The sequence below is a fragment of the Oncorhynchus keta genome, chromosome 27, assembly GCF_023373465.1.
Source record: "Oncorhynchus keta strain PuntledgeMale-10-30-2019 chromosome 27, Oket_V2, whole genome shotgun sequence".
NCBI lineage: Eukaryota > Metazoa > Chordata > Actinopteri > Salmoniformes > Salmonidae > Oncorhynchus > Oncorhynchus keta.
In genome coordinates, this window is record NC_068447.1 from 45,566,122 (window position 1) to 45,688,673 (window position 122,552).

The 122,552-nt window shown below is 41.1% G+C and overlaps 3 protein-coding genes across 7 annotated transcripts; 2 read left to right on the plus strand and 1 right to left on the minus strand.

The window, feature by feature from the left end:
- The first annotated feature begins 18,247 nt into the window (after nucleotides 1–18,247).
- On the plus strand, nucleotides 18,248–19,944 carry LOC118359501 (whey acidic protein-like). The gene is made up of 4 exons (XM_035738013.2): nucleotides 18,248–18,415; nucleotides 18,781–18,927; nucleotides 19,208–19,345; nucleotides 19,648–19,944. The coding sequence occupies exons 1-4, from the start codon at nucleotides 18,313–18,315 to the stop codon at nucleotides 19,782–19,784; spliced, it is 525 nt and encodes a 174-aa protein (XP_035593906.1). The 5' UTR covers nucleotides 18,248–18,312; the 3' UTR covers nucleotides 19,785–19,944.
- A 2,611-nt stretch (nucleotides 19,945–22,555) lies between these two features.
- LOC118360194 (GPI transamidase component PIG-T-like) lies at nucleotides 22,556–56,440 on the minus strand. Its single transcript, XM_035739435.2, has 12 exons — nucleotides 55,751–56,440; nucleotides 54,962–55,139; nucleotides 52,696–52,823; nucleotides 52,039–52,139; nucleotides 51,720–51,806; nucleotides 45,507–45,594; nucleotides 44,094–44,191; nucleotides 43,690–43,849; nucleotides 37,738–37,938; nucleotides 28,195–28,360; nucleotides 27,801–27,884; nucleotides 22,556–23,923 (listed from the first exon to the last, which is right to left on the minus strand). Exons 1-12 carry the CDS (start codon nucleotides 56,292–56,294, stop codon nucleotides 23,674–23,676), a joined length of 2,085 nt encoding a protein of 694 aa, XP_035595328.1. The 5' UTR covers nucleotides 56,295–56,440; the 3' UTR covers nucleotides 22,556–23,673.
- A 36-nt stretch (nucleotides 56,441–56,476) lies between these two features.
- Nucleotides 56,477–114,783, plus strand: LOC118360195 (phosphatase and actin regulator 3-like). Of its 5 annotated transcripts, none has more exons than XM_035739438.2 (12): nucleotides 56,477–57,586; nucleotides 93,888–94,052; nucleotides 97,176–97,340; nucleotides 98,165–98,383; nucleotides 99,653–99,872; nucleotides 100,537–100,778; nucleotides 102,807–102,960; nucleotides 112,177–112,232; nucleotides 112,875–112,936; nucleotides 113,295–113,435; nucleotides 113,859–113,935; nucleotides 114,336–114,783. In XM_035739438.2, exons 2-12 carry the CDS (start codon nucleotides 93,896–93,898, stop codon nucleotides 114,349–114,351), a joined length of 1,509 nt encoding a protein of 502 aa, XP_035595331.1. In that variant the 5' UTR covers nucleotides 56,477–57,586; nucleotides 93,888–93,895; the 3' UTR covers nucleotides 114,352–114,783. The 5 variants fall into 5 exon arrangements, with proteins under 5 accessions (XP_035595331.1, XP_052338511.1, XP_052338512.1 ...); XM_052482551.1 differs by lacking the exon at nucleotides 56,477–57,586 and adding an exon at nucleotides 63,930–64,120; XM_052482552.1 differs by lacking the exon at nucleotides 56,477–57,586 and adding an exon at nucleotides 66,262–66,281.
- Nucleotides 114,784–122,552: the final 7,769 nt, after the last annotated feature.

A 122,552-nucleotide genomic window follows, 5' to 3' on the forward strand; every position in this document is an offset into this window, starting at 1 on the left:
TGTGTTTGAGCACACACACACACAACTCCCTCCCCTTCTTGGCTTTCATGGCAACCCCATGGGAACCTTTCCCCAATATAATCTTTCCCCCACGGGAACCACACCTGTTGGCATTCTCACAAACAATCGCAACATTGTTTCAATAATATATATAGAACTTTTCTCGCAGCTCTGGTATATAAAGCTTTTTTGAGGCCTTGCTCACAATTAATTCTGTGGCAACACAATGACCAAACAATATACTGTATGTGAGGCTCTTGATCATATCTTTGATCATGACACTGGTGAGGAGGAGAGAGTCCAGGAAACTGACAGTAAAGATGCATTAGAGGAGGAAGTGTCAGAAGTTGAAGACAACACAGAATATGATCCAGACCAAGAGACAACTGATGTGGAACAATCCAGTGATGAGGAAGAGGGCCCTGCTGAGGTTGCTGATACATTCCGGTCAAAGAATGGGAATTTGTCCTGATCTTCATCCCCACCTGAGAGGAGAGGTCAGCTGAAAATGTTATCAGGACCAACGAGATACGCCATATTATCCCGGGTTGATGACATAAAATCCTGCCACTCTTTAAACATTTTAAATGGTTTCAAAACAAATGTCCTTGTTAAACTTTGACACAAAGTAGTCTGTGATAAGTAGCACAATATGTTCATCTGAGTATCTGTTATAGTCAAAATAATCCATACATTATACATTTTATTTTCTCAAAAACGAGTTGTATGAGCTCAGGTAAATGAGCCCTACAGGCCATAAATAGCAAATAGATGTTCAAAATGTGTCATGTTCACAAGAACTTAAGTTGATAAAAATATCTAACACAACATTAGGTGATAATATATGTATTATTATGGATTTATAATCAGCTATAATGGGGCGGTCATTTTGGACCGGGAACACAGAATGAATTAACATGAAACGATCACAAGAGGACGATTCAATCAATTTTAATGCCACTTTAAAACACAACAAAATGTGGGAAAAGTCCAGGGCCGTCTATGCTTTCTGAAGGCACTGTGTGAAGTTGAAAAGGGAAAGTTACATTTTGTAATAGAACAGTTATGTTCGGATATTTTGTCATTTGCCTAACTTGTATTTTTTCCATGAGGAATATATATGTAGCAGAGCATAAAAGTGGGATCCTAATATTGATACCGGAGAGTTTATTGCTGTTTCTTGAAGACGTGGTGGTGGGTGGGTGTACAATGTTAATGCTACTTAAAAGAGTTGACTCTCTTGGTCCTTCTGTAGCTCAGTTGGTAGAGCATGGCGCTTGTAACGCCAGGGTAGTGGGTTCGATCCCCGGGACCACCCATACGTAGAATGTATGCACACATGACTGTAAGTCGCTTTGGATAAAAGTGTCTGATAAATGGCATATATATTGGTAGTTCTAGGTCAGTGACATTCATCAAATGTGATGAGGATGGTAAATTATGAATGAAGAACCACATGGAGGATGAGTGATTGAGGATTACCCACAAGTGATGACTTAGTAGTAGATTATAGTTACAGGCAGGGACTATTATCTGTGGGAAGATTATAATTCTGATGATGATGGAGTGTTTCGCCCATTTTGGAGATGACAGGAATCCATTTTGCACTAGAGCAACATTATTGAGTATGTTTACATGCACAGTTATAATTCGATAATAAACTGATTATGGCACTAGGCAGATTATGCAATAGTCATGTAAACACCTTACTCTGTTTAGCCGGCGTACGGTCAACATCGAAGTAAACATACAGAGATTAAAACACTTTGGTTTCTGAGCCATCTTATTAGGGCATGTAAACACCTTAATCGGTGTTTCGGCTGTGTATTTCATCTGTGCATATGTGCTAGCACCAGCCGAGAGCCTCCCTCTTAAGCGGGACTGAAGTGAGTTCGGAACAACTGAATGTATGTGTCTTATAAATAGTTTTCACATACACACTGCATATGTCTGAACTCCGAATCAAATATCCATCCCAAAATAACATGGTCCCTGTGGTAGAACAAGTATTTTGAATGCAGCTTGTCTGCGTTTATCGGTGCCATCAGATGTGTTCATGTAAACAGGATTATTAGGGAAATCATTCTTCTTGCAAAGAATGTAAACGTTTGAAATCCAACGACTTATTTTAATCGGACTATTTTACAACAAATCACATTATTGTGTGCGTGTAACCATACCCATTATTGTCCTACCGAAATGGGAAGTATGTTGTGAATTCTAAGATGGCTGTTTTACCGCAACCATGATAAGATGACAAGTATACAGAAAATAGCCTCCTATTGGAATGCTTTGGTTTCCTTTTTGAGTGGCAGCTTCATGTGAGTGAGGCTGGAATTCAATCATACCCATCATAGCAATATTCACAATGTGTCTTAGATTGAATTACAGGTCTCATTGAACTGACCCCTCCGTAGTAAACACCCCTGCAACGTGGCCAAAGATGAATCGTGTAACAAGAAGAAGAAAAATCTTGAAAGTTTTGGTCTCAAAACAAAGCACAATCCAACCATGGCCAGGCCTTACTCGGATGACCTAATGACCACATTGAACTGATATCTCAGTCATCAAAAATGGTTTCGGAGGCTTTTCGTGTCTTCCCTAATCTTTTCAGAGCACATGATTGAGGAAGTGTGTCAGGGATCGGGGAGCTTAGAGGGCTGAATATGAAACAAGTCACTGATGGATCTTCAAGTCACTGCAGAATCTCCCTCTCTCAGCCTCTGATCCGTCTCTGAATAGTGTCTACTGGCTGGCTGGCTGGCAGGACTGGGTAGAGGAGGGAGGGATAGAGAGAAAGGGTTCTGAAACGGTCTAAATTCTAGCATAGAAGTAAATTCCATTGAATAATTTATGTCTCTCTGTGTCAAAATATCATTTACGTGTGCTGTTGACTCATGGCTCGTAAAATGAGAGGGACATGAAAAGGGGGACAAAAATAAACAACTTGGGAGCTCTGTCCTTTCCTGGCATGGAAAGGGCTGTGGCACGCTCCCATGACTTATTTGGTATCAATTACTTATTGTGCGTATACTGTTTACTATTCTTTATCTGTGTAATAAGTAGGCTCCTTGTCAGGGAGTCAGTTGCTTTGAATGGCATTGAATGGGTTTCGTAACCACCAGGTATGAACTCCTACAGTAGATGTGTTATTAGAGAGAGAAAAGAAACCAGCTCTAGTTAGTGTTGATTCATTCTACACTGCCTGATTCACATCTGTAAAAAATGTGCCCTTATTCCAAACCCCTCAGTTTCCTTCCTTATGTTTGATAGCCTTTGTTGTTGTTGTTTAATAGGAAACATTTATTTTATATTAATTATTGTATGTTAAACAGACATTTTCCCTCTGATATTGTTCAAAACTACTGGCATTATATTTAACTCTGTTTTGGAGGGCTTGTCTCATTATGGTACAATTACACAACAGTGGCCCTTAGAGGACCGTTGAGGTACTGTACCAGTAAAAGTGAGCTTGTTATTCTCTCTCTGTTATACATCTTGGTTGTATTAATTAAGCACCAAATGGAAGATGGCACATTTTGCTAAGTTGTTCCCTGTATCCCCCCCCCCCCCAACCCTCTCTCTCTCTCAATTAATTTAAATTCCATTCAAATCAAAGGGTTATATTGGCATGGGAAACATAACTCTCTCTCTCTCGATATTAAAATCTATAATGCCACTTTTCTTTATTGGATTCGTCTCACAGTGCAGTAGTATTTAGATGTTGAGGTTCTATGAAACATTCAGGGAAGTGCAAACACACATTTTACAGGGAGAACTATGTACTTACGTCGTCATGCAGTGAGACAAAAGACAAATGTGCAGTACATATAATAGTCTCTCTCGGTCTCTCTCTTGAATAGTGGGGGAAGATAACTAAACAGATAAATATTGGTGGTATTTACAATGTTATTTGTGCTCCACTGGTTGCCTTTTTCTCATGATAGCAGGCCACACATCGTGTTGCTGTGATTGGATATTGCAGTATTTCGCCCTAACAGATATGGGAGTTTATCATTGTTTGTGGTTATGCATTTGGCAGCAGGTTAGTAAGTCCAGCTCAGTTTCCACCTCATTTTGTGGACAATGGGCACATATCCTGTCTTCTCTTGAGAGCCAGAACTTCCTATGGAAAAGATTTTCTTCATTTTGGGTCAGTCACAGTGGTCAGGTATTCTGCCACTGTATACTCTCTGTTTAGGGCCAAATAGAATTCCAATTTGCTCTGGTTTTTGGTTCATTCTTTCCCGTGTGTCAAGTAGTTATCTTTTTGCTTTCTTGTCATTTTGATGGTTCTAATTGTGTTCTTTTTGTGAACAGAACCCAAAAACCAGCTGTCTGATGGGGACTCTTCTCTAGGTTCACCTCTCTGTAGGTGAGGGCTTTGTGGTGGAACATGTGGACATCTTTTCTGGATTTTGATAACTAGCGGGTGTAGTCCTAATTATATTGTTTGGGGTTTTGCTTGAATACAAAGTATATTTTTGCAGAATACTGCACACAATTTATATATATATTTATTTATTTAAACAAATTCGTATTTACAATGATGGCCTACTCCAGACAAACCCTAACCCGGACGACGCTGGACCAATTGTGCGTCGCCCTATGGGACTCTGGAAACAAACCTGGGTCTGTAGTGACGCCTCTCGCACTGAGATGCAGTGCCTTAGATTGCTGAGCCACTCGGGAGCCCATTATATAACAGACCATCATACCATCACAACTCAAACGTTTTTTTGAAGTCAACAAAGCAAGACGTTGCTTTTGTTTTGATTTGTTTGTTTGTCAATAAGGGTGTGCAGGGTGTATACGTGGTTTGTCGTACGATATTTTGGTGAGAAGCCAATTTGACATTTGCTCAGGACATCGTTTTCACTGAGGAAATGTTGGAGTCTGCTGTTGATGATAGTGCAGAGGATTATTTCCAAGATTGCTGTTGACGCACATTCCACAGTAATTATTGTGGTTAAATTTGCCTCCACTTTTGTGGATTAGGGGTGACTAGACCGTGGTTCCAAATATTGGGGAAGATACCAGAGCTAAGGATAACGTTGAATAGTTTAAGTATAGCCCATTTGAATTGGGATCTGTATATTTTATCATCATTTCGACAAGTATAGCATCAACCCAACAGGACTTTTTGGGTTGGAGGGTTTGTATTTTGTCCTGTAGCTCATTCAATGTAATTTGAGAATCCAGTGGGTTATGGTAGTCTTTCATAACTGATTCTAAGTTTTTTGTAAATGATCATGTTCTCGGTTCTTTGTTATATTTCCGAAAAGGTTGGAGAAGTTGTTGTTTATCCATACATCTCCGTTTTTGGATAGGTAGCTCTTCATGTTGTTGTTTGATTAGTGTGTTTTTGATTCTATGGATTCTTCAATCACATTGAGCTGTTTTATGACGTCCTGATCCTTCTTTGTTTTCTTTGTGTATTTCTGTACTGTTTTAGGGTTCCCCCATAGTGAAGGCCTAAGCTAAGTTTTTCTGGGCCAGTGTGCTTTTGGTTGGATAGGTTTCTCAATTTCTTACTAAGGTTTTTTATAAAACCATTTCTCATTGTTTTGAGTTTGCTTCGGTTTTAAATGTGATATGTTAGCTGATAGGTTAAATATACTGTTCTGACTTCAAACTGCTAAGTTTACACCTTCACTATTGCAGGGAAACATTTGGCCCTGGACGTTGTCTAGGAGGGAAAGGATTTGTTGGTCAATATTTTTTTGGTAGGCTTCTACACTACCAACCTTCCATCTATTGCATTTCTTAAATAGCATGCAGTTTGTTTTGGCTTTGAAGCTTCGTGGTTGAGTATTGTTCTGTTCAAAATTGTGATTTTTCTGTGGTCTGATAGGGGTGTCAGTTGGCTGTCTGTGAACGTGCTGACAGACTCTGGGTTGGGGTCGATGATAAAGTAGTCTACAGTACTACTGCCAAGAGATGAGCTATAGGTGTACTTGCGGTAGGAGTCCCCTCTAAGCTTACCATTGACTATGTACAGACCCAGCGTGCGACAGAGCTGCAGGAATTGTGACCCGTTTTTGTTGTTGTTTTGTCATAGTTGTATCTAGGGAGGCATATTGGGGAGAGATGCTGTCACCTTCAGGTAGGTGCTTGTCCCCCTGTGTGCTGAGGTTGTCAGGTTCTTGTCCAGTTCAGCCATTTAGGTCGCCAGAGACTAGTACATGTCCCTGGGCCTTGAAGTTGTTGATTTCCCCCTCTAGGGTGGAGAAGCTGTCGTCCTTTAAGTATGGGGACTCTGTTGGCGGGATATAGGTAGTAGCACACAGGAGGAAATGTCTCTTTTATTTCCCTATTCATTTCTAACCATATGTGTTTTGATTAATTTAATAGAATGAGTTGTCTGGACTATATTAGAATACCCCCGAGTTCCTTGCCTGTTTTACTCCTGGTAGCTTGATGGAAGGAACTACCAGCTCCCTGTAACATAGGACAACCAATGGGTCCGTCTCCTCTATACAATGTTTTTTGTAGGATAACAATGTCTGTATTTCATTGGTGAAGTCTGGGTTCCTGCTCTTTAGGGCAAGGGCAGTTGACCTCAGACCTTGTATATTCCAGCATGAGATGGTAAACGCACTGTTTTCCATAGTATCCAGTTTTGTTATTTGTTGTGGTTTAGTTTTAGACGATTAGGTTTGATCAGAGCACGCTAAGCATCTGGTGAATGCCTCTTAGGTCAATGGATTGGGCTTGGTTGGGTGTAGGAGTTGGGCTTGTTGCTCTGCTCACAACCTGGGCATATATGTGGCTGTCATATTGAGGTCCTTGCTGCTCTCGCTCTCTCTCACTAGATAATATTCCTACTGGTGTTGTAGTTGGGGGAGATAGGATCAACTTCAGGCCCCTTCTGTCTTATATGCACCCCATATCTGTATGCGTACGGGAGGCGGAGGCGGCCAATATGACCTGCTCCACTTTTATTTTGATTTATAGGGGTGGTGGAGAGCATCATCACGGAATCGCTTCATCTTCTCGGCTTTATTACACCACATTTGTTTTCATTTTACTCCCAAGGCTTGTGCTGAATACATTAGAGATTTCCCAAGGGATCTTGGGGTCCTCGTACATATATACGATTATGGGAAGGATTTCAAAAAAGCATTGTTATTATCACCGTCGTTGTTATTAGCCTCAGTTTTTACTATTGAATATGTATTATTATTAGTAGTGGTTGTTGTAATTGTAGTGGTAGAAGCAGAGTAGTAATCGTAGAAGTAGTATTAGTTGTCATAGTATAAGTATACACAATAAATAGTTGTTGTGGTAGAACAGTACTAGTCATTGCATTTGAAATGCACTCTATTCAAGGTTTCTAACTGACAAAGGGCCATACTAGCCATACGACATCAACGGTATAAGGCTCTCTCTCACCTCCCAACAATGGGAATCATGTTTCCTCCTAAACCTATCACAGCCAATCCCTTACACACCCTGCATGCTCTATATCCCTGAATTCCCAATGGGCTTGTCAGATTGATATGACAAGCCCTTTACCCTGCATGTGCCTAACAGTCATTTGAAGATGCCTCAGGGCATTCTAGGCACTAAATCTGATTCTCTCTCTGCGATATGACGAAGATGAGAGGAACATTAGAGTGCAGATAATGTGGCAATTGGGTTTAGCATGGGGGTCAAATCCAGGGCATGTACAGTGCTATACAGAATATTATAGTGTGTGTGTGTGTGTGTGTGTGTGTGTGTGTGTGTGTGTGTGTGTGTGTGTGTGGGGGGGGGGCATTCTCAAAGGTCAAAATCAGAAATGTTTAGGTCTGTCGAAAGACAATGGATCCACTAAGGATTCAATAACAAGAAGCGTTGTCATTCTCTCAACCAGCTTCCTGAGGTAGTAACCTGGAGTGCATTTAACAGGTGTGCCTTGTTAAAAGTGAATTTGTGTTATTTATTTCATTCTTAATGCGTTTGAGCCAATCAGTTGTGTTGTGACATATAGAAGCCCTATTTGGTAAAAGTCTTAATCCATATTATGGAAAGAACAGCTCAAATAAGCAAAGAGAAATGATAGTCCATCATTACTTTAAGACATGAAGGTCAGTCAATACGTAAAATTTCAATAACTTTTCTTCAAGTGAAGTTTGCAAAAACCATCAAGCGCTATGATTGAAACTGGCACTCATAAAAACCGCCACAGGAAAGGAAAACCCGGAGTTACCTCTGCTGCAGAGGATAAGTTCATTAGAGTTACCAGCCTCAGAAATTATGTTTCACAGAGTTCAAGTAACAGACACATCTCAACATTAACTGTTCAGAGGAGACTGCGTGAAACAGGCCTTCATGGTCGAACTGCTGCTAAGATACCACTACTAAAGTACACCAATAAGAAGAAGAAACTTGCTTGGGCCAAGAAACACGAGCAATGGACATTAGACAGGTGGAAATCCTTTGGTCTGATACGTCCAAATTTGAGATTTTGGTTCCAACCGCCGTGTCTTTGTGAGGCGCAGAGTCGATAAACGGATGATCTCCAAATGTGTGGTTCCCACCGTGAAGCATAGAGGAGGTGTGATGATGTGGAGGTGCTATGCTGGTGACACTGTCTGTGATTTATTTAGAATTCAATGCACACTTAACCAGCATGACTACCACAGCATTCTGCAGCGATACGCCATCCCATCTGGTTTGCGCTTAGTCCCACTATCATTTTTTTTTTCAACAGAACAATGATCCAACACACCTCCAGGCTGTGTCAGGGCTATTTATCAAGGAGAGTGATGGAGTGCTGCATCACATGACCTGGCCTACATAATCACCCGACCTCAACCCAAATGAGACTGTTTGGGATGAGTTGGACTACAGAGTGTAGGAAAAGCAGCCAACAAGTGTCCAGAGTATGTGGGAACTTCACTATTATTCTACAGTGTAGAAAATAGTACAAATAAAAACCCTTGAATGAGTGTGTCTAAACTTTTGACTGGTATATATTCATATTGCAGTTGGTGGAGTATTGATTTAAGTTCAGTTTACTGAATGGTACCATACTCAATACTTCAACCATATTGTTGCATAGATATCATTCACATAAATTGAAATCTCAATCTTTTCAATGGTCTTACTTGTGAAGAGTTTGATCACAAAACGCTATATATCCATTTTCAGAAATGTTTGTAAATTAGCTTTACTGTTTTGAAGAACTTACATGAAAGAGATTGGCTTGTTTTTTCCTCATCTAATCATGGCATGGGGTTGTTAAATGACAGACATTTCAGAGAGACAAATAGTTTTGTTGCAAACAGCTATATATCTGCTTCACTATCGGATAAGTAGTACTGCTAGGTTTTAAGCGTTGAGATTGCCTGCAATGACAACAAGCTCAGTCGAATGATGCTATGACACATCGCTCCAGACCATGATGGACCCTCCACCTCCAAATCGATCCTGCTTCAACGCAATTTATTGCCCTGGCCACATCTGCAGTCCTCAAGCCTCCTCATCTACCATTCCAGTGTTTAATTGCTGTGTTGTAATTACTTTGCCACCATGGTCTATTTATTGCCTTAACTCCCTTATCTTACCTCATTTGCACTCACTGCATATAGACTTTGTTTTCTTTTTTTCTACTGTATTATTTTTTGTTTATTCCATCTGTGTTGTTGTTTGTGTCTAACTGCTATGCTTTATCTTGGCCAGGTCGCAGTTGCAAATGAGAACTTATTCTCAATTAGCCTACCTGGTTAAATAAAGGTGAAATATATATATTTTTTTAAATCAATCAATGCGAGTTTTGAGACAAAACTGCGACTTGTCAGTGAAGAGCACTTTTTGCCAGTCCTGTCTGGTCCAGCAACGATGGGTTTGTGCCCATAGGCAATGTTGTTTCCGATGATGTCTGGTGAGGACCTGCCTTGCAACAGGCCTACAAGCCCTCAGTCCAGCGTCTCTCAGCCTATTGCGGACAGTCTGAGCACTGATGGAGGGATTGTGTGTTCCTGGTGTAACTCGGGCAGTTGTTGCCATCCTGTACCTGTCCAGCAGGTGTGGTGTTCGGATGTATCAATCATGTGCAGGTGTTGTTACACATGGTCTGCCACTGCGAGAACGATTAGCTGTCCGTCCTGTCTCCCTGTAGCTCTGTCTTAGGCATCACACAGTACGGACATTGCAATTTATTGCCCTGGCCACATCTGCAGTTCTCATGCCTCCTTGCAGCATGGCTAAGGCACATTCACATAGCTGAGCAGGGATCTTGGGCATCTTTCTTTTGGTGTTTTTTAGAGTAAGTAGAAAGGCCTCTTTAGTGTCCTACGTTTTCATAACTGTGACCTTAATTGCCTACAGTCTGTAAGCTGTTAGTGTCTTAATGACCGTTCCACAGGGCATGTTCATGAATTGTTTATGGTTCATTGAACAAGCATGGGAAACCGTGTTTAAACCATTTACAATCAAGATCTGGGAAGGTATTTCGATTTTTACGAATTCTCTTTGAAAGAAAGGGTCCTGAAAAAGGGACGTTTCTTTTTGTGCTGAGTTTACATACTATACACACACACATACACATGGATTTTGTGTTGTAGACATGTGGTAGTAGAGTAGGGGCCTGAGGGCACACACACTTAATGTTTAACTGCCTTCATTTTGCTGGACCCCAGGAAGAGTAGCTGCTGCCTTGGCTAATGGGGATACATAATAGGTACAAATACAACTGTGTGTAGACAAACAATATGGAGGAAATAGGCAATGCCGTAATTAGTGTGTATGGCAGATACTGTAGCCTACATACAAAATGAAATATGAAGTGCTATGGTATGTGGCTAAGAAGATGATGCTCTTACAGAAGACACTAAGAGAGCATGTCTTGAACAGACTACAGCAACAATTCCATTGGTTACTGACTGTGCACACTATCTAGCACTGCAGTCCTGCATTTTCTTGGGTCTGTAAATTGCATGGGCTTTCCTTTCTTGGAGAGAAACAACTCCTCACTGCATCCTGTATAATAACACTCTGGGTTCTGTCTGTGTCTGAGGGATCTGGGGATAGCTGTCAATGCAAATGAACACAGACAGCAGCATTCATTGACACAGAAGACAAATTGCAGCCACTGACTGGCTTATTATGTCTTTTCATATTTCGCAATAGAATGGGGCCTTTAAATAAATAAATGTTTGCACAAAAATCTTTCAAATACTGTAAGTTGTTGTTTTAGGCATTTCATTTTTTTGTCGAGGTGACTAAATGTGTGGGATTTTCAGAATAGGTCATTATTAGGTACAGACAATCTGTAGGAGAATTTAAGCAACTACACTGCAGCCCCATCTTCAAGCAAAGACACCCATCTAAAGAAAAATGGTGGTACTGCAGGGAAATCACTACAGTGGCTATTTCTCAATTCCTCTTCCTTCGAATTCCCTCTCCTAGCTTCCTTCATTAAAACACATTGGAGAAGGGACCTTGGATGTTCTCCATGTGGTGGAGGGGAGGAGAGGTGGCAAGGAAAGTATGCAAGCAATCGCAGAAATACTCATTGAGAAAGCCAGTCATCAAGTGCACTCATGCATGTCTATCAAAATGGAGATCCCCCCTCGTTAATACAGGCCATGAAAAAAAAATCAGCTTTGACTGTCTGTGCTGACTAGTTCTTGTTCGTATTCATGCCCTGTCTTGAAGTGCCAATACAGTTGAAGTCAGACGTTTACATACACCTTAGCCAAATACATTTAAACTCAGTTTTTCTCAATTCCTGACATTTAATCCCAATAAAAAATTCCCTGTTTTAGGTCAGTTATTTAAAGAATGTCAAATATTAGAATAATAGTAGAAAGAATAATTTCTATCAGCTTATATTTCTTTCATCACATTCCCAGTGGGTCAGAAGTTTACATACACTCAATTAGTATTTGGTAGCATTGCCTTTAAATTGTTTAACTTAGGTCAAACGTTTTGGGTAGTCTTCCACAAGCTTCCCACAATAAGTTGGGTGAATTTTGGCCCATTCCTCCTGACAGAGCTGGTGTAAGTTAGGTTGGTATAGGCCTCCTTGCTCGCACACGCTTTTTCAGTTCTGCCCACAAATTTTCTATAGGATTGAGGTCAGGGCTTTGTGATGGCCACTCCAATAGCTTGAATTTGTTGTCCTTAAGCCATTTTGCCACAACTTTGGAAGTATGCATTTGGAAGACCCATTTGCGACCAAGCTTTAACTTCCTGACTGATGTCTTGAGATGTTGCTTCCATATAGACACATACTTTTTCTACCTCATGATGCCATCTATTTTGTGAAGTGCACCAGTCCCTCCTGCAGCAAAGCACCCCCACAACATGATGCTGCCACCCCCGTGCTTCACGGTGGGAAGCCTCCCCCTTTTTTCTCCAAACATAACGATGGTCATTATGGCCAAACAATTCTAATTTTGTTTCATCAGACCAGAGGACATTTCCCCAAAAAGTACGATCTTTGTCCCCATGTGCAGTTGCAAACCGTAGTCTGGCTTTTGTTATGGCGATTTTTGAGCAGTGGCTTCTTCCTTCAGGTTATGTCGATATAGGACTCGTTTTACTGTAGATATAGATACTTTGTACCTGTTTCCTCCAGCATCTTCACAAGGTCCTTTGCTGTTGTTCTGGAATTGACTTGCACCTTTTCGCACCAAAGTACATTCATCTCTAGGAGACAGAATGCGTCTCCTTCCTGAGCGGTATGACGGCTGCGTGGTCCCATGGTGTTTATACTTGCGTACTATTGTTTGTACAGATGAACGCGGTACCTTAAGGCGTTTGGAAATTGCTCCCAAGGATGAACCAGACTTGTTCAAAAAAATATTGGCAGATTTCTTTTGATTTTCCCATGATGTCTAGCAAAGAAAGAGGCACTGAGTTTGAAGGTAGACTCAAATTATGTCAATTAGCCTATCAGAAGCTTCTAAAGGCATGACAATTTCTGGAATTTTCCAAGCTGTTTAAAGGCACAGTAAACTTAGTGGACAGGCACAGTAAACTTACTGGAATTGTGATATAGTGAATTATAAGTGAAATAATCTGTCTGTAAACAGGCCTTGTTGGAAAAATGACTTGTGTCATGCACAAAGTAGATGTCCTAACCGACTTGCCAAAACTATAGTATAACAAGAAATTTGTGGAGTGGTTGAAAAATGAGTTTTAATGACTCCAACCTAAGTGTATGTAAACTTCCGACTTCAACTGTACATGTTGCCCTACTCTCCAGAACAGACAACCACAAACGTACAATTGCCTTACAATTATCATTACAAATACCTTGCACATTTCCACTGTCATTTTCATGACCCTACTAATAATTGAGCAGATACAGTGTTGTGTAATGATGCGCTTCCTATCTCTAGTGGCAGTTTTCACTGTAACATAACCACGTAATGCTTACGTAGGGGTTCTCTGCTTGTGGTGGGATGTGACAGAGTGAACTATATTGCTTGAGCAGGCAGACACTACTTTAGAGCAAGATCAAGGAGCTGAATCAGAGAGACAGGGCAATCTCAGAGTTGGGAGTCCAAATGGTACCATATTCCCAATTTAGTGCACTTCTTTTGACCAGAATACTTTTCACCAGGGCCCATAGGACTCTGGTCAAAAGTAGTGCACTATATAAGGAATAGGGTGCCATTTGGGATGCACATCTAGCCTGGCTCTCATCTGAAATCCAATATCATGTAAACATTCTGCAATCTCTCAGAGAGAAGTCCTAGAAGCTGGTATCTCATGTTTGGTGGAAACAGGGGCCAAAAATGTAGGATTTATCTTAAATTCTTTCAGAATATTTTGGTGGGGGATGACGATGCTCTAATAGGCTACAAGATAGCATAACTTTGCCTTCAGATTAATCTTGGGAGCTTTATTGGACATGATTTTAAGAAATTCTCAATTATTGCATGTATAATTATGTCTATGACATGTAAACATGTCATTTATGTTTATGAGAGCTTTATGGAAACTGGACGGTATGTACGGTATATCAAACAAATGACAAACGCCTGCATGTGGAATAAAACACGGTTTTTAACACCAATACTTGGTTTGTTTGAGAAGGAAAAAAAGTATACAGTATTTAATTCTACATGCATATAACATCCTGTGTTTCAGACCATCATGGGTTTAGTGAAATATTTATTTTCAGTATTGGGCCTATCTCCATTAATGCTGGCAGGGTGATGAGCTACTGTATGGACTGGAAAATTGGACCCTGCTATGAATTGGTTCCTGGCTGACCTTAGAAGTCTTGGTGGCCCTTGACAAACGCAACAATGCTCTGTAAATTGCTGTGTAGCAAGTAGCATATGTTGCTACCCATCTAAAGTCTCAGCCCGATTTGACCAAATTCCCTTCCCCTGATACATGCATTTTCCATCACTATCAACCATAACATGTTATATATTATTAAGCAATAGGCTCCTCTTAAACATTTGCTCATGCAGCCTGTGTTTAACCTAAGTGGAGTTTTATGTAGTCATATAGAATGACGTGTATAGTCCTAAAAATGTTTTGAGGCAAGTTGAAATACAGTAGCAGTATTACTATGTTGTTTGAGGTTGTGGACAGGTGTCTTTTAAACTGATAACAAGTTCAAACAGGTGCCATTAATACAGGTAATGAGTGGAGGACAGAGGAGCCTCTTAAAGAAGAAGTTACAGGTCTGTGAGAGCCAGAAATCTTGCTTGTTTGTAGGTGACCAAATACTTATTTTCCACCATAATTTGCAAATAAATTCATTAAAAAATCCTACAATGTGATTTTCTGGATTTTTTTTCTCATTTTGTCTGTCATAGTTGAAGTGTACCTATGATGACAATTACAGGCCTCTCTCACCTTTTTAAGTGGGAGAACTTGCACAATTGGTGGCTGACTAAATACTTTTTTGCCCCACTGTATCATATCCTGTTTACAATAACCTGAAAAGGCTTGTATCCCGGTTATGAGAAACCCGGATAAAATGCCTGGGATATGCTGATCTTAGATGGGATACTGTGTCATGTAAAGATCTTATCCCGTTTACTTTTGTTTTTTCAGTTTCACATATCATGGGTGTTGTGTGAGGTTATCAGATTGTTAAACAAATCACTTCAAAAAGTAGGCTACCTGTGCAGTTCGATCCACCATAATAATTCCAGAATTGATTTAGCTGATACTCTGTTCTTGATTGACTGGTTTAGGCTACTTTCACCCCTCATTCATAATTTCCAATAATTTGGTAGGCCATATTATAATTTCTGACATTTGGTAGGCCTACATGCAGCTTCTCTTCTGTCATAACTTGTTTCCCTAGAGTACTAAATAAAGCAGTGCTCACCAGAATAATGTCTTACATTGATAGGCAGTACACTCGTGGAGCAAGAATTTTAAGGGTCCAGGCCATCGGTAAAAAATAAACAGTAGAAAGATTGTGTCATCTGTTTGACCGGGTTTAAGGAAATGAAGAGCTGAGAAAACGATGCAATACGTTTCCGCTAATACTTCAGTTTTGCCTTGGGTGCATAATTTATTTGGTTGAAATACTGTCGGCTTGCATAAGTGTCAAAGATAACACAATTACATGCACATTTGCATTTTCTCAAGATGCTGAAATAAATCAATCATATATTTCTCCACTCCTGTTCCAGAGACAAAATAAAAATTCAGTCCATTATTTTACTGCAAGAAATGCATAATTCTGCAGGAGTTAATATTACACTACATGTGAGAGGTTATAGGCCTACAGTGAGTGTCCATATTTCAGTTCCTATTCCATTTAACCCATATGAATTTAAATGAGGAATGTTATTTGCATTCATGGATAGAGGGATACTCGTAAGTGGGATATCAAAAGGTGCATGTAAAAAGCTTATAGCAAATAAGACCTTAAGCGGGATATGAGCTACTATCCGGAATACTGTAAACGTGGTCACGGACCTACCAACTCAGTTGAAAAAACACTATGGAAGTTTACTTACTAATCGGTTGCATCACATTTTGGCTTGAATGTTGAGGGTATGGAATAGTGCCTTCAGAAAGTATTCACACCTCTTGACTTTTTCCATATTTTGTTGTGTTACAGTCTGAATTTTAAATGTTTTAAATTGAGATTGTGTGCCACTAATTCCAAAGTGGAACTTTGTTTGTAGAATGAAAAAAGAACAATTAAAACTTAATCTGAAATGTATTGAGTCAATAAGTATTCAACCTCTTTGCTATGGCAAGCTTAAATAAGTTCAGGAGTAAAAAATGTGCTTAACAAATTGCATAAGTTGCGTGGACTCATTCCATGTTCAATAATTACGGTTAACATGATCTCTGTACCCCACACATACAACTATCTGTAAGGTCCCTCAATCGAGTAGGGAATTTCAAGCATAGACTCAACCACAAAGACCAGGGAGTTTTGTCAATGATTGATAGATGTGTGAAAATGAACAAAGGAGATTCTGAATATCCCTTTGAGCACATTAATTAGGCTTTACAAAGATACAGGCGTCCTTCCTAACTCAGTTGCCGGAAAGGAAGGAAACTGCTCAGGGATTACATCCAGTCACTACCAAGATACAGGCGTCCTTTCTAACTCAGTTGCCGGAAAGGAAGGAAGGAAGGATTTTACCATGAGGCCAATGGTGATTTTAAAACAGTTACAGAGTTTAATGGTTTAATATGACAAAACTGAGGATGGGTCAACATTGTAGTTACTCCACAATACTAACCGAAATGACTGTGAAAAAAAGGAAGCCTGCACCAAATAAATATATATAATAAATATATAAATATATATAAATATTTCCAAACACGCATCCAGTTAGCGACAAGTCACTAAGTAATACTGCAAAAAAATGTGAATACAAAGTGTCGTGTTTGGGGCAAATCCAACTCAACCCACCACTAACCAGGTTTCCATTCAACCTATTTATGCGAGAAAAATGTAATGAGATGCCTTATAGAAGCAGAAAATTTGTCGGTAAACTTTCCAAATGTCTACAAAACACGCTAGACAAGGTGGGATCTTTTTGTGTCTGTAAAATGAATTATGCGAGAAATGTCGGTGGAAACGCTTTTATGCCTAAATATTGATATAATAACCATTGAAGTAAACTTGGGAGTCACACGATGACATGTGTGGTCCTCCCACTACGACTCGTCGGGAAAGCATGCAGTTTATTAGGCAAAAGATGAAATAAGTTATGATGAACTTCACAGGGTGTTGAAAAATGCAAGATGAGCTTTGATGCTCCTTTCCAATAAATATCGAGAGTCTTATTTGGGTGACATGATCGTCGATGCTTGGCAGTCATTTCACAAATAAAAATAACTTGATTTTTGAATACTCGCATGAAAATGTGTTGCTAATTGGACGGACACCTAGCTACTAAGTACCACTTCATATTTTCAAGCATGGTGGTGGCTGCATTCTGTTATGGGTAGACTTGTCATCGGCATGGACTAGGGAGTTCTTTAAGATAAAATTATATGGAATAGAGGTATAAGCACAGGCAAAATCCTAGAGGAAAACCTGGTTCAGTCTGTGTTCCAACAGACACTGGGAGACACATTCATCTTTTAGCAGGACAATAACCAAGTTTCTGACCAAGACGACATTGAATGTTCCTGAGTGGGCCTAGTCACAGTTTTGGCTTTAAAATCTATGGCAAGACTTAAATGTCTGTCTAGCAATGACAGAACATGAAGAATTTCTTTAATAATACATTGGCGAATATTGTGTGCAAAGCTCTTAGAGACTAACCCGAAAAGACTGTAATCGCCGCCAAAGGTGCTTCTACAAAGTATTGACTCAGGGGTGTGAATATTTATGTAAATGATGTATTTCTACATTTAATTTTTAATACATTTGCAAACATTTCTAAAAACATGTTTTCACTTTGTCATTATGGGGTATTGTGTGTGTATATGGGTTAGAGAAAAAAAATAGATTTAGTCCATTTAGAATTCATACAACAAAATGTGGAATAAGTCAAGAGGTAAGAATACTTTCTGAAGGCTGTAATATTAACCAATTTCTTATCTAAGGAAACCACACAAAAACCCTTAGTTTTAGGTTAACAATATTTGCTTTTGCTCATGGATTTGGGAAAGGTGAGTCCCTTTCTGTCCAATTATGAATTTATATCCATTTGGGGGACCCCTTTTTCCATCTATGAATTATTGTTATTACATGTGACCTTAGCGCGTGTTCGGCTCCGAACTCGGAATGTAAATTGAGGGGCATAGGGACCCTACAGGCGCATTGTTCCCTGTGCGTTCCTCTCTCTTTTGGTCTCTCCCCCTTTTTATGTAATCGATTTGGAGAATTTGCTCCAACAAGTAGACTCCAGTCTTGAAGTCCGCATGGAGATGAATTCCTCAGCGCTTTGTGCTTTGGCTGTTGTTCTGTTGGCAATTGTAGATTTGAAAATAGTCTCTGCTGCTGAAACTGGAGGCAAATCTACAGGTGAGTTGTTCTAATTACTTTGCATTATTTGTCATGAAACAGATTTTTTGAGGTATTGCCTACTACATTTGACTGCTTTCTTGTTGGTGTACCTATGTGGTGAGACACACTAAGCTATAGTTGTGCATAAGCCCATTTGCAACCTATTTTGTTGTTACTTACTAAATATATGACTTTCATTTGCTGGTTGAAAGCATATACAGAGTCTGCGTGTGAACTAAAAAGCTTCTGTTGAGAGAAAAACTATTCGCTGAAATTGGTTTTGTAACCCATTGCCACAAGGTTGCTGTGTTACTGCGTAATTACACCGTAATTAACTTGATATGAGGTCTCCACAGTTCACGGTACCTCCTGCTCTCTCACAGTGCCGACCCTCCAGAAGGCAGGTCACTGCCCACGGCTTCTGAACGTCGTGCCGTCACACAAGGGATGTGTCTGTGACGACGACTGTCCTGGAGATGACAAGTGCTGTGTCTTTGACTGTGGCGCCGTGTGTGTCCCACCTGCCTTCAGTAAGAACCTGACTGGTTTATTAACAATGTTCAGAATGCTGTCATGCATTTTCATGGGTGATATGTGAAAAACATGGATGATTCCTATACTTAGACACAAAAATACTTGGAGTCTGCATTCTTCCCACAAATGCAAATGCCTATTTATAGTAGGCTAACCATCTCCACACATATATGAGATTTTCAGAAAATGGTAGTCCAACTGTATCCATATGTTCATGTCCTTTTGCAGTAAGTTGGGTTCCCTGACATGTCTGCTCTGCAAATTGTGTACCAAAAGCAAAGCCAGGAATGTGCCCTCGCAGACTATGGGGCTCAGGGATGTGTGCCGAGTTCTGTTCCAACGACAGTGACTGCTCCAATGATGAAAAATGCTGCCACAACGGATGTGGGCATGAGTGCATTACACCTTACACAGGTAGGAGATGGTCCCAAAGTGACAGATACGCCCCATCCATTATTGCTGCATTGCTCTGGAAACAAGAAAGCTGGGCTAGTTATGTACATGTCATGCACATGGAAAGATCCATTTCATATACTCTTTCTAGAGCTGAGACACTTCAGAATTCCCAGAGCCATGTATGTCTATAGAGTCCATATGACCTTGAGCATTGTAATAGTAAGACTTCAAAATGGGAACAGTCAGTGTAGACGGACAAGTTGTTACTATAGACCAATGTTGCTACAGTATAACTGAACACCTCTTTTCTGTTACCACAGTGAAGCCCGGTCGATGTGCCCTGCCCAAGGGGACCCCTATGTGTGCTGAGTACTGTTACCATGACGGCCAGTGCCCAGAAGAACAGAAGTGTTGCCGGACAACCTGCGGCCACGCCTGCAGCGAGCCATGTTCATAGGACGGCAAGGTTTGGGTCGGGAGATTAGTGACAATGCTAATAGACTCCTTCTCTTTCAAGAACAAGAATGCTTGTTGGCTTTTTTAAAAATTTTTTAGAGGGGGTGTTTTTTGTTCTTGTTTGTATTCCAATCAATAAAACCATCTGTGTCACCTTTAAATACATTCCTGTGCATTTATGACCTTGTTGGTGGAAGTCTTGAGTGTCTGAGATGCCTTTTTATGGGGTTTTTATGGAGGCACTGAGCTACAATAACAAATTATGGAACACTCCAAGAATGGAAATTGCTAAAGTATGTCCTGGCTGTCCACCAGAGTCAGTACATATACTTCTATTTGACCAGTGATTTGGTCTAAAGAAAAGCTGTAGAAAACATTCTAGTGTGCTACTACACCTCCCCTAACCTTCAACTCTGCACAAAAGTGTCTATGCTCCCTGCCAAGGTATACCCACTTCCCTGCCTAAACGGACAGAGTTAAGCAGAGCTATTAAACCGGACATGACCATCACTGATTAGGAATGCAGAGGGCTTTTTTTGTTCCACTCTAGAGTGCCAAACACATGCAAGAGAGAAAATGACTGGCTGGCAAAGAAAGGGATCTCTGTGTCTGTCTGTTCTGCTGGAACTTGGCAGGAGTTAGGCCAAGTTTGTTTATAGAGGAAAGAATCAGCCCTACCCTCCACATACACGCACTTCCATAACTGGGGCAATTGAGATGGAATACAGAAAGTGAACTCCTGGACCTGGGGTGTATTCAGTGATGTGAAACGTTCTGAACATTACAGATAGAAATAGAATGAATAGTGATGACACATTGTCTCCTCTATCAGATAGAATAGGGAAATGATCTATTCTTCATGAAACAGAACATTCAAGTAGAAATGTAATGTTACCTTCTACTGAATAGATCCATACTCTATGGCTTGTCATAAAATTACATCAGTCGTTTTGAATGCTTATGACATGTTATGTCGTCAGAGGCATATGTGCATATGTATCTTCTACCAAGATTTTTGCCGAGATGCAGGGTAGCATATTTAGTTTATTTTAAAAAAGGAACCCCCAGTTAGGAGGATAAAGACAGCTCAAGAGCATGCAGAAAGTCTTTAAAATAAAAAATAAAATAGAATTAAGCATAATCATTATGGCACTAGATTGCAGGAGAAAGCGATTTCAGGTATTTGAAAAATGCAACATTGTCCAACTTCCAGAGCACCCCGCAGCCATCCTTACGTACTTTGTGCCCCCTCAGATTTTTGGGGTGATGTCGGGAATACTCTTTTGCTATATATTGATAGTTGCAGCCAAGTGGTTCCTCATAATTTATTCTCAGGAATCCTCAAGAGTTCTCCTAGCAGTCCAAAAATAATGTTTTAGACTGAGAAGCAGGGATACACAGCATTCATCAAGGACACAATTCGACTTTCAATGGGCTATATGTATCAACCGAGAGTAGGAGCGCTGATCTAGAATGAGTGTTGACTTGGATAATATTACATGGACAGGAGTGACCTGATCCTAGTCTGAGACAATTGAGATTCACATGGCCCCTCTACAAGCCTCCATGTATTTCTTCTTTTAAGGCGAGGCACCACAGGATTAACTTACTTCGTTTGCATCTACTTATCGATTTAGAATTGTGGGGTATTTCTGTCCCTAAATTAGGCATTTCAAAATGTAAACATAAAAATGTAAAAACTTGATGTAAATGTTTATTTGATTTAGTTTATCATACTACCGTCATTCAAATGGACATACATCCATAATTTCGAAGATTACTACATTTAGTAATACATCATTCAAAAGCCTTGCCTGGCTCCCTAAACACCTTGCGCCGCCACGTTACATGGAAATATATTCTAGACCATCTGATTGGTCCCAAAAACCAATGGGTTGGGCCAGAGCAAAACACACGTGGGTAAAGCTAAGTTTGAAAATGTATCATTGGCTTTGATACTGTGATTGGTTCGAGACAATTCAATCGCTAATGACTTTGCTTTGTACAACAACCCCTCCCTCATTTTGACATCACCCAAAACAACTTCAATGATTGCAGTCTCAGATTGTATGTAGGGAACAATTGAGCAGCGGAAGACCAGAACTCCAGTTTGAGTCGTCAGGCAATTAAAATCCCATTTCGTAGAGAACGTTACAATCTGGACTATATGTAGTAACTAACTTTGAAGAGATTGCGATTGGGTCTAATTAGGTGTTTTGCATTTGCTAAGATAAATTCCTTGTACTGCTCTTTAACTGCCATTTCCCAAAAGTCAGACCGTCTCACATGAAAACATGTTTTTTCTCAGCTTCAGAAGCTTCTGCATTCACCAAATGTTGTGTGGTTATCCTTAGATATATTCTCCAGACTTGTGGAGATTGTTGATATGTTGTAAATGTTTTATTAAAAATTTTCTTAAAAAAACAAAAAAGCACCTAAAATTTTTACATGTGACTTTAGTATTTCACAGATAGAAAGATTAAAAACAATATTTATCCACAACAAGTCTGGTCCTGGAGTGTCTTAAAAAAATGACACCAAATAATTTAGGCTGACTTCATCCAGTGTCCAGAAAAACAGATTCTGCAGTATATGCAAATGTACACATATTTAATGAGCCTCATTTGCATATTTTAATACAACATTTCAGGAAAGTTGTAATACAAAAAGTATTATGTTTGTGTCTACATTCAACTGGTAAAATTGTGATATGAATAAGGGGGGGTGTACCTTATTAGGGTGTGGTGCCTTGCCTTAAAGCCATTGGATTCAAACAAAAAAGACAAAATGTTTGGTCAGTTGACCAGTTTTATAGATGTATTATTTTTTTTATATACCCAAGGTTACCCAATATATGTCCACACATTTGAATGTTGTTCAGTAAAATTAATGTATCAAGCACAGTTTAATATACAAAGAACGAGCAGTGTTAAAAAGTAAATGCATGGAGGGTGCTTAGCCTTAAGTCAAGTTCCTAATAGAAATGAATGGCAAACTCATCTTTTTAAAATGTTGTCTGTTGGGTATTTGTGCTACAAAGGCTTACCAAAAGGTAATCCCAATTAGAGAACAACTTCAAACAGAAATTTGGACAAACGCAAGTTAAAATCAACAGTCGTTTCCAGTAGAGATTTGGGGGTTTTCTACAAGTGCAAACGTTTTGACTGGTTCTATGATTAATGAACAAATGTGATACGAAATCCTACGTATCAAAACAAAAGACAACTGTTTTATGAAAGTTCTGTAAGTCAGTGCATTTAGCATTTCAACATCAACTAAAAACACAAACCTTATTTATCTCAGTAAAGATTTAAGAGATGAATCTGGAGCCGAAATGTACCAAACGGCTCAGAGGAGGAGTGCTGATTAGGACCAGTTGTTTTCTAGAACACAACGATCCTAGATCAGCACTCATACTTCGAGACGCTTGATACGTACGACCCCAGATCTCAGAGCAATGGCTTCCTAGTGATCTATAACAGACAATTACTTTTTCCAGGAACCAATATGAGCTTGCTGTGATTCTTGCAGCCACCTGTCCCCACTGAAACCCTGGAGCAAACACGTTGGTTCCTGCCTTAAACATGAAAAATGCATTATTCTCTGTTTAAGTAGACCAACAGCAGTAGTAGTGCACTGAAGAAAGGCCACCCTTTTTGCTTCTCACTGGCAAGAAAAAGCCTTTTAACGTCCATCGAATCCATGAGACTTCATTGTTCATCAACTCCTTTATCATTCACGAAACAAACTTAAGGAGTCATTTATTTTCTTTGTCGAAGCTTCCAGCACTTAAAGCGTTATCTTCCTGAAACTTACATTCACAGTTCCCAAGTGATGTAGCCACCGACCTCTGCTGTTGTTGTTGTTGTTTAAGTTAGCATTTTGGCTCATCACAGCAGTGGCACACCCCGTAGCCTGCGGATGATGTTGGCTAGCCGTTTGGCCAGGCCCGGACTGGGCTCCTCCACCTGGAAGGTGCGGGTCAGGAGATTGTAGAGGGAACCGTAACCCACGGCCACCACAGTGCAAGTGAGGCAGATGACGTTGTAGGGCATGCTGAAGTCAGGGGTGGGCAGGTTCACCAGCAAGGGCTCCGTGTAGACCCGCATGAAGTAACTGGACTCCTCTTTACAGGGGAAACTGGGAAGAAAGACAAGATGAGGTATGTTTATTGTAAAAAAACGTGTTTTTAATATTTAAAATCGAATGCCTTTATTTTTGCCAATGTAGAGCTAGTGAGATTCCTCTGTAAAGAAAAGTCCTATGCAAATGAAATGTCTTATTACAATAACCTACAGTGGTTCCTCCTTTAAAAAGTTGCGTCATACTGGAGTACACCTTGTGTGCTGCCGCAGCATTCTGTGGCACATCATTTAATTCTCAGCCATTTTTTTCTGTTACTGCAAGTTATTGCTAGTTTGATCCCCAGATGGCATCTTTGAGAAGCATTTGATAGTATTCCTTATTGGCATTACAAGAGAATTTAAAACCTTTTTTGTAATAACATAGTATATGGGATTGATTTAAGAAATGTGGCTTAATTTATTTGATTAATATTATGGCGTTTTCTATTCAGAGAAAAATGAAAAACGAAACCCTCAGGGTTTCCGTTAGGATGGAATGGAAAATATGGCGATGTACAACATGACGTTTAGGAGTAGGCTATAGGATTGGAAGATTCTAAATGGTTTGCCTTCATTAGACAACTTTGTTCCAATATTTCTGTAAATCAGTGATATTTATTCCCATAGTAATTTGTTATGGATCCATAACTAAATCAACATCTGCATTTTGAAAGAGTATTTTTTTATCAGGCTACTGTGCAGTCTACAATACATACTGTAGTAAACATTGGAATGTGCCTAATTCCTTATACATAAGGGAGAGCAGACCATGTCTGTACTACAGAATGCAGGGCACGTGTGAGACCGGGGTTCAAATCCATGTTGGGGAGGAAGGAGTCGGCTGTCCTTGTAAATAGACATTTGTTCTTAACTGATTCTATATGTATTATTTCATAGTTGTGATGTCTTCACTGCTAATCTAAAATGTAGAAAACAGTAAAAAATATAATAAAATCCTGGAATGAGTAGGTGTCCAAACCTTTGACTGGTACTTGCTGGAACAGAAAATGAACGTTGACAGTACAGTATTGGGCTATTTACGAGGAAGGAGTAGACTGTCCTTGTAAATAAGAATTTGTTCATAACTGACTTGCCTAGTTAAATAAAGGTTACACTAAGAGCATAACATTTCTGCACCCTAATTTTCAAATTATTGTCTAACCAAGACCCAAATGGATATTAAGTGAAATATAAACATCCACATTTGAATGTCCTTTTTTCTTGTTATTTTATTTTATTAATGAAAGCATAAAGATGTTGATTAACAAATACTGTAAGAAATGTAACACTTTAGAGTACTTAAGCATCAAATAGATTGCAAGTTGGGGGATTTTCACACCAGTAGCAGGGTTATAAAAAGTATATTGTCCTGCTAATAGGAAACATTGGCATGATGGGCTACACCTGCTACAGTTGTGATGTCTTCACTATTATTCTACAATGTAGAAAATAGTAGAAATATAGAAAAATCCATGAATAAGTAGGTTTGTCCAAACCTTTGACTGGTACTTGCTTAATTCATTTGATTAAAATTATGGTGTTTCCATTCCATGGAAAACTGGATGGAACAGAAAATATGGCACTGTAACTAGAGGTTGACCGATTATGATTTTTCAACGCCGATACCGATTATTGGAGGACCAAAAAAAGCAGTTACAGATTAAAATCGGCCAATTTTATATATATAAAATACAACAATACTGAATAAACACTTATTTTAACTTAATATAATACATCAATAAAATAAATTTAGTCTCAAATAAATCATGAAACATGTTTAAATAATGCAAAAACAAAGTGTTGGAGAAGTAAAAGTGCAATATGTGCCATGTAAAAAAGCTAACGTTTTAGTTCCTCGCTCAGAACATATGAAAGCTGGTGGTTCCTTTTAACATGAGTCTTCAATATTACCAGGTAAGAAGTTTTAGGTTGTAGTTATTATAGGACTATTTCTCTCTATACCATTTGTATTTCATATACCTTTGAATATTGGATGTTCTAATGGGTACTTGAGTATTACCAGCCTAATCTCGGGAGTTGATAGGCTTGAAGTCATAAACGGCGCAATACTTGAAGCACAGCGGAGACCTGCTGGTAAACGCAGGAAAGTGTTGTTTGAATGAATGCTCTGCTGCTGCCTACCAATGCTCAGTCAGACTGCTCTATCAAATCATAGACTTAATTATAATATAATAACACACAGAAATACGAGCCTTAGGTAATTAATATGGTAAAATCCTGCTGCTGTAAACACAGGAAAGTGTTGTTTGAATGAATGCACAATTTCCCACCATGACCCTGCTGCTGCCTACCAACGCTTGTTAAATCAGTCAGACTGCTCTATCAAAATCATAGACTTAATTATAATATAATAACACACAGAAATACAGAGCCTTAGGTAATTAATATAAAACCTTTAAAATCGACCTCTACACTGCACAACGCGATGTCCGGCAGTACAGTACTGGGCTATTTAGCTAAAGAATCTCTGTGTCGTGCTTGTCTCAGAGCAGCCGAAACAGTACTAAAATAGTTGTAGGCTTTTGCTTCTAACTTCAATATGCTCTTTAAATAAATAAGACCAACAATGTATCTTAAAATATGTTTTCAATGATGTGACTTTCAGCCAATAATTACATTCGGAGGATTTGAGTACTCTATATTAATATCTAAGGGGAATTTTCCGTTAGGATCTGTGAGAATATCTAAGGGGCTTTTATATCATTATAAATGAATTAATAATAATACATCTCTGTTTTAAAAGTAAAAATATTTTAGAGATTTCGTTTTCATTTAACCCAGCACGAGCGAGAAAAAGGCAATTCTTGAACATGGGGTGAGACATTCTCACTCATTTGTAAATAAAGCCAGTTATTAAGAATGATTTATTTCTGGAGAAACCTAACTTGATTATTTAGCAGACATCACTTACTTATATTCAGTCAACACATATCTTAAGAATATCATGGAATATTTGACATTTTCGTTTCTCCATGCTCTCCATGGGGAAGGCTATGTACTGTTCTCCATGCAATGTTGGTCAAGGTTGTCAAAATGGAAATGTCAGCTAGCATTTATATTGACTCTTCCTGTATCCCTCACACAGGTGTGGCTGGTACAGAGCTGGTGAAACTATTCAAGCCAGTCAGGTTTGTAGGCCTCCTTTAAACTCAGCTTCCTGCATTTAATCACGGTTTTCAGTTCTGCCCACAATGTTCTATAGGTTTGAGGTCAGGGCTTTGTGATGGCCACTCCAATAGCTTGAATTGGTTGTCCTTAAGCCATTTTTCCACAACTTTGGAAGTATGCTTAGGGCCATTGTCCATTTGGAGGACCCATTAGCGACCAAGCTTTAACTTCCTGACTGATGTCTTGAGATGTTGCTTCAATATATCTGCATATTTTCCTCCCTCATGATGCCATCTATTTTGTGAAGTGCACCCGTCACTCCTGCAGCAAAGCACACCCACAACATGATGCTGCCACCCCCATGCTTCACGGTCGGGATGGTGTTCTTCGGTTTGCAAGCATCCCCCTTTTTCCTCCAAACATAACGATATGATTGGTCATATTAAAACCTTGGGACCCAAATGCATAATGAGTGCTTTAACTCTCCCTTGTGGTGGTCTGGAGCAATGAAGGTGTACCTCTAAGTCCCGCGGTGTAAGCTCAAAACATTTAAAGGAGGAACCACTGTATGAGAGTTAGGGGTCAATTCCATTTCAAATCAATGGAATTGAGGAATAGTACACTACTTTTAAAATAGGATTTTATTTGGTGTAATTTCCTTGAGATGCATTCAAATTGCATTACCTCAGGTGATAAACTAACACACTTAAGACAACTACTACGTAAGTGCTCAAACACTACTTAAAAAAAGCCTCATTACTCACAAGCTGCTGAAAAGTGGGCATTCCCGAGTGCTGTTGGTATCCATGGCAACGACACTGGGCACGAGAGCGCTGATAACAGAAGACCTGAAGCGAGGGACAACATTTAATCAGATATCTTCTACTGCAAATCTGAACATCGAGAGACGACAAGCAAGTAGCATCTCAATTTCAGCAATGGCCCCATCTTCAATCAGAATTGAAGCAAGACAAGAGAAAAGGGCACGTATAAAAGCTGACAGCACTAGGCAAACATGAAAAAAGTATTTATACCTAAAATTTCCATCACAGTTTGCATTTCATTAGACAGAGAGAGTACAGAACTTCACCCATAGCATTGCCCTTTTTCAGTTTCTGTAAAAAGTGAACATGAATCAAAGTCAAAGTCAAGTGGTACCCGACGTAGAAGCCATGGTTGGGGTCGGGGGTGTACTCGGTCCACTTGAGGAGTGCCCTCTCAAACTGCATGGTCACCTCGGTCACAGAGTTAGGGGGCAGCTGGACCAGCATCTCGAGCAGGTGGGGCCGAAGGCGGTCCTTGGATGGCTGGTAGTGAATGTAGCCTAGGTAGAAAAGAGGGGAGTAAGAGAAATTGTATTTATTTACTCACAACAATGAAAGACAAGTAAAATGACGACTTGGGCTGTTTTTATATAGATTTTTACCTTTATTTAACTAGGCAAGTCATTTAAGAACAAATTGTTATTTACAATGACGGCCTACCCGGGAACAGTGGGTTAACTTAACTGCCTTGTTCAGGAGCAGAATGACAGCTTGGGGATTCGATCCAGCAACCCTTCGGTTACTGGCCCAACGCGCTAACCACCAGGCTACTTGCCTCCCCAAATGTGAAGGTCATGGCATTTTGGATGGAGGTTTTGTCAGTCAAATGACTGAAGTTACCATCATAAAAATTGGTCGAATAGCAATCATTATATAGTTGGAAAAAGTATATGAACCCCTAGGCTAATGACTTCTCCAAAAGCTAACTGGAGTCAGGAGTCAGCTAACCTGGAGTACAATCATTGAGACGAGATCGGAGATGTTGGTTAGAGCTGCCCTGCCTTATAAAAAAAAAAAAAATCACAAAATTTGAGTTTGCTATTCACAAGAAGCATTGCCTGATGTGAACCATCCCCCGAACAAAAGAGATTTCAGAAAACCCAAGATTAAGAATTGTTGACTTGCATAAAGCTGGAAAGGGTTACAAAAGTATATCTAAAAGCCTTTGATGTTCGTTAGTCCACAGTAAGACAAATTGTCTATAAAGTGAGAAAGTTCAGCACTGTTGCCGTCCTGAAGAATCCTAGAGTGTCAGCTAAAGATTTACAGAAATATCTGGAACATGCTAACATCTGTTGACGAGTCTACGATACGTAAAACACCAAACAAGAATGGTGTTCATGGGAGGTCACCACGGAAGAAGCCACTGCTGTCCAAAAAAAACATTGCTGCACGTCTGAAGTTCGCAAAAGAGCATCTGGATGTTCCACAGTGCTACTGGAAAAATACTCTGTGGACTGATTAAACTACAGTTGAGTTGTTTGGAAGGAACACACAACAATATGTGTGGAGAAAAAAAAGGCACAGCACACCAACATCAAAACCTCATCCCAACTGTAAAGTATGGTGGAGGGAGCATCATGGTTTGGAGCTGCTTTGCTGCCTCAGGGCCTGGACAGCTTGCTGTCATCGACGGAAAAATGAATTACCAAAGTTCATCAAGACATTTCGCAGGAGAATATAAGGCCATCTGTCCACCAACTGAGGCTCAACAGAAGTTGGGTGATGCATCAAGACAACAACCCAAAACATAGAAGTAAATCAACAATAGAATGGCTTCAAAAGAAGAAAACACACCTTCTGGAGTGGCCCAGTCAGAGACCTAAACACAGATCGAGATGCTGTGGCATGACATCGAGAGCGGTTCACAACAGACATCCTGAGAGTATTGCTAAACTGAAACCATTTTGGAAAGAAGACTGGTCCAAAATTCCTCCTGACCGTTGTGCAGGTCTGATACACAACTACAGAAAACGTTTGGTTGAGGTTATTGCTGCCAAGAGCATCAACCAGTTATTAAATCCGAGGGTTCACATACTTTTCCAACCCTGCTTTGTGAATGTTTACACGGTGTGTTCAATAGAGATATGAAAACGTATACTTGTTTGTGTGTTATTAGTTTAAGCAGACTGCCGATTTAGATGAAGATCAGATCAAATATTATGACGAATTTATGCTGAAGTCCAGGTAATTCCAAAGGGTTCACATATTCTTTCTTGCCACTGTACATATGTGTACAGTCGTGGCCAAAAGTTTTGAGAATGACACAAATATACATTTTCACAAAGTTTCCTGCTTCAGTGTCTAGATATTTTTGTCAGATGTTACTATGGAACACTGAAGTATAATTACAAGCATTTCATAAGTGTCCAAGGCTGTTATTGACAATTACATAAAGTTGATGCAAAGAGTCAATATTTGCAGTGCTGAACCTTGTTTTTCAAGACTTCTGCAATCCGCCCTGGCATGCTGTCAATTAACTTCTGGGCCACATCCTGACTGATGGCAGCCCATTCTTGCATAATCAATGCTTGGAGTTTGTCAGAATTTGTGGGGTTTTGTTTGACCACCCGCCTCTTGAGGATTGACCACAAGTTCTCAATGGGATTAAGGTCTGGGGAATTTCCTGGCCATGGACCCAAAATATCGATACTTTGTTCCCGAGCCACTTAGTTATCACTTATGGCAAGGTGCGCCATCATGCTGGAAAAGGCATTGTTTGTCACCAAACTGTTCCTGGATGGTTGGGAGAAGTTGCTCTCGGAGGGTGTGTTGGTACCATTCTTTATTCATGGCTGTGTTCTTAGGCAAAATTGTGAGTGAGCCCACTCCCTTGGCTGAGAAGCAACCCCACACATGAATGGTCTCAGGATGCTTTACTGTTGGCATGACACAGGACTGATGGTAGCGCTCACCTTGTCTTCTCCGGACAAGGGTTTTTCCAGATGCCTCAAACAATCGGAAAGTGGATTCAGAGAAAATGACTTTACCCCAGCAGTCCAATCCCTGTACCGTTTGCAGAATATCAGTCTGTCCCTGATGTTTTTCCTGGGGAGAAGTGGCTTTTTTTCTGCCCTTCTTGCAGGCCATCCTCCAAAAGTCTTCACCTCACTCTGCGTGCAGATGCACTCACACCTGCCTGCTGCCATTCCTGAGCAAGCTTTGTACTGGTGGTGCACCGATCCCGGAGCTGAATCAACTTTAGGAGACGGTCCTGCCACTTGCTGAACTTTCTTGGGCGCCCTGAAGCCTTCTTGACAACAATTGAACCGCTCTCCTTGAAGTTCTTGATTATCTGATAAATGTTTTTTTTTTAGATGTAATCTTACTTGCCTGTGAAGCCCTTTTTGTGCAAAGCAATGATGACAGCACGTGTTTCCTTGCAAGTAACCATATTTGACAGAGGAAGAACAATGATTCCAAGCTCCACCCTCCTTTTGAAGCTTCCAGTCTGTTATTCGAACTCAATCAGCATGACAGAGTGATCGCCAGCCTTGTCAACACTCACACCTGTGTTAACGAGAGCATCACTGACATGTCAGCTGGTCCTTTTGAGGCAGGGCTGAAATGCAGTGGAATTTTTTTGGGGTGGGATTCAGCTCATTTGCATGGCGAAAAGGGACTTTGCAATTAATCTGATCACTCTTCATAACATTCTGGAGTATATTGAAATTGCCATCATACAAACTGAGGCAGCAGACTTTGTGAAAATTAATATTTGTGTCATTCTCAAATCTTTTGGCCATGACTGTCTGTCTGTGTGTGTGACAGATATATAAAATTCTCCTATGCATAGCCTAGGCAACTGAAGATTTGTTTGCTTGCTGAACCAAGGAGCAGCCAAGTTTAAACATGTTGTAAAGAGTCCATGTTAACGTGGAAACAGACTCAACCGCACCCGTCATTTTTTTTATGGCTGGGTTTTTCCTCATCCCATCTCTCCTTATATCAGAGTTTAGACGTAAAACAGGCTTCCTTTTAATTTGCCGACTCTATGAAGTTGATTTTAAAACAACAATCATCCAATATCATTGATTACATGGTTATACAAATACCGTCACAGCCCTAATTAGTGACAGTAACATATAGGTGTAGCAGAGGTGAGAAACCCAACAGCTTAAACAAAAACTTCTCCCATAAAATGATCAATATAAAACAGTAGGTAAGTAAGAATTGTGTACACAAATTTATATTATGTAAATAGTTTATGATAAGTGAATACCATAATGTAGTTATTTTGTTAGCTACTTCTCCCTATTAGATGAAATCGTATTTTTTTTAAAAGCCATTTTAGTTGTCGCGCTAGCTGTACTGTCCGGATAGATTCACAAATCATGGGAATATGCAGACCGTGTCTCCCGCCGAGGCATGTGTTGCTAGGCAACCCCCCTGCACTTGCCCTAGGAACATATAGAGAAGGAACTGTCAGATGCGTCATAATAGCCCTGGAACGAGCCACACTGGGAGCCACATTTTAAATGGAATACATTGAATACACAGAGCAGGGTAAATAAAAATGGTAAAAAAAAGTGACCCTATGCTTGGTGTGACTTATGGGCAGAGCAGACCATCCGATATGCGCTTAAATATTGTGATATGCAACCGGGAATTTAAATGTAAGAGGACCAGTGCTATATAGCAATAAAAATAACACTGGTGAGCAACTACAATTTCACAGAGACAAACCACAAGTTCTTCAAGTTTAGTACTAGGCCTATATCCACACATTTGGATGATCTGAATGATGGTTGAATTTACAATATACAGCTAGGTTTGGCCTCCAGCCAATTTGTTCCTGAGCTTGTCTGTGGGCTGAACATAATTAGCCTATTAGCAAATAGCCTACTAGCTGCCCAATTCACAGCCCTACACAATAGGTTAAACTACACAATTAACATGTGGTTAGTGGGCTAATTTATTGAAAATATAAAAATGAAGATCTGATTACAGTGGTAGAATCACCAATAACTATGTTAATAAGCCTACCTACTCTATTAAAATATATTAAGTGTTTCTCCAAAGCAAAACTAGTGTGTCTTGTTCAGAACTAAACAATCGCTGTTTGCAAAGAAATCAATCTGAAATGTCATTAGGAATCTAAGCATGGTACTTTCAGAAGTACATTTTCCACCCCAGACTTGAGGCCCGAGTCTGACACAGGAGTGCATGATGACAGAATGGGAGGAAATAGCTATAGGCCTATCGACAAAAATATATGGATGACATAATTGCATCTGTCTAACAAAGCCCCCTTGTTAGTAAAGTGCCTATTCAACTTCAAGCACAGAGCATTGTCCATATTGATCTTAGAAATAGCGATCCACGCGCTGCATCAATCTGAACTTCCCTGTAATTATCCAATTATATTCCATTACCACTAATATTGTAATTAAGCTTTCACATGTCATACACTTATCAAGCATTTGGTGCTTGCTTTTATTTACGCCAAATCATTTGACTGTCAATTTTCTGTTGCGAATAGAGAAGACCATACAATTGAAGTCGGAAGTTTACATACACCCGAGCCAAATACATTTAAATGCAGTGTTTCACAATTCCTGACATTTAATCATAGTAAAAATTCCCTGTCTTAGGTCAGTTGGGATCACCAATTTATTTTAAGAATGTCAAATGTCAGAATAATAGTCGAGAAAAATGTACTTAATCTTATTTCCTTCATCACATTTCCAGTGGGTCAGAAGTTTACATAAACAATTTTTAAACAAGTTAAACAGTGTAACTTGGGTCAAACGTTTCGGTTAGTCTTCCACAAGCTTCCCACAATAAATTGGGTGAATTTTGTCCCAATCCTCCTGACATAGCTGGTGTAGCTGAGTCAGGTTTGTAGGCCTCCTTGCTCACACACACTTTTTCAGTTCTGCCCACAAATGTTCTATGGGATTGAGGTCAGGGCTTTCCTTAAGCCATTTTGCCACAACTTTGGAAGTATGCTCAGGGTCATTGTCCATTTGGAAGACCCATTTGCAACCAAGCTTTAACTTCCTGACTGATGTCAGGTTGGTAGGCATCCTTGCTCGCACACGCTTTTTCAGTTCTGTCCACAAATTTAATATAGGATTGAGGTCAGGGCTTTGTGATGGCCACTCCAATAGCTTGACTTTGTTGTCATTAAGCCATTTTGCCACAACTTTGGAAGTATGCTTGGGGTCCTTTTCCATTTGGAAGACACATTTGTGACCAAGCTTTAACATCCAAACTGATGTCTTGAGCTGTTGCTTCAATATATCCACATAATTTCCGTTCCTCATGGTGCCATCTATTTTGTGAAGTGCACCAGACCCTCCTGCAGCAAAGCACCCCCACAACATGATGCTGCCACCCATGTGCTTCACGGTTGGGATGGTGTTCTTCAGCTTGCAAGCCTCCCCCTTTTTCCTCCAAACATAACAATGGTCATTATGGCCAAACAGTTCTATTTTTGTTTCATCAGAACAGAGGACATTTCTCCAAAAAGTACGATCTTTGTCTGCATGTGCAGTTGCAAACCGTAGTCTGGCTTTTTTATGGCCGTTTTGGCGCAGTGCCTTCTTCTTTGCTGAGCGGCCTTTCAGGATATGTCGATATAGATACTTTTGTGCCGGTTTGCTCCAGCATCTTCACAAGGTCCTTTGCTGTTGTTCAGGGATTGATTTGCACTTTTCGCACCAAAGTCTCTAGGAGACAGAACGCGTCTCCTTCCTGAGCTCTATGAAGGTTGTGTGGTCCCATGGTGTTTATACTTGCATACTATTGTTTGTACAGATGAACGTGGTACCTTCAGGCGTTTGGAAATTGCTCCCAAGGATGAACCAGACTTGTGGAGGTCTACAATGTTTTTCCTGAGGTCTTGGCTGATTTCTTTTGATTTTCTCATGGTGTCAAGCAGAGGCACTGAGTTTGAAGGTAGATCTTGAAATACATCCACAGGTTTTTTATTTATTTAACCAGGTAGGCAAGTTGAGAACAAGTTCTCATTTACAATTGTGACCGTGCCAAGATAAAGCAAAGCAGTTCGACACATACAACGACAGAGTTACACATGGAGTAAAACAAACATACAGTCAATAATACAGTATAAACAAGTCTATATACGATGTGAGCAAATGAGATGAGATAAGGGAGGTAAAAGGCAAAAAAAGGCCATGGTGGCAAAGTAAACACAATATAGCAAGTAAAACACTGGAATGGTAGATGTGCAGTGGAAGAATGTGCAAAGTAGAAATAAAAATAATTGGGTGCAAAGGAGAAAAATAAATAAATAAATACTGTAGGGAAAGAGGTAGTTGTTTGGGCTAAATTATAGGTGGGCTATGTACAGGTGCAGTAATCTGTGAGCTGCTCTGACAGTTGGTGCTTAAAGCTAGTGAGGGGGAGAAGTGTTTCCAGTTTCAGAGATTTTTGTAGTTCGTTCCAGTCAAAGAAAGAATTGGTTTTGGGGGTGACCAGAGAGATACTCCTGCTGGAGCGCGTGCTACAGGTGGGTGATGCTATGGTGACCAGCGAGCTGAGATAAGGGGGTACTTTACCTAGCAGGGTCTTGTAGATGACATGGAGCCAGTGGGTTTGGCGACGAGTATGAAGCGAGGGCCAGCCAACGAGAGCGTACAGGTCGCAATGGTGGGTAGTATATGGGGCTTTGGTGACAAAACGGATTGCACTGTGATAGACTGCATCCAATTTGTTGAGTAGGATATTGGAGGCTATTTTGTAAATGACATCGCCTAAGTCGAGGATTGGTAGGATGGTCAGTTTTACAAGGGTATGTTTGGCAGCATGAGTGAAGGATGCTTTGTTGCGAAATAGGAAGCCAATTCTAGATTCAACTTTGGATTGGAGATGTTTGATGTGGGTCTGGAAGGAGAGTTTGCAGTCTAACCAGACACCTAGGTATTGTATTTGTAGTTGTCCACGTATTCTAAGTCAGAGCCGTCCAGAGTAGTGATGTTGGACAGGCGGGCAGGTGCAGGCAGCGATCGGTTGAAGAGCATGCATTTGGTTTTACTTTAAGAGCAATTGGAGGCCACGGAAGGAGAGTTGTATGGCATTGAAGCTTGTCTGGAGGGTTGTTAACAGTGTCCAAAGAAGGGCCAGAAGTATACAGAATGGTGTCGTCTGCGTAGAGGTGGATCAGAGACTCACCAGCAGCAAGAGCGACATCATTGATGTATACATAGAAGAGAGTCGGTCCAAGAATTGAACCCTGTGGCACCCCCATAGAGACTGCCAGAGGTCTGGACAGCAGACCCTCCGATTTGACACAGTGAACTCCATCAGAGAAGTAGTTGGTGAACCAGGTGAGGCAATCATTTGAGAAACCAAGGCAAGGTACACCTCCAATTGACTAAAATTATGTCAATTAGCCTATCAAAAGCTTCAAAAGACATCATTTTCTGTAATTTTCCAAGCTGTTTAAAGGCACAATCAACTTAGTGTATGTAAACTTCGGACCCACTGGAATTGTCATACAGTCAATTATAAGTGAAATAATCTGTCTGTAAACAATTGTTGGAACTGACAATGTCCTAACCGAAAAGTATTCAGACCCCTTGACTTTTTCCACATTTTGTTAAGTTACAGCCTTATTAAAAAGAAAATGAAATAAATGTTCCCTCAATCTACAAACACTTAGCGAACAGTTAAAAAAAATTGTACAGATTCATAAAATAGAAAAAAAATTAAATATCACATTTGCATAAGTATTCAGACCCTTTACTCAGTTACTTGTTGAAGCACCTTTGGCAGCGATTACAGACCAGAGTCTTCTTGGGTATGACGCTACAAGCTTGTATTTGGGGAGTTTCTCCCATTCTTCTCTGCAGATCCTCTCAAGCTCTGTCAGGTTGGATGGGGAACGTTGCTGCACAGCTATTTTCAGGTCTCTTCAGAGATGTCCAATCGGGTTCAAGTCCGAGCTCTGGCTGTGCCACACAAAGATGTTATTCAGAGACTTGTCCCGAAGCCACTCCTGCGTTGTCTTGGCTGTGTTCTTAGGGTCATTGTCTTGACGGAAGGTGAACCTTCGCCCCAGCCAGGTCCTGAGTGCTCTTGAGCCTTTTGGCAAACTCCAAGCGGGCTGTCATGTGCCTTTTACTGAGGAGTGGCTTCCGTCTGGCCATTCAACCATAAAGCCCTGATTAGTGGGGTGCTACAGAGATGGTTATCCTTCTGGAAGGTTCTCCCATGTCCACAGAAGAACTATGGAGATTTGTCAGAGGGACCATCGGGTCCTTCTCCCGATTGCTCAGTTTGGCCGTCCGGCCAGCTCTAGGAAGGGTCTTGGTGGTTCCATACTTCTTCCATTTAAGAACGAAGGAGGCCACTGTGTTCTTGGGAACCTTAAATGCTGCAGATATTTGTTGGTACCCTTCCCCAGATCTGTGCTTCAACAAAATCCTGTTTTGGAGATCTGTGGACAATTAGTTTCACCTCATGGCTTGGTTTTTGATCTGACATGCACTGTCAATTATGGGACAGGTGTGAGCCTTTTCATATTAATTGAATTTACCACAGATGGACGACAATCAAGTTGTAGAAACATCGCAGGAATGATAAATGGAAAAAGGATGCATCTGAGATTAGAGTCTGATAGCAAAGGGTCTGAATACTTACGTAAGTAAATAAGGTATGTTCTTTATTTTTAAGACATTTCTAAAAATGTCAAAAACCTGTTTTTGCTTTGTGAAGTTCTCTTCAAAATATAACATTTTAGGTCAGGCACATTTTGTGGCTGCATGAGGCTTTATGATACTGAAGCATGTGCTCCCCCATGTGGGAAGAAATGGCCTTTCCCTCAACTGCTATCAATAGGTAACTGCCATTTATATCAGGCTTAGGTGGAACAGGGTCAGCAGGTGAACAGCGGGACTGAAGTACTCACTGGGTTTGTTGTCACGGCCCTTGCTGGTGACAGTGAGCGTGTGGATGTAGAGGCGCAGGTACCAAGGCACAGTGTCTAGCAGGAGCACGGGGAAGGCCCGGTATGGGTGGTTGTTGTACATCAGGGTGTGGATCTCTCCCGTCTGCAGCCCGTAGCCAGCCACGTAGCGCTCTCCATGCAGTAGGGGACGCAGCATGTCTCCTGGGGTGGGGGAAGGAGGGAGTGTTCATATTGTCAATCATAAAATTACTAGAATATAAATATAATTTCTATGGTGAGTTTTATACAGACACCATTTTATATGCTCTACATGGAAATTAATTTATATCACCATTTTTTCACCTTTTTCGGTAACACATTACCTGATCTTACTGTGCAGTAACTAGGGCTATGTAGTCTATTTCAGAAGAACAGAATAGCATACTTTGAGTTGTCCTTATGTTATGTCCTGATCTGGCTATGCCAAATGGCTGTGGGCTACACTAGTTAATTTAGCAGACGAGATTTGCTTAGAATTCCGTGGCATTATCTTCTAGTATGAAGAATACAATTGAACAAAGCTCGAAACGATGAGGGACTGCTCTAATTCTGTGTTGAGCGTTTAACAAAGAAATAGATACTCCTACATGCTTAATTTAGAGTTATTCATGTAAATGTAGTTCTACAAACGTTGGGCTATATGGTTAGATGTTTAATTCATTCTAAGGCTGTATGCTACGACTAATGAGGATTTGAAAAGTTCTGCTTAGTTTGATGATGATTTGAAGAGTTCTGCTTAGTTTCTTGCACAGGTTGTAGACACTTCATTAGGCTCTCATTCACAATTTGACAAGCACTTGATAATGCCTCAAATTTCACAGCGGCATCCCCTTTGTGGCCGTAATGCACCCTTAAAAAAATCTATGCTTTTTGCGGCCAGTGGCCATTGTGCCCTATGAAGAATAGAATTGAACAAAGCTCCAAACGATTTGAGGGACTGCTCACATGCGGCTATTCTGTGTCGAGTGGTTAACAAAGAAATGGGTACTCCTATATGCTAAATTTAAAGATATTCATGTAAATGTGTTTGTTCTACAAACTTTTTTCAAATCATCATTAGTCGTATCATACAGACAAGATTTGGATAAATTGTGAATGAGAGTGCTGCGTTGTGCCTTTCTCCCTGAGTGTTGCATGCTCCTAGGCATCTCTCACTCACATGGCTCTCCATCACATGATCGGGTGAAAACAGACACTTCGGGGAACGCAACTGCGAGCGTCCTTATCCAATTCCGAGGTGCGTATTGAAGATATTGGAAAAACTGTCCACATTCACTTTTCGTCAGCCAACAAGATGAGTAGGCCTAACGAACAACAAAATCACTAGCCTATGTCAATCTTCTATCCCCCATAGTACAAAAACCAACATATTCTATGTGAGAAATAAATATCCCAAACATTGTATTCCACAATTGTCTCAGACTATGTAGCTGATGCAACAGATCAGAACATTTTAGGTTAAAATTGTATTTCTTTACATTATAAGCGCAACAATGTGCACATGGTAGTAGGCTATAAGGGCGAATGTTCCATTAGTGGGAAAACACCATTATCAAAACTGACCGCTAATGTGATTATGCATGTAATGCTTTCATTATGAAAGGTGTATTTTTATAGAAAAATTATTTTCCTCAAACTTGAAACTCACGCGCTGCTTATGTATGCCAGTTAGGCTCTACACCCCTTGTAAGGCAGATTAATATGCTAAATTTTAAGAAATTATTTGGCCACTTTACTGATACAAACCGTATCAAAACAATATGCCTATGGGCTAGGTCAAATCAAATCCAATTTTATTTGTCACATACACATGGTTAGCAGATGTTAATGCGAGTGTAGCGAAATGCATGTGCTTCTAGTTCCGACAATGCAGTAATAACCAACGAGTAATCTAACTAACAATTCCAAAACTACTACCGTATACACACAAGTGTAAAGGGAGAGAGAATATGTACATAAAGATATATGAATGAGTGATGGTACAGAACGGCATAGGCAAGATGCAGTAGATGGTATCGAGTACAGTATACATATGAGATGAGTATGTAAACAAAGTGGCATAGTTTAAAGTGGCGAGTGATACATGTATTACATAAAGATGCAGTAGATGATAGAGTACAGTATATGATAGAGTACAGTATATACGTAGACATATGAGATGAATAATGTAGGGTATGTAAACATTATATTAAGTAGCATTGTAGCAAGTGGCTAGTGATATATTTTACATCAATTCCCATTAATAAAGTGGCTGGAGTTGAGTCAGTGTGTTGGCAGCAGCCACTCAATGTTAGTGGTGGCTGTTTAACAGTCTGATGGACTTGAGATAGAAGCTGTTTTTCAGTCTCTCGGTCCCAGCTTTGATGCACCTGTACTGACCTTGCCTTCTGGATGATAGCGGGGTGAACAGGCAGTGGCTCGGGTGGTTGTTGTCCTTGATGATCTTTATGACCTTCCTGTGACATCGGGTGGTGTAGGTGTCCTGGAGGGCAGGTAGTTTGCCCCCGGTGATGCGTTGTGCAGACCTCACTACCCTCTGGAGAGCCTTACGGTTGTGGGCGGAGCAGTTGCCGTACCAGGCGGTGATACAGCCCGACAGGATGCTCTCGATTGTGCATCTGTAGAAGGTTGTGAGTGCTTTTGGTGACAAGCCAAATTTCTTCAGCCTCCTGAGGTTGAAGAGGCGCTGCTGCGCCTTCTTCACGATGCTGTCTGTGTGGGTGGACCAATTCAGTTTGTCTGTGATGTGTACGCCGAGGAACTTAAAACTTACTACCCTCTCCACTACTGTTCCATCGATGTGGATAGGGGGGTGTTCCCTCTGCTGTTTCCTGAAGTCCACAATCATCTCCTTAGTTTTGTTGACATTGAGTGTGAGGTTATTTTCCTGACACCACACTCCGAGGGCCCTCACCTCCTCCCTGTAGGCCGTCTCGTCGTTGTTGGTAATCAAGCCTACCACTGTTGTGTCGTCCGCAAACTTGATGATTGAGTTGGAGGTGAACAGGGAGTACAGGAGAGGGCTCAGAACACACCCTTGTGGGGCCCCAGTGTTGAGGATCAGCGGGGTGGAGATGTTGTTTCCTACCCTCACCACCTGGGGAGGCCCGTCAGGAAGTCCAGTACCCAGTTGCACAGGGCGGGGTCGAGACCCAGGGTCTCGAGCTTGATGACGAGTTTGGAGGGTACTATGGTGTTAAATGCTGAGCTGTAGTCGATGAACAGCATTCTCACATGAGGTGTGCGACTATGATTCGGAAAAGACGCAAAAAACAAAGGCAGTTTTTTTTGCTGGACATCATTCACAAGTGATAGAGTAGATTACATACACTTAGGTTGGAGTCATTAAAACTCATTTCTCAACCACGCCACAAATTTCTATAGTTTTGGCAAGTCAGTTAAGACATCTACTTTGTGCATGACAAGTACCTTTTCCAACAATTGTTTAGACAGATTATTTCACTGTATCACAATTCCAATGGGTCAGAAGTTTACATGTACCTTTAAACAGCTTGGAAAATTCCAGAAAATGATGTCATGGCCTTAGAAGTTTCTGATAGGCTAATTGATATAATTTGAGTCAATTTGAGGTGGATGTATTTCAAGGCCTACCTTCAAACTCAGTGCCTCTTTGCTTGACACCATTGGAAAATCAAAATAAATCAGCCAAGATCTCAGGAAAAAATATTGTAGACCTCCACAGGTCTGGTTCATCCTTGGGAGCAATTTCCAAACACCTTAAAGTACTATGTTCATCTGTACAAACAATAGTACGCAGGTATAAACACCATGGGACCACGCAGCCGTCAATCCGCTCAGGGAGGAGACGCGTTCTGTCTCCTAGAGATGAATGTACTTTGATGCGAAAAGTGCAAATCAATCCCAGAACAGCAGCAAAGGACCTTGTGAAGATGTTGGAGGAAACAAGTACAAAAGTATCTATATTCACAGGAAAACGAGTCCTATATTGACATACAATGAAAGGCCGCTGAGCAAGGAAGAAGCCACTGCTCCAAAACCGCCACAAAAAAGCCAGACTATGGTTTGCAACTGCACATGGGGACAAAGACCGTACAATTTCGGAGAAATGTCCCCTGCTCTGATGAAACAAAAATATAACTGTTTGTCCATAATGACCATTGTTATGTTTGGAGGAAAAAGGGGGAGGCTTGCAAGCCAAAGAATACCATCCCAACCGTGAAGCACGGGGGTGGCAGCATCATGTTGTGGGGGGTGCTTTGATGCAGGAGGGACTGGTGCACTTCACAAAATAGATGGCATCATGAGGAAAATAAATGATGTGGATATATTGAAGCAACATCTCAAGACATCAGTCAGGAAGTTGAAGCATGGTCACAAATGTGTCTTCCAAATGGACAATGACCCCAAGCAATACTTCCAAAGTTGTGACAAAATGGCTTAATGACAATGAAGTCAAGTTATTGGAGTGGCCATCACAAAGCCGTGACCTCAATCTTATAGAAAATGTGTGGGCAGAACTAAAAAAAGTTTGCAAGCAAGGAGGCCTACAAACCTGACTCAGTTACACCAGCTCTGTCAGGAGGAATGGGCCAAAATTCACCCAACTTATTGTGGGAAGCTTGTGTAAGGCTACCCAAAACATTTGACCCAAGTTAAGTCATTTAAAGGCAATACTTCCAAATACTTATTGAGTGTATGTAAACTTCTGACCCACTGGGAATGTGATAAAAGCTGAAATAAATCACTACTATTATTCTGACATTTCATATCTTAAAATAAAGTGGTGATCCTAACTGACCAAAGACAGGGAATTGTTACAACAATTAAAATGTCAGGAATTGTGAAAAAGTTAGTTTAAATATTTGTTTAAGGTGTATGTAAACTTCTGACTTCAAATGTATATAATTCACAAGTGATATTCTATTCTTGATCGAATCTTGTCTTTACATATAGTAAATAAGGTGTGAGAAATTTGTTTTGATTTAGAATGGACCATTACCATGCACCGGTCTTGAAACCAGTGTTCATTTTCATGCCAGCCAGATTGTTTATCTTCCAAACAGGAGCATAGCCTATGTGCTTAATATTAGGAAAGTTAAGAAATAAATATAGTAGGCCAAGCCTATAGAAAGCTGATGGGATCCTCCTCTCTTTAGTAGAGGCCATCACTCTTGTTTTCTCCCGCAATTGCATAACCTACAGAAATGTTGCACAACATGAGCTCATGGGCTTTCATTTAGTGTTTGTTCAGATTTTCAAACACATTTGCATTGATGTCAAAGTGATTAGAGGGACAAAAGAGTGCTGAGTATGCCAGGCAGTCAGCAAGTTTGGTAGGCTACTAATGATCAACAGCAGCATCAGAGCTTGGAGAAGCCTAATTAACATGACTAAGCGGTCATGTGGAATTTGACTGTCTTCATGACTCGTGACCGCCGGAGTGGCGGTAATACGGTCACCGCAACAGCCCTGGCAGCAACTGCAAATTATACTAGTAACATTGTATTAACATGCAGTTTCTTAGTATTTTAGTAACTGCATAATAATTGTATTGTAAATGGGGTTGAGCAGTTTTTGTAATTATACAAGACTGATAGGGATTGTTCCTTATTCCACTTGTGTAACAGCAATTTGTGAAGGGAGGGGAACAGACAGTCGAGGGAAAGAACATATTTTCGGGAATTAAAACGCAGCTCACGTGTTGTGTTCACTAGGGTAGCCTAGTGGTTAGAGCGTTGGACTAGTAACCGGAAGGTTGTGAGTTCAAACCCCCGAGCTGACAAGGTACAAATCTGTCGTTCTGCCCCTGAACAGGCAGTTAACCCACCCACTGTTCCTAGGCCGTCATTGAAAATAATAATTTGTTCTTAACTGACTTGCCTGGTTAAATAAAGGTTAAAAAAAATAAAAATAAAAAAACTGGTCACTCACCACTCTCGGCTGCTCGCCAGCGCAGCAGCATGTTGAGGGAGCGTGTTTGTCCGAACGTGGCCTGGTTAGTGAGGTCATAAACCGAGTAGGTTCTCCGGTCCCCAAGCACCACAGCCTGGCTGAGCAGGGGAGTGGTTGGGCTCAGCTCAAACAGCTCTCCCTGTAGGGGAAATACAACAACACCTGCCTGCATAATTACCAGAGAATAACACTTCTCCATAGTGTTGTCTGATGTTTTAGAGTTAACAAATCACACACATGCAAGCATTCATATACAAAGACAAAATATTGATTCGCCAATCAATGAATTAACAATAATGCGTATGCGCTCAAGAGTAAAATTATCTGCCAACTGAATAAAATGTGGAGTTGGGTAAAGTTAACAGTCATGTAAAGATGCAGACCTGAGGGTTGTCTGTGACATCCACGTACACTTTACTGGAGGAGGCCAGCGGGCAGGCTTCAGTCAGGGTGCGAGAGAACATCTTGAACAGGGACCACTCTGTCAAAAAACACCCAATAACCAACATCACCATTGTAACATCACATTCATCTTGGCCCCTTTTTGTATTTAAAAAAAGGTATTGAACAGTCTTTTTCAAGGAGCACAGAAAGGTCCATGTCTGTACACCGCATTAGACATAAGCAACTTTTATATGAAAAGTTCTTTATTTCTTTCATTTTATTGTTTCACTAACGGGTTTTGCAACTTTAAAAATGCACTTTAAATCAAGGTTGATTTTATTTGAAAAACATGCCCTTTTTGCTTTGTATCAATCCAGCTAGAACGCAAATCCACCTCCCTGGGTTGTGGGGTATCCAAATGTTTATACCGTCCTTCTCTCATCACGGGACTTACAGTATTACCGTCTTAGTACACACGGGGCGCACATTTTTCTTTTTTTAAAAGACCACAGGGGGCGACCATTACCAGAAGGCTAAGAACATTTGAAAATAAACTAATTGCAAAGACAGGCAATCCAGCTCATAATGTCTATACAAGTGTAGGTAGGAGCCACTGAATGTAATGTTTGGTGAGTCTGGGCATTTTCAAACAAATATGAACGAGACACAATGTGCAAAAGAACAACGTTTTGATGCATGCTTGTCTGAAGGAAGAATAGTGCTGGCTCTGGAGCAACATGTGTACACACTGAGTCTGTGGGGAGTCGCTATGGCCACGGGCCTGCCTGCTCTGCTCAGGGAAGAGGGGGAAGAAGCGGACGGGCCGAGAATGGAGAGGGGGAAAAAATAAACGCAAGGAAATCAAGATGGCAGCAGTGGCAACTGTACAGATATATATGACGCCCAATCTCCTTATTAATTCAGCCACTTACTTAGCTAACTAGCAAGTTAAACCAAATACACAGCTGGACTCAGGAGAAAGGTCAAATGAAGAACGCAATCTGCTTAATCTCCTAATTTATTACACTGCAGGTATTTGCTTAAAAAGCAAAAAATATTCAGATTTATTGAAAAACTTCAAATAGTTGACAGTATTGAAAAACCATCCAGTACTTTTCCCCCCAAATACTCCTGTATACAGAACATATATGATATACCTTTCAAGCCTTGCACCTACATGAATCGGTGGAAGGTACAGTAGATTTTGGTAACACCGGTGTGTTTTAGCAATAGTGGGGTGAAATTGCTGATACCATTTTCACACTATCATGCAGACCCGAACCGTACTGTGCTGGCTCTGTTATTTTCCAGCAAATATATGGTGGATGCATAAACAGGCCACTGCAGTACAGTTCGGCTCAGCTTAGGTGTGTGTGAAAGGGGTATAATATTGAATGCAAGAGACCTCTCACCTCGTTTGCCCTGGCCAGAGGTGTGCAGGTCGAACACCACGTTCAGTGTCTGTCTCAGCTCCCACACTGTGGATTTGCACTTCCAGTCCTGAAACAACCGTAGAGTGTCATATCAAGGCTGGGGCTCATCAAAAGTGACAAGATTTCAAATGGGATTAGGATAGGATGGAAAGATGTAACATGGAAGGAGAAACCAGTGGTTTTGTTTGAGACAATGAAGACCGTGAGACAATTAACGAAGATTCTCTATTCCTACACTCTTACATTAAAAAATGACTACGACCAACTACACTGAACAAAAATATGAACATGTAACGTGTTGGTCCCATTTTTCATGAGCTGAAATAAAATATCACAGAAATGTTCCATATGCACTGAAGCTTATTTCATATCCCAAAAGAAATATTCTCTCACTATAATACATTTGAATAGAATATTCTCTCACTATAATACATTTGAATAGAAAGTTAACAAAAATAGATAGCTATTTTCCTTTCCATGGTAGCAAGATCTATCTATTTGTGGAAAGAATTCACACCGATTTAACTTTTTAGTCATATCCCAGGTTACCTGTTTGCTTATGGCCTTGCCTACACCTAGCGACTTGCTTTTTAAACGATATGAGCAAAAAAAATACATTTTATTTGGAAAGGCAAGCCAGACAAAATTAAAATGGGCCCATTTCTAGAATTAATTTGAATTCGGAGGGCATTAGAACTTACACAAAAGTTCTACTTAAATCAGAACTGGTTCTCTAGCAGATTAGTAAGAATGTCTCAACGCAAGTTCAATAACGGCCTTCTTCCCTTAATTCAAATTAAAACCTCTCACATTCGGTTATTTGAAAAGTAAATCTCAAAAAAAGTCCTCAACTGGCAGCTTCATTAAATAGTACCCGCAAAACACAAGTCTCAACGTCAACAGTGAAGCGGCAACTCTGTCCAGTGTCTGTGTTCTTTTGCCCATCTTAATCTTTTCTTTTTATTGGCTAGTCTGACATATGGCTTTTTCTTTGCAACTCTGCCTAGAAGGCCAGCACCCCGGAGTCGCCTCTTCACTGTTGACATTGAGATTGGTGTTTTGCGAGTATTATTTAATGAAGTCTCAAACTAGACACTAATGTACTTGTCCTCTTGCTCAGTTGTGCACTGGGGCATACCACTCCTCTTTCTATTCTGGTTATTCCATTTCTCGCATGGAATAGCCTTCATTTCTCAGAACACTGACGAGTTTCAGAAGAAAGTTCTTTGTTTCGGGCCATTTTGAGCCTGTAATCAAACCCACAAATGCTGATGCTCCAGATACTCAACAGATGGCCAGTTTTATTGCTTCTTTGTGTGTGTAAATAACACCAGTGAAAAGTTTGGACACGCCTACTCATTCAAGGGATTTTCTTTATTTTTACTACTTTCCACATTGTAGAATGATAGAAGATATCAGAACTATGAAATAACACACATGGAATATTGTAGTAACCAAAAAAAAGTTTCACACACACATACAGTCAAAGTCAGAAGTTTACATACACTTAGGTTGAAGTCATTAAAACTTGTTTTTCAACCACTCCACAAATTTCTTGTTAACAAACTATAGTTTTGGCAAGTCAGTTAGGACATCTACTTTGTGCATGACAAGATGTTTACAGACAGATTATTTCACTTAATCACAATTCCAGTGGGTCCGAAGATTACATACACTAAGTTGACTGTGCCTTTAAACAGCTTGGAAAATTCCAGAAAATGATGTAATGGCTTTAGAAGCTTCTGACAGGCTAATTAACATAATTTGAGTCAATTGGAGGTGTACTTGGGGATGTATTTCAAGGCCTACCTTCAAACTCAATGCCTCTTTGCTTGACATCATGGGAAAATCAAAAGAAATCAGCCAATACTTCAGAAAACATTGTAGACCTCCACAAGTCTGGTTCATCCTTGGGAGCAATTTCCAAACGCCTGAAGGTACCACATTCATCTGTACAAACAATAGTACGCAAGTATAAACACCATGGGACCACGCAGCTGTCAATCCGCTCATGAAGGAGATGCGTTCTGTCTCCTAGAGATTAATGTACTTTGATGCGAAAAGTGCAAATCAACCCCAGAACAACAGCAAAGGACCTTGTGAAGACAGGTACAAAAGTATCTATATCCACAGTAAAACGAGTCCTATGTCAACTTAGCACGGAAGAAGCCACTATCAGGTTGAGTGGCCTGCTCCAAAACCACCATAAAAAAGCCAGACTACTGTTTGCAACTGCACATGGGGACAAAGATCGTACTTTTTGGAGAAATGTCCTCTGGTCTGATGAAAAAGAAATAGAACTGTTTAGCCATAATGACCATTATGTTTGGAGGGAAAAGGGCGGCTTGCAAGACAAAAAACACCATCCCAACCGTGAAGCACTAGGGTGGCAGCATCATGTGCTTTGCTGCAGGAGGGACTGTCGCACTTCACAAAATAGATGGCATCATGAGGAAAGGAAATTATGTGGATATGTATTGAAGCAACATCTCAAGACATCAGTCAGGAAGTTAAAGCTTGGTCGCAAATGGGTCTTCCAAATGGAGAAGGACCCCCAAGCATACTTCCAAAGTTGTGGCAAAAAGGCTTAAGGACAACAAAGTCAAGCTATTGGAGTGGCCATCACAAAGCTCTGACCTCAATCCTATATTAAATTTGCGGGCAGAACTGAAAAAGCGTGTGCGAGCAAGGAGGCCCACAAACCTGACTCAGTTGCACCAGCTCTGTCAGGAGGATTGGGACAAAATTCACCCAACTTATTGTGGGAAGCTTGAGGAAGACTACCCGAAACATTTGACCCAAGTTAAACAATTTATAAGACAATGCTACCAAATACTAATTGCATGCATGTAAACTTCTGACCCACTGTGAATGTGATTAAAGAAATAAAAGCTGAAATAAAAATATATATATATCTACTATTATTCTGACATTTCACATTCTTAAAATAAAGTGGTGATCCTAACTAACCTAAGACAGGGAATTTTTACTTGGATTAAATGTCAAGAATTGTTAAAAACTGAGTTTAAATGTATTTGGCTAAGATGTATGTAAACTTCCGACTTCAACTATAATATACAGTATATCACAAAAGTGAGTACACCCCACAAATTTTGTAAATATTTGAGTATATCTTTTCATGTGACAACACTGAAGAAATGACACTTTGCTACAATGTAAATTAGTGAGTGTACAGCTTGTATAACAGTGTAAATTAGTGAGTGTACAGCTTGTATAACAGTGTAAATTAGTGAGTGTAAAGCTTGTATAACAGTGTAAATTAGCTGTTCCCTCAAAATAACTCAACACACAGCCATTAATGTCTAAACCGCTGGCAACAAAAGTGAGTACACCCCTAAGTGAAAATGTCCAAATTGGCCCTAAAGTGTCAATATTTTGTGTGGCCACCATCATTTTCCAGCACTGCCTTAACCCTCTTGGGCATGGAATTCACCAGAGCTTCACAGGTTGCCACTGGAGTCCTCTTCCACACCTCCATGACGACATCCCGGAGCTGGTGGATGTTAGAGACCTTGCACTCCTCCACCTTCCGGTTGATGATGCCCCACAGATGCTCAATCAGGTTTAGGTCTGGAGACATGCTTGGCCAGTCCATCACCTTTACCCTCAGCTTCTTTAGCAAGGCAGTGGTCGTCTTGGAGGTGTGTTTGGGGTCATTATCATGTTGGAATACTGCCCTGCGGCCCAGTCTCCGAAGGGAGGGGCTCATGCTCTGCTTCAGTATTGCACAGTACATGTTGGCATTCATGGTTCCCTCAATGAACTGTAGCTCCCCAGTGCCGGCAGCACTCATGCAGTCCCAGACCATGACACTCCCACCACCATGCCTGACTGTAGGCAAGACACACTTGTCTTTGTACTCCTCACCAGGTTGTCGCCACACACGCTTGACACCATCTGAACCAAATAAGTTTCTTGGTCTCATCAGACCACAGGACATGGTTCCAGTAATCCATGTCCTTAGTCTGCTTGTCTTCAGCAAACTGTTTGTGGGATTTCTTGTGCATCATCTTTAGAAGAGGCTTCCTTCTGGAACGACAGCCATGCAGACCAATTTGATGCAGTGTGACCCCCCACCCCTTCAACCTCTGCAGCAATGCTGGCAGCACTCATATGTCTATTTCCCAAAGACAACTTCTGGATATGACGCTGAGCACGTGCACTCAACTTCTTTGGTCGACCATGGCAAGGCCTGTTCTGAGTGGAACCTGTCCAGTTAAACCGCTGTATGGTCTTGGCCACCGTGCTGCAGCTCAGTTTCAGGGTCTTGGCAATCTTCTTATAGCCCAGGCCATCTTTATGTAGAGCAACAATTATTTTTTTCAGATTCTCAGAGAGTTCTTTGCCATGAGGTGCCATGTTGAACTTCCAGTGACCAGTCAGTATGAGGGAGTGTGAGAACGATGACACAAAATTTAACACACCGGAGACCTTGTAACACTAATGAGTCACATGACACCAGGGAGGGAAAATGGCTAATTGGGCCCAATTTGGACATTTTCACGGGGTGTACTCACTTTTGTTGCCAGCGGTTTAGCAAATTTACACTGTTATACAAGCTGTACACTCACTACTTTACATTGTAGCTAAGTGTCATTTCTTCAGTGTTGTCACATGAAAAGATATACTCAAATATTTACAAAAATGTGAGGGGTGTACTCACTTTTGTGATATACTGTGTGTGCCTAATATATATATATATACACACACACACAGCAAAAAAAGGAATGTCCACTCACTGTCAACTGCATTTATTTTCAGCAAAATTGACATGTGTAAATATTTGCATGAACATAACATGATTCAACAACTGAGACAGACTGAACAAGTCCCACAGACACGTGACTAACAGAAATTGAATAATGTGTCCCTGGACAAAGGGGGAGGGAGGTCAAAACCAAAAGTAACAGTCAGCATCTGGTGTGGGCACCAACTACATTCAGTACTACAGTGCATCTCCTCCTCATGGACTGCACAATATTTGCCAGTTCTTGCTGTGAGATGTTACCCCCCTCTTCAAACAAGGCACCTGCAAGTTCCCGGACATTTCTCGGGGGAATGGCCCTAGCCCTCAACCTCCGATCCAACAGGTCCCAGGCGTGCTCAATGGGATTGAGATCCGGGCTCGTCGCTGGCCATGGCAGAACACTGACATTCCTGTCTTGCAGGAAATCACGCACAGAATTAGAACTATGGCTGGTGGCATTGTCATGCTGGAGGGTCATGTCAGGATGAGCCTGAAGGAAGAGTACCACATGAGGGAGGAGGATGTCTTCCCTGTAACGCACAGCGTTGAGATTGCCTGCAATGACAACAAGCTCCGTCCGATGATGCTGTGACACATCGCCCCAGACCATGATGGACCCTCCACCTCCAAATCGATCCCGCTCCAAAGTACAGGCCTCAGTGTAACGCTCATTCCTTCAACGATAAACACGAATGCCGTACAACAGGCCTACAAGCCCTCAGTCCAGCCTCTCTCGGCCTATCCCTCCATCAGTCTGAGCACTAATGGAGGGATTGTGTGTTCCTGGTGTAACTCGGACAGTTGTTGTTGCCATCCTGTACCTGTCCCGCAGGTGTAATGTTTGGATGTACTGATCCTGTGCGGGTGTTGTTACACGTAGTCTGCCACTGCGTGGATGATCAGCTGTCCGTCCTGTCTCCATGTAGCTCTGTCTTAGGCGTCACACAGTACGGACATTGCAATTTATTGGCCACACCTGCAGTCCTCATTGCAGCATGCCCAAGGCACATTAACACAGATGAGCAGGGACCTTGGACATCTTTCTTTTGGTGTTTTTCAGAGTCAATAGAAAGGCCTCTTCAGTGTCCTAAGTTCTCATAACTGTGACCTTAATTGCCTACAGTCTGTAAGCTGTTAGTGTCTTAACGACCGTTCCACAGGAGCATGTTCATTAATTGTTTATGGTTCATTGAACAAGCATGAGAAACAGTGTTAAAACCCTTTACAATTAAGATCTGGGAAGTTATTTTGATTTTTACAAATTATCTTTGAAAGACAGGGTCCTGAAAAGGGACGTTTCTTTTTTTGCTGAGTTTATGTTTTTATATATATATAGCTTTGTCATTATGGGGTATTGGGTTTAGATTGATGAGGTGTTCTAAAACTTTTGACCGGTAGTGTATGTGCACTACAAACTGTATTACCTGACACACAGGTCTGAAGTGTAGAGCCTGGGAGTGGAAGCTGCTGTGGAAGAGTTTCTCAGACTTCATCAGGACTGCCAGACCAGCCTAGTGGAAGGAGGGGCAACATGAATGACATGGTTAATCACCACACACACACAAAGTTAACTACAAGAAATTGATCACAAAAATAACCACCCAAAGCCAAACACATAAGCCAAGAAGGAAGCCATTGCACACATAGGAGTTATGACAGACTTCAGATGTATTGTACAAAAGTCTAAAAGCTTTGGCTAGATGCAACTTTCATAAGAGCATCAAACATAAGACAGACAGGTACCTTGGAGCCACAGGGGAGGAGTTTCTTCCACGGAGTCAGGTTCTCAGTACAGACGATCTCCCGTGGCAACACAGCATAGCGGAGGAAGCGCTGGTCTGTTACTGATTAGAGGACACAAAGAAGGTACATGAAACGACAAAAAAAAAAAATCAACAGACAAGACATTATGGAGAGTCACACATCACTACTGTAGTGTCTCACATCTTTAACTCACTTCTTTGAGATTCCTTTTGAGTACATATGACAAAAATATGGCAGTTCTAAAGCACTGCCCTCTGTTCAGGAGTAGGATTCATACCCCACCAGGGCTGGTAAGATTGCAGGCTTATATTCTAGCAAAGATGCACACCTGAATATGACTAGTTAGGTAGTTGAATGGGGTGTTTAACCGCTTGGCTTGAGTAAAAACTCCCCCCATACCAGACATAGGATTGCCCACCCCTGCTGTAAAGACTAATGGCATTGTCTTTTCAGTTTGCCATAACAATAAAGCATTGGTTGGCACGGGATCATTATTCATGGTCACACCGTAGAAGTCTTCCTTTACTGGACAATTACAGATGGTACCTCTGTGTCACTCTGGTGCTTCATGAGCACTGCTCTCAGTTCAGAGGTAGGCGAGCTACTGTAGAGACTGTTGAGTGTGAGGAAACGTACCGTTGCCCAAGCCAAGAGGTTTGAAGGAGGCACTGGGCTGCACCGTGTTGGTGGAGTCAATGAAGTTCAGGGAGGCACAGAAGATCCCTGAGAGAACGTTGGTCAGCTCCTTCCAGGCACCGTCCACACTATAAGACAAAGGATCAAACGAAGGGTACAGTTACAGGGCCTTGAGAAATAATTCACACCTTGGTTTTTTTCTCTCCACATTTTGTTGTGTTACAGCCTGAATTTAAAATTGAAATTGTGTCACTGATCTACATACAATACCCCATAATGTCAAAGTGGAAATGTGTTTTTATAAATGTTTACAAATTAATTTAAAAAATGAAAAGCTGAAATGTCTTCAACTAATAAGTACTCAACCCTTTTGATATGGCAAGCCTAAAGTTCAGGAGTATAAATGTACTTAACAAGTCACGTAATAAGTTGCATGGATTCACTATGTGCAAAAATAGTGTTTAACATGTTTAAAATCACTACCCTACTGGTGTACCCCACACATACAATTATCTTTAAGGTCCAAGGTGAACAGCACGGATTCAACTACAAAGACCAGGGAGGTTGTCCTATCGTTCGCAAACAAGGGCACTTACTTAGAAGGAAGATGGATTAAAAGAAAAAGCAGACATTGAATATCCCTTTGAGCATGGTGCAGTTATTCATTTTACACTTTGGATGGTGTAACAATACGCCCAGTCACTACAAAGACATAGGCGACCGTCCTAAATCAGTTGCTGGAAAGGAAGGAAACCACTCAGGGATTTCACCAGGAGGCCAATGGGGATTTTAAAACAGCTAAAACATGACTCTGACAAAAGATAATGGAGGATGGATCAACAAAATTGTAGTTAGGCCTACTCCACAATACTAAAATAAAGGAGAGTGAAAAGAAGGAAGCATGTACAGAATACAAATATTCAAAAATATGCATCTTGTTTGCAATAAGGCACTAAAGTAAGACTGCAAAAAATGTGACAAAGAAATTAACTTTATGTCCTGGATACAAAGCATTATGTTTAGGGCAAATCCAACAACACATGAAAGTTTTTTTAGGATAAAAAGAAACAGAATAGAGCTAAGCACAGGCAAAATCCTAGAGGAAAACCTGGTTCAGTCTGCTTTCCAACAGACACTGGGAGATCAATTAATCTTTCAGCAGGACAATAACCTAGAACACAATACACTGGAGTTGCTGAGCAAGTTCACATTGAATGTTCCTGAGTTATAGTTTACTTAAAAAAAAAAAAAGTCTTGAAAATATATGGCAAGACTTAAAAAATGTCTGTCTAGCAACGACCAAAAACTAACTTGACAGAGCTTGACATGTTTTAAAATAATAAAATGGGCTAACATTGTACAATCCAAGTGTGCAAAGCTCTTAAGACTTACCAGAAAGAATCACAGCTGTAAACGCTGCCAAAGGTGATTTAACACAAACGATATAAATCAAGATAGTGAAGATAATTATTTTGTGTATATCATTGACAAAAACAAAAAAACAAAAAAACATTTTAATCCCACTTTGTAACAACAAAATGTGTAAAAATTCAAGGGGTGTGAATACTTTCTGAAGGCACTGGATCATTGACGTCAGTGGACATTCACTTTAATAGACAACTCGATCACTTTAATGCCCATATAGTTTGGGAGAATGGTAGTATCTGCAACCAGCCACAAGATAGACATGCCTGTCAAATGTTGTGATATGTTCATGGGCGAAGACTCAATGGAGCAAATAATAGTGGTACCTGCGGTCATAGTTTACGAAATGGGTGAGACTACAGGGTCGTTCCATATGATTTCAACCACTTTCTGACAGCACCCATTTTGATTTGGACGAAACCTTCCATACATGTTTGCCCATGGTAGAAGTAGTCAGAAAGGGACTTTTTGGAACTGAATGCCAAAACAGTCAGGAGATAGAGGTGCTCAAATTTGAACCATTTTGCATACCCCACCATGATTCATCACTGGAAAATAGAAATGGTTGAGTTTGACATCCATTTGAAGTCACTTTCTGACAACTTCTTCCGTGGGACAAAATGTATGGAAGGTTTCATTCAAATCAAAAGGGGTACAGCCGAAAAGTGATTAAAATCATGAACAAGCCGAGAGCCACACATATGTATTCATACAGCCCCTGTTGACACCAGAACCGACTAACAATGATTCAACAGATCTAAAGCTACTCCATTATCTTCTACAATAAAGAAAGTGAACTTGTAGGGATAAATAAATACACAGTTATATTATATGTACTCACTCAGTGACAGTGTCCTGGAACCATACCCACAGTTCAGCACCAGGGGGCGATGGTAGGAATGGCTGGCCCCACTGCATGGTCCTCCAGTAGCCCTGAGTGAAGGAGATGTGGAGCTCACGCACAGAGAACTTTGAAATCACCTGGCCGAGCGACTTTGGGAAGAGTCGGTAGTGGGAGACTGAAAATGAACATTTGGGAGGAAACAGTGAGTTTCATAGAACACTAATATGTTGACTTGATATGTAGTTCATAAAATCCATCCTTGAGTTTAGGGGTGTGCACGTACCAGATCTAGGCCTATAATCTCCCAAAAGTGTGCACTGGACAGTGGACATACCTCATACAAATTAGGCCTAGGTCCTATGTACTGATGACAATGAATGCACGGCTAGTCAACATAGCACAGCGGCAATAAGACACCTGGTTCAACTATTCAACTTATCAAGCCCTTGACTGGTTGAATAAAATGTTTAGTGCTGGACTGGAACAAAAGCCTGCTCTGTGAGTCTACAGGACCATGACGAAATTCAGTGGAGGCTGCTGAGGGGAGGACGGCTCATAATAATGGCTGTAACGGAGCGGAAGGAATGGCATCAGACACCGGGAAACCATGTCTTCCATACCATTTCACTTACTCTGCTCCTGCCCTTACCACGAGCCTGTCCTCCCCAATTAAGATGCCACCAACCTCCTGTGCTGGATATGCACTGACAACTGGTGGTGTCCCTGTGTGACTACTTGATAAATTATGTGATTGACCCACACATCATATTGAACCACAATATTTACCTTTACTTCCTCGTAAGAAGTCTGTATCCCACATGGTGCGGAACTGGAAGCTGGCATAGATATCCCCAGAATGCAATGGTCTGATCACCAACTCTTCCTGAAACTGATCTTTTGCGGGCGTTGGTGGAGGGACGTCTGGGGTTTGCATGGTGTCAGGGACATGGTCAGCTTCTTTGACCTCGGTAGCCTCCCATTGCCTCTCCTCTTCCGCTGCCTCTTGGGTTTGGTCTTTTGCATACGGTGCTGGACGACTGTCAAGGTTTTGCATGGTATCATGGACATGGTCAGCCTTGTTGTCGCTTGGGGCATCTGCGGGATTCGTTTCGGCCTCCCATTGCCTCTCCTCTTCAGCGGCCTGGGTTTGGTCCTCGGTTTTAGTTGATCGCAGTGACGTGCCTATATTCGCCTTCCGTGCAGTATCAACGGCCACGCTTTCAGCATCTTTCACATGATTTGTGTCTTCTATGTCCGCTCTAACAAACACATATGTTAATCCACAAAGAACGAACACCAGCATAAAAATATTGCACCTGTGCGCTGCCATTTTTCCGATTGTTGAACAATCAGCGTGCCATTAGCAACACTAAAAGAGTACTTCCGGCTCACGAAATAGCGAGATGTTTCAAAATAAAACTCCCCTACGTAATAATAGAAAAGTGTCAATAACCTGTATCTATTCACGATACATGGAAAATAATTGTCTAAAGATTAATGAAGCATGTTTGTTTATATTTATGTGACATTTGCATTACATTTGGGTTTTAAACGTGTTACATTTGGGTTTTAAAATAAATGCCCCAAATGAATCACTTTATATGTAACACATATTAACTTAAAGAGCAAAAACTATTATTTTATATTATTATATTACTAAATTATGGGTGCCACAGTAAACGTATTTTGGGGAATACTAAGTAGGGTCTGTAGAATGTATATATGGTGTCATTTCATGGTGCCGAATAATACGGAGTGTTGCTGGCCTTTTACTGTGGTCAAACACCTTAAAATCGGTGCATGGATACTGTTTGGGGGGATGCTCAAGATGGCGGCATGAGGTGGTTTAACATTTCTAGCTGAGGACCAATTTGCGGGTTTTCTCACAAGGTTTATAGTTTTCGACTGCAGTTGAATTTTTTTTTTTTTTTCACAAAAATAATTAATGAATCAAACTGTAATTAATTAATCAAACTGATTAATTACAACTTTTGAAGATTTCCAACGAACAAGCTAACGTTAGTTACCGAAAAGTCTCAGCGTGTGTAGTTAAGTTAGCCTGCTAACGTCTTCATAGCTTGTAGCATGGAGTCAGGACATGACCAAACTGTTGCTGAGATAATGGATGTTGAAACTTCCAAGGAGAAAAGAGGCATTGTTGAAACGCACTCATATGCTTGCAGTGTAAAAAAAAAAGGGGATGAATGTGATTCATACCCGAATACCCCAACCAAGGAGCAACTTCCAAAGAAGCTGAGAAGTGAGCCAGCTACAGGACAACATCGTCCGCATCCTCACGGCCAAAATCAAAGAGAGCGCAGATAACATCATGGATTGGGTGTAAAAGAACACTAACAGTATCGTTAACCTGAAGAAATCAATTGATTTCAGTGCTGAGGAAGTAAACACTCTGAAGCAGCAGAACGCAACATTGAACATTCAGGTTGCAAAGCAAGAGAATGACCTCACTCAAATGGAGTCAAAGGTCAACGAGAATGACCGAATAGTCGAAGATGGAATCTTTGAATTTATGGAATAGCAGGAAAATCTGACGAGAACATCAAAGCAAAAGTGAAGGACATTTGCAGGGCAATAGTCCCTGTGCTGCCATCCTGTTAGGAGGTAACAGATTATTTTATTACAATGGTTAAAATTGATTTTCATTGTGTTCCGTGGTGTTATTCGCCCCCTAGTGGAGCTTTCTGGTACTTAGACTGTACGCAAACAGGAAGTAGAGAATTGTTCTGCAACCATAGAAGCAGCTAAAAACAACGCTTGGCTGCAGGTCTTTCAGTGTAGTTATTTCTTGTCACGCTTCAGCCTTGGAAAATATTCGATTCAAGCATTTAGCTAATGGTGATAATCTTGTTATTGATAGAGTTGCTTACTCAATGTTGGTTGGTTACATTTACTCACACAAATTGCAATGCCTTTCATGTATGCTGTTAGCTGTATTGCTTTGCTCGTGCGTCATGCAAACGAATTGTAAAATATACAATACTGTAGTTTTGTTACTGTTTCTAGTGTAATATGCTTTGTTATTCTACATAGATGGTTGTACATTATTAGAGTAATGAAAGGAGTTAGCCAATTACCATATGAGTAACAATTAGCTATATGGTTTGGCATCATGCCAGATGCATGGTACCTTAGCACGTGCTTTGTATTTATGCAACTTCAAATGTATAATGTACAGCTGCAGTATGTCGGTGGGAATTGAATACTAAAGTATATTCTTTTCTGTATTTTGCAGTTTCACAACATAAACGTTTTCAATATATTAATTCAAGAAAAGTCACGCCTTCAGAGTTTTATTGAAGACTTAGTTGTTGGGAACGCAATTCAAGGGCAGAATAGTCCCGGAGGAGGAGCGAAATGTTGTTGCAGGTTCTCTGGATGTAGTACAACGCCTGGGTAGGCTGAGAGATGGGGGAAAACCAGCCACCACGACCAGTGATCATGAGATTCATCTGTAGGACAGCCAGGGATATGACGTGGAAAAAGTGCAAAGAAAAATGGCTATTTTAAAAATAACAACCTGAGGTTCAAGGAGGATCTGACAGCATTTGATAAAGAAGCTTGGAATCATCTGTCGCTGATGATTGAGAGAGCAGGGAAGGGGAAAAGTGCATACTTTGATGGGAGCTAAGGCTTTTGTTAATGGAAGGGAAATTCACACTGACGCCTAATTTGTTGACTGCTGGATTTATCAAGTGAGTTGTGCAGGACTGAGTTTTATTTGCATTTAATATATTTCTTGAGGAAAGAGCATTGTTTGTGTGAGCCAAACTTTTTTTAAATATATATTTCTTTTATGGCAGGGATATTCGCACTGACACTTAATGTTAGCTTGATGGGTATTTGTTTTACCAATCTATGGTACAATGTTATTTGCAATTGTATTAAAATATATATATTTAGGTCAACCACTTGCGTGGTGCAAAGGACTGTTTTTATTTGCAACTAGTAAGAACTTTTCTTTTTGTGAGAACCCGATTCATGTGAACGTATACACGTTTAATATTCTTCATATATAGTCACTGTGATATTAAATGTATTATTTTGAAAAGGAAATCTTTATTTTTGTATTGTAAGAGTCCTGACTTTTATTTCATTCAAGAAACTCAAATCAAAATCAAATGTATTTATATAGCCCTTCGTACATCAGCTGATATCTCAAAGTGCTGTACAGAAACCCAGCCTAAAACCCCAAACAGCAAGCAATGCAGGTGTAGAAGCACGGTGGCTAGGAAAAACTCCCTAGAAAGGCCAAAACCTAGGAAGAAACCAGGCTATGTGGGGTGGCCAGTCCTCTTCTGGCTGTGCCAGGTGGAGATGTTTTTTTTTTTTTTACCTTTACCTATTTAACCAGGCAAGTCAGTTAAGAACACATTCTTATTTACAATGACGGCCTGGGAACAGTGGGTTAACTGCCTGTTCAGGGGCAGAACGACAGATTTGTACCTTGTCAGCTCGGGGGTTTGAACTTGCAACCTCCCGGTTATTAGTCCAACTCTGTAACCACTAGGCTACTCTGCCGCCCCATTATAACAGAACATGGCCAAGATGTTCAAATGTTCATAAATGACCAGCATGGTCGAATAATAATAAGGCACAACAGTTGAAACTGGAGCAGCAGCACGGTCAGGTGGACTGGGGACAGCAAGGAGTCATCATGTCAGGTAGTCCTGGGGCATGGTCCTAGGGCTCAGGTCTTCCGAGAGAAAGAAAGAGAGAAGGAGAGAAGTAGAGAACACAGGACACCGCATAGGACAGGAGAACTCATGCCTGTTCCACAGATACTGTGTTTTGGATGTGTCAATGGGGGGATGATATTTGGTTTTCATTTGGTACTAACTGGTCAGCAGGTGTCGCTATTTTGAAAGGCAACTTGAAGGGTCATATATTGAGTCATGAAGCAGATAATACAGGGAGATGGATTATACTATTGGTAGATGTCAACCACATTCAATTCATTGTTGGAAATATTTATGCTTCCAATAAGTCAAGTAACTATATTTTATTTAGAGACATTGAGAGGAAAATAAGTACAATTATGTCTAAATTTCCATTGGCCAAAGTAATATGGGGTGGAGATTTTAATACAGTATTACATGATAATCTAGATAGATGGCCCCCTAAGGATAGCAATTCTGTTTGTGAGATAAGGAATATATGTCTACGGTTAGGTGTTCTAGATATTTGGAGACATAAGAACCCAGATGAGATTGTTTACATGGAGTACCAAAGATTTATCTATACAATCCCGTATTGATTTCTGGCTGATATCCGAAGATATGGCTGACAAGGTTGATACAGTCTCAATTGAATCATTGATTTTAACAAGACCACAAAGGGATCTCAATAAAGATATATATGCATGGTTTGTTAACAAAAAAAGTTAGTAAAGGTTACTGGAAAATGAACAAAACACTACTAGAGAATGAAGTATTTAAGAAGGAAGTAGCGGGAATTATTGATAAATACTGGAATTGTGCCTGTGTTATGAATACGTTTGGAAGTTACTGGGAGCTAGTGAAATTTTGGCTATTTCAATGGGGAAAGAAATTGAGAGAGAAAGAATGACATCATAAAGGGAATAATGGATTATACAAAAAAAACTGAACTAACTAATCAAGCTATCATCATTGCAAATGCAGTTAGGCTGTATCTATGAGGAAAGGGCCTGGGGAGCGTTTGTAAGATCAAGACGAAAATGGAAGAGGAAGAGAGAAATACAAAATATTTTGTTAATTTAGAAAAAATAGCGGGCGAAAAGACTTCCAATATGTAAGTTAATGATTAATAATACTCCCCAGAAATCTCTCAGCATGTTGCCCAGTTTTATCAGAATCTATACATCAGCCCAGTCAACTTCCAATATAGATATTGTTTTAGACAATGTAGCCAACATTGCTAAGAAGATAATGATTTCAGGGATTTTTGTGATGAGTTATCTGAAATTGAGATAAAAGACTGTATTAAAAGCCTTAAGGACAATAGGTCCCCTGGAAATGATGGTTTGATAAGCGAGTTTTATAAAGCATTCAATGATAAATTGATTCCTTTCATTCTTGCTATGTTTCAAGAATCAATAGAAAAAGGTGAGTTACCGGCTTCCTTAAAGCAAAGGTGGAATTATTTTGATTCCCAAACCTAATAAGGATACTCTTTATATAGACAACTGGAGACCCATTAGCCTGTTAAATAATGATGGGAAATGATTTGCCCTTGTATTTGCTAAGAGTTTGAAACCAGGCTTGCATCATATAATTGATGAAGAACAATCTGGTTTTATGCATGGTCGACACATTAGTAATAACATTAGGTTGTTCTTAGATGTGATTGACTATAATGACCTCATCCTTGATGATAGTTTTCTTATGTTTGTTGATTGTTATTAAGCTTTCGACACTGTAGAACACGAGTTTATGTTCAAAGCAATATGTTTTTGGGGGTTTGGTCAACTTTATATAGTGGTTGTACTAGCTCTGGAAAATTATCTCACGGGACATCCCAAAGATTTGATATTGGCCGTGGCAATAGGCAGGGCTGCCCAATTAGTCCATTTTTATTGGTTACTCAAATTATGTCTCTTCATACCAAGAAAGGGAATTTTCAATGTGTTTCAGCACTTGGCAATGAATTTAAATAAACTATGTCAACTGGCTGCTGATACCACCATATTTTTGAGAGATAGGAATGTGGTTTCTAAAGCAGTTTCATGTATTGAAGATTTCCTTAGTTTTGGGTTTGAAAATTTATATCAAAAAGTCAGTTTTATTTCCACTCAAGGATTGTGTTTTACGGGAAGTATATGGTATCGCAATTAAAGATAAGGTTACTTATCTTGAAATTGTTATATGCAAGGATGAAAAACAAAGGAGTGAATTAAACTTTAACCCCATTATTGAGAAAACAAATAAGAAATTGAATCTCTGGTTGATTTGAGATATTTCATTATATGGTCGGGTTTTATTGTCCAAAGCTGAAGGGTTATCCAAATCTGTTTATGTGTCGTTATCACTTGACTTACCCCCTAAAATTGTAAAGGACTTAGATAAGATTCTTTAGAATTTTATTTGGAGGAACAAGCCTCACTATCTACGAAAATATATTCTCACTAATACCCAAGAACAAGGAGGTCTTGAGGTTTTCCATTTCAATACACTAAATAATACTTTTAAAATAAATTGGAATCTGAAGTATGTTAAGAACCAGAACAGTATTTGGAATGTCTTCCCTAGGTATGTATTTGACTCTGTTGGTGGTTTAGAATTTTTGCTTCGATGTAATTTTGATGTTGATAAAATCCCAGTAAAGTTGGCCATATTCCATAAGCAGGCAATTTTAGCTTGGATGTTAGTGTATAAACACAATTTTTACCCTCACTTTATATGGAACAACAAAGATATACGATTTTAAAATAACTTTTTTTTTCGTAACTGGTTTGAGAATAAAATGATTTTGGGTGGTCAGTTACTGAATTAGGATGGATATCTACTCTCATATGGGGAATTTCTTGATAAGTTTAAACCCCAAAAGAATATGCAATTGTTTTAGATGTGATTCCAAGGGGGGTTGTAAATCTCTTTTAAATTCCTCTGTGGTTGATGTAAGTAACATAGATTTACATGAAAATATATTAATTGGCAATATTAACATCGAAGATAAATGTAGTAATAAACAGATTAGGAAGTTTGTGATACGACAATTCCCCCAGCAAGATTATTTTGGTCAAATATCTATGGTGATATACAGGGAGGGAAAACATGGAAAATTGCTAACAAATATTGTATCAGTAACATAGTAAAGGACGTTTCATTTAAAATGTTACGTAGAATGTATCCTGTGAAACATGTTTTGTAAAGATTCAAGCTGAATATTGACTAACTGATTTCTGTGGAATGGAGAAGGAGACCATTTGTTTTTTGCCTGTATTTATAGTAGATTTTTTGGGGATTGACATACAGAATTTTGTTACAGGACAGGTTGTACTCTAATGGTTTTGATATGATTTATTTCATAAATTCTGACATAGATAAAGATGAAGTATATTTAATTAAACTGCTTATAATACTAGGTACATTTCAGATTCACAAATGCAAATGGTTTAATTCAAAACCAAACTTGTTTCACTTTATAAATGAACATAAACAATATGGCACTACTTTAACTAAAATGAAAAACAAAAAAGGCAATTCAAACGTATATTATTAATGAATATGATTTGTTTGTTTAGGATTGCTGGCAATGTAAATAGTTTGTATGTATGATTGTTTGCATGTGACTATTCCTCTTTGGTTTGTTGATATTTGTTAATAAAAACGTTTAAAAAGACACTATTTGGTACAAATATACCGCCGTACAGGAAAAATGATTATTTTTGCCGATACAAATGTGGGGTAGGGAGTACTCAGTAGGGTCTGTAGATTCTATATACAGGGCATTCGGGAAACATTCAGACCTATTCAGTTTTTGTTACTTTATAGCCTTATTCCAAAATGGATTACAGAGTTTTTTTCCCCTAACCAATCTACACACACAATACCCCGTATTGACAAAGAAAAAACATGTTTGTAGAAATTTTTGCAAATGTATTAAAAATGAAAATATAACATTTACAGTTGAAGTTTACATACAGCTTAGCTAAATACTGTACATTTAAACTCAGTTTTTCACAATTCCTGACATTTAATCCTACTAAAAATTCCCTGTTTTAGGTCAGTTAGGATCACCACTTTATTTTAAGAACGTGAAATGTCAGAATAATAAGAGAGTGTGTTACGATCAACTAGGAGTGGTGGGTGGAATCAGGCGCAGAGAGCAGGGTTCAGTCTTTCTTTCAATTTATTCCCCAGCGCAACAAAACAGTCACGCCAACACACAGGGCGTATATAAGGACAAAATAGTCCGGAGAATAAATATACGAATAACTCACACCATCAAACACAGAGTAACACAAACAAGCCCGCACAAATACCCAGCGGGCCTAGTGCCCTTAAATACCCTACAAACAAACCCTAATACAAAACAGGTGTACCCAATTACCCAATAACCCAAAACAAACGGAAAGGGAATCGATGGTAGCTAATAGGCCGGCGACGACGACCGCCGAGCACTGCCCGAACAGGAAGAGGCACCATCTTCGGCAAGGTTCGTGACAGAGTGGTTTATTTCAGCTTTTATTTCTTTCATCACATTCCCAGTGGGTCAGAAGTTTACATACACTCAATTAGTATTTCTTAGCATTGCCTTTAAACATTTGACCCAAGTTTCAAATGTTTTGGGTAGCCTTCCACAAGCTTCCCACAATAAGTTGGGTGAATTTTGGCCCATTCCTCCTGACAGAGCTAGTGCAGGTTTGTAGGCCTTCTTGCTCGCACATGCCTTTTTCAGTTCTGCCCACAAATGTTCTATAGGATTGAGGTCAGGGCTTTGTGATGGACACTCCAATACCTTGACTTTGTTGTCCTTAAGCCATGTTGCCACAACTTTGGATGTATGCTTGTGGTTATTGTACATTTGGAAGACCCATTTGCGACCAAGATGTTGCTTAAATATATCCACATATTTTCCCCCCTCATGATGCCATCTATTTTGTGAATTGCACCAGTCCCTCCTGCAGCAAAGCACCCCCACAACATGATGCTGCCACCCCCGTGCTTCACAGTTGGGATGGTGTTCATCGACTTGCATTGGAGGTGTACCTGATGGTCATTATGGCTAAACAGTTCTATTTTTGTTTCATCAGACCAGAGGATATTTATCCAAAAAGTATGATCTTTGTTCCCATGCAAAACGTAGTCTGGCTTTTTTTATGGCGGTTTTGGACCAGTGGCTACTTCCTTGCTGAGCGGCCTTTCAGGTTATGTCGATATAGGACTTGTTTTACTGTCGATATAGATACTTTTGTACCTGTTTCCTCCAGCATCTTCACAAGGTCCTTTGCTGTTGTTCTGGGATTGATTTGCACATTTCACACCAAAGTGCTTTCATCTCTAGGAGACAGAACTTGTTTCCTTCCTGAGCGGTATGACGGCTGCGCGGTCCAATGGTGTTTATACTTGCATACTATTGTTTGTACTTGCATACTATTGTTTGTGGCACCTTCAGGCGTTTGGAAATTGCTCCCAAGGATGAACCAGACTTGTGGAGGTCTACAATGTTTTTCCTGAGGTCTTGGCTGATTTCTTTAGATTTTCCTATGGTGTCAAGCAAAGAGGCACTGAGTTTGAAGGTAAGCCTTGAAATACATCCACAGGTACACCTCCAATTGACTCAAATGATGTCAATTAGCTTATCAGAAGCTTCTAAAGCCATGACATCACTTTCTAGAATTTCCCAAGCTGTTTAAAGGTCCAGTCAACTTTGTGTATGTGAACTTCTGACCCACTGGAATTGTGATGCAGTGAATTATATCTGTCTGTAAACAATTGTTGTAAAAATTACTTGTGTCATGCACAAAGTAGATGTCCTAACCAACTTGCCAAAATTATACTTGGTGAACAAGAAATTTGTGGAGTGGTTGAAAAACAAGTTTTAATGACTCCAACCTAAGTGTATGTAAACTTCTGACTTCAACTGCACATAAGTATTCAGGCCCTTTACCTCAATACTTTGTTGAAGCAGATTTGGCAGCGATTACAGTCTAGAAGTCTTGGGTATGGCGCTAGAATAGTTTTCTCTTTTGGTCAACGGATTAGTTTATGTTTTTGCTTTGTTACGCTGGTGTTTCAGCATTGGACATTCCATGTACTCTTCCACTAACCCTACCACCCCTCCCCTAATTAGAGTAAACTAATGAACAACAACACTAAGGATTCTACTTCCATCTCATACATACTATGTACATTTTACGGACACAGCTATTGAAAAACAGATTTTCTTTTGTTTGTTTTTACTCCTATCCTTCTGCTACCCTCAACCCCTCCCATCTATTTCTGAAGACCATCCAGTTTGATTTATTTTTGCCATATATTTTTAACTGTGCTGTTTCACAAGTTCTGAACCTATATATATTTTATGGACACAGTATATTTGACATTAGTTACCTTGTTATTAGTCCCACCCTGCATTTTGGCTGAGCGGCCAGCTCTAGGAAGAGTCTTGGTGGTTCCAAACGTATTACATATAAGAATGATCGAGGCCACTGTGTTCTTGGCTCCTTCAATGCTACAGAAATGTTTTGGTTCCCTTCCCCAGATCTGTGCCTCGACACAATCCTGTCTCGGAGCACTTCGGACAATTCCTTCGACCTCATGGCTTGGTTTTTGCTCTGACATGCATTGTCAACTGTGGGACCTTATATAGACAGGTGTGTGCCTTTCCACATGTCCAAACAAATTAATTCACCACAGGTGGACTCCAATCAAGTTGTAGACACATTTCAAGGATGATCAATGGAAACAGGATGAACCTGAGCTCAATTTCGAGTCTCACAGCAAAGGGTCTGAATATTTATGGAAATAAGGTATTTCTGTTTTATTTTTAGTACATTTGCAAAAATGTCTTAACCTGTTTTTGCTTTGTTGTTATAGGGTATTGTGTGTAGACTGGTGAGGGGGGAAACGTATGTAATACATTTTAAAATAAGGCTGTAACGTAACAAAATGTGGAAAAAGGGAAGGAGTCTGAATACTTTTCGAATGCACTGTATGGTGTTATTCCATGGTGGACTGAGGTCTGCAGTACGTGCCCGGCAACACTTTCTATTCCACCCACTCCATTGGTCCCAATACAATACAAATAGGCCCATACATTCCATATTGGCTTATAGAGAGAGAACTAATCTAGGTGCCAAAGTAAAATGTATGTATGTGCTACCTCTCATCCCTGATTCTCTGCTGGGCGTGCAGTAGCAAGTGACCCTATATTTAGTGTGGTCTCAGTCAAATGATCCATAGCCTACACTAGGCAATAGGCCTAGGCTATATGAAGTGCATGCTCGGAGAAGCACAGGGAAAAGGTATATTTCTAAGAAAATGTACTTCCTTCCCAAGTTTTGCGCTGCTGGAATTATGTAAATAAAACTGGCTATACTTCATTACACACTGGATGGATATCCCAATCCTAAACCCTGACCTGCCCTGCTCTTGCTGATGTCAACCTTTTCGTGCTGTTAAGAATCACAAAAAAAATGTGGGATGTTGGATTACCATGCTATTTCAATGGCAATACATTCCGTTTATGCAGAAAAAAATGTGATTTCCAATTTTAGGAGGAAGTTGCCAAAACGTTTTGTCACTCAACGTAGTGTTAAAAATCTTAGGAGTACAGTATGTGGGACTAGAATAGAGGTTACATTCAGTCTTGTTAATCCGATGGAGGAACAGGTTGAGTTGACCATCTCTTTGATCCCGTCACCCATATGTAATGAAATAGGAGATGAGGGTGACAGCACAAGCTAAGTCAGTGCAACACAATCAAAGACAAACTAATTGATACAAAAACACCAATCAAACAGAGTGGAGAGGAGAAATGGATTTAGTCTTAAAGAGAACTGTGACACATGTATACATTCTATTGCTAGTGAGATTCACACAGTTGCACTGTATTTTCTCCGAACTGATATATGAAAAATGCAACTGATATTGATATAGATTTTCCATATGAAACAAAATGGTACATCGCTAATTTAATGAATGAGAGATTGAAACGAATGAATCTATCATAAAGTGTGTTAGACCATCAATTTCAACTGACACATTTAAGAAAATTGGTGACTGTAGTGAATGTACCTATAGCCCGGTTGATATTCATTACATTTACATTTGAAATAAATACGATTTTCGTTTAGACTAAAAAGTTTGCCTCGTGTGTTTGATTTTGAGTGTTGATAGTTTAGTGTGTATATAAGCATTGACTACTACGTGGATCGCACCGGTTAATTTGGAGGTGGTATCTACAGACCGTATTGAGTTTTTTGTCTGGGTATGATATTTGTGCCTCTGTAACTTTCTCACTCATCATTATTAACAATTCATTCAGGACAATCCGTAATCATGGTAGCATCCCCATGAATGTAGACGTGTTTAGAAACATATTTTATTCTTATTTACAATTAAAGTAACTTCAAAATGACACAATATATAATTTACCATTTGTTTATATTGGACACAAATCATCTGAAACACAACCAAAACAAATAGCAAATGCATCCAACAAGTTTGTAGAGTAACAAGCTTGATGTAATCATTGCGTGCTAGGAATATGGGGCCAATATGGGACCAAATACTAAACTTTAGACTACTTTAATACACATATAATTGAATTTGTCCTAATCATTTTGGTCCCCTAAAATGGTGGGACTTATGTACAAAACGTGCTGTAATTTCTAAATGGTTCCCCAAATATGGATGAAAATACCCTGACAGTCTGCATATTAACCTCATAGTGATTGTATCATTTCAAATCCAACGTGCTGGAATACTGAGTCAAAACAACACAAAATGTGCCACTGCCCCAATACTTTTGGAGCTCACTGTATATATATTCTACAGATCCTAGTGAGAAATCCTCTACATAGCTGTCTCTCTATAAACCAATATGTAATACAGTGATTTGAATTGTGGCCAGCAACACTCTGTATTATTCCGTGCCCCATGAAATGACACCATACAGTCATTCTCCAGACCATACTCTCTACTCTCAGTAAGACAATATGTTAATTTAGATTTTCCCCATATGTAGTTTTAATTTTGTATCATTATTTTAACATCATGCACTATTATTGATTTCGTATCATACGCATAGCGTTTTACCGCAGTCTTTTATTTTGAAGCAAAATCAGAAAACCGGAAGTCTTAATGTTGCTGCAGTAACGCTAATACGGAAGACAGTACAGTATGTTCTAATACCAGACAGGCAGAGAAAGAGTGGCCCAACTAGGCGGAAAATCTGTCGCCCTCCAACAGGTGGCGTATTTTCGTAAACCAATCACAGTCATCTGATGAGAGTCAAGAGTTTCGAATTTGGTCAACAACAAAAAAAACGAATGACTTATTTGCTGCGTGAGGTTTATTTGACTGAATAAAAGTTTCGTAATGCTTACGTTGTTAAGAGTGTACTGATATAAGTAGGACACGTGACATCCCGGCAAGAAAAAAACACTTTATATTGGAGTTGTCTCTAGATGGCTATGCATATTCATGCATGAGGCTAGCGGTGTAGTGTCTCTCTCTCGCCATTCATTGAATACAGGCGGACGTCAACCAACCTTCACCGACTATTCAGAAATGTTTACAACAATGAGATGTATCCACCAATCCAAAGAAAGGATAGGCGGGAGCTAGACAGCCCCCCGTGTCACTTTGTGGACAACGACTCCAATTTGTTAGGGCGGAGACACGTGTATCTTGTCAGTATATCCAAAATCTCTGCAACGGCAACTACTTCCTCATCGGCGCATCATAGCAGGGTTGACCAATAGGATGAAAGTACTTCCAATGGACAATCATCAAGGCACAAAATATGCGCATAAAGTCTAAAATGGCTTTGCTTGTTACCTTACATTTTTAAGTATTATTAATTGTTTGACCAATTGAACCTAACATATTTACATTTGGAATATAATATAATAATGTATGTGTTTTTCATAGCCTATACAGTCGTTGAGCAGGAGGCTTAGGCTACATTGTCGTTTCTCAAGGTATTAAAGCCAATGTTAGACATTTCTGTCTGTTACGCTCTCTACTATATCAATCGGCCTCCTGATCTCCCTTCAGCCAATACCACGAGGCCTATGCAGCTGTTGTCTCTGAATCCCTTCAATGCCATTCATAAATGCATTACATTGAAATATTGGGATACATTGCAGTATTTTTTAAAAACAATTCAAAACTAATAACGTTAGTCCTGAGATTTATTCAATGAACCAATTTCACCACGTGTTGATGTTCTGCTCTATACAACCTCATCACCATCCATATAGACCAAACCAGCATCATAAATCAGTAGGCTACATTAATACATTCAGATTGTGTAAGTAGGCGGCCTGGCCTAAATTTGTGTCGCCGGCTACAATGTTGCGAGGAACAATCAGGCCGTAGTGACATATAGACCGGCACATCCGTATCACCCCTCCCACGCCCACACGAGCGCGCACAGACACACACGCGCGCTTCAACCGTTCTTATTATACTTCAGTGGCTCCAACATACTAGGAATTTCTGCTCAGCACCCATGGCTCCCCATTAGATGCTCAAAGCGGCTGTTGTCAGAACGAATTATATCTGCACTACTGCTGCTTACTTCTGACCTTGCCTGCCTCTGGTAGGGTTTTGAATATTTGATTCAGTATTCATGTGCTCTATCCCCAATGGCTACATCCGATGGAAATGGAATAGATGGCTGTCTTCTGCATAGAGGCAGATCTCAAAGTGACCCAAACCTACTCACAGAGTCCGGCATCGATCTAGTGCACAGCACAGGTAAGATACATGTTTTTTTTTTTGTCTGGATATTCAAACGTTATAGACTAATGTATTGGCGTTTTATTATTTTCATCGTTTTGGCGATAGGCTACAGTAGTCTCCTAAAGCCATCCCCAATTGCTAAATGGGATTTGAGGACCATATCAGAACAATAAGTACTCCACGCTTCCATTTGACAGAAAACACAATAAAAAAGATTCGCAGACAATTGGTAGGCAAATATCATGACGCGTTTGCCCTTTTCCTCCAGTTCTATTTCAATGAATGGATGCTCTCCCAAAATAAGCTGTTTGTTCGTGAAATGCTATGTGGTTTTGCAGTAAATGTGAAGATTATAAATTAACTTGAGCGTATAATGCGAAGCCTATTGTACACAAACCCGTAATATTTCAGACATCATTGCATCAATTTAAATACATTTAGTTATAGGCCTAATAAGATTGGACGCAAAGATGACATAGGCTACAGTGAAGAAAGCTCATTGTGTGGTCCATCATTTTAGGCGAAATGTCTAGACACATTTTTGCGTCGCTAGGTTATATTAGGATTCAATGTTACATTGAGCGCACTGACACTGACATTGAGCAGACATATTTATAATGATTATTTGAGCAATTTCGTTCTGCATAAGCCTCGGTTTCGGTGGTAGCATATATTGGACCTTCATTCAATGGACCCTTGCCTATCCCGACTCGGCCACTGCGCTTGGCAGCATCAATTGGATCCCATGTTGAGGTTGAGCTGATCAAACAGTCCTATGATCAATGACCCAGCGTTCCACGTGATGTATAGGATCAAAGACTTCGACGTCAGTGCTGCCCGACATATAGAAGAATTCCCTATGGTGTGGACCATGCAGGTGTGCACAGAGCACCTAGAGCAATCATAGGCTGTTCCCCTTTAAGTTAACCATCCTCTCAGCCTACCTCTCAGCTGTTCTCACTTATATGGGTGATCTTACCCTTCATAAATAAACAGGCCCTCCCTGCCTAGAAGCATGTTATTTACCAACCAAGCATTTTTATTCTCAAGTGCTTTTGGGCATAGTCTGCAAGCTTAATGGCATTTTGTTATAATATATATATTTTTTAAACAGTTTAATAAAGTATTTTATTGGACAGCTATTAAGTGTTGGTGCCAGGCTGTATCTGTTTAGGAAGACAGTATGTTTATGGCATATTCATGGCTAAATTGAGCAGGTTCTTGACCTTTTACTGTTCCCTCTTCCTTTCTAACACACACACACACACACACACACACACACACACACACACACACACACACACACACACACACACACACACACACACACACACACACACATACAAGTTAACAGGTAGCCTAGTGGTTAGAGCGTTGGGACAGTAACTGAAAGGTTGCTAGATCAAATCCCCGAGCTGACAAGGTACAAATCTGTCGTTCTGCCCCCGAACAAGGCAGTTAACCCACTGTTCCTAGGCCGTCATTGTAAATAAGAATTTGTTCTTAACTGACTTGCTGAGTTGAATAAAGGTTAAAAAAAAGACCGCTACAGTGCCTTCAGAAAGTATTCATACTCCTTGACTAATTCCAAATTTAGTTGTTTTACAGCCTGAATTCAAAATGGGTTAAAGTGATTATTTTCCCCATCCATCTACACACAATATCCCATAATGACAAAGTGAAAACATGTTATTTGAAATGTTTGCAAAAAATTCATTACAGAAATATCTCATTTACATAAGTATTCACACCCCTGAGTCAATACTTTGTAGATGCGCCTTTGGCAGTGATTACAGCTGTGAGTCTTTCTGGGTAAGTCTCTAATAGCTTTTCACACCTGGATTGTGCAACATTTGCCCCATTTTTTTCACAATTCTTCAAGCTCTGTCAAATTAGATGTTGATCATTGCTAGATAACCATTTTCAGGTCTTGCCATAGATTTCTAAGTAGATTTAAGTCAAAAACTGTAACTCGAACACTCATAACATTGGTAAGCAACTCCAGTGTAGATTTGGCCCTTGTGTTTTAGGTTATTGTCCTGAAGCATTGAAGCAGTGGCTATGATAACTGTGTCTTATACTTGAATGTGCCTACACATGTAGCCTGCACCCATTCACAGGGCACTGCTAATGGACTATAGCGTAAATACAGTTCTGTGGCATTCAAGAGAGCAATAGCAGTGTCTGGTGACCCAAAGTACACATTGTCCGTCCTCAGTGTATCATCACTGTGTGAGCGTCGCGGCTCACAGTCTTTGCCAAAGGATTACTAAGCCTTTTACACAGTGGCCTTTGCAGCTGCTGAGAGAGAGAGAGAGAGAGAGAGAGAGAGAGAGAGAGAGAGAGAGAGAGAGAGAGAGAGAGAGAGAGAGAGAGAGAGAGAGAGAGAGAGAGAGAGAGAGAGAGAGAGAGAGAGAGAGAGAGAGAGAGAGAGAGAGAATATTAGTTGTAGAACGTTCAAGGCCATTTTACCCTCCATCCTTGCCGGGGCAATGCACTGTACCACTAAGTTTGTATTATTTCAAGGGCTGATTTGTATTTAAAGTACTATGGGTTATATGAAATATTAGTCTGAGGTGTTGTTGCCAGGACAGGATGTTACTTTGGGGGGGTTTGCACCCCGCTTAAAGACCTTTAGGGAAAACACTGCAGGGTCTTATATTCCAGTTGGAATGTGTATGTAACACTAGCCATTGTTGTGAACAAACCTATGTTTGACACGGTAATGCAGGGCTCTACACTAACTTTTTCAGTTAGTGGCACCAGCAAATGATTTGCTCGCACCAATTTTTTAAATAATTTATAATGACCTGGCCTGTGTCCCATAATATAACCGTATTCCATACAGAACAAGGCTAATATTGACTAGCCATATTTGAAATAAGCAACATTGGATGTTGCTAAGTCCTCAACAATGCTTAAACCACATCTGGGGACAATTCTTGGGGTCTGGGAAAAATCGGAGAAATGTCAATTTTTTTTCTGTAGTTGGCCTTTAACTCAGGTAAGCACCAGTGTAAGTTGTGTTTGGCTAGCAGTGTCGCGCAGTTGTGACGGGAGTTTTCAAAACAAATGACCACTGGTGCAATGACCATTGATGCAAATTATCATGATTCTGCCAGGTAGGCATAGGCTACGTTGTAGTTCCCTTTTATTTGCCTTTCCATCTACCGGCAGATGTTTAGCCTCTCATTCACTTGGCTAATGGCTACACACACTGCACAACACAGGGTTCGACATTCAGGTAAATTTGTCAGCAGTCCGGGCCAGTGTCAACGGAAAGCTATTGGCCCGAATTTTAAAAAAATACTGACAATAGCAGATGATTTTATCTTTCATTTGCGGGTTGAGCAAGTAGCATATACAGGGTTCGTACAGACATTGGCAAGTCAAATTCAAGGACTTTCAAGGACTTTTTCAAGCGCATGTATAGTCTTTCCCCATCATGATATTTTAAACTGTTGTGACTCATTTTATTTTGTGTACATGCTCAATTAGCCAAGCGTTCTTTATTATGAAGAACAGCATTTTGATTGCTGATGTAAAAGGTTTGAGTTACGCTCAAGCATCATAACCCCCCCCCCTTCACTCTGAATGTAGACAAGTGAAGTTTATCAGAAGCCTTGACAATATGCAAGACTTCAGAATAGTACAGTTAGATAAACATCTACAAACTATCTACTGTGGACTATCCAAATAAAATGATACCATAAAACTATTTACACAAACACATGCACACATGCACGCACACACACCACCACACTCACACCATATGGTTGGAATGTGGTATGAACACGAGTTGAATGAACCAATAATTTGACATGCTACCCTCTCATTTGACATGTCTGTGAAAGAGACTTCCTACAACTTAATAATAATATGAATTAAAGTTACTTTAAAACATGCATTGCGATCAGATTGAAGCATGACTTTTATTAATTATAAAGTCTCACGTTTTGAGCTTTGTGTTCATTCTTGTCATATACAGTGCATTCGGAAAGTATTCAGACCCTTTTGACTTTTTCCATATTTTGTTTACGTAACAGCCTTATTCTAAAGTTGATTAAATAACATTTTTCCTCAACAATAATGACAAAGCAAAAACAGGTTTTTAGAAATGTTCGCAAATTTATTTAAAAAAAAAAAAAAACACAAATACCTTATTTACAAAAGTATTCAGACCGTTTGCTATGAGACTAGAAATTGACCTCAGGTGCATCCTGTTTCCGTTGATCATCCTTGAGATGTTTCTACAACTTGATTGGAGTCCACCTGTGGTAAATTCAATTGATTGGACATGATTTGGAATGGCACACATCTGTCTATATAAGGTCCCACAGTTGACAGTTAGGGCTGTTGCGGTGACCGTATTACTGCCACACCGGCGGTCACGAGTCATGAAGGCAGTCAGATTCCATGCTAACTGCCTGGTTCTCAGCACTCCATTGTCCCTCTAATCACTCTGACATAAATGCAAATGTATTTGAGAAACTAAAACACTTCATGAGAGCCCATGATCTCATGTTGCGCATCATTTCTATAGGCTATGCAATTGCGGGAGAAAACAGAGTGATGGCCTCCACAAAAAAAAGAAATGGATCCCATCACTTGTGAATGACATTTTATCACTTGTGAATGATGCCCAGCATACGAAATTGATAATAGTGTTTTCCCACTAATGGAACATTGGCGCTTATAGCCTACGCCATGTGTGCATTGTTGCGCTTATAATGTGAAGAAACAGCCTGATAGTTATTAACATTTTAAGCTAAACGTTCTGATCTGTTGCGTCAGCCACATTTTTTATGCTAGTGGTTGTATTAATTTAAGATCTATTGCCTCCCACAACTGCCCCAGACTATGTTTGGAATATTTATTTATCACACAGAATAGAATAGGTTGACTTTTCTACTATGGGGGATAGTAGATTGACATAGGCTACTGCTTTTGCTATTCGTTAGGCCTACTCATCTTGTTGGCTGACGAAAAGTATATGTGGACAGTTCTTCCAATGTCTTTATAATGGATATGCACCTCGGAATTGGATAAGGACACATGCAGTTGTGTCCACAATGTGTCTTTCTTCACTTGTAGCCTGTAAGAAAGACCCGATCACGTCATGGAGAGCCATGTGAGTGAGAGGTGCTTAGGAGTACGCAACACTCAGGGAGAAAGGCACAATGCAGCCACTGGCCACAAAAGGCATGGATTTTTTTTGTGCATTACAGCCACAAAGGGGATGCCACTGTGAAATTTGAGTCATTATCAAGTGATTGTCAAATTGTGAATGAGAGATTAATGAAGTGTGTACAGCCTGCGCAAAAAAACAAAGCAGGGCTCATGCCTTTCAAGCAACTTTAAAAAAAATAATCTTTAGAGTCGCATCATACAATATATTACGTCAAAATACACAACCCAATTGTGTTTAGAAAACCTAAAGTTACAATAATGACTCTAAATGAAGCATATAGGAGTACCTATTTCTTTGTTAACCCCTCAACACAGAATAGCCGCCCGCATGTACTCTCAAATCGTTTGGAGGAAATGCTTATATTTAATTCAGCTTTGTTCAACTGTATACTTCATACTATAAAATAATATAAAATAATGGCACGCAATTCTAAGCAAATCTTGTCTGATAAATTAGCTAGTATAGCCCACAGCCATTTGGCATAGCCAGATCAGAACCTAACATAAGGACAACTCAGTGTATTTATACATACACAGTGACTTCAGGAAGTATTCATACCCCTTGGCTTATTAAAAAAAAAATGTGTGGCAGCAATAAATTCAAAATGGATTAAATATATTTTCTTTCTCAACCATCTACACACAATACCCCAAAATGACAAAGTGAAAACATGTTTAGACATTTTTCCAAATGTATTGCAAATGAAATACAGAACTATCTCATTTATCCTAAGTATTCACACCCCTGAGTCAATACTTTGTAGAAGCACTTTTGTTGGCGATTACAGCTTTGAGACATCATGGGTATGTCTGTATTAGCTTTGAGTCATCATGGGTATGTCTGTATTAGGTTTGCACATCTGGATTTCTGGGGATTTTCTCCCATTATTCTTTGTAGATTTTCTCAAGCTCTGTTATGTTAGATGGGGAACAGCAATCTTCAAGTCATTCCACAGATTTTCAATGGGATTCAAGTCTGGGCTTTGGCTGGGTGTAACTGGTGTGCTGAGAGTCGGGAAGCAAGTTCAGGGAGGGAGTGTTTTAATAAATAAAATAAACAATGAACATGAAACACAAATGCACCGAGATGAAAACAGAGTCAATAACACCTGAGGAAAGAACCAAGGGGAGTGACAGATATAGGGAAGATAATGATGGAGGTGATGGAGTCCAGGTGATTGTCATGAGGCGCAGGTGCGCGAGACAATGGTGACAGGTGTGCGGGATAATCAGCAGCCTCAAGGACTTTCACATTCTTGTTCTGAAGCCATTCCAGCATTGCTTTGGCTGTATGCTTGGGGTCATTGTCCTGTTGGAACGTAAATCTTCCCCCCCAGGCTAAGGTTGTTTGCACTCTGAAGCAGGTTCTCATCAAGGATTTCCCTGTATTTGTCTCCATTCATTGTTCCCTCTATCTTTACCAGTCTCCCAGTTCCTGCCTGGTTTTCTCCAGATATATACTTTGCATCCAGATCAAAGAGTTACATTTTTTGCATCATTAGACAACATAATATTTTTCCTTATGATCTTAAAGTCTTTCACTTGCCTTTTTGCAAAGTTCAGATGTGCTGTCATGTGCTTTTTTTTCCAGGAGTGGCTTCTGTCTGGCCGCTCTCCCAAAAATCCCAGATTGGTGAAGTGCTGTAGAGACTGTTGTACTTCTGGCAGGTTCTTCCATCTCAGTCAAGGAACTCTGTTGTTCTGTCAGAGTGGTCATTGGGTTCTTGGACACCTCCCTGACTAAGGTCCTTCTTGCGCAGTTGCTCAGTTTGGTTGGACGGCCAGCTCTAGGCAGAGTCTGTGTAGTTCTATATTTTTACCATTTCCCAATGATGGAGACCACTGCTCTTGGAAACTTTCAACACTGTAGAAATGGTTTTATACCCCCTTCCCCAGATATATGCCTCATTACAATTCTACAGACAGTTCCTTGAACTTAATGGTATAGTTTCTGCTCTGACATACTCTGTCAACTGTAGGACCTTATATAGACAGGTGTGTTTCTTTATAAATCATGTCCAAACAATTGAATTGGCCACAGGTGGACTCCAATCAGAAAGGCTGATTAAAGGAAATTGGGTGCACCTGAGCTCAATTTGGTGTGTCATAATAAATGGCTGTGAATACTTATGTAAATTGAATATTTCCGCATTTAATTTTCAATAAATGTGCAACGTTTTCGAAAACATGTTTTCACTTTGTCATTATGGGGTATTATGTGTAGATGGGTGAGAAAACAGTTATGGTTTGAATTCAGGCTGTAAAACAACAACATGTGGAATAAGTCAAGGGTTAAGAATACTTTCTGAAGTCACTGTATTTTACACAGTATTAGTGATAGGCCTACCACTGTTTTCTGTCAGTATCATTCATACCATCTCACCTCACATGCAACTAGTTCATTTCAGGCTTGATCGAAGGCCTACTTGGGTTTCTGTGTTTGTTCTTGCTCGAGCTGTGAGTCTGTATTTACTATTTTACATGTTTTACTATTTATATCTGATCTGTAAACCACATTTAAACAAATATTCACACCTCAAGTTTCCAGCCCCTCAGTTTAATTTTCTCTCTGACCACCTCCCCACATCTACATGTTTCACTCATTCATTCTCTCTCTCTATTTCTGGCTGTCTATCTCACCTGCTCCTTCAGTATGTCACAGTAACCCTGGTCTTGAAGCCTACCTCTGCACCTAGATCTGCTGGGCGTCCCACACTCTCGCTGCATGCAATGTCAGGGTAATTAACGAGTCAGAAGCAGGATCAACTTGGACTCGGGAAGACATAACATAGTACATGTAAATCTGTGACACGCCAAATAGTATGATGGGCTACGTTTTGTATGGTACTATGTATTCATTTGTGGATGTCCAGCATCCATTCCATATGATATGTTACAAATTCCAATTTGTCGTGGCTAACCTTAACTAGGTGGCTAATGTTAGCTAGGCTAGGGGTTAGGAGTTAAAGTTAGGGTTAAGGGGTTAAGGTTAGGGGAAGTGTTAGCTAACATTCTAAGTAGTTGTGAAATAACTCAAAAGTAGTAAGTCGTTGCTAATGAGCTAAAATTCTACATTTGTCCATAATGACATTTGAACACGCAACCTTTGGGTTGCTAGCCATTCACGTCATACACCTACCCATCCACCCTACTTTAGTTTTTGTCGAAGTAACCTTCTGTCAGATGTATTATTATTTTATTTTACCCCTTTTTCTCCCCAATTGGTAGTTACAGTCTTGTCTCATCACTGCAACTCCCGTACAGTTGGGAGAGGCGAAGATCGAGAGCCGTGCTTCCTCCGAAACACAACCCAACCAAACCGCACTGCTTTTTGACACAGTGCCCACTTAACTTGGAATCCAGCACCAATGTGGTGGAGGAAACACCGTGCACCTGGTGACCGTGTCAGTGTGCACTGCGCAGGAGTGGCTAGTGCGCGATGGGACAAGGACATCCCTGCTGGCCAAACCCTCCCCTAACCCGGACGACGCTGGACCAATTGTGCGCCGCCCCATGGGTCTCCCGGTCGCGGCCGGCTGCGACAGAGCCTGGACTCAAACCCAGAATCTCTAGTGGCACAGCTAGCACTGCGATGCAGTGCCTTAGACCACTGCGCCACTCGGGAGGCCTTACCTTCTGTCTGATGTAACCATAGCGAATGTAACATATCATACTAATCTGAGTGTCCCGGATTTACGTTTACTATGTTATATCATGAGACCAAGCTGGCAGGATATGAGTCATCACTTTGTTAAAATGATCACGGCCACCACAGGGTGGGAGGGAGGCCCTTCTCCGAGCTTCTCTTCCCACCTCATTTAGATACTGTATAACGATTGTTGGGTCATCAATAATGGACTTTGGGTGAACTAGCCCTTTAAACCCATTTCTATTATGGAACTAGAGCTGTAATTCACAACGCTGTCAGCTCACGACTCATTCATCTCAGCCTGCCAAGATTGGGATGCCAGTTAAGGCCACCTGTTTGTTGCGGCAGGAGCTCTGTTCATTTTCCTCTTGAGCCACTCATGTTCTCCATAGAGGACAACAGAAGCACTTTTAGCTTGATAATTATCACAGAGGAACTCCTAAGAAATACCAATATTGTTTATTTATCCAAGTAATCCCATGCAGGTTCAAAAACGGTTATTGAGAGATGTGGGCCACGACTTGTACACTTGATCCATGAACATGCATTTCATCAGTTGGTTGTAAATGTAGCTGCTACTTTCAAAGTGAGTGAATGTGTCTCTTCAGCTCTACACTTGGTAAATTCTCTTCGATTATAATCACAGCCGTATATATTCCCCCCCAAGCAGACACATCGATGGCTCTGAACGAACTTTATTTGACTCTTTGCAAACTGGAATCCATTTATCCGGAGGCTGTATTCATTGTAGCTGGGGATTTTAACAAGGCTAATCTGAAAACAAGACTCCCTAAATTTTATCAGCATATTGATCGCGCAACCAGGGGTGGAAAAACCTTGGATCATTGTTACTCTAACTTCCGCGACGCATATAAGGCCTTGCCCCGCTCTCCTTTCGGAAAAGCTGACCACGACTCCATTTTGTTGATCCCTGCCTACAGACAGAAACTAAAACAAGAAGCTCCCACGCTGAGGTCTGTCCAACGCTGGTCCGACCAAGGTGATTCCACACTCCAAGACTGCTTCCATCACGTGGACTGGGATATGTTTCGTATTGCGTCAGATAACAACATTGACGAATACGCTGATTCGGTGAGCGAGTTCATTAGAACGTGCGTTGAAGATGTTGTTCCCATAGCAACGATTAAAACATTCCCTAACCAGAAACTGTGGATTGATGGCAGCATTCGCGTGAAACTGAAAGCGCGAACCACTGCTTTTAATCAGGGCAAGGTGACTGGTAACATGACCGAATACAAACAGTGCAGCTACTCCCTCCGCAAGGCTATCAAACAAGCTAAGCGTCAGTATAGAGACAAAGTAGAATCTCAATTCAACGGCTCAGACACAAGAGGTATGTGGCAGGGTCTACAGTCAATCACGAACTACAAGAAGAAAACCAGCCCAGTCACGGACCAGGATGTCTTGCTCCCAGGCAGACTAAATAACTTTTTTGCCCGCTTTGAGGACAATACAGTGCCACTGACACGGCCTGCAATGAAAACATGTGGACTCTCCTTCACTGCAGCCGAGGTGAGTAAGACATTTAAACGTGTTAACCCTCGCAAGGCTGCAGGCCCAGACGGCATCCCCAGCCGCGCCCTCAGAGCATGCGCAGACCAGCTGGCCAGTGTGTTTACGGACATATTCAATCAATCCCTATACCAGTCTGCTGTTCCCACATGCTTCAAGAGGGCCACCATTGTTCCTGTTCCCAAGAAAGCTAAGGTAACTGAGCTAAACGACTACCGCCCCGTAGCACTCACTTCCGTCATCATGAAATGCTTTGAGAGACTAGTCAAGGACCATATCACCTCCACCCTACCTGACACCCTAGACCCACTCCAATTTGCTTACCACCCAAATAGGTCCACAGACAATGCAATCTCAACCACACTGCACACTGCCCTAACCCATCTGGACAAGAGGAATACCTATGTGAGAATGCTGTTCATCGACTACAGCTCGGCATTCAACACCATAGTACCCTCCAAGCTCGTCATCAAGCTCGAGACCCTGGGTCTTGACCCCGCCCTGTGCAACTGGGTACTGGACTTCCTGACGGGCCGCCCCCAGGTGGTGAGGGTAGGCAGCAACATCTCCACCCCGCTGATCCTCAACACTGGGGCCCCACAAGGGTGCGTTCTGAGCCCTCTCCTGTACTCCCTGTTCACCCACGACTGCGTGGCCACGCACGCCTCCAACTCAATCATGAAGTTTGCGGACAACACAACAGTGGTAGGCTTGATTACCAACAACGACGAGACGGCCTACAGGGAGGAGGTGAGGGCCCTCGGAGTGTGGTGTCAGGAAAATAACCTCACACTCAACGTCAACAAAACTAAGGAGATGATTGTGGACTTCAGGAAACAGCAGAGGGAACACCCCCCTTTCCACATCGATGGAACAGTAGTGGAGAGGGTTGTAAATTTTAAGTTCCTCGGCATACACATCACATCGTGAAGAAGGCGCAGCAGTGCTTCTTCAACCTCAGGAGGCTGGAAATGATGTAAAATATATCACTAGCCACTTTAAACAATGCTACCTAATATAATGTTACATACCCTACATTATTCATCTCATATGCATACGTATATACTGTACTCTATACCATCTACTGCATCCTTATGTAATACATGTATCACTAGCCACTTTAACTATGCCACTTTGTTTACATACTCATCTCATATGTATATACTGTACTCGATACCATCTACTGTATCTTGCCTATGCTGCTCTGTACCATCACTCATTCATATATCTTTATGTACATATTCTTTATCCCCTTACACTGTGTATAAGACAGTAGTTTTGGAATTGTTAGTTAGATTACTTGTTGGTTATTACTGCATTGTCGGAACTATAAGCACAAGCATTTCGCTACACTCGCATTAACATCTGCTAACCATGTGTATGTGACAAATACAATTTGATTTGATTTGAAATGAGAGTGAGTGCACTGGAGCATCTGTACCACCCAGCATCAGTCACACAAGTATTGCCACTACTGTTATACTGTCCCCACTGACACCAACTCGCTATGTTCTTACCATTCAACCTGTACTGTGGCATCACTCCATGTGGTACTGCAATATTGTAAATACAAGAACTGCAAGTGAAGTGAATGGGACAAACTGTTAGTGTATGCCTTGTCGAGCACTGCTCACTGTGGGGTCGCTGTATTTCCCCACGAATGAAAATGGAACACAGCAGCGACAAGCCTCATGGTTATACTTATTCCCTGAGGTAGTCAATGTGTGAACTGTGTGTGTGTGGTGTGTATGTGCGTGCGTGCATGTGTCTATACGCATACATGTACTTACGAGCATGTGTGTGTGTTGATGTGTTGGAGAACGGGCACGCCTGCCTGAGCTTGTGCAACACCGAAAAATCACAGATGGAATCAGACTGAGTGGGAAAGCAGTCAGCAGTCAGCCCTTTGAGACCGTGGTGGAACTAGGACCCAAGCAAAGCAGAGGCCTCAGTGTTAAGGGAGAAAATAATGGAGCTAAAGACAGGAATTTAGGAGGCCAAGCTACACTAGAGTAGAGCAATAAGAGGAACGCTCTAGTTTTGGCCCTTGTACAACAGAGGACGAGACAGCCTCTGCCTGTGTGAAAAGCCAGAGAGGTACTATGGTATTGCCCTCCTGGGCCTGCTATCTGGCCAACATTACAGGGATAGACTGTGTGAATCTGCTGTAAATACACTTGTTGTAAAAGTTACCTGAGCTCTTTTGGATAGTTTCTGTAATCATCAACATCAATCAACAACTTCTCACCTTTTTTGAGGCTCCATACCAATACCATGCTCTGGTATCCTTCTAATGTGTTTTCCCTTGTATCCTTTCGTTAGTCATTTTCCAATCAGAAACAAAAACCTTGGTTTGGTGAAAGCCATATGGTGCAATTAAATCCCACTATCCAGCTGGGTAGGAGGTTGCTTTCAACTATCCAGTCCTTTCTAATCAAGGGGAGCAAGGAACAGAATCATTGTAGACTAAGGGGCCCCACTCACCCTTTGTTTTGGCTGGTATTACAACCAATCCTAACTCCCACTTTAGTCAAATGTTCACTTATAGTATCCCATTGAAATTGATGTGTTACTTAGTGAAAATTTGTGGAAGTTAGGATTCTCCACACCATCTATAGTCTGGGTTTCCCACTCTGGCGATGTGGCCGATTCTGTCAGAGATAGATGATCAAGGGAGAGGGAATTCCCAGTCCCTTACTCAAATAAACACTGCCTGGGCTGGGAACACAAGGGAATAGAAAGAAGGAGAGAAGGAGGGGGGAGGGGTGGACTGAAAAAGAACAATGAGCCCAAGGCGGACAAGGTAGAAGAGCTAGTCTTCCCAGCCACTCAATGGGTGCCATCATCGAATCATTACCGAGTGAGAGTAGAGGAAGCCCTTTCAGAGTAACTGTTAGCTTGATAAGCACTTACAGTAGAGCAGTATTGAACACAACAATCCTCACAGGCCCTCTCTAGAGATGGTAAATTAAATACATAGCTGTATTAGATGACAGTGATAGAAGGGATTTGGTTGTAAGGGAAATTAATTGATCTATTCATTGTCTCGCCGGACTGTTTTGAGTGTGTGGTAGGATGCATGGCATTTGTGTATGTCTGTGAGAGAGAGAAGAGAGAGAGATGTATAACACTATTGTATGGATGGTGGGCATTCTGTATGTTTACATGGCACCATTGGGGATTTCAGCACCATGGAGAGCAAAACACTCGCATTGCAGTGGAACTCCTAGGCCTGTATTCACAAACCTTATGAGAGAGAGAGGTATCAATTACAGTGTTACCTGGGTTACCTCTCTATATGCACACACACAATGGATCATAGCTACTTATTCTTACTGGTTTATTTTCCCGACACACCCAGGTCATGCCTCTGTCCTCTTATGGAAGATATGACACATCTCTCTCTCTCACCCCCCAACCCTAATTGTGACCATAAACCTAACCCCTAAGCCTAAAATAGCCCTTCTCCTTATGGGGACCGGCAAAATGGCCCCACTTGTCAGAATCGTCCTTGTTTTTACTATCCTTGTGAGGACATCTGGTCCCCACAAGGATAGTAAAACCAAATCACACACACACACAATTGCCTTTGACACAGTAATGTGCACTTGCTGTCTGTGAAAGCTAACGCTGTACTACTGTCTGCTGTATTCAGTATCCAACTGAATTTGCCATGTGTTTGTGTATTTGTTGAGTCGGCGCATTGGGATCCAGCATCAGATTTTTTTTTTTTTTTACACATTATTATTCAGGATACATCATTCCCAGACATACTGTAGCCCATAACAAGGTTATTGTACTTGCGATAGTAGTCTGACTTAGTTTATCAATATAATGGTCAACTTATTTCTGAATCTATTCCTTATTCGTGGATATACATGACTGTAAAACCAGTATGAATCAGAGTAAAACCATTCCATGTAGGTATCAGTAAATGTAAATGGTAGTGATTTTCCGTGTTCTGTGCGCCTCTCTTTGTCTTTCCTGCCTCACCACACTGAGGCTGTAGTGTAGACTTCCAGTAGTGTGTTGCCTGCAGGGGGCCCAATGGAAGAGAGCCATTCACACTCATACACACTCACTGGTATGTGAACACCACACACACCACACACACCTACACACATGCACATGCACTGCGCACACAGACAAATAGGTTTCAAGGGTCTACACAGAGAATTTTGCAGACTCCTAACGCATGCACATACACTCTCACACTTATGCACACACGTATGCACGCACACACACACACTCATGTTTTATATAAATCTTTCAGGCATTGCCCTAAATCAGCGGAATAACTGCAATATACATGCACACACCTACCTGATCCTGCTAGTCTCTACAACTATCAAGTAGACAGAAACCACCACCATTCACAAGAGAAAAGGGGGCCCCAAAATACCTGAAACGACTTTTTCCTGCAATCTAGAACCAAAGATCTGTATATGTTTCTGCATAGTTATCTAAGCATACCTCTTCACCTGTTCAATTGTAATTTTAACTAATAATGATGCACATTTATTCTTTAGAACTTTTATGCCTTAAGAGTTTAGTACAACTGCCACACTGGTATATAGTATCATAACCCAAGAATTAAAGCAAGTTTAGTATTCTCTAAAGTTTAGCAACCTTTCCAGCAGGCATGCCAGCTAAGATAGTCAGACGAGATACTTTAACTTCATTCATAGCCTGAAATGGCTTGGTAGCTAGTTATGAGATAGGTTCCAAATCTAGCTAGATAAAGCCAACTTTATAAAATTGCTAGATGGCTAGTATTACATGAATCATTACATTATATTATAATTTATTCATAAAGTAGGAATCAATAGGCTACATAGATTGATCAAATTCATTTTAAAACGTACCTCCTGCGACTCCTGCCCATCACCGGCAGCTAAAATAAAATCCAAAACTGTGTGTGTGTGTCACTCTACATTCTCTCTCCCCTCCACTGACGATACTGTTTGCACTCACTAGAGTAGCTAACATTCTGTCTAGCATATCTTTGCTCCTTGGTGCACCTTGCAAGGAAACACTTACTAGGAAGAATAAGAGAGGGTGGTACCCTTTGCCTGGTCCAGTTAGTGTGCCCCCTCTTGCAAATTACCGAAGGAAAAACATGGGCTTAAAACGCTTCAAATGTTTAGTAGTTCATTTAACATCTGACAAATAAAAAAAAACAGGGGGAAAAACAAGAGGAAGATGCCTGTCTAGTTTTTGTGATATTTCGTGATATCCAATTGGTAGTTACAGTCTTGTCCCATCGCTGCAATTCCCGTAGCGAAGGTTGAGAGCCATGCGTCCTCCGAAACACGACTCTGCCAAGCCACACTGCTTCGTGACACACTACTCTCTTAACCCGGAAGCCAGCCGCACCAATGTGTCGGAGGAAACACAGTACGCATGTCGATGTGTCAGTGTGCATGTGCTCTGCCCGCCACAGGAGTCACTAGAGCGTGATGGGACAAGGACATCCCGGCCAGCCAAACCCTCCCCTAACTCGGATGACGCTGGGCCAATTGTTTGTCGCCTCATGGGTCTCCCGGTCTCGGGCCGGCTGCGACACAGCCCTGGATCGAACCTGGATCTGTAGTGCCTCAAGCACTGCACCACTCAGGAGGCCGTCTCTGTCTACTCTGATAACTGTTGGAAACCAAAGACCTGTAGGTGCTCTTTTTCTGGCTAAAATGACACATGTCTATTCTCAGTGCCTGAGCCTATTATGTGGGTGACAGGAGTTGGGCGAGACAGACTTTTAGCAGGACTGGCTACAGTACATCCCACTGGGGTTATCTGTTGGCTATGGCTTTCAGGGAGATGCTGGATCCCTAGGGTGATTTTGTGTGTGTGTGTGTGTGTGTGTGTGTGTGTGTGTGTGTACATGCGTGTGTGTGTGTACATGCGTGTGTGTGTGTGTACATGCGTGTGTGTGTACATGCGTGTGTGTGTACATGCGTGTTTGTGTACATGCGTGTTTGTGTATGAGCATGTGCCGTGTTTGTGTATACGTGTGCGTGTGTGTGTGTGTGTGTGTGTGTGTGTGTGTGTAGTGTACTTGCGTGTGTCAAAATCAAAACCAACTTAGCTCTTAACCTAAGCAGCATACAAACTAAGGTACTAACCAAAGGGCCAAAACAGGCCTCTTTGAAAAGTTAAACAAGACTTGATCCTAAGTGTTTTGTAGTGAGGCTGCATGCAGTCTATTTGAGTACTCCCCCACCTGTCCCCAATCTTAACTGAAACATATGGTAGCAAACAAGGCCCTCGGGCACTTCCTATTGGCTGCTCTCCTTGCTGACATTGCTTCTCTCCTTTAAAGCCAGTAGCCAACACATTTGACAATACCACACATAGACTGGTTTCTCAGACTCAGACAGTTTCTCAGACAGTAAATCTACTTTGTATTTGTATTTATTATGGATCCCCATTAGCAGCTGCCAAGGCAGCAGCTACTCTTCCTGGGGTTCAAACACATTAAGGCACTTGCATTACATATAAAACAAAAGATACAATAGTACATCATATACCATTATTACACCACTACATATCTACAATACAAAATGTACAATACCAAAATAAAGCAATATCACAATGTACATGTGTGTAGAGGGCGTGTGTTTGTACCTTTGTGTGTGTCTCTTCACAATCCCCACTGTTCAATAAGGTGTATTTTAACCTGTTTTTTAAAATCTGATTCTACTGCTTGCATCAGTTACCTGATGTGGAACAGAGTACCATGTAGTCATGGCTGTTCTGAGCCAATTGTAATTTTCCTAAGTCCCTCTTTGTGGCACATGACGACCCTACTGAACAGTAGTCCAGGTGCGATAAAACTTGGGCCTGTAGGACCTGCCTTGTTGAAAGTGTTGTTAAGAAGGCAGAGCAGTGCTTTATTATAGACAGACTTCTCCCCTCTTAGCTTCTGTTGTATCAGTATGTTTTGACCATGACAGTTTACATTCCAGGGTTACTCCAAGCAGTTTAGTCACCTCAACTTTCTCCATTTCCACACTATTCATTACACGATTTAGTTGTGGTTTAGGGTGTAGTGAATGATTTGTCCCAAATGCAATGTTTTTAGTTTTGGAAACATTTAGGACTAACTTATTCCTTGCCACCCATTCTGAAACTAACTGCATCTCTTTGTTAAGTGTTGCAGTCATTTCAGTCGCTGTAGTAGCTGACATGTATAGTGTTGAGTCATATGTGTACATAAACACTCTGTCTTGACTCAAAGCCAGTGGCATGTCATTAGTAAAGATTGAAAAACGTAAGGGTCTAAACAGCTACCCTGGGGAATTCCTGATTCTACCTGGATTATGTTGGCAAGGCTTCCATTAAAGAACACCCTCTGTGTTCTGTTAGACAAGTAACTCTTTATCCACAATATTGCAGGGGGTGTAAAGCCATAACACATACGATTTTCCAGCAGCAGACTACGATTGAAGTCAAAAGCCACACTGAAGTCAAACAAAACAGCCCCCACGATATCTGTATTATCAATTTCTCTCAGCCAATCATCAGTCATTTGTGTAAGTGCTGTGCTTGTTGAATGTCCTTCCCTATAAGCATGCTGAAAGTCTGTTGTCAACTTGTTTACTGTAAAATAGCATTGTATCTGGTCAAACCTTTTTTTGCAGAAGTTTACCAAGGGTTGGTAACAGGCTGATTGGTCGGCTATTTGAGCCAATAAAGGGGGGCTTTACTTTTCCTTGGTAGCGGAATGACTTTTGCTTCCCTCCAGGCCTGAGGGCACACACTTTCTAGTAGGCTTAAATTTAAGATATGCGTAACGGTTGTCTGTGGTGGAAGAAGGTGAGGACCAATGCGCAGGGTGGTAAGTGTTCATATTCTTTAATAGAACTCAGAACACTAAAATACAAAACCAACAAGAGAACGAAATGAAACCGAAACTGTTCTGTCTGGTAACAAGATACGAAACAGAAAATAATCACCCACAAATCAAGGGTGAAAACAGGCTGCCTAAATATGGTTCTCAATCAGGGACAACGATTGACAGCTGCCTCTGATTGAGAACCATACCAGGCCAAACACAGAAATACCAACTCATAGAAAAACAAACATAGACAACCCACCCAACGCACACCCTGACCATACTAAAACAAAGACATAACAAAAGAACTAAGGTCAGAACGTGAAAATATGGCAAATAGGAGCGGCAATACTGTCCGCTATTGTCCTCAGTTATTTTCCATCCAGGTTGTCAGACCCCGGTGGCTTGTCATTGTTGATAGACAACAATCATTTTTTCACCTCTTCCACACTCACTTTACGGAATTCAAAAGTACAATGCTTGTCTTTCAGAATTTGATCAGATATAATTGGATGTGTAGTGTCAGTGTTTGTTGCTGGCATGTCATGCCTAAGTTTGCTAATCTTGCCAACAAATAAATCATTAAAGTACTTGGCAATATCAGTGGGTTTTGTGATGAATTAGCTTTTTTTCATTTAAGGTGCTCCAAAGCTTTCTACTATCATTCTTTATATTTTTATTTTTATTTTATTATTATATATATATATATTTGCCATACCTTTCACAACCATAAAATGTTTCAATTCCTCATCAATCTAAGGGGACATCACTTGCACAGTCTTCACATTTTGCTGCCTTAAAATAACATCTTAAATGGGATTCAATTAGATTTTTTCACTATCTATCTCGACAACCTACTCCACATTTTCAAAGTGAAAGACAAATTATAGAACATTTTCCAAATGACTTAGAAATACAAAATGAGGATGTATTGATTGCATATGTCTTCACACCCCAGAATTAATCCTTGGTGGAAGCAATTTTACCAAAAACAATGGACATATGTTGCCCTGAGAGTTGTGCAAAGTTGGTAGAATATTATTCAAAACAATTCACAGCTCTAATGGCTGCCAAAGGTGTTTCCACCAAGTATTAACTCTGGGGTGTGAAGACATCAAGACATTCTCTTTTTTTTCTTCTAATTAATCTGGAAAATGTTCTATGGCTTTCTTTCACTCTGGAAAAAAAAGTAGGTTGTGTAGAACTGTAGGGAAAAATAATTTAATCCCTTTTTAGATTAAATGTTTAGGCAGCAAAATATGAAGACTGTGCAAGGGGTGTGTAGACTTTCACTAGGCACTGTATATATATATATATATATATATATATATAAATAGCAGCCCAAATCTGGTCTTGGTCAACCCTATTTGGCCTGTTAGTGGAATTATCAGATAATTCAGATTTTTGGCATCTGAAAAAGATGCAATTATACAATGTTATCATTCAAGGCAGTACTATGCAATAACTGAGATATAAGGGACCAGTTGCTAGCATGGACTCTTCATAAAGACTGGGTCACTCTGAACTCTGCACCTCCCTTTGTGTAATGGTGGTGCAGGTGCTCGCTAGTCTCTCTCAGATCAGGGGTCTTAAATCAATGTGTGGCTGCTCACTAGGAAGCATAGACACAAGCATCCTCTCACTCTCTTCTGGTAGTTAGCTGTGTGCTCAGACTGTGACAGGCCCGTAGGCCATGGCCAGATGGCAGCACAGTTGCAATGCCAGGGGGGTAAGTGAGGAGGTTAGCTGGCATGGCATAGCATGGCAGTGGGTAAGGAAGTGGCCTGTTGAAGGGCACATTGTTAGTCCTCCGAGTGAAGAGGGTGAGGGGGGTGGGAGGAATGGATTTGAACAGAGCTGACCTGAGAAGACCCTGAATCCCAAATCAACCCCTAGCCCCTACCCCCTATACACTTGGATAGATATGAGACGATTGGATAGGTGAAAGCGATATGGCAACAAGTCAACCTGGCCTATCAGAGGGAGCAATTGACATGTAAATATCTAGACAAAGCCATATCCTGAACTTTGAATTGATTTCTGAAGGTTGGTGGATCCATTCGTTTTCACTATGTAGGATTTGAGACATGTCCCTCTTACAAGCCATGTGTACTGTATATGGTGTGTGTGACCTCCATCAACTGTGATATTGCACCATGAAGTGTCCTTCAACAATGCCCTTGAAACACGCTCATAAGGTATATGTTTGGCCTACTTATGTCATTGCACCTATGAACAGCCCACCTTTCAACTCTACCTTAGGACAACAGCCTTTTAGTTACAATCGTGTCTGTCATGCATTCTGTCAGTCATGCATTCTGTCAGTCATGCATTCTGTCAGTCATGCATTCTGTCTGTCATGCATTCTGTCTGTCATGCATTCTGTCTGTCGTGCATTCTGTCAGTCGTGCATTCTGTCAGTCATGCATTCTGTCAGTCATGCATTCTGTCAGTCATGCATTCTGTCAGTCATGCATTCTGTCTGTCATGCATTCTGTCAGTCATGCATTCTGTCAGTCATGCATTCTGTCAGTCATGCATTCTGTCAGTCATGCATTCTGTCAGTCATGCATTCTGTCAGTCATGCATTCTGTCAGTCATGCATTCTGTCTGTCATGCATTCTGTCTGTCATGCATTCTGTCTGTCATGCATTCTGTCAGTCATGCATTCTGTCAGTCATGCATTCTGTCAGTCATGCATTCTGTCAGTCATGTATTCTGTCAGTCATGCATTCTGTCTGTCATGCATTCTGTCTGTCATGCATTCTGTCTGTCATGCATTCTGTCTGTCATGCATTCTGTCTGTCATGCATTCTGTCTGTCATGCATTCTGTCTGTCATGCATTCGGTCAGTCATGCATTCGGTCAGTCATGTTTTATGACAGTTTACTTTTGTCATTAGAGAGACAGCTGGAAATGAATTGCAATTATTTGTTAGAGCTGGCAGTATCTCACTCAGTGTAACGTATTACTGAGATATGTCAGGGAAAGGCAAGCTAAGTAAGCACCAAATACAGAGCAGGGTCGTGTTCATTAACACACACAACATAACACATTTTTATTAATGATCTGCATTGGAAAACCAGCATTTATTATTGGACAAGTCTAACTAGTCCCTCCTTGTTTCAATCTGTTTCCTTCCGTTTGGTAGGAACATGACCCTGGTCTTTTAAGTGTGTGAACAGTGAGGGAGTTCATCTTGGCCAGTCAGCAGGGCACAATTGTTGTGACTATAATCACACAATTTGAAGAACTCTTAGTGACCACAGCTTCCACACTAACAGGGTATGCATTACAACATATTAAGATGCAAACGAAGTTCATCGTTTTATTGTGACCGTACAACAGTAACCTCACAACACTGTCAATCATACTTGAAAATATACAGTTTGCTCTATATCTGAGCGTCACACATATCTCTGTTGATTGTGCACTTTGCCGTGATTCAAAGAGACACTGGAGTCACAGGAAAACAGAGTGTATTGACATCGGATGTGCAGCAGTGATACCACATATTATTTTAGGAGGGTTAGATGTAGCTCAAATCTTTTTCATGTTGAATTTTGAATCTGTCCTGTCATATGTACATGAGTGGCAAACCATAACGGCAGTTAAAATGACATTTGCTTTGTTCTCCTTACTTTCACAGTAAAATGCGAGCTGTGGAGCTATACAAAGCAGGTTTTCTCTGTGAAAATATTCCGGTTTTGAATTCACTGACAGCATGGTTAAACGGGGTGGGGTCCCCCTTGACATGCAGTACCACTGTAGTTCTGAGTTTAGTACACTAGGATTCGTTATTGAATCCTCATTATTATTAAGTAACATTGCAATGAATATGGATTTCTGCAATATTCTTCACATTTAAAACATCCTTCTTAAAGGTTATAGGAGGCTAGCACGTGTGAAAACTAGAATACTGTATGCAGAGTCTACTATGAAAATCATTGGACTCTCATGAACACTTCTTATGCTGCAATCATAAAATCTCCCTTTTTTCCCACACACAATGTATTTAGCCTAAATGTGATAGGCTGGGTAAGTCTTCCAGACTTTTAGCACTTGTAGGCAACAGCTGGAAGACTAATACATAATGTGGACTATGTACATAACTGCAAAGAAATGGGGTGCTGCCTAAACACGATACATGGATTTAATTCATCCAAATGTACATTAGCATATTAATTGAAATTGTATTGTTCACCACATGTGGTACAGCCCATTCATGCCCATTCCGGTGAAGAAACAAATTCTGAGCTTTCTCCAAATTCAAATTGATCTGTTACTCCATTTTTTTAAACAGGTTTCCCTCTATGGAAAATGTAGAAATACTTGATATACATTATGAATTACTGGGCTCTGATTGGCTACTGGAGATTCTCCTTCCGTATGGCAACAGCCTAGAATCCCCCTCAACTCTCCTCTCCCCCCTCCCACCTAGCCCCCCCCTCCCCTTTTCTACTCACTGACCTCCTCCATGCTGCTTACCCCCTTCCCTGCATGCAGTTGGGCTGCTCTGCCTCCAAGGAGGCTCCTCTCCCCCGACTGACTGCAGCATCTGGATGTTGTCGCCATGGCAACAGCAATGCTCCCCCTCCTCCTTCCTACCTCCTCCCCCCTTCTCTAATCTCGCTGTGCTCGCTGCCGCCCGTCTTCAGGCTTGACCTGGATTCCGTTGTGTGCTGGTTGACAGTTAGTCGGCCAGACGTGTGTGCCGGTCAACTGACTCGTTTCTCCATTATTTGGGGTCAAACTCCAGAGCCCGCTTCTCCCCCACATCCCATCCCATGCATTTGTAGAGAGAGAGAGAGAGAGAGAGAGAGAGAACGAGGCATGTTGCACACGGCATCGGGGCTCTGTCCACCCTCCCTCTTCTCCACTGTACTCCAACAACACTCAGTTCCTCAGTGAAGTGAGGTTTTCCCATCCTTTTCCCCCTGTTTTGTTGAAAGCCTCTGTAGCCTGTACTGACTACAGAAACCAAAATGTCTGCCTCCTGCCTGTTCCTGTTGTCATGGGTTTAGTCACACTAATGTTTATCGCTTGGATTCTTTCTGGTCTATTTATTGTACATTTCCTATGTATGTACCCTGTTTCTTTGCAATTGAATATGAACACAACACATCCGTAAGACTATGTGTACATCAGTGCAGCTGTTGTGTGGGCCTGTGGCCTTGTGGCCAAAAGTAGGTTTCATCTGCATAATGAAAAGGGTGAACATTGACACATGACATGATTTGCATAATTGACTGCAAACTAATATCCATCCTCCCTGTTTGCTACACACCTCTCTGGTTGCAGTGGAGGTGATGGACCATCAGAGGGTGCTGCATACTGGCTGCCTGGTGTCGGGAGTCCACACCCCGCCCATCCGCCGCAACAGCAAGCTGGCCAGCCTGGGGCGCATCTTCAAACCCTGGAAGTGGAGGAAAAAGAAAAACGAGAAGCTGAAGCAGAGCTCTACAGGTGTGTGTGTGTGTGTGTGTGTGTGTGTGTGTGCGTGTGCGTGTGCGTGTGTGTGTGTGTGTGTGTGCGTGTGTGTGTGTGTGTGTGTGTGAGAGATGGAATCTACACAAACATGCAGGCGTGGTAGATTGGGAGTAAAGGGACTTGAGTAATTCCCCAAATATTTAAAATGGCTTCCTCTATCTCAACTTACCATGACCCCAAATAGGACTCTCCATTTCTGTCAGATCAGGGGTCATGAAAGAAAGGACACAAAAAAGGAAGCCATTTCAGAATAGGGTCGTTCCATTTGAAATGAATCACTTTTTGACCGCACCCATATTGCATACCATACCATGAGACATCCATGTCTTCATCAATGAAGAATGTTAACGGTTTGATATCATTTAAAAGCTTACTACAATCAGGTTAGTCAAACTATTTTATCATTTATTTTTTTAACCTTTAACATGAATTGTCTTAGCGTGTGAGCTCTGATGGATTTAATTTTCACATATATGCTGTAGCTTAGTCCCTAATTCTCATCATCTGAGGTGTTTGTGTTGTGCACGTCATCGGTTGAGACAGCTGCATACCCTTGAATACAGGGTGCGTGTCATTTCAATCACTTCAAGCCACTACCGTTTAGCTGGTACACCATTGACATTTAAAACTACCACAAGATGTCTGCTGGTCTATCCCCCGCCCGAATGTCAACTTAAATGCAAATGTATATTCTATTATCTATATTTCTATGATTTCAATAGGTTTCCTATGGAAGATCGACAGTATAATTTAAAACAAATTATATTCCCATTCAAGTTAACATTCTCTGATTCTCTATTCAAGAGTATAATAAGTCTCAACCGATTGCAGGCACAACACAAACACCACGGACGAACAAACACCATGCACGAACAAAAATGGGTGGGTGTATAGCACGAACGTCAAGCTTGAATCTCATCACGTATAACTTTAGTATTTTAGCTACCACTTCCCTAACCTTAACCCTTTAAGCTAACCTTAACCCTTTTAGCTAACCCTAACCCTTAAACTTAACCCTAGCCCCTAGTCTAGCTAGCTAACGTTAGCCACCTCGCTAGAATTCGTAACAAATCATGCATTTTGCAAATTCGTAACACAGTGTACATGTTTTGCTAATTCGTAACATATAATACAAATTGTAATTCATCACATATCATATGAAATGGGTGGTGGCCATACACAAATTAATACATACAGTATTTTTTTTTATTGATCCTTTATTTAACTAGGCAAGTCAGTTAAAAACAAATTCTTATTTACAATGATGCCCTCCCGGGGAACAGTGGGTCAACTGTTCAGGAGCAGAACATATATTTTTTACCTTGTCAGCTCAGGGATTTGATCCAGCAACATTTTGGTTACTGGCCCAACACTCTAACCACTAGGCTACCTAACATATTATCCTAATTGGAGTGTAAATTGATTTTCCCCCTCATCAATCTACACACATTACATTTACATTTAAGTCATTTAGCAGATGCTCTTAATGACAGAGAGAACACAGCTTTATAGAAATGTTAGTAAATTTATAAAAACTCAAATATTACATTTACATAAGTATTCAGACCCTTTACTCAGTACTTTGTTGAAGCGCCTTTGGCAGCGATTACAGCATCAAGACTTCATGGGTATGATGCTACACACTTGGCACACCTGTATTTGGGGAGTTTCTCCCATTTTTCTCTGCAGATCCTCTCAAGCTCTGTCGGGTTGGATGGGGAGCATTGCTGCACAGCTATTTTCAGGTCTTTCCAGAGATGTTTAATCGGGTTCAAGTCTGGGCTGTGGCTGGGCCTCTCAAGGACATTCAGAGACTTGTCCCGAAGCCACTCCTGCGTTGTCTTGGCTGTGTGATTAGGGTCATTGTCCTGTTGGAAGGTGAACCTTTACCCCAGTCTGAGGTCCTGAGCGCTCTGGAGCAGGTTTTCATCAAGGATCTCTCTGTACTTTGCTACATTCATCTTGGCCTAAATCCTGACTAGTCTCCCAGTCCCTGCCTCTGAAAACGTCCCCACAGCATGATGCTGCCACCACCATGCTTCACTGTAGGGATGGTGCCAGGTTTCCTCTAGACATGACATTTGGTATTCAGGCCAAAGAGTTCAATCTTGGTTTCATTAGAGCAGATAATCTTGTTTCTCCTGGTCTGAGACTCCTTAAGATGACTTTTGGCAAACTCCAAGAGGGCTGTTATGTGCCTTTTACTGAGGAGTAGCCTCTGTCTGGCCACTCTACCATAAAGGCCTGATAGGTGGAGTGCTGCAGAGATGGTTGTTCTTCTGGAATGTTCTCCCATCACAGAGGAACTCTGGAGCTGTCAGAGTGACTATAAGGTTCTTGGTGACCTCCCTGACCAAGGCCCTTCTCCCCTAATTGTTCAGTTTGGCCGGGCGGTCCAGCTCTAGGAAGAGTCTTGGTGGTTCCAAGCTTCTTCCATTTAAGAATTATGGAGGCCACTTTGTTCTTGGGGACCTTAAATGCTGCAGCAATGTTTTGGATCCCTTCCCCAGATCTGTGCCTTGACACAATCCTGCTCTACAGACAATTCCTTCAACCTCATGGCTTGGTTTTTGCTTTGACGTGCACTGACCTTATATAGACAGGCGTGTGCCTTTCCAAATCATGTCAAATCAATTTAATTTACCACAGGTGCACTCCAATCAAGTTGTAGAAACATCTCAAGGATGGCCAATGGAAACAGGATGCACCTGAGCTCAATTTCTAGTCTCATAGCAAAGTGTCTGAATATTTATGTACATAAGGTATTTCTGTTTTTTATTTTGTAATACATTTGCAAAAATTTCTAAAAAAAACAATTTTGTTTTGTCATTATGGGGTATTGTGTGTGATTGCTGAGTTTTTATTTTATTTTCATTCCCTTTTTGAGTAAGGCTGTAAGGTGTCTGAATACTTTCAGAAGGCACTGTATGTATGGAACATTTTTTTTAAATCTAAAGGCGTGTGGTCAAAAAGTGATTGAAATCAAACCCAATATGAATATAATGTAATGTAGTCATGCTCTGGAGACCATGAGCGTGAAATAGAAGGTACAACTTGTAGAATACTGCAGACTAAGCCCTGTATGTTGTCTCCCTGCAGATGTGGCATTGTCCAGTGGGTGCATCTCTCCCGAGCCCGGCTCCCCCTTGCAGGGCTCCTCAGACGGGACAGGCATGTTGGGGAGTTTTGGGGGGTCTCTCAGCGCCACTCTCACGGTCAGCAGTGTGGAGTACCTGGGCCCAGAGGAGGAACTCCCCCCGCCAGGTAGGACAGCCCAACAATCCTACAAAGAAAACTAAGACCCAATCCTAAATCCTATGGGTTATTATGCACTTATGGAGATCTGAGAGGATTTGATTGGTATATATGATGAAACTTCCACCTCCTAGCCTGTCATAGGGCAAGGTGGAGCTACAGTCCTCAGTATTTTCACAGCGAAGCATTTTTTATTTATTTGGGCTATATACTCCAGCATTCTGGATTCTAAATCAAATTATGAATATGAGCTGAATGTACTGAACTTAGCCTTTTATGTTCTGTACTCCTTTAGAAGAAGATGAATTATTTGACACAGGATAGGATAGCCGTGAAGTCTACCATCAACCGTATTGCTTTAGCCAGTGACACATTTCAGAGTAATCAAACTTACAGAGGGCCATGGAATTCGACTGAATCCTTCGTGTGTATCTTTCATAATAGTTTATAGGCATGTCAAAGGGACTATATAGACTTTCAAAATATATCTTCTAAACACTATTTTATTTTTTCTTTATAATTGTGAACAATTATTAATAACCCTTTGACAGTATTTACAATAGGAAAAACTCAAGATACATGATCTATGATATGGAGAGATCATTTTATTATTCATGTTCTTATACTGTACAAATTATTCAAAGTACGTTACGTTTAGCCACATGATACCCCCTAAGAGCCACTAGGGGGCAACAGAGATAATGAGATAATGTATAAACAACAGAATGGTACTTATAATAGCATGGTTCATTCACTGACAACAACTATCTCACTGTAAATGGTGGCACCTGATTAAACTTTGATTTAAACTCAATTAAACAAATGTCTTTCAGCGGCTGCGCCTCCAGAGGATTGTGAGCCAGAGGAGGAGAGCAGTCAGAAAACAGAAGAGGAGGGAGAAGAGGAGGCGCAGCCTAGTGCCGATGCCTCCGACGAGGTCCAGGAGGGCATAGAGGAGACGGAGGAGAGACTAGAAGAGGAAATACCTCGAGGAACCACGCCACCTCCAGTAGCGGCCAAACCGGTGATGCCACAGCTGAGCAGTGGCGAGGGTGAGTAGACGAGTGTAGTGTATCAGGGTAGGGGTCAATTCGAATCGAGCTCATTACGATTCCAATTGTTCCTAATTGAAAAGCATTGAGAAAAATTGGAATTGATTGAAATGGAATTAACCCGGTTGGAGTATATAATTAGGAAGTGACCATCATGCCAAAACACATCAGCCAACAAATACATACACATGTACTGCACTGCACACACAGACAAGGATAGTGTGAACCCCACATGTACAAGCACATAAACACCCACAAACATGTGACGGAGACCATCCATGTACGGCCGACCAGGATTCAATCTCACATCACCAATGACACAAAACTACAAAAGCTAGCATGCTTCCTTCCTACCATTACCGTACCAATAGTTTTGTTTGGCTGAGGGTAATACTACTCTGTCATGGCATGATGGGTACTACTAGCACACACAGCTAACTAGCTGACATCTGCTACCTATACTGTACACAACACACCAAAGGATCACACATCTGTGCATGAAGAGGATGGACCACCCATACCACGAGAATACGTTTTTAAAATTCACATTGAGCATGCGATTATGGTGGATAGTCAGATTAATATAATAGTTCAATTAAAGCGTTTGCATGCTTTGCAAGGAGGCCGATTTCCCTAATAATCCTGTTTACATGGACACATCTGAAATCAGGCTAATTGATGGCACTCTGATATAAATGCAAAACATCGCCAATCAAAATAAACGTTCTACAACATGGACCATGTTATTTCTGGGAAGCATGTTTGATTCTGAAAACGACTTCTAAGACCCATACATTCAGTTGTTCCGGACTCGGCTCGCTCGGCTGGTGCTGGCACATGCAAAGATCAAATACACAGCTGGAACGCCCATTAAAGAGTTTACATGTCCTAAAAAGATGAAACATTGCTCAGAAAACCAGGTGTTTTAATCGGCGTATGCTTACTTCGTTTTTTTAACTTTACACCGATTTAAGATAAGCCGAGTAAGGTGTTTACATGACAATTGCATAATCTGCCTACTGCCATAAACAGTTTAACATGGAATTATTCCTGTACATGTGGACGTACCCATTGTGGACCACTCAAATCGTTTTGAGACACTGTGCTGTCATAGACAAACAAAGTACGGATTTTAATTTGGAGTCATCATCATCTAAACATCATTGGTATCTGTTATTACATTGTACATAAGGTCATCTATACACATGTATGCATAAACAAATACAAAGTACAGTAGATACCTGACCTTTGTCTTTCTTTGCCCCTCAGACCCATCCCCTGTGTCCTCACACTTGGCCAACTCTTTCCTGCCTAAGGAGCCTCCCAGGGCTCCCGATAGCCTGGCCCCCATGGTGTCCCTGCGAGGGCCCCACTCCAACCCCTCAGGGTCTCCTCACCTCACCAATATTATGCACCCTCCAATGCCCCCTAGCTGTATCATGGAAGAACTACAACGAGCCTTTGCCTCAAAGGCGAATCGGCAAGAAAGGTGAGGGGCACAACCAATTCACAGCAAACAGCCATATAATCTCCCCATCATGTGACCGGGAGTTCATGTTGTCTCTAATGTTTGGTAAAACTTAAAGCCTGTGGGTAGAATTATTTATAACTTGTTATAAGCATATATGAGCCTTTATAATGTCTTAAAATAACGTTTATTATAATATGTTAGGTCTCTGTATCAACAGTTCCACTGACTCAAAATGGCTGCTATTTAGTCAGGCTCATTATGAGACGATGACAAGACATTATAAACACTGTCAGACATGCGACTAGACATTCTCATATCTTACAATGCATTATAACTGAATTAGAATGCATTAAACCTACTGGTATTGAGTAAAGCGTTATTTAATGTTCAACCCCACATCTAACCTCAAACATCATTCCTTTCAGTGATGTTGCAGCCAATTAGCTTACTACCGCCATGTTGCATTTTCACTATCCCATAATTGAAGAACCCAGTGTTCACTCCTATGGTATTTTCACCACTCAATCACCCACTCACCCATCCATGTTAACCCCTACCTGTTACCTTTCAAATTGACCCAATGCTACCTCCCATAAGACCTGCACTGCCTTGCTCACCCATCCATTAACCCCTCCTGTTTTGTTAACCCCCACGTTCCCTCCTCCCTCCCGTGTCCCCTCAGTGTGCATGGGCCTGCTGAGCCTTGCTCGCCCCCTTGGCGGCGATCTGACGGGCGGATCTCTCGCTCCTCCAGCTCGGAGAATCAGTCGGTGGCGGGTGGTGGCTTTGTCGACTGGCTCCACCAAGCGGAGAGGAAGATGGAGGCGGAGGAGAACAAGGAGAACGTGCGGCTGGACCAGTGCTTCTCCGACAGCTCGGGCCTCCCCCATGATCAGGACGACTGGAACGACTCTGTCATCTCCGGTGTGTCCATTCTTAAAGGAAAGATCGCATACAATGATATCCACCAAATGAACAACATAGATTAATGACATCCCCCTTGTTAAACTAATTCCCAAGCAATATACAGTTGAAGTCGGAAGTTTACATACACCTTAGCCAAATATATTTAAACTCAGTTTTTCACAATTCCTGACATTTAATCCGAGTAACATTCCCTGTCTTAGGTCAGTTAGGATCACCACTTAATTTTAAGAATGTGAAATGTCAGAATAATAGTAGAGAGAATGATTTATTTCATCTTATATTTCTTTCATCACGTTCCCAGTGGGTCAGAAATGTACATACACTCAATTAGGAGCATTACCTTTAAATTGTTTAACTTGAATCAAATGTTTTGGGTAGCCTTCCAATAGCTTCACACAATAAGTTGGGTGAATTTTGGCCCATTCCTCCTGACAGAGCTGGTGTAACTGAGTCAGGTTTTTAGGCCTCCTTGCTCACACACGCTTTTTCAGTTCTGCCCACAGATTTTCTATAGGATTGAGGTCAGGGCTTTGTAATGGCCACTCCAATAGCTTGACTTTGTTGTCCTTAAGCCATTTTGCCACAACTTTGGAAGTATGCTTGGGGTCCTTGTCCATTTGGAAGACCCATTTGCAACCAAGCTTTAACTTCCTGACTGATTTCTTGAGATGTTGCTTCAATATATCCACGTAATTTTCCTCTCTCATGAAGCCATCTATTTCGTGAAGTGCACCAGTCCCTCCTGCAGCAAAGCACCCCCACAACATGATGTTGCCATCCCCATGCTTCACGGTTGGGATGGTGTTCTTCGGCTTGCAAGCCTCCCCCTTTTCCTCAAAACATAACGATGGTCATTATGGCCAAACAGTTCTACTTTTGTTTCATCAGACCAGAGGACATTTCTCCAAAAAGTATGATCTTTGTCCCCATGTGCAGTTGCAAACCGTAGTCTGGCTTTTTTATGGCGGTTTTGGAGCAGTGGCTTCTTCCTTGCTGAGGCTTGTGGCCTTTCAGGTTATGTTGACATAGGACTCTATTTACTGTGGATATAGATTGTACCTGTTTCCTCCCGTTTCCTCCAGCAGCTTCACAAGGTCCTTTATTGTTGTTCTGGGATTGATTTGCACTTTTCGCACCAAAGTCCATCTCTAGTTGACAGAATGCGTCTCCTCTCCTTCATGAGCGGATTGACGGCTGCGTGGTCCCATGGTGTTTATACTTTCGTACTATTGTTTGTACAGATGAATGTAGTACCTTCAGGCATTTGGAAATTGCTCCCAAGGATGAACCAGACTTGTGGAGGTCTACAATTTGGTTTCTGAGGTATTTGCTGATTTCATTTTATTTTCCCATGATGTCAAACAAAGAGGCACAGAGTTTGAAGGAAGGCCTTGAAATACATCCACAGGTACACCTCAAATTGACTCAAATGATGTCAATTAGCCTATCAGAAGCTTCTAAATCCATTACATAATTTTTTGGAATCTTCCAAGCTGTTTAAAGGCACAGTCAACTTAGTGTATGCAAACTTCTGACCCCCTGGAATTGTGATACAGTGACTTATAAGTGAAATAATCTGTTTGTAAACAATTGTTGGAAAAATGACTTGTGTCATGCACAAAGTAGATGTCCTAACCGACTTGCCAAAACTATAGTATAACAAGAAATTTGTGGAGTGGTTGAAAAACGAGTTTTAATGACTCCAACATAAGTGTATGTAAACTTCCGACTTTTCCAACCGTTTTAACAATTCAAAAATAGACTTGAATTTTTTTAACTTTCTAACTCCTGTGTTAAACTTTTTTGGGGGAAAACAGACAGACACAAATGGCAGACACAGCAGTTTTAATCTGACAAATGTAAAAAGCTTGTTTTTTTGTTGTTGGGCATTATGGACTAAACTTGAGAGGTCCACATGATTTACAATAAGGTTTAAGTTGCGTGTGAACATTTTAGGTTAGGTTTCTTTTTTTGTGAGAGTGATCTTGAAGTGATCACTGATGTCGTTTGTGTGTGTGTGTGCAGGTACACTACCTCGCAGGCTAAGGAAGGAGCTGTTGACGGTGAAACTTCGGAATCGGCCCAGCAAGGAGGAGCTGGAAGACCGGAATATCTTCCCGGCACGGACCGAACAGGAGCGTCAGGATATACGCCAGCAGATCGAGATGAAACTCGCCAAGTAAGTAGTCATCTTCTCTCCTCACCCACTCCTTTCTCACTTAATCTTTCCATAACACCTCACATCATCTCGTCACCCCTTTTTCTCAAAAGGCATTGGAGAAGAAGGTCCAAGGAAAGGGACCTTGGATCTTCTTGTCCAATATGGTTGGGAAGGAGGCAAGGAACAAGGAAGGCCGAAAAGGCCAATTGAGAAAAATCCCATCTAGATCACATCCTGTAGGCCGACCTCTATGACATCTCTTCCCCTTCAACATCTTTCCTACCCTAGAACAGGGGTACTAATAATTGAGAAGGTCCAGTGACCCAAATTCCCTAGATGGCAAAGGTACGGATGGATATTGTCCTTTATCAGCACTGTGGTACAGCGTAGTAGCAAACATAGTCATCTAGGACTTAGGAAACATGTTGTTATATAAAATGTACATTAAATGAGACTAAGAATTTGAATGAATTACAATTTCTTTCAAATGTAAACATGTGCAAAATTGCATCAACATTGCTGAGGAACAAAACGTTTAAATGAAATAAAGTGCATGTTTTCTGAAGAACAACGTAAAAAAAAAAAAAAGTTGAACAAAAATAATAATCTTAATGCACAGAACGTCACTGTGGGCCATGCAATATTCATGTATAAGTCACTCTGGCCAAGATAAAGCAAAGCAGTGCGACACAAACAACAACGCAGTGTTACACATGGAATAAACAAGCGCACAGTCAATAACACAATAGAAAAAGGAAAGTCTATATACAGTGTGTGCAAATGGCATGAGGAGGTAAGGCAATAAATAGGCCATAGTAGCAAAGTAATTACAATTTAGCAGATTAACACTGTAGTGATAGATGAGCAGATGATGATTAGCAGATGATGGTGTGTAAGTAATGATACTGGTGTGCAAAAGAGCAGCAAAGTAAATAAAACCAATATGGGGATGAGGTAGGTAGATTGGGTGGTCTATTTACAGATGGACTATGTACAGTTGCAGCGACCGGTTAGCTGCTCAAATAGCCAATGTTTAAAGTTAGTGAGGGAAATGTAAGTCTCCAGCTTCAGCGATTCGTTCAAGTCACTGGCAGCAGAGAACTGGAAGGAAAGGCAGCCAAAGGAGGTGTTGGCTTTGGGGATGACCAGTGAGATATACCTGCTGGAGCACGTGCTACGGATGGGTGTTGTTATCGTGACCAGTGAGCTGAGATAAGGCTTTACCTAGCATAGACTTATTGATGACCTGGAGCCAGTGGGTCTGGCGACGAATATGTAGCGAGGGCTAGCCGACTAGAGCATACAGGTCGCAGTGGTGGGTGGTATAAGGCGCTTTGGTAACAAAGCGGATGGCACTGTGATAGACTACATCCAATTAGCTGAGTGGAGTATTGGAAGCTATTTTGTATGTGACATCGCCGAAGTCGAGGATCAGTAGGATATTCAGTTTTACTAGGGTAAGTTTGGCGGCGTGAGTGAAGGAGGCTTTGTTTTGCGATATAGGAAGCCGATTCTAGATTTGATTTTGGATTGGAGATGTTTGATATGAGTCTGGAAAGAGAGTTTACAGTCTAGCCAGACACCTAGGTATTTGTAGTTGTCCACGTATTCTAGGTCAGAACCGTCCAGAGTAGTGATGCTAGTCAGGCGGGCTAAATACTTGAATCAGTTATAGAAACCAGAAGCCCTTTATGGTTGTGAGGTCTGGAGTCAACTCACCAACCAAGAATTCACAAAATGAGAAAAACACCAAATTGATACTCTGCATTCAGAATTCTGCAAAAATATCCACAGTGTACAATGTAAAACACCAAATAATGCATGAAGAGCAGAATTAGGCCAATACCCACCAGTTATCAAAATCCAGAAAAGAGACGTTAAATTCTACAAAGAGATTAACCGGGAGAAGAGACCCCTAAGCAAGCTGGTCCTGGGGCTCTGCCACTGTGTACTCTCTATTTAGGGCCAAATAGAATTCTGTTACTTGACACATTGAAAATAATTTACAAAAAAACAGAGCAAACTAGAATGCTATTTGGCCCTAAACAGAGAGTACACAGTGGCAGAATACCTGACCACTGTGACTGACACAAAATTAATGAAATCCTTGACTATGTACAGACTCAGTGAGCATAGCCTTGCTATTGAGAAAGGCCGCTGAAGACAGACCTGGCTCTCAAGAGAAGACAGGCTATGTGCACACTGCCCACAAAATGAGGTGGAAATTGAGCCGCCAAATGTATGACCATATCAGAGACACATACTTCCGTCAGATTACACAGACCCACAGAGAATTTGAAAACAAATCCAATTTAGATAAACTCCCATTTCTATTGGGTGAAATACCAGTGTGCAATCACAGCAGCAAGATTTGCGACCTGTTGCCACAAGAAAAGGACAACCAGTGAAGAAAAAAACACCATTGTAAATACAACCTATATTTGTGTTTTTTTACTTTCCCTTTGTACTTTAATTAGCACATCATTATAACACTGTATATAGACATAATATGACATTTGAAATGTCTTTATTCTTTTGGAACGTTTGTCAGTGTAATGTTTACTGTTAATGTTTTATTGTTTATTTCACTTTTGTTTATTATCCGTTTCACTTGCTTTGGCAATGTAAACATGTTTCCCATAAAGCCCCTTAAATTAAAACAGATTTAAATCTCTCCCCCTTTTTGTCAACTTCCCTTTGATGACCTCATGGATATCCTCTCCCGTGTGTGTGCTTCCAGATGTGTTAAGCCCAACAGCTCCTCACAGAATTCCTTCTTTGTTTCGTTATAAAATCTGACAAACACCAGAAACGGGACATTATCAGTGTTATCTGTTGATTCATCCACAGCTAATGAAATGCATGGTGCATTCTGAATGGCCTCAACAACCTGTGAAGTTAAATCTTCAGCTAATATTTCAGTTCTCCTCGTTGCTGTGGAATCTGACAGTGGGATCTGTTTGATCTTTCCTCGAGGTCATATTTTTGTTTACCTTAAAGCAAGGTGTCAGCAACTTCACACATGCGCATTCTTTTACCATCTCAGCGTCTGAATTATGTTTCCTTTTCCCCAAACCCAAACTATCCTCAGTGAACACCCCATTGCACGTTGTTGGGCTGTAAGGGAATTGACAAGGACTTTAGTGGACTTCTCATATTGGGATTTGAGTTGTTTGTTCTCACCTCCGTGTTCAAGGGGATACGTCTGATCGAATTTATTATGCCTGGTGCCATAATCGCGTTTAACATTGGCACTTTTCACGAGAGCTACGGACTCACTGCATATCAGGCACATTGGTTTTGTGCTAGTTGCGGGGAGAATGAATACTGTTCCGTCCACTCGTCTTTGAATATACGGTTGTCAGTAAACTTTTTTTTTTAACAAGCCATATTAAGAAAGATAAAGGTATCTAAGCTCCTGTCTGTGATATTTACAGTTGAACCGTGGTTAAATCTTTCTGTTTATTTCCGCCTGCTTGTCCCAAGGTTCCGCAGAGGATATTTGGATTAATGTGATTGGGTAAAACGCGGCCTCTTGTATTTGCATATAACCACTCGATTGGATTAGACGGGGCACTAGTAGAGACGGGTGTTGCTTCGGGAGAAAGAGAGAGTGAGAAAAAGAGGTTGCTGAGTTAGAGGCCCACTGCGTCCGGTTGATTTATAAAAAAAAAAGCTGTCTAGAAACAATGGATTGAGTTTTATATGACAAAATGCAATGTTGTCCGGTTCTTTGGGTCCGGGTCTGGACCACGGTCCGCCAGTTGAGTTGGGCGGCCCTAGAATGTATGTAAGCAGACCTGGGTTCAAATACTATTTGAAATCTTTAAAATGCCTGCCATATGGGCAGGGTTTGCAGGTCTGGAACTATTCTACTAGTAATCACAAATAAAGTATTTGAAAAATGATTTAAAATAGTTCTTGAACCCAGGTCTGGATGGAAGACATTAACCTGAAGGCTCTTTCGGGACATAAGACCACACCATTGATATTGATTGCATATGAATGTCAATATAAATACAGTCAATTCCAGAGCGACTAACAGGAGGAAATAGGGTTAAGTGCCTTGCTCATGGGCACATTGACAGATTTTTCACCTATGAATGTCCATGAGTGGAGAGTCTGAACGGTGAACAATGAGTGTTAGGAAGGGATGAAAATGTCAACTTAATGGTAGTGGTTATGTAATGTTGAACAGTGGAGGGTTTAGAGTGGAGGTGAGAAAGACGATCTGATCTAGGAGGATTACCTCCTTGGCTTGCATTGACTTGATTTGCGTCCGTCAGTCAATCTGACATTGTTTTGTACATACTTTGGAATTGATGCTTGGACTCGGCCAATCCTGATCCCGGATCAGTCGCTCTATTGTGTTGGATTAATTTTACAGCGGCCAGGTGCTAAACCAGCTGATTGAACTAATCAAGGTCTTGACCAAACCAATCCCTAGTGGAGGAAGAGAGATTTCATCACCAATTGGAGTAAGATCCTGCAAACTCGAAATGTGGTTCATTTGTGGACCTGAGTTATACAATTAGAACGTGGTTCACTATGGTGGTGAAATACCCAGATTCCTTCTCAAGAGCAAAACATCTTTGATTTCAAGAATGTTCCTGGAGAGTTAAAGATAAGAAATCAGGAATCCTGAATTTCCTGTTTTCTTTTGCCTCATTTGTGTTTGTGTACTGTTTTGGTTTACTGTATGTGCCAACCACACACAAGACATTCCCTCAGAGGAGGTTATTAGAATTCGAACTTCCAGTAACAGTCTTAGCTATGTACAGGCCAGCGGGACACTATGGATGTAGATACATCACACTTCTCTAAACAAAAGCATTTAGAGAACGTTCTCGTACTGTATGGTTTCTTATTTGCGGAAAAACACAACATTTTGGTACGAGGACAGAATGTGAGAACTATAACTGCTGTGTTGCTCATCACCATTTTGTCAAGCGAGGGGTACACCATCATGTTATGTAACCAGCCATGTAACAACTCACAGTTGAGTGCTACTCATCTTCAAGAAAAAGATTTAACAGTCAGACCCATGGAAACGATCAACCTCAGGCTATTCTTAGTTCCCGCTCGGACCACAGGGTCCTCAAAGTGTAATATTGTCACTGGACAACAAAAACAATTCACTACCAGCTGCAAACAAACACCTTATGTAAAAGGTCAGAGCAAAGCAGCATGACTCCGGCTTGCGTAAGAGCCACAGGCCCCAGGCAGTGTGCTCTGTGAAGACAGGGGGTTCTTCTCGCATGGGAGTGAGATGTGGAGCTGTCTGGGGAGAAGGTCACATTGAGAGCACCATTGTAGGCTAGTCACACAAAAGACCACCAATCTGCGCATAAAGCCATTTTTTATTTTTTATTTAAATGGATGTATTCGATGCACACAATGCAATTGCAAGTTGTATCTGGAACTTCCGTCGATTAATATGCTTTCCTGTCTATTTGAAATATTATAGTTATTTTTGCTCACTGCTCAATGGTCATGTGCACTGCCATTTGCTTCTGCAAAATTCTGTCTTGTGTGTGTAAAGAACTGTCACCAAATCCTGGTCTTGGAGAACAACCATGTGTCCTGTAGGCAATATGTACTGAATTAGGCCCATTGAGATGAACTGTTGAACAAAATTCAGGGGACCGCTATACATCTAACATTCCTCCCCCTAAATGTCTTAGTTTTGACCGTTGAATTAAGCCTGGTCATTATGTGATTGTTTGGTTGAAACTGAAACCTGCATACACAGTGGGCCTCCAGGACCAAGACTTAGAGTCCTGAGGGATCACTGTGGAAGATAACTCACAGGAGCAATGTGGTGAAAGCTCCACCACTACATTGCTCCTACCTATCCAGACTACTGAAATCAGCAAACATTGAAAGGTAAGGGGGAAGGGGCAGGCATAGTAGGATTATCCTACTATATTGCAATTTGTGCTCCCATTTTCTAGCCACTGTTACCTCCAGACAAAAAAGAGACCACATATGAAAAGGTCCACTGTAAATGGTAAACGTTCCGATTCCCACACCAGTGTAGACATTTTGTTGAGGTCCTGAGCTGCTTATTCCTTCTTTCGGTGGTGCCATTAGTGCGTACAGTGCATACGGAAAGTATTCAGACCCCTTGGACTTTTTCCACATTTTGTCACGTTACAGCCTTTTTCTAAAATTCATTCAATTGTTTTTTTACCCTCATCAACCTACACACAATAATACCCCATAATGACAAAGCAAAAACAGGTTTTTCTTAAATAACTTAAATATTACATTTGCGTAAGTATTCAGACCCTTTTCTCAGGTACTTTGTTGAAGCACCTTTGACAGAGATTATAGCATCGAGTCTTATTGGCTATGACGCTACAAGCTTGGCACACCTGTATTTGGGGAGTTTCTCCCTATCTTCTCTGCAGATCCTCTCAAGCTCTGTCAGGTTGCGCTGTATGCCGTGTATGCCCGTTTGTCGTGCATGCTCCATATTTTGGTTACACTGCGCTTTTTCAGAGAGGGGAAAGCCCAACTATATTTAGCCCTAAAGATGGTGGAGAAGAGGGAAGCTTAATGGAGGAGTAAAAGCCTATTTCCCAAGGGTACTCTTAATGAATGACAAAATAGTCTATAACTCCGGGCTCAGATCTCCCAAGATGACTGCTAGCTTAGATTGAAACGTCTTTTTCTGAGCCACGTCGGAGAAACCGCCAGCCAGATAAAAAGAAGAAGAAAAGATGCTGTCCTAGCTTCTCACTGGGATAATGACACCTTGCCTGTCCGTTGTCTCAGAGTGATATGACCTTTCCATCTATAGCACTCTGCTCTCTGCCTGCCACTTCTGCTGTGGCGGCGCTTCGCCGGTGCTATTCTTAGCTTGGAGACTATTGAATAATACATCACGGTGCACTCCCATCTCTCCGCCTCCCCACTCCTCCCCAAATGTGTGTTATTGAGGAGTTATGTGAGGAGGAATGGTGGGGGAAGGGCAATACAGTTACAGTAAGCCAGAATGCAGGAGATTGTTTTTTTTCCATTTTAAAGAACAGCGTAATCTCGAACTCATTCTTTTTTTTTTATGACAGGATAGGAGCAGAAGAAGGGAGACAGAAATGTGTAGAGTTCATGCCTCAATAGAACCGGGATCCCCACTACAGGGGAAGTGTATGGTTTCGGAGGCAAGAGCATTATCCGCTCGACCAGACTCCGGGCCAGCAAGAGGTGTGTTTTGTGGAGAGCTGGTTTATTGTGACTGCTCGCTGCAGTCTGGCTGCCTTCTTTTGGCTGCCAATTTGTGGCTGAAGGAGAAAAGGAAGCGAATGCCTATTGCAACCACCCACTCAAGGCTGTCTATCCTGTTCTCTCCATGCACAAGCAATGCTTTACATATTGACATATATAGACAATTTGAGTAATACCCATCTAGCACATAACATTCTGAGAACCATGTTTCTTAGAGCTTGGTGGAGCGTGGTTGTCCTATGGTTATTTTGCATACAACCTTCCCACAACTTTCTCGGAAAGGTGCAGGATAGTTGCTTGGCTTTGGAACATTCCCAGCACATTTAAGGAACTTGATAAAAAAAATATACAGAATCTTGGTATTTCAACAGAACGTTTCCTAAAAGTTCAAACATGGTTACATTTAATTTACATTTTGGAAATGTTCTAGGAACGTTTCCAAAATGAGATTGGGAATGTTCACAAATAGTCCAGAGAACGTTAAGAAATAAATGTTCTTCTGTGCAAATTTTAGTACTTCAGCATAACTTTTCCCACAGGTCAAGCTGATTCTATACCATTTTACAATTGAAGCCATTGTATTCTTTATGCTGTTCAATGTCATCATCCAACTCTTATGATCAAACCCTAAGACAAACAGTACAATGATTACTAAATGTAATAACATTGATTTCGTTTAGTCGTCTTGTCATAATAGTATTATTATTAAATACATGGTCTTGAATACAAGCATGATTTTTCTGTATTTGCATTTCATTGTATGCATTTGGTACGTATATAAGTTGCCTATAACTGTTAGGGCTCCAGCAAATTGATCACCTCTTCAGAGGGAAAGAGCAGCAGTGTGGGAGGGCAATGGGCACTACTGCCACAATACCCAGCTGTGGCACGTCAGTGGCGAGTTCAGCGCGTGCGACTTCAAGGTGTGTGACCTGACTTTGGTCCTCACTCAGAGCTCTGGAATTGAGGTTTGAAGTTGGTCGGGGGCGAGACATGCTGTGAGGTTGTGTGGTGCACTCTGTCTCGCTACCTTTATCTTTTGGGCGGTGAGTTTGCCACATGCACTGAGGGCTGAGCCCTATCTATTATTGATATCAAAGTCTTTGAAATGCTCACATGCACAGGTGACTCTAAAGTCACGGGCATTTGGTTTTTGTGGACTGTTTGAAGCTTTGATGGTGAGGTTTAAGCAAACATGAATTAGTCATTATTTTGAGTTGCTTATTTGTATGACCCGGGGACCATCTTATTAGTATCCTATCATTTTTATTATATTTTAAGAAAAAACGTATATACCGTGTTGTAATCAGTTTGAGTTAGGCCTATAGATGTGTTGTAGCTAGCTACCCATATCAGGATTATACACATTTAGATAGGTGAGTCAAGATAATAAATAAAGGCGAATTGTAACCTAATTTTACCATTTGAAACGAAAGCATTTGAACAATAGAAGCAACTTTGTGAAACTGAGAAATGTTGTCTGAGTGATCGTGGATAACTTGAGTGGGAATCTCGTTATGCACCTCCTCCCGATAGCAAATTACACATTCAGTCGGGAAAGGGGGAGGTTCGCCTGAGTAGCGCATCACGACTCAGTTCAAGAAGGGAGCTGCCTGTTTGTGTGGAGTAGACTGCAATGGATGACAGTGAAGCGCGCAGCTGCACATGCAACAGCAGACGACAGTAGACCTAGTGTTTGCTCTTCGTCTCTCTGATAATACACGATTTGAGACAATAAGTTAAGACAGCCAGAGGTTTCAACAGCGGTAAAACGTGAAATACAAAGACATCGCGCGTCTGTGTGTATTCCAGATGTGGGGGGCGCCTCTAGTAAAGCATCATAGTCGAGGTTTAGACGCGAGATGGAAAAACAAGGTGTTCCCCAATAGAACGACTACATTGAGGAGAATGATAGGCGAACTTGGTTTAAAAGTCTACTTATTTGATGTTGACCTAGCTTGAATTGAAAATGGTTCAGAACGTGGTTCTGGTATTTTTTCGCAGGAGACTCAGCCAGAGGCCGAACGTTGAGGAGTTGGAAAGCCGGAATATTCTGAAACGTGAGTTGTAAAACTGCCTTTTTACTTACATTTCTGCTCTTTTTATCTTTCTTTTCAATGAGTAATCTGAAATTCATGCGCAGGTCCTAGATGACTCTACCAAGGTGGACAATACATACATGATATTATGATACACACATTCACTCGTGCAAAATTCAGGAGAGGGAAAGGATGAGCACACATTGTTTTCCAACATACACACTGTAACGTGACATGATGTTGAGAAATTCGTTTAGAAAACTGCCCAACAGCACATATTATTTTGGGCAGGCTCTATCTAGCGTTGTGTTTCTCTTACATAAGCGTTTTCATTTCGAGATTCTATGCGAATTTGGATCTGACCCTGAGTGAAACAAGATTTACATTTAGACCAAGAATTATGTTTAAATGGTTCAAATATACATATATATCCCCATAGATTAGACTTTATTTGTAATATCTGAAGCGGTGTCTACAGTCAAACACAGTGGGACACTGGTATTGATTTCATAATCATTCACTCATAGATAAGGTTTAGGGTCAAACAGTGACATCACTGACATGTGGATTAGGGGGACAATTGATGAAAATCAGTTGAAACCTCAAGTGTTCTTATCGGTGTCGTTGTCTATCACTAATTGTATTATTCTCATTGGTTTAAAGAGAGAAATGACCAGACCGAACAAGAGGAGAGGAGGGAAATCAAACAGAGGCTCAACAGAAAGGTATGTTACACTTTTTTATTACACTACTTAGTTACTATGTATTATTATTAATTTATTGTTATTATTGGCAATGTAATAGTACACTAACAGTAAGGTACACTATGCAGACATCCCATTACTCCTGACTGAAGTACTTGTTCTGTTTTTATACTTTATTTCATGCTATACACTATTTATTTCATGCTGTACACTAGTTGTATCTTTGTTTTTGGAAGTGCTCTGGAGAAGAACATAATAAGACATACAAATTTATGTCCCAAAAAATCTTGTATAAGCCTACTATTACTTTTATGAGAGCAGCATTATGATGCCAAAACCACAGATGAATACAGGAATTTCAGACCATTGTGTATTTCAGCTCAATCAGCGGCCCACAGTCGACGAACTACGGGACCGAAAGATTCTCATCCGCTTCAGCGATTATGTCGAGGTGGCCAAAGCTCAAGATTATGACAGGAGAGCAGACAAGCCCTGGACCAGGCTTTCGGCAGCTGACAAGGTGTGTGTGTGTGTATGTGAGAATGTCAACCATGTCAAAAACAAGGATCCTTCGACTACATCTCCCATATTTCACATTCCACACAAAATTAATGATTCCCCACTCAAATGGTAAATTGACTGGCACATACCCTTTTTGAGCATTTTGTGATGTACATGTCCAATTTATTGCCTTGGCTACCTCCCCCATAGAGCCAGAATGTCTCACTGTTTTCTAGCTAGCTTCAGCTTTTTTTCTCACTCCATATCTCAGACTATGTCCTTGTGGCTAAGACCTTGTTGTTGTCATCTTTCTTTTGTTTACTACTCTCTCCGTGCTGAGTTTTGCAGACTGTGGGTCGATGCGTGCGAGGGTCGATGGGTGCGTGGTAAGCCTCTGCTTAAGGATGCTCTCTAGTCTAACGCTCGTTTTCTTCCTCTGCAGGCGGCTATCCGAAAAGAGCTGAACGAGTTCAAAAGCACTGAGATGGAGGTGCATGCCTCGAGCAAGCACCTTACGAGGTCAGTGTGTGTTCTGTGCTTGCTTCTATTCTTGGCTGCGGCTGACTCTATTTTTAGCTCCTCTTGCCTGTCTAGAAAAGGTCCACAGAGCTAAAGATAGATGCGTAAAAGAGGAGGAGGGGAGTCCTTGCTTACCTTCCCCGCGGCCTGATATTGGCAAGAGAAATTACAAATGCTGTCTGTCCCCAATTAAGTGTGTGTGGTAAACAAATGTCCTCCAGTCGATTTGTACCAATGATCTAGGGAGACAGCAACCCCACTCCCCCGGTGCACATAGCCGTGCTAAAAATAGCCTCACAAGATTGATGAATAGCTGTAATAATAAGTGGAGGGATTACAAAGGCACCTTCTGCGCTCATGACTCTTCCTCCCCCTCACTCTTCCCCCTTTCCTTCTGTAGGTTCCACAGGCCATGAATACGAAGGGGAGATACTTCTATGAAGAAAAATACTGCTGAGCCTAGAATTTTCGGTTGCTGCGTCGGCAGCGGTTCGAAAACTGCCGGAGCACTTAAAGCCATTCTTCCAGAGCCCGGTCCTTTGTCTGCAGGGTGTCCTCGATTCCTCCAGCACGCCCCTGGCCTTCATCGATAGGAGGGGTGGACGGATGGTGATGTTTGGGTGTGTGGCAGTGAATCCCACTGTGGGAGCTGCCTGGGGGCAGAATACTAACGACGGAACCCCGGACTCCGTCTGTCTGTCTGCCCATCGGTTAAGATGGAGCCGAGGGAAGAACAATCTACTTCGGTCTGTGTGCGTGTGTTTTTTTTTAACAGTCTCCTTTGAGAAGGTGGCAAACCCATATGGGGAAGATGACGGTTGTGCATGTGACCAGCTTCACCTTTTACATTTAAAAAAATAAATAAGTGTCACTTGGGGGGCTGTGGGACTGTGTGGTCGGTCAGGGGTAGATTTTGTACCAACTGTATATATGTCAATCTGAACCGGACTGTCAATGTCTTTACTGAAAATAGAAAACCTTTGTAAGCACTACTTGTCTTCAAAATACAAGGTCTTTAAAAAAATGTTTTTGCCTCCTCTTATTTTTGGTAATCAGCATATTTTTTTGAAAGTTTTAATAAACGGATTGCTAGGCAGCTGAACAGAGAGCAATAGTAATGTCGTCTTTTTTTGGTATTAACAGAGGCTCACTCCGTCATGGCACGTTGGCCAAAACATGAATGGGTTTGTGGGGGGATAAAGGTCTGTGGTAAATAAGATCTGTGATAAACACGTGCTTAGGAGATATACATTTTGTTCTATGAGACAATCTTCATCAGCTAACACAACTTTTTGTGAACTTTTAAGCATTTATGTAATCAAAACAAGCTCATAACAGCTTCATAATTCATAAAAGTCATGATACTTGACTGATACTGTATTATCTCATAGAACAAAATGTCTAAGATATCCTAAGCCTGTATTAACCTCAGACCTTCTTTTTGGCATATATCCCAAAACCCCTATCTTTCCCCATGAATTTCCAACTAACTGGAGGTAGAAAATGCAAACTAATTCAAGTTTTTTAGGACTACAAGCTGGTGAGCTCTATATGTAAAAGCAAAGCCTCGATCCAGCCTTCCCCTTTGTGTTGCTCAGAAAGTAGTCAGGTACAGTGGTAAGCAGGGTGAATGTGAGATTCATGAGTCTGGCAATGTGAGATTATATAAAGCATAACAGTTACTCAGCAAAGGACACTCAAACTGATACTCAAATGGATATTTGTCCATTGGAATAACATGAATAAGTTGAAGTACTATTTTCATATATCACTGCCAAGTAAGGTAGTTTAGTTTACCTGGATTCACATTATAAAACGTTTTAAAAGTGAAATTAACTTCAGGATATGTTAACAGCAGGCATGCCATTAAAACAATTTTCACAGAAATGCATTATATTTTGAAAATACTACTCGCAGCAAGAGAAGGTTAAAACCATAAAACGCAATTAACAGTGTCAAACATCACTACAATAATACATAAATTAATTCATAAATATACAAATTCTATATTAATATATAAATTAACATTTTATACTTTTTAAATAAGGCATGTATATTTCTTTAAGTTATGCTCAATATATTTCATTGATCGCAATTAACGTAGAATGACGAGAAAACTTAATGGAACACAAACACATCTTATAAATGTGCAGTGGTACTTGATTTGGGTTTAGAACCTTGATCCCTCAGGCAGGAAACGAGCCTGTAGTCCTCTCCTCACACTCAGTATGTCCTGTCTTGTTAAAGGGAGACGCAAAACACAGCACTCAAATACACTCGCAACACCTCAGGGGGTGCAGTCTCAGTCGGCGCTTGTAAAGTCAGCACTTTGAGTATGGCCTACAAAAGAGGGACCTCTTTAATGCTGCGTGAGTGGAAGGGGAATTATTATTATTTTGTCTCTAGCCTAGTCACGACTGTCATTTACACTCACCATTTTCTTGAAGAGTCTGTTCTAAACTGACTTCATGCCTTTCCTCATCAAGCATATCTGAAAACAGCAGGTGACAAAACGTTTTCTAAGGGTTTGAACTCTTCAGTGCCAGAGTAGATAGAAGAGGAAATGGGGATAAGCACAATGCCATATAGATCTGTCATTCTCATTGAAAGTAAGTCTAAGAAGCGGTAGATCTGTTCTATGTACACTATGTCTATGCTTCCCAGTCTTTTTGTTTTTGAGTCTTACTTTCATTTACATTACATTTAAGTCATTTAGCAGACGCTCTTATCCAGAGCGACTTACAAATTGGTGCATTCACCTTATGACATCCAGTGGAACAGCCACTTTACAATAGTGCATCTAAATCTTTTAAGGGGGGGGGGGTGAGAAGGATTACTTTATCCTATCCTAGGTATTCCTTAAAGAGGTGGGGTTTCAGGTGTCTCCGGAAGGTGGTGATTGACTCCGCTGTCCTGGCGTCGTGAGGGAGTTTGTTCCACCATTGGGGGGCCAGAGCAGCGAACAGTTTTGACTGGGCTGAGCGGGAACTGTACTTCCTCAGTGGTAGGGAGGCGAGCAGGCCAGAGGTGGATGAACACAGTGCCCTTGTTTGGGTGTAGGGCCTGATCAGAGCCTGGAGGTACTGAGGTGCCGTTCCCCTCACAGCTCCGTAGGCAAGCACCATGGTCTTGTAGCGGATGCAAGCTTCAACTCGAAGCCAGTGGAGAGAGCGGAGGAGCGGGGTGACGTGAGAGAACTTGGGAAGGTTGAACACCAGACGGGCTGCGGCGTTCTGGATGAGTTGTAGGGGTTTAATGGCACAGGCAGGGAGCCCAGCCAACAGAGAGTTGCAGTAATCCAGACGGGAGATGACAAGTGCCTGGATTAGGACCTGCGCCACTTCCTGTGTGAGGCAGGGTCGTACTCTGAGGATGTTGTAGAGCATGAACCTACAGGAACGGGCCACCGCCTTGATGTTAGTTGAGAACGACAGGGTGTTGTCCAGGATCACGCCAAGGTTCTTAGCGCTCTGGGAGGAGGACACAATGGAGTTGTCAACCGTGATGGCGAGATCATGGAACGGGCAGTCCTTCCCCGGGAGGAAGAGCAGCTCCGTCTTGCCGAGGTTCAGCTTGAGGTGGTGATCCGTCATCCACACTGATATGTCTGCCAGACATGCAGAGATGCGATTCGCCACCTGGTCATCAGAAGGGGGAAAGGAGAAGATTAATTGTGTGTCGTCTGCATAGCAATGATAGGAGAGACCATGTGAGGTTATGACAGAGCCAAGTGACTTGGTGTATAGCGAGAATAGGAGAGGGCCTAGAACAGAGCCCTGGGGGAGCGCGTGGTGAGGAGACAGATTCTCGCCACGCCACCTGGTAGGAGCGACCTGTCAGGTAGGACGCAATCCAAGCGTGGGCCGCGCCGGAGATGCCCAATTCGGAGAGGGTGGAGAGGAGGATCTGATGGTTCACAGTATCGAAGGCAGCCGATAGGTCTAGAAGGATGAGAGCAGAGGAGAGAGAGTTAGCTTTAGCAGTGCGGAGCGCCTCCGTGATACAGAGAAGAGCAGTCTCAGTTGAATGACTAGTCTTGAAACCTGACTGATTTGGATCAAGAAGGTCATTCTGAGAGAGATAGCGGGAGAGCTGGCCAAGGACGGCACGTTCAAGAGTTTTGGAGAGAAAAGAAATAAGGGATACTGGTCTGTAGTTGATGACATCGGAGGGATCGAGTGTAGGTTTTTTCAGAAGGGGTGCAACTCTCGCTCTCTTGAAGACGGAAGGGACGTAGCCAGCGGTCAGGGATGAGTTGATGAGCGAGGTGAGGTAAGGGAGAAGGTCTCCGGAAATGGTCTGGAGAAGAGAGGAGGGGATAGGGTCAAGCGGGCAGGTTGTTGGGCGGCCGGCCGTCACAAGACGCGAGATTTCATCTGGAGAGAGAGGGGAGAAAGAGGTCAGAGCACAGGGTAGGGCAACTTAACATCATTAATTTCCTAAATCTATCAAATCTCTGTTTTGGAAAATATTGTCTTTAATGACCAAAGTTAGTCAATTTCAGGACTAGAATGTATGTTTATGACTACATTTACCATTGTGCTATCGTGAGAATGATTGTTGAGAAATCTCCACTTATTAATAGATTCACTGTTGCTATTGAAATCATTCCAATGGGTAGGTTCAACAGAGCAAATGAAATGTAACCATATCAATCATATATCATCAATTATGCTATTTAGGCATATAGTATTTGGGAAGTCATCAACAGCTATTGTTAAAAATCAGCCCAGGATTCAATTAAGCAATACTACATGAGAAGCCATGTGTTGGTGGTGGTCTACCAGCCATGATAAAAATGTCATAACATTTCCTATTTTTTTATTTCACCTTTATTTAACCAGGTAGGCCAGTTGAGAACAAGTTCTCATTTACAACTTCGACCTGAAATATGGACTTGAGTGTATTATATATTTTATAAAATGAGTTAACAGCATTAAAAAGACAGATTATTTCCCAAACCATACATTTTGTTTTTACAAAACGTGATGCTACATTCACTGGTTGTCAAGTGCAATTTTATGCGCTCACTGGTCAGTTAGCTCGATTTGTGTTCCCATGTAAAGCAAAACTACCTAATCGCTGATGGATAGTTCTAGAACTTTGCAGGTCGCTATGGTAAACAACCTCCCCCCTTGCTAGCTAGCCATCTAGACAGCTTACAATCACTTCAGACTGAGCTGGAAATAGCAGACAAACTGTGTTTCGTTTTACCAACATCAAATAATGATCGACATATTGTCATTAAAAACGCTGTTTTGATAAATATATTTGTATTATTTCATCCTTCCACAAGATATAGTCCAGACACAAATCTAGGGTTGCTAGAGACGCGAACCAGTCGTTCGTTCTAAATGTTCTATTGCCATACTGGCTGTTAACGTTCTTATGCCTTGCTTGCTAGTTCGCCAACTACGGCTAATTTACAGTCACGTCAAACAGTGCAGCCAGAATAACAGCAAAGTAGCTGCAGTTTTTAAAGCCGTTTTCTAGTGGCATTTATTTGGATACATCTATAACAATAAGCTAATGAGGCACAATTTTCCCTGGCATAGAAAATGTGCTGCCTCGTTAGGACACTGTTGTTCAGAGGAGCTAGCCAACAACACAGCTAATATGATCACTTCAAACTGAAGCTGGAAAGACTGCCAACTAGCTGCATTGCGTATTACCTGTTTTCTATTGACATTTATTTGTATATATCCATAAAAATGATGCCAGTTTATTCATGATATCGACTGGCTGAGAAAAGCTGCCTGTCTATCTTGTCCCACCCAACACGTTCATTACTATGGGACAGTTGGAGATCGAATTTCAATATTGAAACAATGTTCCAAATTTCGGAGAGACAGACAGCAAGGTTTATACAATGCTCCGCTAATGAAAACGAAATGCTAGTCTAAAAGAAATGGGAGATAATGTCTAGATGCTTTTTATAGTGGAGATCAACTTAATAAATTGCCTGCTGGGCTGATGAGGCAGTGGATTGCACAGTGAGATGGAACAGAGTAAATAGGCATGCCATAGCTTTAACCGGTGGTAACTTGTTTTACCAATCAGCATCTAGGATTTGACCCACCCGTTGTAAAACTAAAAACAGACAATACATATAGGCCTAGGGTTTCAACACTTGGTTGATTAGAAATATATCAATATAATAGCTTCACCTTTACAGGTGAATGAGAAGTCATTGAAAATGTGCTCCTTTTGGGTGGATTACTCAATTCCAATTTGACTGACCTCAATTCGAATAGACCCGAACCCTGATCAATTTAATGGGCACACTTTCTCAGAACAATTTGAGATACTGTCGTTTTGTTCTGAACAGTCATGTGAATAGGCATGCTATGACCACATCCTAAAGAAACAAGTAACACTCAGTTCTTTGGACACAGATCCAGCATCAATGACAATTTGTATTTTTGGTCACAGTTAATTTCCCCTAGGTTATAAATTGTATTTTTGGTTACAGTTCATTTCCCCTAAGTTATAAATTGGGCAATGTGTTATATGGTCCTTTAGAAATGGAGCCGGTGATGACTAGAGGCTAGATTGCAATCTTTGCAGTGTGACCTTTCGAGCAGGTGGAACAACATTTCCCACTTTTCCCACACATTTCACACTCCCCCAATATGGAACACACACAAACACGCACGGGTACACATTCTCTCTCACCTTCTGGTCTCTTTCTCCTGGTATGAGCGGAAAACCACAGACTACTTCATCCAGTATGTCTAAGGAGAGGCGAATTGATAACAGTGATTAAATCAACATACAGTCAACTAAAGCCCAGGAGGACTTCCCCGTAAACAAACCAAAACTGAAAATGTTTTGTTATTTGGAATACTGCATTGTCAGGGATGTATCTTACTACTAAATAGAGTTTATGTTTGAGTTCAACTATGTTGAATCTGTTGAGCTAGGTTGGTATACCCTTTAAAAGTAATGCAGATACATATTATATGGGCCCTGTCATTGTTTACAGCACATACACACGACCAGTTGAGAGCATCTGCTAATACAGGTGTTCTCAAAGTGGGGTCCACAGGGTCTGCGGTAGTTCGTCCGCAGGGAGATCTCAATATATATACAGTACAATACATGACTAAAAGTATGTAGGACACCTGATGGTCGAATATCTCATTCCAAAATCATGGGCATTAATATGGAGTTGGTCCCCTCTTTCCTGCTATAACAGCCTCCACCTTTCTGGGGAGGCTTTCCTCTAGATGTTGGGACATTGCTGCGGGGTCTTGAAACAGAAATGGGCCTGAAACAGGAAAGGGCCTTCCCCAAACTGTTGCCACAAAGTTGGAAGCACAGAATCGTCTAGAATGTCATCGTATGCTGTAGCGTTAAGATTTCCCTTCTGGAACTAAGGGGCCTAGCCCGAAACATGAAAACAGCCCAATACCATTTGTGGAAAAGGCCCATGGAGTTGGTGGAATCGCCATTTAATTCATGGCCACTTGAGCAACTGGGACAGAGAGCTTTAATTAGGTCAGCTGGAAAAGTCTGACAGCTCTCAACTCATTAAAAAGAGGAACTAGCCACCAACAGACCTCGCTGCTTTCTCTCCCCCAACTAACTACATCTAATGTGTGCTTCCACAAATCAGCGTAAGCACACAGAATCAGTTCTCTTTCATCTGAACTATCTGTTGTGCTCAGAAGAGTGGGCCATCAAATTTTGTTTATAGTAAATACCACAGCGGCTTGGAGCGCACGCTTCAAACCTATTGTGTTATATCAATGGACAATGATCACGGCCCTACAGATCATCACCGGACAATAAATCAATTTACATGTGGTTAAAATGTAACAAAATGACATGTACATATGACGACAAACATGAAACTATGAAACATAATTATTATTTGCTAAATTGATTATCCTGAAAAAACTGATTAAGATTATAGATTGAATAATTGATAACTGATCAATTTTATTTTACCATTGTTTTACCAGGTAAATTGACTGAGAACACATTCTCATTTGCAGCAACAACCTGGGGAATAGTTACAGGGGAGAGGAGGGGGATGAATGAGCCAATTGTAAACTGGGGATTATTAGGTGACCGTGGATGGTTTGAGGGCCAGATTGGGAATTTAGCCAGGACAACCGGGTTAACACCCCTACTCTTACAATAAGTGCCATGGGATCTTTAATGACCTCAGAGAGTCAGGACACCCGTTTAACGGGCCCATCCGAAAGACGGCACCCTACACAGGGCAGTGTCCCCATTCACTGCCCTGGGGCATTGGGATATTTTTTTAGACCAGAGGAAAGAGTGCCTCCTCCTGGCCCTCCAACACCACTTCCAGCAGCATCTGGTCTCCCATCCAGGAACTGACCAGGACCAACCCTGCTTACCTTCAGAAGCAAGGCAGCAGTGGTATGCAGGGTGGTATGCTGCTGGCCAAATGTATTTGCATTATCATGATTATGATTATGATAAACGGTTATGATCCTAAACGACTCATGTTTCATACTCATCATCATCCAGCGATCATACACTGTTTACCAGGGGGCAGGGCTACCAATGTTAAGGCTAATCTGAAGATGGTGCTGGCTAAAGCTAAAACTGTCAAGTGTAGAGAGTATAGGGATATTGTTAT

Bases quoted from the DNA above. Each gene is read 5' to 3' on its own strand.
- LOC118360194 (XM_035739435.2), bottom strand. From the start codon at position 56,294: ATGGCAGCGCACAGGTGCAATATTTTTATGCTGGTGTTCGTTCTTTGT. The intron at 45,595-51,719 runs GTAATACAGTTT...CGGTTGTTTCAG, and splicing joins ACTTCAGACCTGTGTGTCAG to GACTGGAAGTGCAAATCCAC. The intron at 28,361-37,737 runs GTGAGTACTTCA...TTTTCTACCTAG, and splicing joins GGGCCGTGACAACAAACCCA to GCTACATTCACTACCAGCCA.
- LOC118360195 (XM_035739436.2), top strand. From the start codon at position 70,284: ATGGCTACATCCGATGGAAATGGAATAGATGGCTGTCTTCTGCATAGA. The intron at 94,053-97,175 runs GTGTGTGTGTGT...GTCTCCCTGCAG, and splicing joins GCTGAAGCAGAGCTCTACAG to ATGTGGCATTGTCCAGTGGG. The intron at 97,341-98,164 runs GTAGGACAGCCC...AATGTCTTTCAG, and splicing joins GGAGGAACTCCCCCCGCCAG to CGGCTGCGCCTCCAGAGGAT.
- LOC118359501 (XM_035738013.2), top strand. From the start codon at position 18,313: ATGGAGATGAATTCCTCAGCGCTTTGTGCTTTGGCTGTTGTTCTGTTG. The intron at 18,416-18,780 runs GTGAGTTGTTCT...GCTCTCTCACAG, and splicing joins AACTGGAGGCAAATCTACAG to TGCCGACCCTCCAGAAGGCA. The intron at 19,346-19,647 runs GTAGGAGATGGT...CTGTTACCACAG, and splicing joins GTGCATTACACCTTACACAG to TGAAGCCCGGTCGATGTGCC.